Raw genomic sequence first — 144,179 nt, 5'->3', positions numbered from 1 at the left:
TTCTTCCTAACTATGAACATGGAATGTTTCTCCATCTGTTTGTGTCCTCTCTTATTTCATTGAGCAGTGGTTTGTAGTTCTCCTTGAAGAGGTCCTTTATATACCTTGTTAGTTGTATTCCTAGGTATTTTATTCTCTTTGTAGCAATTGTGAATGGTAGTTCATTCTTGATTTGGCTCTCTGTCTGTTATTGGTATATAGGAATGCTTGTGATTTTTGCACATTGATTTTGTATCCTGAGACTTTGCCAAAGTTGCTTATCAGCTTAAGGAGGTTTTAGGCTGAGACGATGGGATCTTGTAGGTATACAATCATGTAATCTGCAAATAGAGACAATTTGGCTTCCTCCTTTCCTGTTTGAATGCCCTTTATTTCTTTTTCTTGCCTGATTGCTCTGGCTAGAACTTCTGATACTATATTGAATAGGAGTGGTGAGAGAGGGCATCCTTGTCTAGTGCCGGATTTCAAAGGGAATGCTTCCAGTTTTTGCCCATTCAGTATGATATTGGCTGTGGGTTTGTCATAAATAGCTTTTATTATTTTGAGATACATTCCATCAATACCTAGTTTATTGAGAGCTTTTAGCATAAAGGGCTGCTGAATTTTGTCAAAGGCCTTCTCTGCATCTGCTGAGATAATCATGTGGTTTTTGTCTTTGGTTCTGTTTTTTTTTTTTTTTTTGAGACGGAGTTTCGCTCTTGTTAGCCTGGCTGGAGTGCAATGGCGCAATCTCGGCTCACCGCAACCTCCGCCTCCTGGGTTCAGGCAATTCTCCTGCCTCAGCCTCCCGAGTAGCTGGGACTACAGGTGCACACCACCATGCCCAGCTAATTTTTGTATTTTTAGTAGAGACGAGGTTTCACCTTGTTGACCAGGATTGTCTCGATCTCTTGACCTCATGATCCACCCGCCTCGGCCTCCCAAAGTGCTGGGATTACAGGCGTGAGCCGCCGCACCCGGCCTTTTTTTTTTTTTTTTTAAGACAAGGTCCTTCTCTGTCACCCAGGCTGGAGTGTAGTGGTATGATCTCAACTCACAGTAGCCTCAACCCCTGGGCTCGAGCGATTCTCCTGCCTCAGCCTCCTGAGTAGCTGGGACTACAGGAGCAGACCACCACACCCAGCCAACTTTTGTATTTTTAGTAGAGACAGGGTTTTGCCATCTTGCCCAGGCTGGTCTTAAACTCCTGGCCTCAAGTGATCTGCCCCTCTTGTCCTCTCTAAGTGCTGGGATTACAGGCATGAGCCACCATTCCCAGCCTAGAAATATTTTTTAAAGCCCTAGAAGTAATAGCCTTAAAGAGAAAGAATTATACCCATGGAAAAAAAGAGGATTTTATTTAAAGGAGCAACCAGAGAATAAAAGGAAGTGTGTGAATTAAATTCATGAATGACAGCCAAGATAAAATGCGGGAGAGCTACAATATCATTGAGGGCCTCTATCGGAATGCAGAATAAAAAAGATCAATGGTGGCTCACACTTGGAATTCCAGCTACTTGAGAGGTTGACACCAGGAGGATCCCCTTGAGCCCAGCAGTTTGAGACAAGCCTGGGCAGCAGAGGGAGACTCCATCTCTTTAAAAAAGAAACGAAAAGGTTGTAAAAGATAATAAAATTAGAGCATTAGTCCGAGAGGCCCGAAATCCAATTCATAGGAATTTCAGAAAGAAAAAACAAGAAATACAGGAGATAAAATAATAAAAGAAATAAGAGACGTTTTCCAGAATGGAAGGACAGGAATCTCCAGACTGAAAAAGTTCCAGCATAATAAATAAAAAAAAAAAAAAGACTCATTCAGATATCAGAGCATCAGGGATAATGAGAAGACCCTGAAGGTTGCAAGAGAGAAATGGACTGTCAAGAAGGTCACATGCAAAGAACTGGGGATCAGAATGGTAGCCAGCTTCTGAGCTACAACACCACAACTTACAAGGTAACAGAGGCCTTCAGTATTCTCAGAGACCTAGAAATTCTCTTCCAGGTAAATGTCAATCAAGTAAGGAGGTTAGAAAAGATACTGTCAGTTGTGCAAAGGATTCAAAAGATGTCCTCTGGATGCACTTTTCCTGAGGAAATTGCAGCAAAAAGAGTAAATCAAGAAAGAAGAATGCACTGGATGCAGGAGTCAGGGGAGCCAACAGAGATAATGGAGCCCAGATCCAGAACGACAGTGCTGGGTAGCCCTGCAGAGACGGGGCTCCAAACTGTGCTAATACCATCAATGCAATTGTAATCAGAGAGCTGAGGAGACCCCAAAAGTAATGGAACCAGGACGTTTGAGGGTATGGAAAATATTGCCAATAGGCGTGTGACAGTGATTTGGAGCACTTAGAAAGATTTATAGAAAAGTAAACATAATCAAAATGGCAGTTGGCCAGGTGCAGTGGTTCATGCCTGGAATCCCAGCACTTTGGGAGGCCGAGGTGGGTGGATCATCTGAGGTCGGGAGTTCGAGACCAGCCTGACCCCAACATGGTAAAACCCCGTGTGTACTAAAAATACTAAATTAGCTGGGCGTGGTGACGCGTGCCTGTAATCCCAGCTACTTGGGAGGCTGAGGCAGGAGAATTGCTTGCATCTGGGAGGTGGAGGTTGCAGTGAGCTGAGTTGGCACCATTGCACTCCAGCCTGGGCAACGAGAGCGAAACTCTATCTCAAAAAAAAAAAAAAAAAAAAAAAGGCAATGCAAAATTCCAAGAAAGCCAGTGCAGTGGCTCACGCCTGTAATTCCAGCACTTTGGGAGGCTGAGGTGGGTAGACCACAAGGTCAGGGGTTCAAGATCAGCTTGACCAACATGGTGAAACCCCATCTCTACTAAAGAAGGAGGATCACGTGAACTCAGGAGGCGGAGGTTGCGGTGAGCCGAGATCGCACCACTGCACCCCAGCCTGGGCCAAAGAGCAAGGCTCCATCTAAAACAATAATAATAATTCCAAGAAAAACAAAACGTAGAGAGGATGTGTGCATTGTTTGGTGCAGCAGTGAACAATACTTGCGCAGTTAAAATGTTAATAATTCAATCCTGAGGCAGAAACTGTTAAGAAAAAAATAACAACATGTTAACAACGATTGATTTAACCAAATGTTACAATAAGCGTTGTCCTAAACGCAGGGGTACGTGGGGGAAAGTTGTGGTTGGGGGTGTTGGTGTGGCAGTTAAATTCTCTTCTCCCATGGTGGGAAGGCAGTGGATAACGGTCCAGAATTGCTTTTGTGGAGGAGAAAAACCAACATTATTCTAAAATACGGATTCAGCTACCAGGACAAACAGTGAAAAGGTGGAAGAAAGTAACTGGAGAATACAGGAAAGGGGGAGACGAGGCGGGAGGCTGCTGGTTTCCATTAAAGCCTTTCAGAATAATTTGAAGTTTTTTGACAGCTTTTTTTTTTTTTTTTTTGAGACGGAGTTTCGCTCTTGTTACCCAGGCTGGAGTGCAATGGCGCGATCTCGGCTCACTGCAACCTCCGCCTCCTGGGTTCAGGCAATTCTCCTGCCTCAGCCTCCCAAGTAGCTGGGATTACAGGCACGCGCCACCATGCCCAGCTAATTTTTTGTATTTTTAGTAGAGACGGGGTTTCACCATGTTGACCTGGATGGTCTCAATCTCTTGACCTCGTGATCCACCCTCCTCGGCCTCCCAAAGTACTGGGATTACAGGCTTGAGCCACCGTGCCCGGCCTGTTTGATAGCTTTATTGAGATATAATTCACATGCCACATAATTCATCAACTTAAAATGTTCCATCCAATGGTTTTTAGTATATTCACAGAGCTAAATACCAGATGTTCAGCTATCAACAACCTAAATTTAGAATACTTTGTCCACCAACAAAAGAAAACTGTGACTCCCCTTTCTCTGCCTTTTCCAGTCCTCTACCCTCCCCAACAACACGTAACCCAAGGCAGCCACCAGTTTATTTTCTATCTCTATAGATTTGCTTATTCTGGAAATTTCATTCAAATGGAATTATACAGTGTGTGGTCTTTCATATCTGGCTTCTTCTACTTAGAATAATGTGTTCGAAGTTTGTTCATGTTGTAATGTGTTAGAATTTCAATCCTTTTTAAGGCTGAATCATCTGTTGTAAGAACAGACCACATTTTATTCAACTGTTTATCAGCAGATGGATATTTGAGTTGTCTCTACTTCTTGGCTATTGTAAATATGCTGTTATGGAGTATTCATGCACAAGTGTTTGTGTGGACGTATTCTTTCTCTTGGCTGAGTTTTTAAACTGTACTTGTATTCCTTTAAAAATATTTGAATTAAAAATTGGAGGCTGGGCCCAGTGGCTCATGCCTGTAATCACAGAGCTTTAGGAGGCTGAGGAGGAGGGACTGCTTGAGGTCAGGAATTTGAGATCAGCCTGGGCAACATAGCAAGACCTCATCTCTACAAAATATAAATGTATAGATATAAATGAATAAACATTAGAAGCATACTGAAACGTTAATAGTAGGTAGGTGATGATATTATAAACATATAATTCTCTAACTTGAACACATTACCATTAACATCACAAGATAAGATAGAAAATAATGCACTGCTGAGTTTTCATAACACTGCCCTCAATGGCTCTACCATTTTAAGAAAGCAGAAGCATAAACTACGCTTACAGGTGTTTGTTATTTCCCTGTCACATTTTAAAGCTGATTATGTTAAGGGTACACTCCATCTTGAAAATGTCACCGGCCAGGCGCGGTGGCTCAAGCCTGTAATCCCAGCACTTTGGGAGGCCGAGGCGGGTGGATCACGAGGTCAAGAGATCAAGACCATACTGGTCAGCATGGTGAAACCCCGTCTCTACTAAAAATACAAAAAATTAGCTGGGCATGGTGGCGCATGCCTGTAATCCCAGCTACTCAGGAGGCTGAGGCAGGAGAATTGCCTGAACCCAGGAGGCGGAGGTTGCAGTGAGCCGAGATTGCGCCATTGCACTCCAGCCTGGGTAACAAGAGCGAAACTCTGTCTTAAAAAAAAAAAAAAAGAAAATGTCACCAACCTTCAGTGAATCTAAAATTTGGTCTTGAGTCTTCTCTGCTAGGGCAAGAAGCAGAGAATGCCCTGCTATGCCCTGTTCAAAAACCAATTTAGAAACAAAGCAAGATTCTTCAGAAAGAAAAGCAAGTCTGTTAGGAAGGAAGCAGAGCCACAGCCTTGGCTGAAGAGGCAAAGGGAGCCTGGGCCTGAGTTGGCTAAGGTGTCGTTTTACAAACCAAATCATCATAATGTCCAATAAGAATCCCTTGTTAGTGTTAGCAATTAAGATGTCTGCTTCTAGAATGTTAGACCGGAAGTGCTTTTCTTGGATTTGCCTCTATATAACCAGAAAAATCCAACATCTTATTAAGCCGCAATGCGATTTTGAAGTCATATAAACATTTTGGTATGAAAAACAAACATTTTCCTGAAATAGAGATGCTGAGAATTTCCATCTGTGGAAAGGGTCCAAAATGAAAAAATACAACCCTTTAAAGAAGGGGTTCTAGAATACATACTTCATGTTCTTGATTAAAAAAGGGATTCTGGCTGGGCGCAGTGGCTCATGCCTGTAATTCCAACACTTTGGGAGGCCGAGGCAGGCGGATCATGAGGTTAGGAGTTTGAGACCATCCCAGCCAACCTGGATGGTCTCTACTAAAAATACAAAATTAGCTGTGCCTGGTGGGGCGTGTCTGTAATCCCAGCTACTCAGGAGGCCGAGGCAGGAGAATCACTTGAACCCATGAGATGGAGATTGCAGCAGTGAGCTGAGATCGTTCCACTGCACTCCAGCTTGGGCGACAGAGCGAGACTCTGTCTCAAAAAAAAAAAAAAAAAAAAAAGAATGAGTTCTAGAATACACATCTTGTATCTTGTACTCGGTTAAAGAAAGCCTTCTAGAATACACCCCTCGTGCTCTTGGTTAAAGAAAGGCTTCCAGGCCGGGCGCGTTGGCTCAAATCTGTAATCCCAGCACTTTGGGAGGCCGAGGCGGGTGGATCACAAGGTTAAGAGATCGAGACCATCCTGGTCAACATGGTGAAATGCCGTCTCTACTAAAAATACAAAAAATTAGCTGGGCACGGTGGCGCGTGCCTGTAACCCCAGCTACTCAGGAGGCTGAGGCAGGAGAATTGCCTGAATCCAGGAGGCGGAGGTTGCGGTGAGCCGAGATGGCGCCATTGCACTCCAGCCTGCGTAACAAGAGTGAAACTCAGTCTCAAAAAAAAGAAAGGCTTCTGGAATACACACCTCGTGCTGTTGGTTTCTTCCCTGATTCTCAATTGCTTGAAAGAGCTCTTCACACATGGTTGGAATAATACCTTTGTTTGCACCAAACCCAATCATGGAATAGCTTTTCCCAGATCCAGTGTGGCCATAGGCCAGGAGAGTGGCATTATAGCCTTGCCAAGCACTGTCCAGATTCCCCCTGCCAAGATCGTGGACAACGTGTCTGGAAAAGATCACAGGCGCATGTTTAGCCCAGGCCAGTGGCCTGCGGTGACCTTCCCTACTTTCTCAGTCCTCTTAAAACCGAATACATGTCCTGGCTTTCATAAATCCCACCTCAATTCAGACCATGTGACCTGCTTGATCTACAACTCAAATGCTGGCCTAGAACAGGTGGAGTGAAACTGAAAACAAGAAAAGGGATTTGTCGGTCTGGAAAACACTGATCATTTACGTTCATGGACTGCATCGGGATCGTCCTGAACTAGCCAGAACGCATTCGTCGTGAATTCACATTCTTTACAGCCGTGCGGAAACATGCACCAAGTCTCTAACATCCGGCAATTAGACAAAAATGTCAAGGCACAGAAACCAAAGCATTTTCAATGACTTCATTCTTTAACCCAAACAATAACATGACAACACAGCCACACATCTTATCCTCTGCTGGTGAGGGCTCTTCTTTTTCTACTTTTTCCAGTGGTATTGGAACACACACACACACACACACACACACACACGTACACTTCTTCTTTTTTTTTTTTTGAAAGAGTCTGTCACCAGGCTGAAGTGCAATGGCGCGATCTCAGTTCACTGCAACCTCTGCCTCCCTCATTCAAGTGATTCTCCTGCCTCTCAACCTCCCGAGTAGCTGGGACTACAGGCACCTGCCACCATGCCCAGCTAATTTTTTTGTATTTTTAGTGGAGACAGGGTTTGACCATGTTGGCCAGGATGGTCTCGATCTCCTGACCTCATTATCCACCCATCTTGGCCTCCCAAAGTGCTGGGATTACAGGCATGAGCCACAGCGCCTGGCTACACCCCCCTTTTTTAAGTGGAAAGTAGAAATGTTTGCACCCGCAGTTGCTGAAAGGGAGGGGATGTGGTCTGGCTCCTTCTATCATCTGGGCTGTGGCCAGAGACAGCAATTGTTCTCTTATTTGAGGCTGTTTCCACTCTGTAACAGCACCAGTTAAACACTGAGCATTATGTATTCCATTTGTTACAATATATACATGTATGTAACATTTCATTTCAGCTTCTGGGGAAAATGCACATACCAACTTAGAGTGATTTACATGAGGACAGTAGACCACCAATTTTCATGTCATGTTTGTCTCTTTTGAGAAAGGGATAACAAGTATTCCACTAAAAGGGTTAGGAGTTTGACCAATCGTTTCCCAGAACACTGTGACCATACCTTTACTGGAAAAATATATTTGTATGACAGATGTTGACTCTACCCTAGAAGCTATGTGCCAACCCTAAGGCATGTCTACTAAGTCAAGTAACTAGTTTTGCTGTTTTGTTTTCTCGGTGCTAGTGGAGATTTGGGAAAACTTTTTTTTTTGCGTGTGTTTAATTTTTATGGATTGAAAACTTTAAACAAGTAATACAGGCCAGGCATGGTGGCTCACGCCTGTGATTCCAGCACTTTGGGAAGCCGAGGCAGGTGGATCACCTGACGTCAGGAGTTTGAGACCAGCCTGGCCAACATGGTGAAACCCCATCTCTACTAAAAATATAAAAAATAGTTTCATAATTGCCTTAAAAAAATAAAAATAAATGATTAAAAAAAATAGTCAACCCAATAAACCTCTCCAGGAACAGAGAGTTGTCAGCAAAAAAAAAAAAAAAAAAAAATTAGTCAGATGTGGTGACAGGCACCTGTAATCCCAGCTGCTTGGGAGGATGAGGCTGGAGAATCACTTGAACTCAGGAGGTGGAAGTTGCAGTGAGCCGAGATCATGCCAGCCCTCCAGCCTGGGGAACTGAGTGAGACTCTGTCTCAAATAAATAAAAAGCAAGTGATACAGAATTGTATTAAGTAAATACAATCTTTTTCATTTATATTTTTCCTTCAAAATCTGTTTGTGGAAAATACATGAAATCTCAGGTCTGTAGTGGAACCATTTTTTTTTTTTTTTTTTTTTTTGTAAGAGAGGGTCTTGCGTCACCGAGGCTGGAGTGCAGTGGTGCTGTCTCTACTCACTGCAATCTCTGCCTCCTGGGGTCAAGCAGTCCTCCCACCTCAGCCTCCCAAGTAGCTGGGACCATAGGTGCATCCCACTGAGCCTAGCTATTTTTTTTTTTTTTGAGACAGGGTCTCACTCTGTCACCAGGCTGGAGAGAAGTCGCACAGTCTTGGCCCACCGCAACCTCTGCCTCCTGGGTACAGGCACTTTTCCTGCCTCAGCCTCCCAAGTAGCTGGGTCTACAGCTGCCCACCACCCAACCTGGCAAATTTTTATATTTTAGTGGAGATGGGGGTTTCACCATGTTGGCCAGGCTGGTCTTGAACTCCTGACCTCAGGTGATCTGCCTGCCTTGGCCTCACAAAGTGCTGGGATTACAGGCTTGAGCCACCGCGCCTGGCCCAAGTTAACTTTTTATACAACGCAAAGAAAGGACCAAGCTTCTTTAGTTTCCTCCTCTGTGAATATCCAATATCTTCAGCATCACTTGTTGAAAAGGTTTTCGTTTGAAAATAACTTGTCACCTGTTAATTTACTAGGGTGTCCATAAGAAATTACAACAAACCAGGTGGCTACAAACAACAGCAACGGATTTTCTCGGTTTTGGAAACTAGACGCTAACAAGCCAGGTGTTGGCACGGCCATGCTTCCTCTGAGGCCTCCAGAGCATCCCTTGCCTCTCCCTAGCTTCCAGCGGCTTCTGGCAGGCAGGGCTCCTTGGCTTATCCCGGCCTGGCTCCACTCTGTGTCCATTGCCACATGGATCCCTGTGTCTGAGGACCCAAATCTCCCTCTCCTTATAAGGACTGGATTTAGGGGTCACTCCATCGAGTACGGCCTCATCTGCCACGATCCTGTTTGTACATAGGGTCCATCCTGAAGTTCTAGGTGGACATGAATTTTGGGGGTAACCATTCAACCCATTACTGCACCTTTGTAGAGAATCAGTTGACGGTATTTCTGACGGTCTATTTCTGGACACTGTATTCTGTTCCATTGATCCGTATGTGTGTCTTTAAACCAATACAAGGCCAGGTGTGGTGTCTCCTGCCTGTTCCCAGCACTTTGGGAGGCTGAGGTGGCCAGATCACCTGAGGTCAGGAGTTTCAGACCAGCCTGGCCAACATGGGGAAACCCCATCTCTACTAAAAATACAAAATTAGCCAAGTGTGGTGGCGCATGCCTGTAATCCCAGCTACTTGGGAGGCTGAGGCAGGAGAATCGCTTGAACCCAGGAAGTGGAGGTTGCAATGAGCTGAGATCACGCCATTGTACTCCAGTTCAGGCAAGAAGAGTGAAACTCCATCTCAAAATAAAAAATTAAAAAATAAACCAATATCACACTATCTTGATTCCCATAGCTTTGTGGTGTGTTTTACGTTCTCCAGCTTCATTCTCTTTCAAAAATTTGGCCATTCTGAGTCCTTTTTACAATTCTACATAAATTATTGAAATAGTGTATCAATTTCTACCAAAAAATGCCTGCTGGGATTTTGATAGGGATTGCTTGAATCTGTTGATCAATTTAACTTCTTAATAATATTGTCTTCTAATTTATTTAAATCTTCCTTTCAGTAACGTTTTATAGTGTTCAATGTACGTTTTTCTGCACATATTTTGCTAAATTTATCCTTATAGTATTACATGTTTTTTATACTATTGTAAATATTTTAAATTTTTATTTTCCAATTGTTCATTGCTATTATAGTTTAAGAGAAATACTGCTTTCTGTATATTGACTTTTCTAAATACTTCTGTTGGGGTCCAGCATGTCTGCCGGGGGGCTACCGACCTGTGGGAGTCCCCAAGACCGCCAACGTAGATGTCTCGTTCAACCTGAGGGAGAGAGTGCACGGAAGTGAAAGAAAATAGGAAAGCGGAGTCTGGAGGTCTGCGTATCTTATGGTCAAAATGCAGTAAGTTTATTCTTGTGGGTTACAGCTTTTATACCTTTTTTCTTGTTACATTTACTTTATCTCAGCAGAAAAGGGGTAAACAGAAAGGAAATAGAAACTCCATAAAAATAGTTATCAGGGGCTTGTGATAACCGCTCACAAAGCAGTTTAAGGGGGCTTGTGATAACAGTTTACAAAGCAGTTTGTTTTTCAAAGATACACAGTGCAAGCAAACAGTGGGGCCTTAAGGTGGCTTGTTGATCCTGTTTTCCATCAGGGGGTAGAACAAAGGCTTAGCTCCAGGGAAAATATGGGCATGGGTCTCTTTTCCCTCTTAGGCATCTCAATTGCAGCAAGTTTATTGCTTACACAGAGACTGATGGGGACATGAAAGCAGACAGCACAATGTCCTCATAAACCACAGACCTTTGCTTTGCATTCTGTTTTTGCTTCAGTGACTCAGCCCACGACCTTTGTCTCAGCTTGACAGCCCTCGAGAAGGGGGAGTGCAGACAGGTCCAGCAGCCAAGATGGGGCGAGTCACGCTAAGAAGTTACACACTTCTTAACTGTAGTAGCTATTTTGTTTTGTAGATCACTTAGGATTTTTATGTTTTATTTTACTTTTTAGAGATAAGGTCTCACTCTGTTGCCTAAGCTGGAGTGCAGTGGGCATTCACAGGTGATTGTAGCTCACTGGAGTCTTGAACTCCTGGCCTCAAGTGATCTTTCTGCCTCAGCAGGATTTTGTCCACAATCATGTCATCTGCAAACAGTTTTACTTCTTTTTCTTTCTTCTTCTTTTTTTTTGTTTTTTTTTGAGATGGAATCTCCCTCTGTCGCCCAGGCTGGAGTGCAGTGGTGTGATCTCAGCTCACTGCAACCACCACTTCCTGAGCTCAAGTGATTCTCTTGCCTCAGCCTCCCAAGTAGCTGGGATTACAGGAACCTGCCACCACGCCCAGCAAATTTTTTTTTTTTTTTTTTTTTGTATTTTTAGTAGAGAGAGGGTTTCACCATGTGGGCCAGGCTGGTCTGGAACTCCTGACCTCAAGTGATCTGCTCACATCGGCCTCCCAAAGTGCTGGGATTACAGGCGTGAGCCATTGTGCCCACCCTTCTTTTTGTTTTTTGAGACAGAGTCTTACTCTGTCACTGAGGCTGGAGTGCAATGGCATGATCTCAGCTCATTGCAGCCTCTACTTCCCCAGTTCAAGTGATTCTCCCATCTCAGCCTCCTGAATAGCTGGGATTACAGGCCACCACGACCGACTAAGTTTTGTATTTTTTGGTAGAAACAGGGTTTCACCACGTTGGCCAGGCGGGTTTTGAACTCCTGACCTCAGGTGATCCTCCGGCCTTGGCCTCCCAAAGTGCTGGGATTACAGGTGTGAGCCACCTGCCCAGCCTACTTCTTTTTCAATCTGCATATTTCTTATTTCCTACCAATTGTCTTTTTGCCCTGGCTAGAACTTGTAGTAAATGTTGTATAGAAGTGACGAGAATAGACGTTGCCTTGCTTGCAGTCCGAAGGAGAACACATCATTTCACTGTAAGACGTGATGGAAGCTGCTTTTCAGGCAAGTTCTATCTCTAGGAAACTTCCTCTCATTTGTTGAGAATTTTATCATGATTGAGTGTTGAATTTTGTCACATTCTCTTTTTGCATTGGATCATATTTTTTTCTCCTATGTCCTATTCTATATGATGAACTTTAAATGTTAAACGCATTTGACATCCCTAGGAAAGGCCCCGCCTGTTAGTGACTGGGCCTGACAGTGACAGTCACATACTAAGGCCCACTTAATGAATGATTCGGTTTTGTCTGCTGAAACTTGGTTAATAAGTGTTGTGTCTGTCTGTGAAAGATGATGGTCTGTAGTGTTTTCGTAATACTTTGGCTGCTCTTGCTGTAATACTGGCGTCATAAAGTGAGATGGGAAATGTTTTCTATCATCTGCATTTCCTTTCTTTTCTTTTTTCTTTTTTTTAGAATTATCATTCTTTCTTTCTTTGGTAGAATGCACCAGCAAAGATACCTGGGACTGGAGTTTCTTTGCAAGGTTTTTAGTTACAAACTCGGTTGATTTAATAGCTGCAGGACTACCTGAGTTATCGTTTCTTTGAGTGAACGTCAGTAGCTTGTGTGCATTTGTTGTTGAATATATTGGCATTAAGTTGTCCATAGTATTTTTAACCATCCTGTTTAAAAAAAATAGAGATGGGATCTTGCTGTGTTGCCCAGGCTGGTCTCAAGCTCCTGGCCTCAAGCAATCTCCAGCCTCAGCCTCCCAAAGTGCTGGGATTACAGTTGTGACCCACCTGGCCGCCTTATCATTCTTTTCATGTCCATAGGATCATTTATGCTCTTGGTACTTGGTTTATCAATTTTATTGATGTTTTCAAAAAACCAGCTTTAGGTTTCAGTGGTTTTTCTCTATCGTTTTACTGTTTTCCGTTTCATTAATTACCACTTTTATGTTTTTTCTTCCTCTGCTTGTTTGATGTTGAATTTGCTCTCTTTCTAAATGCTTCATTGGAAGATTACAATGCCAATTTCAGGTGATTATTCTCTAATGTAAGCTTTATTGCTATAAAACCTTCTCTCGGCTCCACTGTAGATACATGTCACATATGAAAACGTGTGTGTGTGTGTGTGTGTGTGTGTGTGTGTGTGTATGTGTATTTGTATTTGTCTATCCTGACTGCATACCCCATGCTTGGTCCACACATTTCGATAGGTGTCTTGTGTCTTGATTTTCTTTTTTTTTTTTTGTCTTTTAAACATTTTTATTTATTTATTTATTTTTTGTGATACTGTTTCTCTGGCCTCTTCCTTGTAAGTAGTGTTTTGATTTCCATTCAGTTAAAAAAAAATTTCTTATTTCCCTAGAGGTTTCTTCTTTGACCAATGAGTTATTTAGAAATTTTTTATTTTCCAAATGCTTGTGAATTTCTCACATATATTTCTTTCTAGTTTAACTCATGTAGTCAGAGAACATACTTTGTATGATTTCACTCCTTTTTTTTTTTTTTTTTTTTTGAGAGAAAGAGGATCTCTCTCTCATTGCCCAGCTGGATTTAAGTGGTGCAGTCATGACTTCCTGCATCGCTGACTTCCTGGCCTCAAGTGATCCTCCCACCTCAGCTTCCCTAGTATCTGGGACTACAGGTGCACACCACCATGCCCAGCTAATTTTTTGTACTTTTAGTAGCATATTATCCAGGCTGGTCTCAAACTCCTGGGCTCAAGCGATCCACCTGTCTTGTCCTCCCAAGGTACTAGGATTATAGGATTATAGGCATGTGCCACCATGCCCAGCTGACCTCAGTCCTCTTTTACTTACATTTATTGAGACTAACTTTATGATGAAATACAGTCTATCATGATGATTGTTCTGAGTGTACTTAAAAAGAATGTGCATTGCTGTGGCTGGGTGGGAAGTGGGTGACATGTTTTATGATATAATTGTCAACTAGGTTGACATTCTGATCTTCTATAATATTACAGATTTTTGTTTATCAAGGAGATAGGAGGGTTTGATCACTAAATCCAGTTATAGATTTGTCTATTTTTCTATTTCTATTAATTTTTGCTTTATGTACTTTAAAGCTCATCTATTAGGTACACATACCCCTTCAGGCTGGTTATGTCTCCTGAATGAATTCTTTTCTCATTATGAAATATTTCTTGTTCTGAAGCCTATATAATGTGACGTCAGTGCAGCCTCTCTAGTTTTTTTTCTTAGTGTTTGCATGCTCTTTTTTTCTTTATATTTAGACCAGGTTTTAAAAAATTCTGTGATACAGAGGCTGTTAAACCACACCCCACCCCCACACACATTTTGTAGACAGGTATAATTGGATCCTGCTTTTTCTACTTACCTGAGTTTGCTTTTTAACTGGCCACGTTCAGCCCTGTTGGCTAGTTCAAAGCGTTTATATTCTACATAGTACTTGACATAGTTGGCATTAAATCTGTCTTGCTATTTATATTCTACTTATCCCATCTCCTCTTTGCTTCTGAATCCCAAACCTGGCAGGATAAGAGGGTAAAATCATGATTTATGATTCTGTTTCCTGTGTGAGCACTGCTCAGTACCAAGCTTGGATTTTCTAATCTTTTCAGGCAGATTCGTGGGAAGAAAAACACCAGCCGAGATATATAGAGAAAAAGAGTTTATTTACAAAGAAAGAAAAAGAGTTTATTTACAAGGATACCTAGAGACGCTCACAAACTTCAACACCGGCAGTAAGGCAGCACGGGTTTTCGCAAGTCCAAACCAAATCACCATCGAAGCTCAGTTCGGCTTCTGCTAAACAATCTTTTATACTTTTTAAAACAAAGAAGGGTCAAGTCAGGACACTGTCCATGTCTTCATCATGTAACTAACATCCTTGAGGTGTTTACCAAAAATTGGATCAGGGAACTGGCCAGGTTCCCAGGTCCGCTCTTCAGAGCCTTTTTTTGCATTGGGAAAATTCTGAGCTCGGAATACTCCCAATGATAAGGAAATGAAGACAACATAAAGTCTGTCCATGACTTGTAAACATAATTAACTCCTTCTGTTCCATTACATTTCCCCACACCTGACTCGTTAGTTAGTTATACTTGTTTTATTTATTTTGTATTGATTGCTCTAGGGCACCGGTTCTCACAATGCATTCCAGGCTCTGTGAGATCTTTTCAGGGTGTTTGTAAAGTGACACTTCTTTTGTGATAATACTAATGTCTACTTTTTTCATTCTCATCCTCTCATGAGCATAGAGTGAAGTGTGCAGGGGTTTTCCAGAGGCTATGTGACATGTGATTTTATCGGAGATTACATGCAGGGCACAGAATCTAGCTGTCTTTTATGAAGCCAGACGTTACAGAGATTTTGAAAATGGCAAACAGTGCCATTCTCTTCACTATTGGCTTAAGAACTATTTTTTGACCTGGGATGCTGTTTCACACTTATGATCCCAGCACTTTGGGAGGCAGAGGCAGAAGGATTATTTCAGCCCAGGAGTTCGAGACCAGGCTGGGCAACAGAGCAATAACTCTTCTCTAAGAAAAAGTAAAAAAATTACTTCTCATAAAAATATTTTTATATTATGTATGTTTCCTAGTAATGGATTTTTATATTGATATTTTAAAATTTCCTCAGCATATTAGTGTGCTGGAGCTGCTGCCCTCACAAAGTTCCACAAATTGGGTGGCTGAAAACAAGAGAAATTTATTTCCTTAAGTTCTGGAGGTTACAAGTCCAAAATCCAGGTGTTTTTTTATTTTTTGAGACGGAATCTCGCTCTGTTACCCAGGCTGGAATGAATGTAGTGGCACAATCTTGGCTCACTGCAACCTCTGTCTCCTGCTTCAGCCTCCCAAGCAGCTGGGACTACAGGCGCGTGGCACCACACCTGGCTAATTTTTTGTATTTTTAGTAAAGACAGGGTTTCACCGTGTTGGCCAGGATGGTCTCGATCTCCTGACCTTGTGATCTGCCCACCTCGGGGGCCTCCCAAAGTGCTGGGATTACAGGCGTGAGTCGCGGTGCCCGGCCTTCCGGAGGTTCTTGGGGAGAGCCTGCGTGGCGCCTCTCATGGTTTGGTGGTTGCAGGCCATCTCTGACATTCCTGGGCTTGTAGTTGCGTCACCCCAGTCTCTGCCTGTCCTCACATGCCGCTGTGCGTGTATGTTTCTGTGTCACTTTTTAAAAGACACCAGTCACACTGCATTGAAGGCCCACCCGCTCTCCTATGCTCTTATCTTAACTGAGCGCATCTGCAATGACCCGATTTCCAAATACGGCCACATTGTGAGGTTCCGGGAAGGACAAGAATTTCGGGGGATATCTGACTCATACTTAGTTATAATTTCAAACACAGTAAATACTGGTAGATCTAACCCACATAACCAAAAGCTCTTCTGGGGTCCTCAAATATTTTTAAATTGTATAAGGGAGTCCTGGACCAAAAAGTTTGAGGACCTGTACTTTAGGGTTACAATATATTTCTTTAATTTAAAATATTTTATTTTCAAATATAATGTCACTTTCTGTATAACGCAAAACTTTAGAACACTCTATTTCTAGCGCCTGCTCATGTTGTTGGTGCTGCCATACTTGGTGTTTGTTTCGAACCCCAGCAGAATTTCTTATTTTCACTTTGACAATCAATGCTCTTTCTGAAAAATTCAAAATTAGGAAAAATGTTTCTTGGGCACAGTGTTCTAGGTTGAAAATTTCTCTCTTTTCCTTTCTTTTCTTTTCTTTCTTTTGATGGAGTCTTTTTTTGTCACCCAGGCTGGAGTGCAGTGGTGCAATCTCAGCTCACTGCCACCTCCATCTCCTGGGTTCAAGCAACTCTCCTGCCTCAGCCTCCCTAGCAGCTGGACTACGGGCATGCGCCACCATGTTCTGCTAGTTTTGTTTTGTATTTTTAGTAGAGATGGGGTTTCACTATGTTGGCCAGGCTGGTTTTGAACTCCTGACTCCAAATAATCCACCTGCCTCAGCCTCTCAAAGTGCTGAGATGACAGGTGTGAACCACTGCTCCTGGCCAACGTTGAGAACTTTTTTCAGCTCTCAAGTCTCTCCATTGCCTTCTAGCTTACATAGTTCTTTTTAAAAAATAAAAAAAAAAAAAATATATATATATATATATAAATAAAATTGCACTTTAGGTTCCGGGATACATCTGCAAAACATGCAGGATTGTTGCATAGGTACATACATGGCAATGTGGTTTGCTGCCTCCATCCCCATCACCTATATCTGGCATTTTTCCCCATGTTATCCCTCCCAAACTCTCTACCCCCTGCTGTCCCTCCCCTATTCCCCTGCAACAGACCCCAGTGTGTGATGTTACCCTCCCTGGGCCCTTGTGTTCTCATTGTTCAACACCCACTTATGAGTGAGAACATGAGGTGTTTGGTTTTCTGTTCTTGTGTCAGTTTGCTGAGAATGATGTTCTCCAGATTCATCCATGTCCCTACAAAGGACATGAACTCATCGTTTTTGATGGCTACATAATATTCCATGGTGTCTATGTGCCACATTATTCCTGTCCAGTCCAGTTGATCATCGATGGGCATTTGGGTTGATTCCAGGTCTTTGCTATTGTAAACAGTGCTGCAATGAACATTCGTGTGCATGTGTCCTTATAGTAGAACGATTTATAATCCTTTGGATATATACCCAGTAATGGGATTGCTGGGTCAAATGGAATTTATATTTCTAGGTCCTTGAGGAATCGCCACACTGTCTTCCACAATGGTTGAACTAATTTACACTCCCACCAGCAGTGTAAAAGTGTTCCTATTTCTCCACATCCTCTCCAGCATCTGTGGTCTCCAGATTTTTTAATGATCGCCATTCTAACTGGTGTAAGATGGTATCTCAATGTGGTTTTGATTTGCATCTCTCTGATGACCAGTGATGATGAGCATTTTTTCATATGTTTGTTGACCTCATAAATGTCTTCTTTTGAAAAGGGTCTACTTTATATCCTTCACCCACTTTTGAATGGATTTGTTTGCGTTTCTCTTTTAAATCTGTTTTAGTTATTTGTTGATTCTGGATATTAGCCCTTTGTCAGATGGGTAGATTGCAAAAGCGTTTTCCCATTCTGTTGGTTGCCGGTTCACTCTAATGACTGTTTCTTTTGTTGTACAGAAGGTCTGGAGTTTAATTAGACCCCATTTGTCTATTTTGGCTTTTGTTGCCAATGCTTTTGGTGTTTTAGTCATGAAGTCCTCACCTATGCCTATGTTCTGAATGGTTTTGCCTAGGTTTTCTTCTAAGGTTTATATCGTGCCAGGTGTTATGTTTAAGTCTTTAATCCATCTGGCATTAATTTTAGTGTAAGGTGTCAGAAAGGGGTCCAGTTTCTGCTTCCTGCACATGGCTAGCCAGTTTTCCCAACACCATTTATTAAACAGGGAATCCTTTCCCCATTGCTTGTTTTTGTCAGGTTTGTCAAAGATCAGATGGTTGTAGATGTGTGGCGTTACTACCAAGGCCTCTGTTCTGTTCCATTAGTCTGTATCTCTGTTTTGGTACCAGTACTGTGCTGTTTTGATTACTGTAGCCTTGTAGTATAGTTTGAAGTCAGGTAGCGTGATGCCTCCAGCTTTGTTCTTTTTGCTTAGGATTGTCTTGGCTATGTGGGCTCCCTTTTGGTTCCATATGAAGTTTCAGGTGGTTTTTCCCATTTCTGTAAAGAGGAATGTTTTTACATCTGTTTGTGTCCTCTCTTACTTCCTTGAGCAGTGGTTTGTAGTTCTCCTTGAAGAGGTCCTTTAAATCCATTGTTAGTTATATTCCTAGGTATTTTATTCTCTTTGTAGCAATTGTGAATGGCAGTTCGTTCTTGATTTGGCTCTCTTTAAGTCTGTTATTGGTGTATAGGAATGCTTGTGATTTCTGCACATTGATTTTGTATCCTGAAACTTTGCTGAAGTTGCTTATCAGTTTAAAGAGATTTTGTGCTGAGACGATGGGGTCTTCTAGATATACAATCATGTTTTCTGCAAATAGAGACAATTTGGCTTCCTCCTTTCCTAAGTGAATACCCTTTATCTCTTTTTCTTGCCTGATTGCTCTGGCTAGAACTTCCAGTACTATACTGAATAGGAGTGGTGAGAGAGGACATCCTTGTCTAGTGCCAGATTTCAAAGGGAATGCTTCCAGTTTTTGCCCATTCAGTATGATATTGGCTGTGCGTTTGTGGTAAAAATAGCTTTTATTATTTTGAGATAAGTTCCATCAATACCTGTTTTATTGAGAGTTTTTAGCATAAAGGGCTATTGAATTTTGTTGAAGGCATTCTCTGCATGTATTGAGATAATCACGTGGTTTCTGTCTTTTGTTCTGTTTATGTGGTGGATTACATTATAGACTTGCATATGTTGAACCAGCCTTGCATCCCTGGGATGAAACCTACTTGATCATGATGGATGAGTTTTTTGATGTGCTGTTGCAGTCGGTATGCCAGTATTTTATTGAAGATTTTTGCATCTGGGTTCATCATGGATATTTGCCTGAAGTTTTCTTCTTTTCTTTTCTTTTTTTTGAGACAGAGTCTTGCTCTTTTACCAGGTGCCAGGATGGAGTGCAGTGGCATGATCTCAGCTCACTGCAACCTCCACCACCTGCTTCAAGCAATTCTCCTGCCTCAGCCTCCCGAGTAGCTGAGACTACAGGAGTGTGCCACCACACCCAGCTAATTTTTGTATTTTAGCAGAAACAGGGTTTCATTATGTTGGCTAGGATGGTCTCGATCTCTTGACTTCATGATCCATCCACCTCAGCCTCCCAAAGTGCTGGGATTATAGGTGTCAGCCAGCACGCCTGGCCTGAAGTTTTTTTTTGTTGAGTCTCTGCTGGGTTTTGGTATCAGGATGATGTTGGTCTCATAAAATGATTTGGGAAGGATGCCCTCTTTTTGCATTGTTTTGAATAGTTTCAGAAGGAGTGGTACCAGCTCCTCTTTGTATGTCTGGTAGAATTCGGCTGTGAACCCATCTGGACCTGGGCTTTTTTTGGGTGGTAGGCTCTTAATTGCTGCCTCAACTTCAGCCCTTGTTATTGGTCTATTCAGGGTTTTGACTTCTTCCTGGTTTAGGCTTGGGAGGGTGCAAGTGTCCAGGAATTTATCCATTTCTTCCAGGTTTCCTGGGTTATGTGCATAGAGTTGTTTGTGATATTCTCTGATGATGGTTTGTATTTCTGTGGAATCTGTGGTGATGTCCCCTTTATCGTTTTTTATTGCATCTATTTGATTATTCTCTCTTTTCTTTTTTATTAATCTGGCTAGTGGTCTGTCTATTTTGTTGATCTTTTCAAAACACCAGCTCCTGGATTTATTGGTTTTTTTGAAGGGTTTTTTATATCTCTATCTCCTTCAGTTCTGCTCTGATCTTAGTTATTTCTTGTCTTCTGCTAGGTTTTGAGTTTTTTTTTATCTTGCTCCTCTAGCTCTTTCCATTTTGACGATAGGGTGTCAATTTTAGATCTTTTCTTGCTTCTCATATAGACATTTATTGCTATAAATTTTCCTCTAGACACTGCTTTAAATGTGTCCCAGAAATTCTGGTACATTGTCTTCATTCTCATTGGGTTTGAAAGAACATCTTTATTTCTGCCTTTATTTCATTGTTTATCCAGTCAACATTCAAGAGCCAGTTGTTCAGTTTCCATGAAGTCATGCAGTTCTGAGTTAGTTTCTGAATTCTGAGTTCTAACTTGATTGCACTATGGTCTGAGAGACTGTTTGTTATGATTTCTGTTCTTTTGCATTTGCTGAGTGCTTTATTTCCAATTATGTGGCCAATTTTAGAGTAGGTGTAATGTAGTGCTGAGAAGAATGTATATTCTGTGGATTTGCGGTGGAGAGTTCTGTAAATGTCTATTAGGTTTGCTTGGTCCAGGTCTGGTTCAAGTCCTGGATATCATTAAGTTTCTGTCTCATTGATCTGTCTAATATTGACAGTGGAGTGTTAAAGTCTCCCACTATAATTGTGTGGGAGTCTAAGTCTCTGTAAGTCCTTAAGAACTTGCCTTATATTTCTGGGTGCTCCTGTATTGGGTGCGTATATATTTAGGATCATTAGCTCTTCTTGTTGTATCGATCTTTTCACCATTATGTGATATCTTTCTTTGTTTCTTTTTATCTTTGTTGGTTTAAAGTCTATTTTATCAGAGACAAGAATTGCAACTCCTGCTTTCTTTTGCTCTCCATTTGCTTGATAAATCTTCCTCCATCCCTTTGTTTTGAGCCTATGTGTGTCCTTGCATGTGAGATGGGTTTCCTGGATACAACACACTGATGGTTTTTTACTTTTTATCCAATTTGCCAGTCTGTGTCTTTTGATTGGGGCATTTAGTCCATTTACATTTAAGGTTAATATTTTTATGTGTGAATTTGATTCTGCCATTTTGATGCTAGCTGGTTGTTTTGCCCATTAGTTGACACAGTTTCTTCATTGTGTCAATGCTTTTTACCATTTGGTACATTTTGGAGTGGCTGGTACTGGTTGTTCCTTTCTATGTTTAGTGCTTCTTTCAGGAGCTCTTGTAAGGCAGGCCTGGTGGTGATAAAATCTCTTAGCAATTGCTTGTTTGTAAAGGATTTTATTTCTCCTTTGCTTATGAAGCTTAGTTTGGCTGGATATGAAATTCTGGGTTGAAAGTTCTTTTCTTTAAGGATGTTGAATATTGGCCCCCCACTCTGTTCTGGCTTGTAGGGTTTCTTCTGAGAGATCTGCTGTGAGTCTGATGGGCTTCCCTTTGTGGGTGACCCAACCTTTCTCTCTGGCTTCCCTTAGTATTTTTTCCTTCATTTCAACCCTGGTGAATCTAAGGATTATGTGCCTTGGGTTTGCTCTTCTTGAGGAATATCGTTTTAGTGTTCTCTGTATTTCCTGGACTTGAATATTGGCCTACATTGCTAGGTTGGGGAAGTTCTCCTGGATAATATCCTGAAGACTGTTTTCTAGCTCGGATTCATTCTCTCCATCAAATATGGGATTATGTGAGAAGACCTAATCTACGTTTGATAGGTGTATCTTGGAGGTTTTGTTAATTTCTTTTCATTCTTTTTTTCTCTGATCTTGCCTTCTCATTTTATTTCATTGAGTTGATATTCAATCTCTGATATTCTTTCTTCTGCTGTTCAGTTCAGCAATTGAAAGTTGTGTATGCTTCATGAAGTTCTCATGTTGATTTTTCAGCTCCATTAAGTCATTTATATTCTTCTCTAAGCTGTTTATTCTTGTTAGCATTTCATCAAACCTTTTTTCAAGGTTCTTAGTTTCTTTGCATTGGGTTAGAACATGTTCTTTTAGCTCAGAGAAGTTTGTTATTACCCACCTTCTGAAGCCTTTTTCTGTCAATTCATCAGACTCATTCTACATCCAGCTTTGTTCCCTTGCTGGTGATGAGTTGTGATCCCTTGGAAGAGGAGAGGTGTTCTGATTTTGAGTGTTTTCATTCTTTTTGCTTTGGTTTCCTCCCATCTTTGTGGATTTATCTATCTGTGGTCTTTGTAGTTGGTGACTTTCAGATGAGGTCTCTGAATGGATGTCCTTTTTGTTGATGATGAAGTTATTTCTTTCTGATTTTTAGTTTTCCTTCTAACAGTCAGGCCCCTCTGCTGTAGGACTGCTGGAGGTCCACTCCAGACCCTGCTTGCCTGGGGATCACCAGTGGCAGCTGCAGAACAGTAAGGGTTGCTGCCAGTTTATTCTGTTATCTTCATCCCAGAAGGATACCTGCCAGATGTCAGCCTGAGCTCTCCTTTATATCTTTGGACATATGAGGGTCAGGGAGCTGTTTGAGGAGATAGTCTCTTTCTTATAGGAGCTCAAGTACTGAACTGTGAGTTCTGTTGTTCTGTTCAGAGCTGCTGGGCAGGTTTGTTTAAGTCTGCTGCAGCAGAACTCATAACTACCTTTTCTCCTAGGTGCTCCATCCTGGGGAGTTAGGGCTTTATTTATAAGTTCCTGATGTGCTGCTGCCTTTTTTCAGAGCTGACCTGCCCAGTGAGGAGGTAGCCTAGTCGTAGTCTGCCAGCAGAGGTGCTGCTGAGCTGCCATGGGCTCTGCCCAGCTGCTGTGTGAAATTCCATGTGGTTTTGTTTATAGAGGTATAGTTAAAACTGCCTTGGTAATGGTTGTCTCAGTAATGGTGGAGTGCCTTGGTAATGGCAGACGCCCTTCCCCCAACAGAGCTGGACTGTCCCAGGTCCAGCTGCACTTGCTGCAAAATTCTCAGTCCAGAGCATTTCAGATTGCTGGTCTTTGTGGTGGTGGAACCCACTGAGCCAGATCACCTGGCTCCCTGTTTCAACCCCCCTTTTCTTCAGTTGAATTGGTGGTTCTGTCTCCCAGGCATTCCAGGTGCCAGTTGAAATGGCTGCCCAGATTTCTGTGAGTTTTTGTGCAGAGACCCACTGCAATGGCTAAAACAGCCATGCTGGAAACTCATGGCACTTTTCAGCCCAGGAATCTTCTGGTCTGTGGGCAGTAATAACTCATTCGGAAATGTGGTATTCACTCACCCTCTATGTTGTCTCTCTGGAAACTGTACTCCAGAGCTGTTCCTATTCAGCCATCTTGGATCTGCCCTTGACCTAGCTTACATAGTTCTAACAATATATCTGCTGTCATTCTGTTCCTCCAACTTTTCTTATTTCTTTTTAAGATTTTATCACTAGATTATAGCAATTTAATTAGAATGACGCTAAGATTTTCCTTATCTTTATTCTTAGGACTCATTGCTCTTCTTAGACCTGTGGATTTATGGTTTCTATCAAATTTGGGAAAATGTCAGCCATCATTACTTCAAGTATTTTTTGCACACACCTCCCTCCTATTCTTTTTGTGACTCCAATGACATGTACAGCTAAGATTGTCTCACGGGTCACTGAGGCTCTGTTGATTTCCTTCCAATAACTTTTTCAGACTGTTCCTCTTGTCTGTCAAAACTCAGCCTAAATATCATAGCCTTTATTAAACCATTCTCCAGATACTCTGTCAGATTAAATGACTACCTGCCCTTTGTGTCCATTGTATTCCACACATCTTATCACACAACCTGTACCATTTGAGTACACTTTTTGCCTCTCTCCCTAAACCAAATTGTGAGCACCTTTAAGGCAGAACAGGGTGTGGCACATAATAAATTCTCATTAAAGCAAAAGTTCTGAAATGCTAAGTGCCTCATAAAATTTGCTTATTTTGCTTATCTCAAAGAGGCAAAATATAATTGACTTGATTGCCATGCTTTTCTCAAAGTATGTCAATACATTGGCAAGTGAACTGATTTGAGTATCTAAAAATTGCTTCAGCAATAGCTGTATTTTTGGACCTCATGCTCAGCACAGAAAAGGAATACATTTAAAGTCAAATTCTCATAAGGAAGCATATGTTTATGTTTGTATAAAATTATTGTACTTTCATACTGTGAACACTTCATCAAAAACACGAAAACAACAACAAAACTGGCATTGAAACTGTGTTTTGAAGAGTTTACCAGGCTTGCAAATTTACTACTGGGATCGGCTGAAATAAGCACGCCATCTGAAAATCTATCGTGAGACCCATATGCCACGTCAAAAGTACGTGTCTTCACATGCTCTGGATTCTTAGGGTCCTGTATAATGGTGGTCCTGGAATGCATGGAAATCCCACATTTGCTCCCAGAATTCTTCTTTCTCTACAGTCAAATTACAAATTCAGAGTCAGTCATTCTAGTTTCTCTTTGTCATCCAAGTTCATTGTTTTCCTAGTCTTCATACCTAGTAAGAAATTAAGTTCTCTGATTGTGTTACTTTTAGCAGCTGTTATGACAAGCAGTTGCTCCTATACGCCCTCAAAATTCCTGAAAGGCTTGTCTCTAGTCATATTAACTTTCTGAGAAGAGCTGGCTCTCTAACACCCAACTATGCTGATGACAATAACTATATTACTGGAGAGACTGACTTCTGGCTTAATGGGTGAGCTCCCCAGTAAAACGAGTGAAAAAATTATCAATTAAAAAAATCACAATTTGAAAAACCACCTCTTAAAAGGCTGAGGAGGGTGGATCACTTGAGGTCAGGAGTTTGTGAGCAGTCTGGCTAACATAGTGAAACCCCATCTCTACTCAAAATACAAAAATTAGCTGGGTGTGGTGGTGTGAGCCTCTAATCTCAGGTACTGAGGAGGCTGAGGCAGGAGAATCACTTGAACTTGGGAAGTGAAGGCTACAGGAAGCCGAGATCGCACCTCTGCACTCCAGCCTGGGTGGCAGAGCAAGACTGTCTCAAAATAAAAGAAAAGAAAAAAGAGAAAGAACCATGTATTCAAACAATATACTAAAATTTGGTAAGAAATGAGTTTGTGGTATTTGAAGCAAGATCATTCCTTTTCTTCCCCCTGCCAGCTCAGCAAGGTGGAGACTCCACTCCGGACTGCTAGAGCCAATAACACAGGGCTCCCTCTCTGCTCCAGGTCCCAGCTGGATAACTTTCTTCCCAGGAAGATCAAGATAATAGCATTTATAATTCTGCCTCTGTTTATCTGTGACTGAGGCTAAATGCCAGGTTAACTGGGGTCTCCCTCTTTCACCCACTTCCCACTAGAGGAATGGAGGCACTATTCTGGTTGCAGCATACTGAGCTTACTGGAGTGCTGACCACTTTTGCCCTGGCCCCTGAGATGCTGGTACAACACCAGGAGAGACTGGCCAAAAGTCTTAGGCTAGGAGCCCACCTCCACGGAGTGCTTAGCTGCTAGAGCAGAAGCGCCATCTGAAGAGAAGTTTACTATTGTTCACACACCCAATTCTAGAGCCCTGGCTTAGAGATTTTGCCTGGGGGGAAAAATAGGCCATACAACCATGGTGCCTAACATCTCTTCCAAAAGGAACTGACTTCATTTGTAACAGAGATTGGGGAAGTTCAAGCCTAAAGATGCTTTCAAGAATGGTGGAAGTTGCGATAAAAGAAAACTGAGAAGAGAGTCAATTACAGGTATAAGGGTGTGCACGCTAATGTGCATGGATGCAGTGGAGAAAGTGTGTGCACTGTAATGTGCATGGATGCAGTAAAGAAAGAGTGTGCACTGTAATGTGCAGGGAGGAACTGGAGAAAGTGTGTGCACTGTAATGTGCAGGGAGGAAGTGGAGAAAGTGTGTGCACTGTAATGTGCAGGGAGGAAGTGGAGAAAGTGTGTGCACTCTAATGTGCACGGAGGAACTGGAGAAAGTGTGTGCACTGTAATGTGCAGGGAGGAACTGGAGAAAGTGTGTGCACTGTAATGTGCAGGGAGGAACTGGAGAAAGTGTGTGCACTGTAATGTGCAGGGAGGAACTGGAGAAAGTGTGTGCACTGTAATGTGCAGGGAGGAACTGGAGAAAGTGTGTGCTCTGTAATGTGCAGGGAGGAACTGGAGAAAGTGTGTGCACTGTAATGTGCAGGGAGGAACTGGAGAAAGTGTGTGCACTCTAATGTGCAGGGAGGAACTGGAGAAAGTGTGTGCACTCTAATGTGCAGGGAGGAACTGGAGAAAGTGTGTGCACTGTAATGTGCAGGGAGGAACTGGAGAAAGTGTGTGCACTCTAATGTGCAGGGAGGAACTGGAGAAAGTGTGTGCACTCTAATGTGCATGGAGGAATTGGAGAAAGTGTGTGCACTGTAATGTGCAGGGAGGAACTGGAGAAAGTGTGTGCACTGTAATGTGCAGGGAGGAACTGGAGAATGTGTGTGCACTCTAATGTGCAGGGAGGAACTGGAGAATGTGTGCACTGTAATGTGCAGGGAGGAACTGGAGAAAGTGTGTGCACTGTAATGTGCAGGGAGGAACTGGAGAAAGTGTGTGCTCTGTAATGTGCAGGGAGGAACTGGAGAAAGTATGTGCACTCTAATGTGCAGGGAGGAACTGGAGAAAGTGTGTGCACTCTAATGTGCAGGGAGGAACTGGAGAAAGTATGTGCACTCTAATGTGCAGGGAGGAACTGGAGAAAGTGTGTGCACTGTAATGTGCAGGGAGGAACTGGAGAAAGTATGTGCACTCTAATGTGCAGGGAGGAACTGGAGAAAGTGTGTGCACTCTAATGTGCAGGGAGGAACTGGAGAAAGTGTGTGCTCTGTAATGTGCAGGGAGGAACTGGAGAAAGTGTGTGCACTCTAATGTGCAGGGAGGAACTGGAGAAAGTGTGTGCACTGTAATGTTCAGGGAGGAACTGGAGAAAGTGTGTGCACTCTAATGTGAAGGGAGGAACTGGAGAAAGTGTGTGCTCTGTAATGTGCAGGGAGGAACTGGAGAAAGTGTGTGCACTCTAATGTGCAGGGAGGAACTGGAGAAAGTGTGTGCACTCTAATGTGCAGGGAGGAACTGGAGAAAGTGTGTGCACTGTAATGTTCAGGGAGGAACTGGAGAAAGTGTGTGCACTCTAATGTGAAGGGAGGAACTGGAGAAAGTGTGTGCTCTGTAATGTGCAGGGAGGAACTGGAGAAAGTGTGTGCACTGTAATGTGCAGGGAGGAACTGGAGAAAGTGTGTGCACTCTAATGTGCAGGGAGGAACTGGAGAAAGTGTGTGCACTGTAATGTTCAGGGAGGAACTGGAGAAAGTGTGTGCTCTCTAATGTGCAGGGAGGAACTGGAGAAAGTGTGTGCTCTCTAATGTGCAGGGAGGAACTGGAGAAAGTGTGTGCACTGTAATGTGCAGGGAGGAACTGGAGAAAGTGTGTGCACTCTAATGTGCAGGGAGGAACTGGAGAAAGTGTGTGCACTGTAATGTGCAGGGAGGAACTGGAGAAAGTGTGTGCACTCTAATGTGCAGGGAGGAACTGGAGAAAGTGTGTGCTCTGTAATGTGCAGGGAGGAACTGGAGAAAGTGTGTGCACTGTAATGTGCAGGGAGGAACTGGAGAAAGTGTGTGCACTGTAATGTGCAGGGAGGAACTGGAGAAAGTGTGTGCACTCTAATGTGCAGGGAGGAACTGGAGAAAGTGTGTGCACTGTAATGTGCAGGGAGGAACTGGAGAAAGTGTGTGCACTCTAATGTGCAGGGAGGAACTGGAGAAAGTGTGTGCACTCTAATGTGCATGGAGGAATTAGAGAAAGTGTGTGCACTGTAATGTGCAGGGAGGAACTGGAGAAAGTGTGTGCACTGTAATGTGCAGGGAGGAACTGGAGAATGTGTGTGCACTCTAATGTGCAGGGAGGAAATGGAGAATGTGTGCACTGTAATGTGCAGGGAGGAACTGGAGAAAGTGTGTGCACTGTAATGTGCAGGGAGGAACTGGAGAAAGTGTGTGCTCTGTAATGTGCAGGGAGGAACTGGAGAAAGTATGTGCACTCTAATGTGCAGGGAGGAACTGGAGAAAGTGTGTGCACTGTAATGTTCAGGGAGGAACTGGAGAAAGTGTGTGCTCTCTAATGTGCAGGGAGGAACTGGAGAAAGTGTGTGCTCTGTAATGTGCAGGGAGGAACTGGAGAAAGTGTGTGCTCTGTAATGTGCAGGGAGGAACTGGAGAAAGTGTGTGCACTGTAATGTGCAGGGAGGAACTGGAGAAAGTGTGTGCACTCTAATGTGCAGGGAGGAACTGGAGAAAGTGTGTGCACTCTAATGTGCAGGGAGGAACTGGAGAAAGTGTGTGCACTGTAATGTGCAGGGAGGAACTGGAGAAAGTGTGTGCTCTCTAATGTGCAGGGAGGAACTGGAGAAAGTGTGTGCACTGTAATGTGCAGGGAGGAACTGGAGAAAGTGTGTGCACTGTAATGTGCAGGGAGGAACTGGAGGAAGTGTGTGCTCTGTAATGTGCAGGGAGGAACTGGAGAAAGTGTGTGCACTGTAATGTGCAGGGAGGAACTGGAGAAAGTGTGTGCACTCTAATGTGCAGGGAGGAACTGGAGAAAGTGTGTGCACTCTAATGTGCAGGGAGGAACTGGAGAAAGTGTGTGCACTCTAATGTGCAGGGAGGAACTGGAGAAAGTGTGTGCACTGTAATGTGCAGGGAGGAACTGGAGAAAGTGTGTGCACTCTAATGTGCAGGGAGGAACTGGAGAAAGTGTGTGCACTCTAATGTGCATGGAGGAATTGGAGAAAGTGTGTGCACTGTAATGTGCAGGGAGGAACTGGAGAAAGTGTGTGCACTGTAATGTGCAGGGAGGAACTGGAGAATGTGTGTGCACTCTAATGTGCAGGGAGGAACTGGAGAATGTGTGCACTGTAATGTGCAGGGAGGAACTGGAGAAAGTGTGTGCACTGTAATGTGCAGGGAGGAACTGGAGAAAGTGTGTGCTCTGTAATGTGCAGGGAGGAACTGGAGAAAGTATGTGCACTCTAATGTGCAGGGAGGAACTGGAGAAAGTGTGTGCACTCTAATGTGCAGGGAGGAACTGGAGAAAGTATGTGCACTCTAATGTGCAGGGAGGAACTGGAGAAAGTGTGTGCACTGTAATGTGCAGGGAGGAACTGGAGAAAGTATGTGCACTCTAATGTGCAGGGAGGAACTGGAGAAAGTGTGTGCACTCTAATGTGCAGGGAGGAACTGGAGAAAGTGTGTGCTCTGTAATGTGCAGGGAGGAACTGGAGAAAGTGTGTGCACTGTAATGTGCAGGGAGGAACTGGAGAAAGTGTGTGCACTGTAATGTTCAGGGAGGAACTGGAGAAAGTGTGTGCACTCTAATGTGAAGGGAGGAACTGGAGAAAGTGTGTGCTCTGTAATGTGCAGGGAGGAACTGGAGAAAGTGTGTGCACTCTAATGTGCAGGGAGGAACTGGAGAAAGTGTGTGCACTCTAATGTGCAGGGAGGAACTGGAGAAAGTGTGTGCACTGTAATGTGCAGGGAGGAACTGGAGAAAGTGTGTGCACTCTAATGTGCAGGGAGGAACTGGAGAAAGTGTGTGCACTGTAATGTTCAGGGAGGAACTGGAGAAAGTGTGTGCTCTCTAATGTGCAGGGAGGAACTGGAGAAAGTGTGTGCTCTCTAATGTGCAGGGAGGAACTGGAGAAAGTGTGTGCACTGTAATGTTCAGGGAGGAACTGGAGAAAGTGTGTGCTCTCTAATGTGCAGGGAGGAACTGGAGAAAGTGTGTGCACTGTAATGTGCAGGGAGGAACTGGAGAAAGTGTGTGCACTGTAATGTGCAGGGAGGAACTGGAGAAAGTGTGTGCACTGTAATGTGCAGGGAGGAACTGGAGAAAGTGTGTGCACTCTAATGTGCATGGAGGAACTGGAGAAAGTGTGTGCACTGTAATGTGCAGGGAGGAACTGGAGAAAGTGTGTGCACTCTAATGTGCATGGAGGAACTGGAGAATAAGATAGTTAGTTGGAAGGTCAAAAATATCAAACACTAGTCTGAGAAAGTATTCGTTCAAAGGAAGCAGAATTTGATTGGATTTATTTCTAAAGGAACATATGCCCCAGGACATTGTTGAAAACAATAATCAGATAGCAGATAGTGAAGATTAACAGGTGGGCATAGTCAAGGACCGAGAGGGAGGGCACCCTGCCACAACCATTGTTCTCCCAGGGCGACTGGGGCAGACCCGGAACTCTGCTTCCCTAAGGAACAGTGGTGGGGTTGAGGGACATAACAGACTTCACTAAAATAATCCAGCCAGTCACTAAACAAACCCGCAAATAAAAGTAACAAGCCACAGAGGAGAGGCAGAGCTAATAGCCAGAGTTGCTACAATATATCTACAATGTCCAGTTTCTAAGAAAAATTGAGGAGGCAAGCACAGTAACTGGAAAGTATGATCCATATACTGGGGAGGAAATGGCAGAAACAGAGGGACCACATGCAGGACTTATCAGCACGACTTTTAAGGTAGTCATTATAAACATATTCACAGAGTGAAAGAAAAGTATGATTGAAGAAAGGATTATAAGGAACAATTCAGACAAGTTCACGCCAACACATTAGATAACTTAGAGGAACAAGTTCATGCAAAGGCAGAAATGACAGAAATCGACTCAAGAAGAAAAAAGAATCTAAATCGACCTAGAACAAGGGAGGACGTAGAAGCAGACATGCAAATAACGTCTACCCACAGTGAAAAGTCCAGTCTGAGGTGGCTTAACTACCAACTCTATTAAACGTTTCACAAGTTCGTACCAATCCTTCACGAACTGTTGAGGAGGTAGAAGAGAGAGCACTACTCAACGCACTGTATGGAGCTAGTGTCACTCCGATATTGAATCCAAAGACATTATTAGGAAACAAAGCTATGAACCACGATCTCCTATGAATACGAATGCAGAAATCCTCCCAAAATGCTGCGAAATGAAATCCAGCAGCATGTACAAAGAATTGTACACCATGACCAGATGGAATTTATCCTAGGGCTTCAAGATGGTTCCACAACGGAAATTACTGTATTAATCATATTTTAAAACTTTCTCTGTATACATGAAAAAAATAGAGATAGACACATGTATACAAACTTTGAGACATTGATGTACTTTCCCACATTACCAGTCACGATGTCATGATTAGGAGTAGCTAAGTCTTGGATCTCCTCAGGAAAACATGGCACTATTCATCAAGGCATCCTGTGGAGAGCTACAGTTTTTCACAGTTTGACATCTGGCAGCTCACCAAGCCGATCAGATTCCTAGAGATAGCAAGCAACCTGCCTTTCAGGTGCAGGTCAACCGATCCAAAGCCCATATCCCCAACTACCTCCTTCGTCTAACTACTGTACACCAAGCCAGTACGTTCCCTCCTCTAACTCACCCCCAAGGCCAGGTACTGGACAACTAAAGACCACCCTTATATGCCAGAGCCCACCAAAACCCTTTATATTATCCAATCCTAAACTTGCTCAAATTTGTCTCATCTGCCGTGCCCATTCCTTCCTCCATAAACCACAACAAAGGCTCTAAGACATACTTTCTCCTGTACTTTGCCTGTTTCCCACGAGGCTCTGCATGGTGTGGCAGTTACATAGTTAATTTTTATGGGTACATACAAAATTTTGTGGGTACACACAAAAATTAAAAATAAGGCCAGGCATGGTGGGTCACACCTGTAATCCCAACACTTTGCGGGGCTGAGGTGGGTAGATCACCTGAGGTCAGGAGTTTGAGACCAGCCTGGCCAACATGGTAAAAACCTGTCTCTATTAAAAATACAAAAAAAAAAAAAAAAAAAAAAGGCTGGTGTGGTGATGGACATTTGTAACCCCAGCTACCCAGGAGGCTGAGGCAGGAGAATCACTTGAACCTGGGAGGCAGAAGTTGCAGTGAGCAGAGATCATGCCACTGTACTCCCGCCTGGGCAACAAGAAGAAAACACTGTCTCAAAAAAAATACAATTTAAAAAAATAAAGTAGGAATATATTTAATGAAAGAAGTACAAACCATACTCTGACAGCTATATGACTTTGTTGAAAGAAACTAAGAAACCAAAGATTGGAAAAACATCCCGTGTTCATGGATCAGAAGACCTAAGGTCATTTAGAAGGTAGTATTCACCAAACTAATATACAAAGCCAGTGCAATCCCTGTGAGAACCCCACCTGACTTCTTTGCAGAAAATGATGAGTTGATTTTTTTTTTTTTTTGAGACGGAGTTTTGCTCTTGTTGCCCAGGCTGGAGTGCAATGATGCAATCCTGGCTCACTGAAACCTCTGCCTCCTGGGTTCAAGCAATTCTCCTGCCTCAGCCTCCTAAGTAGCTGGGATTACAGGCATGTGCCACCATGCCCAGCTAATTTTTGTATTTTTAGTAGAGACATGGTTTTACCATGTTAGTCAGGCTGCTCTCGAACTCCTGACCTCGGGTGATCCACCCATCTTGGCCTCCCAAAGTGCTGGGATTACAGGCATGAGCCACCACACCCAGGCATGATAAGCTGATTCTAAAATTCATTTGGATTGCAGGGGACCCACAGTGGCTAAAACAATCTTGAAAATGAATAAAGATGTAGAATTCACACTTCCTGATTTGACAACTTAATACAAACCAACAGTAATGAAGGCAGTGTGGCTCTAACAAGGACAGACATACTGATTAATAGAACTGAGTCCAAAAAATAAACCCTGGCATTCGTGGTCAGTTGATTTCCAACAAGGCTGCTCGAACCACCCAATGGGGAAAAGAATAGCCTTTTAAGAAACGATACGGGGAAAATTGGATAGCTATGTGAGAAAGAATGAACGTGGCTGGATGCAGTGGCTCATGCCTGTAACCCCAATTCAGGAGGATAGCTTGAGGCCAGGAGTTTGAGACCAGCCTGGCAACACAGTGAGATGCTGTCTCTATTTTTAAAAAAATGATGTAATCCCAGCACTTTGGGAGGCCAAGGTGGGTAGATCACAAGGTCAAGAGATCAAGACCATCCTGGTCAACATGGTGAAACCCTGTCTCTACTAAAAATACAAAAAATTAGCTGGGCCTCTGCTCATGTACCCCAAAACCTAAAATCCAATAAAAAATTAAAAAAAAAATTAGCTGGGCATGGTGTGGCACATGCCTGTAATCCCAGCGACTCAGGAGGCTGAGGCGGGAGAATTGCCTGAACCCAGGAGGCGGAGGTTGCGGTGAGCCAAGATCGCGCCATTGCACTCCAGCCTGGGTAACAAGAGCGAAACTCCATCTCAAAAAATAATTAAAAAAATGAAAGAAAAAATTAAATTAGTTGGGCATGGTGACACATACCTATAGTCCTAGCTATTTTGTAGGCTGAGGTAGGGGGAGTGCCTGAGCTTGGGAGTTTGAGGTTACAGTGAAGTATGATCATACCACTGCACTCCAGCCTGGGTGACAGTAAGACCCTGTCTCTTAAAAAAAAAATTAACTTGAACTCTTACTGTATACAAGATTATCTTGAATCAAAAGCCTAAAGGTAAAGCTAAAACTATAAAACACTTAGAAGAAAACTGGGGGAAATCATGATGATTTGGACAAAGGATTCTAGTTATAACATCTGAAACAAAGCAATAAAATTGCCAAAATTTAAAATGTTTCTGCTTCAAAGAACATTGAGAATGTGAAAAATACAATCCACAGAATGGGAGGAAAATGTGCAAATTATGTATCTGATAAGGATTCATATTTGTAATATATAAAGATCAGCTTATAATAAAGACAATCCAGTTTACAAAATGATCGAAGAGCCAGGTGCGGTGGCTCATGTCTGTAATCCCAGCACTTTGGGAGGCCGAGGCAGGCAGAATACCTGAGGTTGGGAGTTCGAGACCAGCCTGACCAACATGAAGAAACCTCATCTCTATTAAAAATAGAAAAATTAGCCAGGCATGGTGGCGCATTCCTGTAATTCTAGCTACTAGGGAGGCTGAGGCAGGAGAATTGCTTGAATCTGGGAGGTGGAGACTGCAGTGAGCTGAGATTGCACCACTGCACTCCAGCCTGGGCAACAAGAACGAAACTTCGTCTCAACAACAGCAACAACCACCAAAAAAAACCAAAACAACAACAACAAAAAAAACCCAGAATCTGAATTGAGACTTCTCCAGGAAGATATACAAATAAATGCACATGAAAAGATGCTTGGCATCATTAGTCACCAGAGAAATGCAAATCAGAGCCACAAGACGCCACTCACATCAACGACGGTGACTATCGTCGGAAAGTCAGATAACGGTTGCTGGCAAGGAGGTGGACAATTTGCAACCTTTACGTACCGCTGTCGGGAACACACGGTACGGCTGCTATGGAAGACAGTCCGGCAATCTCAAATCATTAAACGTTCACCTATGGCTCGGCAATGCCGAGCTTAGGTATGTGACCGAGAGAAATGAAAATATGCCCACACAGAAACTTGTGCACAAATGTGTGTGGCAGTCACTAATAACAGGCAAAAGGCAGAACCAACCGAAATGTCCATCCGCTGACGAACAAAACTATGTGTATTCACACGCTGGAATTCTGAATATTCAGCAGCCGTTGAGAATGACGTTTTGACATAGGCTATAACACGGATGGACCTTGAAAACCTGCTGTGTGACGGAAGTGTCACAAAAGACTATATATTATTCCATTCATAGGAAATGTCCAGAAAGGGAAATCTGCGGGAGCACGCTTTGGGATGCGAAATCGGGTAACTAAAAGGTGTAGAAATTCTTTTCTGAGGTGATGAAATGTTCTGAAATTGACAGTAGTGATTGTTGCACATATCTGAACATATTTAAAACCATTTGATCGTATACTTTGTATTACGTCAGAGTTCTTTAAAAGAGACTGGTAGAAAACATGCAGCTCAAATAGTTGTTGGGCACTCTGTGCTCAACAACATACATTTCCTCTGTTCCTCCCAACAGCAATCTTGTCAAGTGGCAAAAGCCCATTTTACAGAGAAACTGAGGCCCAGAGAATATGCTGCCTGAGAATATGTTGCTGGTTTTGTTTGTTTGTTTGTTTTTGAGACAGAGTCTCACTCTGCTGCCCAGGCTGGAGTGCAGTGTTGTGATTTTGGCTCCCTGCAGCCTCCGCCTCAGGGGTTCAAGCAATTCTCGTGTCTTAGCCTCCCAAGTAGTTGGGGTTACAAGCATGCGTGACTACACTGGCTAGTTTTCAGTTTTAGTAGAGACGGGATTTCACCATGTTGGCCAGGCTGGTCTTGAACTCAGCCTCCCGAAGTGCTGGGATGACAGGTATGAGCCACTGTGCCCAGCAATATATTGATTGCTCCTTAGAAGAAAGGTGTCATAAACCAAGTTCTCTGATCCCACACTGAACTTAAGGACTAGACAGGGAGTTACAAAGTTAGGCAGTGTCCAGGTCACCTAGTACCTGTCGAGTTTTATTTTCAATTAACTGGAAGGTTTTGAGCAGAAAGTTCCATGATACTCTTTTTTTCTTGTTGCTGGGTATAGAATGGACTGGGGCAGCAAGTTCACGTAGGGGGTACTGCGGTTGTCTGTGGATGTAGGGGGCAGGATGATCTGTGACTGTCTACAGTAGTGCCCCCTTGTCTGCAGTTTCACTTTCTGTGGTTTGCTACTAGCAGAATCTGAAAATATGAAATGGAGAATTCCAGAAACAGCTTGTTTGAAATTGTGCCACCAACCCGAGCAGTGTGTGAAAACCTCACGCCATCCCACCGTCCTGCCTGGACCTCAATACTCCTTGTCCAGCGTATCCATGCACAGTGGCTTTACTGCCATCTTGGTTATGAGATGATCACGGTGGCACTCGAGTGCTTGAGCCTTCGTTATTTAATCATGGCCCCAAAATACAGGAGTCCTGTGATTAACTTACGAACTACCATAGGTATGTATGTAGAGGAAAAAATTAAGTGTATATAGGGCTAGGTACTCCCTGTGGTGTCGGGAATCCACTGGCGGTGTTAGAAAATGGCCCCTGTGGACATAGAGCATGCCCCTTCAGGTTACCTCCCGAATCTGTCCTCTTTCCAAGCTGGTCACCGTCGGTGGCGAACGAGCTTTTCGTAAAGGGAACGAAGCTTGTGTAAGTGCATGACTACTTCAGCGCCTAACCCTACAGTCCGACACTTGCAGTTACTCGTTGTGATGAATCAGGTCATTGAAAATGACCGCAGGAATAACCATTTTCAGTGTTGCTGAAGCTCTGGTTGAGCCAAAGCTGTTAACATACTGGTCACAAATTCATTCTCGGGCATTTTCTGATCAGTTGCCTAAGAAGCCATGCTATTTTAGAAGCCTGAAAGAGTGGCTACCATTAAAAGTTACTTAGTTATACATATAACTGAAGTTTCATAATTACACAGCTATGCCCATCTGTTGAAATATTTTCGACAACACAGATGAATATACAGAGGCGCAGGACAACTGGTACCAACTGAAGATACACAGAGTAGCACTGAAAATGGTGAAAGTAGCTGAAGTGTGGGGGAGCCTCCCGTAAGGTCGTTAGATCGTAGCCCATTCAGGAAGTTACTATCAAATAGGCTACCGACATTTTACAGAGCCTTTATTTCTCTCAAACACTTCTATCTAGGAAGCCTTCAAGATCTGTCCAGGCAGAATTACCTACGCCTGATCTGAGAACGTTATTAACCTTACTACCGACACTGGGTATCTTTTTGAGTATATTGTTCACCTTACTACTGAGATACTAAGTACCTTGTTTAACCAATGCATTGATAATCACAGACACATGGTTGCTACCAGGTCCAAGAATGACTATGATCTGTGTGCTATTCTAAAATGTTGTAGCAACACATCTTAAGGAGCAGTGTTTTTATTCAAGCTATATAAAGACATTTATACATAAGTACATACATTCATTTAAAATATATAAAGTTCGTTTAGAACAGGCAATTTTTTTGCTTAGGATGTACATTCACAGAGGGAAAAAAAAGTACATCTATTAAAAACAGGTACCACACATCTATATTCACCAAATTGCATTGGTTTAAGAGCATTACTTGACATACACTTCACCCGTTTTTTCATTGTGCGACTTGTGCAAAAGGAATGGAATTATTTACTCAATTGTTTAAATCTTTAAACTATTCATTTAAATAAGTTCAATATTCCATAAATGACAAGCAGCTTAAATAAAAGTTTGATAAGTATCACTAAAGAATTAATAAAATCAGTGAATTTCTCAACAAGGCAGTGTAACACCCATCACTAACCTGACTAAAAGGCCGCACCCGCACTGCGACTGTCACACTGTCAACACTTGACGTAGGCATTCCCATCCATTTCTCATTATCCATGTTGTTTGGTAGAAAAATCATGCAGAAAGCACACTGCTTAGGCGTCACATTAAAACAGTAAAAGCTTCGCCAGCAAATGCAGTTTCTAGATGATCGATGATTAATAGACTGTTCATTACACACTATCAATGACCTGTTATCAATCATTTTACAGCCCTTACTGACTGATGAGTCTTAGAGCCTACATCAAGTATCATGGCCAAGGTACTGCAGAGAACAGGGTGTCTGTTTTTTGCTTTTCCTTTTCTACATCTACTCACACTCTCCCCAACCTCAGTAACCTGTGCCTGAGGTCCTGTGAGAATTTTCCTGTTCTACAACCTGAATATGAAGGGATTTCTGTGGTTCAGTAGCAAGCTCCTTCACAGCAATATTATAAACATTTGTTCAGACCTTTCATCCTATTAGTATTAGGCACACACAAGACACACTCAATATCCAGATTCGTTTTACATCTCCCTCTGTCAAATCCTTTGCTAAGGTTGCAAGTGAGCAGTGAACCGGTCAATCTAACCTGCATTAGTCTTTGAATAATTAAGACTTTAAAGATAAAGAGCCTTTAAGCTTGCTGAATAAGAGATGCCCCGGTATAGCTAACCAATGCATTACTTGGATTATCCATTTGAGGTAGGTTACGCAAAGTCTGTGAAACTACAAAGATGGCAAAATTACATGCCCATAGTTCAATTTTAACATAGTAACAGCCAAAAACAATAAAATACATTTTGTGATTAGAAATCTTAATCACAGAATCAAAGTGCATAAATTATAAAATAGTAACTGTAAAAAGAAGTATCAATAGTTCAATCATCCCCATTTTAAGACTGGTCTAATATTTTAATTACAGAGAAAATGAGACCAATGAGCATATAAAATTATTGAAACAGATGCCCCTCCCTTTCAAAAATCTAACAGACACAAACTACCGTGAAGTATATACTTTATTTAACATTCCAACAATCGATATTTACATATTATATAAACGTATGAAGTCTTAATATAAAATAGAAAAACTGCCGGTACTAAAACAATCACTCCATATGGAGTTACTTTACTTATTGAAGACCTTATGTTTACATAAAAATTCACAATAATTTATATAAATTATTTTCTTCCAAACTAGGTATTTAGTAATCCACAATATCCTGATGACTTTACAAATAGGTGTACATTAAAAACTTGCCAAGAAATTACAGCATTTTTCTGCGTAAAATCTGCTTCGGAAAGGAAGACAGTTTCTTTCTGTTCCTTCCAAGACCTTTTCCCGTCACTTCCGTAGCTTTTCTTGGTTTGCTCTTGACCCCGTCGACTGGGCTTGCTAAGGGAGAAATCAGCCTAATTTCTACAGGAGGAGGTGACCAAGCACTTTCTTTTTCTGTGTTTCTGGGAAAAAAAAAAAAAAAAAGACATGATCAAGTAAGAATCAACACCCGATCCTTTAAAGCTGGCGTCCCGACATGTTGGAAGAAACCTTAGGGGCTGCTTAGTGCTTTCATTTTATTAAACATGTTTCAAGAAACCACTGAAGTGAAGCTAATGAGAAGCAGAGTTAATGTTTCACTACGCCGAATTTTTCTTCCTTTTTTGATTAGAATATTTACAAACAATTCAACAATTATTGAATTTTCCCCTAAATGTTTCAAACGTATTAAAAAATGCTGCTGGATTACAAGGATGGGCCAAGTACCAGTAGCCAGCCCGGGGATGAGAGCCCAGCGAGGCCCGTGTGGCGTATTGGAAATGTAGATTATCAAACCAGCAATTAGCAAATATGTATAGAATTTCACAAACATGAGTTTCTCAAATATATACAATACCAGTTTATATGTAAACAGTGACACCAGTCAGTAGTGTATTAAATCAGCTTTTAGATAAAATGCACCAACTTGTGCTTTTATTAGATTCAACCATGTCTAACTAAGCACAGCATGAACAAGATACTGTGTAACAAATATATCTGACATGGAGTAATTTTCCCATCTATACAGTTTTATTGCTTTTTGTAAAATAACTGCAGAATTTAAAAGTATATCGTTATTTTTTACTAATAGTTACCTAACTTTACTGACAAAGAGGTAAACCATCCCATTTCAAACCTCCCCCACTTGCTGCTTTTCTGAAAAAACGAGAAGGATCCACTGGGAACTAAACATCCTACCATCCTTCTTTCAAAAGGCTTGGGCTTTCATGCTTTTAATATATAGAGAAATCTACCTTCAGCAGTAAAATCCAAGAATGCCAGGGAGCCAGTGCTTGTAAATGCCCCAAAAATTAATCTTTTCTGATGATTAAATCCTTTGTAAAATTAAGTCTTCTCAAATCTAATTTTGAGAAAAAAATGGATAAAAATTACAGAACAAGGCTGGGTGTGATGGCTCGCTCCTGCAATCCCAGCACAGGAGGATCATCTGAGGCCAGGAGTTCAAGACCAGCCCGGCCAACATGACAAAAACCTCGTCTCTACTAAAAATGTGAAAATTAGCCAGGTGTGGTGGTAGACGCCTGTAGTCCCAGCTACTCGTGAGGCGGAGGCATGAGAATCGCCTGAACCTGGGAGGCAAGAGGTTGCAGTGAGCCCAGATGGATCGCACCACAGCACGCCAGCCTGGGCGACACAGTGAAACTCTGTCTCAATCTATCAGTAACAACAGAAAGTCATACTTGCTTGCTTGTTTTGTCTTTGAAGTCCTGATTCCTCTGGCTTTTGGCTTTCCCACAGTTTCTAGTGATTGTGCATCATCATCTTCCTATGGGTTAAAAAATTTTAAAAGTTAAGTATTTAAACACGAGTCTAATTTTAAAACTTCTATCCTGAGACAAGGAAGACCATAGCCCAAACAGTGCTGATGAATTCAAACTCACCACGTCCAATCCTTTCCTCACTCTTTAGTAAAAAAACCTTAGTTATATAGGACTGTTCTTTATTCCTCATTCCCACAATTCACCTCATCTCCAAGTTATCAGTTGTATTTTTGAATGTTTGCACTGTCCTCTGCCCTTCTGTACCCATTCCTTTGTCCATATCCAGGCTCTCACTTTGTAAGAAGTAGACAACCAGAGACTGTTCTTTCCCACCCGCATTTCATCTTTCATAGAAACTGCGTATAATACACACGGGGCTATTCGCTGTTCATGAGCACTCCCCATCTGCCTGCCTTTGCCATGCTGAGTCTTTGCATCTGCTGTTTACTCTGCCAGGAGGAATGCCTGTCTTCTCTAACCTCTGTCTATAGAGTATTTGGATATACATGATTCTCATCATGCCATGAAATGATTAGTATCTCAATTGAACTGTAGGTGCCTGAAAGAGGAGGGGTTTGCCTGATTTTTGTTTACCTTGCCCTTGCAGAGTAAGGGACTCATGGCAGATAATTCAGTAAATACTTATGAATGAACATTTATAAACATAAGGGACTCACACCCAATCCTTCAACTATTTCTTTAAAAAACACACCAGGTAATTCTGATGGGCATTAGATTTAAAAAACTTTTAAAAACTTTTCCACTAACAGGTAATTTAAACTAGCTGCCAGTAAAATATCATCAGTAACACACCACAGATCTGTCTTAAAGGCAGGGTCTCCAAAGGCGTAGAAAACACCATTTTGGGCTTTCAGTATACATGACTGTTTAAGACATTTAGTTAACAAAATTTAAAATCATTAAAATTTAAAATAAATTCTTATTGAAACATTTATTTTTTTTAGAAAGTATGTTTTAACAAACATACAAATGAAAATTGTTTTTTCTTACCAGTTCATCTTCAAGCTTTTTCTTACTGGACGTGTTTTTCTGTCTGCTCCTTAAAGCAGGAGGTGACATGACAAAAGGAGAAGATAAATCCGAAACTAATTCTTTCAGCTGTGCAGGAACCTCTATTTTTTTAGCTAAAAAAAAGTTGAAAAAACAGTGATTTGTATCTTTATATCTGTATCTATATATGTGTGTGTGCATATTACACATATAAAAAACAGTAAGAACTGGAACAAATGATGTACTTTAGAAAGATACAAACACCCCCAAAGACCATTAGTACTGTGACCTAACTTTCCATGTTAGGAGAGAAATGACAGGAAAAACTGCACCATTATCTGGGTGAGCCCTGTGTTTGGACTATCTAATGCTTCTAACTACAAAGTGCTACAGTATAAAGACAGGCCACAAAGGCAGGTCCTCAACTGCTTTAGTCTTTTCCTTTTAATCCCTCCTACTCCTCAAGCTTTCTAGGCAGGGAAAGCATTAATCCTAAACATAACTTGAGCTTGTCTGTGCCAGAACTACTGCTTTTCCAGAGACAATGTTAGTTACAAAGCAGATTTTTTATTTGCATTTTTTTTTTTTTTTTTGAGACTGAGTTTCGCTCTTGTTACCCAGGCTGGAGTGCAATGGCGCAATCTTGGCTCACCACAACCTCCGCCCCCTGGGTTCAGGCAATTCTCCTGCTTCAGCCTCCTGAGTAGCTGGGACTACAAGCACGCGCCACCATGCCCAGCTAATTTTTTGTATTTTTAGTAGAGACGGGGTTTCACCATGTTGACCAGGATGGTCTCGATCTCTTGACCTCGTGATCCACCCGCCTCGGCCTCCCAAAGTGCTGGGATTACAGGCGTGAGCCACCGCGCCCGGCCCAGATTTTTTATTTTCAAAGTGAAACACTTTCTAGCCAGCTCATTCTGAACTACTTGTTCCAGTCAAAGGGAACAGAAAAGTTTATGTACACAGGAGAAAGTGCCAGGTGCAGTGGTTCACAACTGTAATCCCGGCACTTTGGGAAGTTGAGGCAGGAGGATGGCTTGAGGCCAGAAGTTCAAGACTAGTCTGATCGATAAAGTGAGACCCCTGTCTCAACAAAAGTTTAAAAAACAATTAGTCGATGTGGTAGTACACGCCTGTGGCCCCAGCTACTTGGGTGGGTGAGGCAGGAGGATTGCCTGAGCCTGGGAAGTTGAGGCCGCAGTTAGCCACGGTCGTGCCACTGCACTGCAACCTGGGTAAGAGCGTAAAAGGCCAATGGGAAGATATTCCACAAACAACAATTGGGTTAAAATACGGAATTAAAAACATTAAACTATAGAGGCCCCATTTTAAAAATAATTATCAATATAATTACAGAGGAGCACAGGGCAGTTTAACCAGTATGCCGGAGTAAATCCCAGCTTCTGGGCTTTCTGTGAGACCAGAATCAAGTAAAGCTCTCTGTGCATCAGTTTCTATACAGTAGGGTTAGTAACAGCATCTATCTCAGGGCTGTTCCGACTGAAGAACCACAACAGTGCGGCATGGCAGGTGGTAAGTGCTTTACAGACGTTTGCATTTGTTCTTTCAAGAATGTAATTTACAAACCCTTGAAATCAAATTATAGTTCAATGTTATTCAGCTACTGGGGCAGTCAAGAGTTCTATCAGGTATCAAATTCTGCTTTTAAAGCATAGGATTCTTCAAAACAATTTTTTTGTGGGTACACAGTAGGTATATATATTTATAAGCATATGATTTTTTTTTTTTTGAGACAGTTTTGCTCTTGTTGCCCAGACTGGGGTATAATAGTGTGATCTGGGCTCACTGCAACCTCCATCTCCCAGATTCACCCAATTCTCCTGCCTGAGCCTCCCAAGTAACTGGGACAATGGCGCGTGCCACCACGCCCAGCTAATTTTTGTATTTTAGTAGAGATGGGGTTTCACCATGTTGGCCAGGATGGTCTCGATCTCCTGACCTCACGATCCACCTGCCTCAACCTCCCAAAGTGTTAAGATTACAGGTGTGAGCCATCGTGTCCAGCCAAGCATATGATTATTCAAAAAAGAAAAAAATTGTAAGTGATATCAGAAATAAGTCATCTATCTCTGCTCCCAGCTTGTAAATGGCGGAAATGGCAATGGCTAGGTCTACTGGTGGTCCCGCTTTTGGCTTCAAAATACAGATGAACAAAAATATTCCTACAAAAATTATATATTCTATAACTAACTCTCTTCTAGGCTATTTGGAAAAACAACTACTTTTGCTTTTCATAAGCATCACCTAAGCTTTCCTACTCCATTTCAAAGGAATAAATAAGGAAATACACAAATATACTATCACTTGTGAAAATGTTTAGCCTCCACCATTTTCCCCATATGCTTCTATTACAGCACAGATGAGACTTTCTTGTGTGCATGTAAATTCCCTGCCCACCTCTGTTTTGAGTGCTACTTAAGGACTCGGGAGTTCAGAAGACCTAGGTTCAAACCCAATTGTGTGCTAGTAAATGATTCTGAAAATTCAGAGAGAGCTCTGATTTACAGCATTTGCTGATTTCTAAGGTATAAATGTGCCTACTGTGGCCGATGCAAACCATGGTTGGGTTCCAAGTTCTTGGATGTTTAACAAGTGCCTCTGACCAGCCAGCAGTAGCAGCTCCAGGACAACACTTATTACCTGGGTGATGTGAGTGCTCCATCTCACTGAACTTCGATTTCCTCAGTGTGGACAGAAGGAAGTCAAAGTGCCTCTACTTTACTGTGTTGCAGTGGAATCAAATGATACATGAATGTCATGTGTCTAGTGTGGCCTCAGGCATACAGCAGGCCCTTCTTAAGAAGTATGTGCTGTATGAAATGTGAAGCTTCATATACATTCAGCTAGTAAAACACAAAACTCCAAGATAATTTCTTTGCTATGTTTCAATAAAATAAAGGACCACCTCTAGCCTTTCAATCACACAGTCCTTCTGTACCCAGCCTTCTCTGCACCTCCACCCCTATGTAAAAACAAAGTTTGAAATATAGGACGACTTCTCTTCCCAATTCTTCCCAGAGTTGGGAAAAGCTGGTTGAGAGGGCAAAATATAAATAATAAAATAAAGTATAAACAGGCATAAGGGACAGAAAGTATGGTTAACAGTATAAAGGGAAAAGGAAGATAGGAAGCTACATCCTAGAGTGGCAACTGCTTGTTAAAGTAGTAAATACTAACAAGAACCCCCTGTAAGGTATATGTTACCTACCACCTTCATTCTAAGATGAGGACCCCTGTAAAGGTATGCGTTACCTACCACCTTCATTCTAAGATGAGGACCCCTGTAAAGGTATGTGTTACCTACCACCTTCATTCTAAGATGAGGACCCCTGTAAAGGTATACGTTACCTACCACCTTCATTCTAAGAAGAGGAAACAAGGCTCAGGAAGGTTAAATGATTTTCTGCCCAGCAAATAAGTGGCAGAAATGAGAGATCCCAATCTTATCCCCTCCAATCCCATCATCACATTCTAAAATCTGCCTCTTTTTAATATTAAAATATCTGAAAGCAATTCAAACACCCAACAAAAGAGACTTTATCTGTGGCACATTTGTGAGATGAAATGCCAATATAAAATATATATATTACGTTTAAGATTTTGAATTCTTTTTTTGGTGACAGGGTCTCATTGCATCACACAGGCTAGAGGGCAGTGGCGTGATGGCTCACTGCAGCCTCAATCTCCCGGGCTCAAGCCATCCTCACACCTCAGCCTCCCAAGTAGCTAGGACTCTAGGTGCCAGCCACCATACTCAAATCATTGAAAAAAAATTTTTTTGTAGAGATGGGGGTCCCACTAAGTTGCCCAATCTGGATGGATTCTGAAGAACATTTAAGAGTAACTGAGGCCGGGTGCAGTGGCTCATGCCTATAATCCCGGCACTTGGGAGGCCAAGGAGGGCGGATCATCTGAGGTTACGAGTTTGAGACCAGCTGGCCAACATGGTGGAACCACATCTCTACTAAAAAAAAAAAAAAAAAAAAAAAAAAAATTAGCTGGGCCTGGTGGTAATCTCAGCTACTAGTGAGGCTGAGGCAGGAGAATCGCTTGAACCCAGGAGATGGGGACTGCAGTGATCCAAGACTGCACCATTGCACTCCAGCCTGGGTGACAAGAGCAAAACTCTGTCCCAAAATAAATAAATAAGTAAGAGTAACTGAAAATGCTCATGCTCAAATGGGGGAAAAAGCAGAATATATGCATATACATAAACTGTAGGCGTTTAAAACCAACCATACATACGTGCCTGCAAGGAAAATGTGAAGAGTGATTCTTTTGATAGCTGGATGACATACTTCTAGTTTCTAGGTTTCAGTAAGTAGGCATGTATTGTTTTTGTCTTTATTTTGAAACAGGGTCTTGTTCTGTTGCCCAGGCTAGACTGCAGTGGCACACAATCATGGCTCACTGCAGCCCCAAACTCTCAGGCTCAAGTGATCCTCCTGCCTCAGCCTCCCAAGTATGTGGGACCACTGACTAATTTTTATAGTTTTTTTTTTTTTGCCCTACTGCTGCATGTATTTTTAGTTAACAAAAAAAAAAAAAGTTAAAATTAGTAGGTATAGAAATAAAAAATATGTAAAGATGACAAAAATCAGTTACTGAGATGTTTGCTATGCTCTAACAAAATAACCCTTACTTTCGATGCTGACTATACTTCTCCAGTCCTGATGAGCGTATAAGTTATCTTAGTAAATTCCTGCCCCTCCCTGCCAATGTTTCTCATTTTAACTTTTGAGTATCACCTTAATAAAATCAACTTTCAAATATTCTGTCATTTCATTCTCCTCCATGCAAAGCAGAGGTATAACCACACTTTTCTCACACTATGAAGAAATTAAGCTATACTACCAAAATCGAAGATATAATCAAAAATTCTTTGAGTCGGGAGGGGAGAGGAGGATCCCCTATAGCTACAAATCATTTTTAGGACAAATTATCAATTATTATGCGGAGGGTCATTTTCCTGGGCTCAAGCTGTAACAACATTAACAACTAAGTCATCTACTTTATTTACAAGGCCCTGGACTGCTTTGCTGAAATTCAAATATTAAACTGTAACTTAAACAATCAACTACATGGCGCGGGTGCCATGGCTCATGCCTGTAATCCCAGCACTTTGGGAGGCCAGGGCTGGCAGATCACTTGAGGTCTGGAGTTCCAGATAAGCCTAGCCAGCATAGTGAAAAGCCATCTCTACAAATTAAAAAAATCAGCTGTAATCCCAGCTACTATGGAGGCTGAGGTAGGAGAATTGCTTGAACCTGGGAAGCAGAGGTTGCAGTGAGCTGAGATCGTGCCACTGTACTCCAGCCTGGGCGACAGAGCAAGACTCCACCTCAAAAAAACAAAACAAAACAAAAAAACCCTACATTTTGTTTACCTAATCATAAACACTTTTACAGAGAGTTACTCTAATGGGGTCTATTCAGCCACACCAGTATCTTTTTAGGCATCTCTAAGGCACCTCCTAGTGAAATTTTATTACTGCAGACATATTGTGTATCTGTTTGTGAGAGGTCACCCCTGCAGAGAAGGTCTGATCTACACCACCAACCAAATACAGCCTTAGCTCACCAGTGACAACAAAGGAAGGCCTCATTGAAAATGAAGGCATGTAGATGTGCCAGTTTATGGACAATGGTGAATATGGATTGAAATTATTTCTGTATCTTAACAAAATGTTACTGGTGTTTCCCTTCACAACAATTTGGGCTTGTGGGTATCACTGGGGCATGAGTCAAATGCAGCGGTACTTAGGAGATTAAAAATGCTCACTCTATTTTGGGAAAAACTTAAAAGTCACATTATTTATAAAAGTCAAAGAAGAGAAATTACACTATTTTAAAAAATAAATCTATGTTAAGTGAGTTACAGAATTTAAAAAGTTATGTTAACCATACTGAAGAACTGAATCTCAAAATAAACTCTGAAACATGAAAACTTTAAACTTTACTACTAAAAAAGATCAATTTTGGTTTGAGGGGAGGAGGAGAAAATCCTCTATAGCTACAAATCATTTTTAGGACAGATAATTAACCAAGTTTCAAGCTGAAGACTGAATGAGAGAAAAACTCTGTTTTGCAGAGAAAGAAAAGTACCTTTTGCTTTCCTTGGAACTTCTGACACTGGAGAAAATAAAGGCTCACTTTTTGGTTCAGGCAGCAAGAGGGCCTTGCTGGCTCTAGTCCTTGTGCTACGGGAGGATTTGGTAGAGGAAGCTGTGGCAAGCAACCTTTCTTCTCGGTCCTTCGTTTCTGTGTGTGTCATTTCGTCGATGCGCTCTTCTGATACTGAGTGTAATGAACGCTTTTGGCTTTGATTTTCAGTCCTTTTTGTGACCTTCTTCTTAGAACTTATCACCAGTGAAAGTTCCTCATTTGGCACTAAAATGGATTTTCCTAAAGCTGGTTTTCCAACATCAGTATTTTCATTTTTAGCTGGGGTACTTCTTGTAGACCGCCTTTTAATGCCGGGAGCTTCTCTCTTCTTGGGACTTCTCTGTTCCTTTACAGTCTTAGCTCCTGCATCTTCAGGTGGATTTATTTTTCTTTGTCTACCACGTTTCCTAGGCATGGCAGACATATCAAATGCTGCTTGCAGAGTCAACTGAGATGAGTCGAGGCTGGAGCCTTCTCCCACATCTGATGGTTTGGCCCCCCTCCCTCTGACACGTCTAATACAGTGAACAGGCAGCCGCTCATCACTGCGTTTCTCATCTTGCTTATTTCCTGTACTTTCAGAAGCATCTAAATTAGCACTTCTCAATTTTCTGACAGTTCTGCGAGGAGTTGCTACTTTACTAACTTTTAGATCATTTATAATTTCAACACTTTCCTGATTTTCTAAAGGTCTTTTAATTCTTCTAGGAGTCCTTTTTGTAATCAATGAAAGCTTAACTTCTTTTTTAGACGTTTCTTCAACTGCTGGTTCCAAGAGCTGAGATGATTTGAATCTTTTTGATTCCCTACCTGTAGCAATCTGTAATTCTTGTTCCACAGAACTGGTATTTTCTAGTATGTCTTGACTAACTTTCTTTCTCCTTCCTCTCCTGGGAGTAACAGACTGTTGAGGTATTTGCTGGTTCTGAGGTATGTCTTTAACATCAGAATAGGTGTTTTCAGAAGCTTCAGAAATTCCTTCTGCCTTCCTAGTTTTCTTCTTAACTGATTGCCCTGGCCTCTTAGGAGTAGCAGCGCCTGCTGATGCTTCCTGTTGTGCTGACTGGATACTTGTGTTTCGGATCCGCTGTCCTCTCGTCCGAGTTTTGGAGGAAACCATGTCATCGACCTGGCTGACGTTTATAGTCACTGTGCTTGTTTCCTGAGCAGTCTTAAATGCAGATCTGACCACCTTAGTGGGACACATTACCTTCTGGCTTACTAAAGGTATCGTTTCATGAATGGACTGTTCCGCTGTATCTGCAGTAATTTCTTTACTTCTTGTGTCTTTAATTACATCTAGTAAATTTTCTGCAATTGCTACTTTAATTGGTTCAGGCACATATGGTAAAGTCTCTACTTTTTGGGTGTTTTGGTCACTAGTCATGATAGACGGCAAATCTGCAACTTGTCCATGATTATCATTTTCCCCACTGTATACAGGTTTTTCCTCAGCTGCGGTGTCAGCTGCTTTAGGTAACACATCAGATGATGCAAAATCACCTGGCTCAACTTCTCCTTCTTCACCTTCCAGTATCAAGGTAAAGTTGCTCTGAGCCACAAAAAGTTCCCCGTCTACTTCGGCAATGTCACACTCAGCAGTGTCTTTATTGTCAGCTAAGTCACAAAACTGTTGGTCAATAGTATCAAAATTATACTGAAGCTTAAGTGTTCCAGAGGGATATAACTCATTAAATGCAAGATTCCTAGCTGCCTCTGAATCTTGAGCTTCAAGCTTTTCTTGTTCAATCACCTAAATGAATTAAAGATAAGAGACTGGTTAAATAATTTTAATATATATTTTAACTTGAAGCACACAGGTTTTTGATGACCCTTGGCTGTGTGCCTTTTAAAACATAAATTATATTTAATATGGCATATGCTTATGGGTTTACTTTAGAAAACATCCCTTTAAGCAATCAGTTTCTCATTTAGTCAAAATAACTAGATAGAAAGACTTTGAAATTATGACTGAAATTTAACTAGAAATTCCACATTTCCCTGGCTAAAAAGACAGTCAACAAAACCTTGAAAATTATGACGCTAACAGTTCTGAGAACATTTAAGGACTTATTCTACTCTCACCCAAGAAAAAAAATTACCCAGAGAAAAAGCAATAACCCCCAAACTGTGTTTTAATGATATTCCCCAAATTCCCTAACTATCCACACTTTTCTAAACAGCACGATCCCCAGAAGGTTGAAGAACAGTTCACATACATAAGCTCCCTTGGGCTAGACTCAATCCTCTTCCCTTTGCTGGGGCTGCATAAACCATGAAATTCCTAAGGCTTTCAAGTTCAGTACCTCTCCTGCAAGGGTTTGGTGGAAGAAGGAATGGTCCTTGCATTTACCTTTTGGTAAGGGAAGGGGAGAAAAAGGAGGAGGTAGAAAGTAACAGAGAGATCTCCTGACCAAGAAGGTAGAACATTACCACCCACCTAGACAATGACATTTTCCCACTCCCCAAACAATCAGTGAGATGACAGACTGGAAATAACCTAGAAATCAAATTCCCACTTACACCATACCCACAATTTTTATTAGCCTCCCAACTAAAGGTATTGGAACTTCACTCATCTACTTGGCAGTCGGAATACTCATTAGGATGACTATGGATAACTGATATTTTTATGAGTTAAGAAACTTCCCAAATTCTACACCGTAAAATTTCTATAAATGATCAGAAGAGGTTTTTTTTAAATCTTAAAATTTATTACTTATAAGTTGCCTGCTGATAATAAAAGATTTGGTATAACAGAATTTTTTAAAAACTCTTAAGTCACATTAAGGAGCAAAAAATCCTTTCCGGAGTGTACAGATGTTCAACAGCAGCCAGCTGACTATCATTCTCCCGCTAAGGATGCATGGGGGGGGAATCATCTGTATCCATGTATTTACATGGGCTTATGACTAAAAAATCCTTTCATTTGAACCAGATTAGCAAAAATTAAGTTGGTGAAAGTATGGCTTCTTTAACACATCCTTTTGGTTTTCATAAAAACCAATTTTTTTTTTTTTTTTGGAGACAGGATTTTGCTGTTGCCCAGGCTGGTCTTGAACTCCTGGGCTCAAAGTCCTCCCTTCTCAAACTCCTGAGTAGTTGGGACTACAGGCAACTGCCACAACACCCACCTTGAAGGCCAATTTCTTAAAGGATGTGTTTTTATATTCCACAAAATATTTATACACTTATTTTTTGAACCCAGATTTTTATGACGAAGTTTTTATGTAGCAGGCAAACGAGTGAACATGCTAGGTTTGAACCTCTGTGTCTTCAAGCAACTAACGCAAAACTGAAAGACTGACAAAGAAGTAAAAAATTAATTTTTTTACATGAATTTCTTGAGTATCAGGAGGGCTGTCAGAAATTGGACGCTTTTCTTCTGGGAAGTCAACACTTTCTTCTAGTCCATCAACTTCTATTTCATGATCTGCTTTTAAGTTAAGCCTAGGCTCAGAGATAACAGGACCTTCAGAGTTGCCACTATCACCAAGGACATCAGCCATAGCTGAAAGAAAAGTGAGAATGAATCTTTTACATTTAAACTGAAAAATAAATCTACACACAATTAAGGGAACCACCAGAAAGGAAAAAGTGACAATGAACTTGAATATTATATTAATAAACTCTCACACTGCCAGGAAGTCTGCAAATTCTTAATACATACCTTTCCACAGAGATAAAAGATACATTTCACATTTTAAAATGATAACATTGGTTTTTCTCAACGGGAAGAGAATTCCTGCCCTTATCAGGAAACTTTTAACATGAACTGCTTCGAGGAAGTTCAGGCACTTGTTCCGTATTCACCAGGTGACTACCAGCTATCCTCGTAGAGTAATTACAGAATTACATGAGGAACAAGCAATCTGGGCTTTGATATGACCAGAAAGAAGAATGAATCACTTTCTGTTAGCAGAAAACACTTAAAATTTTGAGTATAAATGTACTCTACCACTTTAAAAAAAATAATTTTTCGGCTCACTTAAAAAGAAATTCCTTCTTTCATCTTCCCCTTTGCCAAAGCTTAGTATGTCGTTAGCAAACATAGGTGATATAAATATTTGGGTGTAGAGTTTGCAAACGACACAAAATACCACGAGGGGGAAGATGATAACTAAACATCCTTTAGTGTTTAACAACAACAACAAATCAATAAAAAAGCACAAAAATAAAAGATGAACTAGGAAAAACTACATTTTAATGGATAATGGAGCTGTTATCCCTAACGTGAATACTAATCAAATTGAAAGGAAAGCAAGCTTGTTACCTTCTCATCAAATACATGAAGTATACAAACTTTATTGGATACAACAATAAAGTATTAAAAATCTGTATATACTCCGTGACCCAACAAGTCCATGGTTAAAAAACTGACACAGAATGTAATGTGCAAAGACACAGGCATATTCACTGCAGAAACAGCAAAACCCCGGAATGGTGATCGGCCCACATGTTCAGCAATAAGCAATGAGTTAAGCACAGAACATCTATACTGTGGAACACTGTTAGAGCTGTTACAAAGAACAGAATTAATCTATTTTACTGACAGAAAAATGTCTTAAATATATTGAGAAAAGAACATTGCTTTTTTGATAATAAATGTATTAATAATGATTATTTATAACAGCTAACATTTATTAAACTTCAGGTACCAAGCACTACACGAAACACTTTATATGCAAATGACTTAATCCTGACCACTCTATGAAATAGGTGTTATTAATATTTCCATTTAGAACTATTAATATTTTGCCAACAAAAAAACAGAAGTATAGCCCCTAAGTGCAGAACTGGGTTATGAACCCAAACATGCTGGCTCAGGCCCCCGCACGCTTTAGCCGCCATAGTATCTCCTCTTGCAACACCTGGGGGGAAATATGCACAGAAAACCAAAGTTTGGGAAAGACCCTTTAAATTAATTACGGACCCTTAAAACGGGTGACCAGCTTGTTATTTTACATGTTAGACAATTCCCTCTGTATCACTCTATCATCATGTATGACCTCAGTCAGGTGACAAAAGCAAGTCTGCGGAAGCCTGTCCCAAGCCCCACTCATAATGCATGAGGGACGAAGACGCAACAGTTAACAGCATGTGCTCTTGAGTCACAGGACAACCATGTCACAGTTAGTGCTGTGAGGAGTCAATGGGTTCACATGCACATGATTAGACAAATTCCGGGCATACATTCAAGGTGTCTGCTTCCCCTAAATCCAACCTAAGCTCCTTGAGAAAAACGTATCTTCCTCATCTCTGTATAGCCAGAATAGGCCCTCACAAAAATGCTCATTGAATTAAAAAAAGTAAATTCCATATATTTAATTTCCCTGGAGCATATAGAGTCATTTGTGATTTTCTAGTAATGAAAAGTCAACTTTGGCCTTAAGTTATCACAAACACAAAATAAAAACTCTTTGGAGTCCAAGAAGATCAAATCTCAGGGATGCAGCTGGCTGTGGACTAGTAATTTACTTGTTCTTTTTTCATATTTCTTGTGGAAAATATGTCCACAAAAACCATTCTAAGACTTTCAACATTAGAGCCACAGAATGCCTTACAAGCAACCCACTGAGAGTTGACACATCTCCTCAGAATACTTTACTTTTATGCCAGGAAAGCTGACCAGAGAGGGAGGAATAATTGAGGGGGAAAAATATGAATAACAGAATAGATTCTTTTGTTCTAAGAATAGAAAGCTCTTTACTCAAAACACAAAAATGGAATAATCCTAAAGTCAAAATAATACCTACATTTATCGTCAGTTGCTCCAACCGCAGAGATACAGGTTTCAGCAGATGTTAATCCTTTGTCCAGCACTGGTGCCTTGGACTTCTGGGTAAAGATTTTCCTTTAGAAAAAGAAATACACACTTAGTGTCTAAGAAGATCCCATCTGCTTCATCCTGCTTTATAGTCCTACCCCCTAACCTGCCATTTTAGTGATGTACAACTGAGGTTCAGAGAATACGATTCAAATTAATTCTGAACAACAATATAAAATTGACAAGTGAATTTAGAAACAATGCTGTACTTGTTTTTCCTATCTTCTAATATTTTAACTCGTTTGTCAACAAAAGTCGAAATGACATTACTTTAAAATGCCTGTCAGGATACATTATATTTAAGCCAAGTTTTAATCGTCTGTGGCCGCAGTTTTCAAGTAAGTCTGTCAAGTATTATGGAATATTTCCTATGAACTCAGTAGAAGAAAGGTTCAATAGTTTAATGCGACCTGGAAATAGTATGATAAACGACTCAGAATAAGAGACCAATAAAACCTGTATTAATCCATATGATGAAAATAAATCCTGGAATATGATGACAGTGCTCCTTGACCTTTCTCAAAACCCAATTAAAGGATGCTAGTTTTAAAAATCAGGACAAATAGTATTTTAAGGTAAATTCAAGAAAAAGCAGGTGTTTAAAATGTATAGATTTTACAATAAGAATAACTAACAGTGACACATCCCCACAAAATATCAAGTTAGTTTCTATTTTAAAAGGAACTAATTAGCTAAGATAGTGAATATGCACCTAGATTCTCACTGGTAATTCTCACGAGATTCCTTTTCATGTGATTGTTCTTTGCTTTGCAATTTCCATCAAAGCCATTGTAATAAATAACATGTTTTCATTAAAATTCAAAAAACATTAGAATGATAAAATAATTTGGATAATCCTTTTATATTGGCTTCTTTTACTTTTTCCAGGCAGGCCTGGCAAAGATTCCAGCTAATAATCTAGATGCCTCAGGAGTAAAGCACGTGATTTAGTTCAATGTACAAGGGGTGACTATCATGATATTGAATTGTATAGGTGGTCTGGAAAGTCCCTTTCATTATTTATAAATTAATGAACCATTTATAATGTAAATTATGTTTTATGTGGGTTAGTTTCACTGAATCACCCTCACTACTACTTGGTAATTGAAGCTGTCCCTGTTTTGTATCCTCTACAACGGTGCTATTCAAAGTGCTGATATGCAATCTGTGTCAGTCTTACAACGAGACAAGGCGCTCTTGCCAGAAGGCGAATCAGTTACTTCACTAACCATACTGATTAGTACAGCTGACTTTCGGTACAGGAAGCAGAGCACCGACTTATATTCCAAGGCACGCTGTTTATCTTGTTGCAGAACATGAACTAAAACTCTCACCAATCTGCTTGACCATGCTTTCAATACATCGTCTAGTAAGGTGTTAATTATTTGGGAGTATAATGTGCCGACCGGTTGTTAAACACAAACTTAAGAGTCATGTATTGAACAAATGAAAGGAAATAAAACTGTCATCTCCCCTGTGCTCTACTTTGGGCTACCTGCAAGAGTCCTGTGCCTGATCATCCTGAAACCACTGGAAAGCAGAGGGCATGGAGGAATGCACAGCCGGGAGTGAAGCTTTTGGTCTCAACAAAAACAGAATCACCGAAGAATATTAAGAGTTCTGCCTCAATTTATCATGTCTCTCTATATTCCCGAAATGTCTAGTAGCACTGCAAAAATGTCATAGTAACCACTAAATAATATACAACTATACAACTAAACCTCTTTTAAAACGGCCAACATTATCAAAATGGAGATCTAACACAAAATCTAACATGCACAGAATATTTCACTTCTGGTTCACAATTTCATTAAACTTCTTTTAAAAAGTATTTTTGAATTTTTCTCCGTAAACTTACCCTTCATGGACTGACGGTCCACAACCCTGAATGGGGCTTAAGTGATTCAGTTCTGAAAATGCCTCCTCTGCAACTAGATCTTTTGTTTCCACACCTTCTAAATTGCCTGTAAGTCACACAGACAAGAACATTATTTATGCTAAATGCTTAGTGATTACTGGTATCTTGTGTGGATAACCACCACCCCCTGCCCAGGCACCAAGGAAGGAAAGTTAAGCAGACCCCCAGCACAATTAGTGCCTGAAGAATATCTTAGTTTCTAATGTTACTACTCAGTTATTTCCTTTTACATAATCCTTTATATACAATCATACTAGTTTATAATTGGAACAGTTCGTGCCTGAAGAATATCTTACTACTCAGTTATTTCCTTTTCTATCTATCTATCTATCTATCTATCTATCTATCTATCTATCTATCTATCTATAATATCTTAGTTCATAGTTGGAGGAATGTCTAGAGCAGACACGGTACAGAGCATGAATTACGGGAAAAACAGCTCTACATACATAATCATACCTTGTTTATAGTCGGAGGAATGTCTACAGCAGACACGGTACAGAGCATGAATTAATGGAAAAAGTTATACCAGGACAAGAATCTATGGCCCAGGCAGTAGTGCCCCTGCCTGAAAGGGCATGTGCTACATGGCAGGCTGGCCCAGGGCAGCTTTCAGTATAATAAATATGCCCGCTGCACGGCAGGCTTGGAACAAGAGCCACTCCTCCTGTAAGGGAGTTGCAGTATCTTGTGCCCAGTTCTTATGGAAAGCTAGCCTCTGGCCGGCAATCCCGCGAGCATCCAAGGGCTTAAAACCCCTCCTGTATAATTGCGCCTTGGTGGCTGTATAACCTGTCAGCTCTCTAGCGACTGTGCGGACTCAAAGCATGCTCCTACAGAAATCACTGGAAGCTGCCAGCAGGTGACGGCAGACCCTGTCAGCTGTGTTGCCGCTGTACTGACTCAAAGCGTCCTCCTACAGAAATTCTTAGAAGTTGCCTGCCTCTAGATAAGAGATGTTATACACTGCACCCTCCGTGCTACGCACCGCCCAGCACCGCCCACCTCCTTGGTGACCTAATGGGGGTAGGCCATGTGAATATCTTGACCCTATCACTCTCCTTAAAATGACCCCACTCACTACCCTGCCACCTGACCTATACCCAATAAACACAGACGCTTCTGGACACTCGGGGCCCCGCCTGTCTCTGCTCAAATGACACTGGCCCTCTGAGCCCAGCTGCGCTTTCTCTGTCCTTCTATGTCTTCCTCTTTATTTCTTGGATCCGGAGCCTCAGCACAGCGACAGGGACACCCCATGATCCTGTACGGCCTGACCCTACAATCTTGCATTATTACTTTTTAAAATTGTGTTGGGTCTGCTGCTTTGTTCTTTTAGGCTGACTGCTGTGTTATCAGACTGCTAACACTTTCTTCTAATCCTCAGAGCCTAGCTCAAGAGCCTCCCTTAACCTCTCGCTTTTCACTTTTTGCTGAACAGGCACTAATGCAACTGTTTTACATATATTAACTCACTTAATCCTCAACATTCAAACAAGCAGAGAAGAAAACCGAAGCCTGGGGTTATACTGCCTACCCCAGCTCATGACGCGTAATCAGTAAGTAGCTGAGCTAGGATTCGAATCTAGCCTGCGTCACTCTAGTCAGTGCTACAGAAACCTCCCTACCAAAAATACTGATTTCTATTTGAGAGTGCCTAACATTGTTAGGAATAATCCGTGAAGATAATGGTACGGACGTTCTTTTAATAGCTACCATGTAAATATTTTAGTAGAACAAGGCACATCAAAAGAGCAGTGAAGGCCAGGAGCGGTGGCACATGCCTCAGCTCCAGCTACTTGGGAGGCTGAGTCAAGAGAACTACTTGAACCCAGGAGGCAGAGGTTGCAGTGAGATGAGATAGCCCCACTGCACTCCAGCCTGGGTGACAGAGCAAGACTCTGTCATATATATATATATATATATATATATATATATATTAAAAAAAAGGTTGTGTAAATTTCTAGACATTTAGGAGCGTACTCCTAGAAGTTCTTAGAGCAAGCAATTAACAGTGCCCATGCTTACTAAGTAAAACTATCATAGTCCAAACTTCAGTGGGCTCACCTCTTAAACCACCTAAGACACAGATTTTTACATAGTGTGTGTTTTTACAACTTTAGAGGTACCAGTTACCTTTAAATAACCTTGTTAAAACTGTATGTAGGGTAAGAAACATACAAATAGGCTAAGTTTTCTGATCCACCAATTCTTGGTCAAGTCTCTTCCCTTCACTAGTGTTCCCCTGGCCCCCCATCCCTCCAACATAGCACAAACCAAACTGGACTGTAAGTGTTTGTCAATATAGTCCACCATGCTCTACGTGACATGGGAGCAGGTGCCGTTTCTACTTTATTATCTTCAATGCCCCGAATAAACATAGTAGGAGCTAACTGGCATACATTAGGGACTCAAAAAATTTTTTTGAAAATGAATATGAATGTACTAGCCACTGAACTAGTTTTTTTTTTTTTCTTCTTTGAGACAGGGTCTCATTCTCTTGCCCACGCGGGAGTGCAATGGTGCAATCATGGCTCACTGCATCCTCAACCTCAACCTCCTGGGCCCAAGTGATCCTCCCCTCTGTGTCCTCAGTAGCTAGGACTACAGGTGCTTGCCACCATACTCAGCTAGTTTTTTTTTTTTGTACAGATGGAGCCTCCCTATATTGTCTACACTGGTCTTGAACTCCTGAGCTCAAGCAATCTTCTCACCTTGGCCTCCCAAAGTGCTGGTATTATAGGTGTGAGCCACTGCACCCAGCCTGAACATTTTATTGTCCAGTGATTATTCTGGAGGTGAGGATGGAGACTAGAATGAAATTCCTGATTTATGAGAATTCTAGAAGCTTAAGCTTAAGGATTAGTTAAAAATTGCAATAGTTTGTTCTGTAAAGTTACTTCTCGTAGCTACTGGAAGGACTTTCAAGTTAGACTATGGCAACTTACATTTCCTTCCTTAAAATATGACTGTTCTTTTCTAAATCTCACGGCCAAATAAAAAAGTACAGACGTAAGTCCTCCTCCTCTGAAATCTCATACCTACTCATGAAACAATGTAAGCCATACTTTCTAAGCCAAAAGAGTAAGATCTCTGTGTTGTGTCTAGGAACCAGTACACTGTGAGCATGAAATAATTTAACCCTGACGCTTTCTTTTTGAGACACAGTCTTGCTCTGTTGCACAGGCTAAAGCACACAGGTGCAATCACGGCCCACCGAGGCTTCAAACCTCTCAACTTTCCCACTTCAGCCTCGAGGGCAGCTGGGACTGCAGGCGCATACCACCATGCCTGGCTCATTTGTTAATTTTTATTTTGTAAAGACAGAGCCTTCCGATGTTGACCAGGCTGTCTTAAGCTCCTGGGCTCAAGCAATCCTCCAGCCTCAGCCTCCTAAAGTGCTGACGCCACAGTGCCTGGCTGTGATGCTTTTTTCTTATGGTGAGAAAAATTCTATGACAAACTTTATTGAGGAACATGAATCACAATTTTGAGTATTCAGAAATGAGTTCTTACCCGTTTGCTTCTCCAGGTCTGAAGGAGTTACTTTTGACCCAAGTACATCTTTATCTCCATCCTTTTCAACGTGTTCAGTTACCTTAGTAATTAGCTCGATGGAAGAGCTTTTTGGCTTAGAGCCCATGAAGACAGTATGTTCAAGGTCTTCTGGTGATGGGGCATCCTGATACTCTAAGGAAGTCTCAACGCTGCTCTCTTCTTTGCTCACATTTCGTTTCTCTGAACTCTGTGACCCCACATCCATTTCTTGATGGTCCTTTTCAGGGCTGTTCGGGAGAAAAGATGTCATCCTATCTTTGCTCTTCAGCCATTCTGTTTCTGCTTTGCTGTCATCTGCAGCCTGTTAAGTAAGAGTTTGAAAAGAAAAAGAATTGTAAATATCACAGTTAAGTCTGGTCCTAAGCTCCCCATCCCAATCCCACCCACACTTTCTATGCTGTTTTTACCCAAACTCTCTCCTTAATAAAAATTCACTTATTCTAAATCCATTCTCTTCTGGTACATAAAAGTTAACGTTGCCACTGTTTCCCTAATTGGTAATATAGCAGTATTTTCTGAAGACTAAAACACAGAACAGGCTAGATGACCACTAATCACTGAGAGGTTCCTAGTAACCTGCAGTGGATCTAGAGACACACCCTCCTAACTACACCGCCAGTTAGAAACCTACAAGGAACAAAATATAACGTCAAAGCAAACAGAAAAGAAGGACTAAGAATTAGGAAATCTGGATCCTAGTCCCAGTTCTGCCACCACAGATCTAGATGACTACAACCAACTTACTTGGTGCTTCCGAGCCCTTTTATCTGTAAGATGATGGGTTTGGCTGAGCCAATGTCCCCAGTGTTTCTTTCAGAACTAGTATTTTCTGATTTCATTATTATCTGCAAGCTTATATACAAAAATCTAAGCTGGGTGCAGTGGCTGACACCTGTAATCCCAGCACTCTGGGAGGCGAAGGTGGGCAAATCACAAGGTCAAAAGATCAAGATCATGCTGGCCAACATGGTGAAACCCCATCTCTACCAAAAATACAAAAATCAGCTGGGCGTGGCGACATGCACCTGTAGTCCCAACTACTCAAGAGGCTGAGGCAGGAGAATCACTTGAACCCAGGAGGCAGAGGCAAGTGAGCCAAGATCGTACCATTGCACTCCAGCCTGGCAACGAGTGAGACTGTCTCAAAAAAAAAAAAAAAAATCTAGAGTGGTATTTTAAAAATTGATTTATGTAACTTTTTACTTGTAGGAGCGAATATGTTCTTATTAAATATCTTTTCTCCCAATCATCAAACTTACTCCAGGAATCCATTTTGGGTCTACATCTTCCTCCACAAATGAAATTCTAGTTTCTTTAAGAGACCTTCCAGGTGATGGAGAGGGAGATACCAAAGGTGTTGATCGAAGAGCAGATCTCAGGATGGACTGAGGAGTGAACTCAGCAAATCCAGAAGAAGTAACTGACATGGCCAAACTTTTAGCTTTCTAGGATAAAAAACAAATGGAATTACACCATTAAAAGGTGCTTATATAAGAACAGACTGGGTCAACTGAGTCACCATAGTGGTTATAGTCTAATCTCCAATAAGCATATAAATAGAACTATTTATTCCAGATTTCTGCAAAGAAAATACAAAATTCTTCCAGAGCTTTTTATATGTAAGCCTATGAAACCTAAAACTGCATCCACAATCTTTCTAAAAGCATTATTTCCAGCTTAAATTCAACTAAAAAAAAAAGTGCCAATTAGGAAGATAAATCACTCAACATTATAGAATTATAGAAATCTAATAATTACAGAAAGCTACAGTAAGACTGTAGTATATTATAGAAGAAAAGTTCATCACACAAATCCAGTAATAACCAAAGTACATATTAGAATCCTCTGAAGATTTAGTATAATGAATACAAATAATCTGAAATTACCAAGTATGTTATTTAGTACAGATAATTCCTTCACTTCACTTGGCCTCTAAAGGCCTAATAAACAAGTTACTGAATCTTGTTAGATTATAATGAGTTCGTTAGACATGTTCTCCGTAACAATTCTTTTTTCTAGGCTATTCTGGCAGCAAGTATAAAATTATTCCAATTTTATTTCATTTGAACTTAGCTGTAGAGAATATAAAATGTAATTTTTTAATAAATTAAAGCTATATTAAATATTAAATTAGAGAAACCTTACTTTTCAACTTATTTTAATAACTACTTTAGGAATAGCATTTACTGAGATATCTTTTATTCAACTTGAAAAGTAAGGATTCCCTAGCTTCAATATAAATGCTGGATATCCAAACAGAGAACTCAGGAACAATGGGAAGGGATGAGGGAGAAAGAAAGCTTCTGGGTTTCAATCCATAACACTGGTCAAGGGGCTAGGGAGATAATATGTAAAGGAACTTTAAAAATGGAAAGATAAAAGACCACCACTAGCAGATAACACAAGTTCGGTGTTGTGATTTCTGAGCTAATAATCTTTGAGGGATGAGAAAAGGCAATTTAAAGAGGAATAAAACCAAAGCAGGAGGGAGTGACAGTTTATAGCTTCATCAGGAGTCAAAAAATTGAATATATAAAAATAAACCTAAGAACCAAATACCATTTGATAGAAGAAATAACAGCATAATGGTATCAGCAACAGAGTTTATATAAAAAGAAAATAAAAACAAACTCAAGAACCTGAAAGTATTACAAAGGACAAAGGCAAATTGTAATAACCATATCTTGCATTACATTTAAGAAAATAACGTGTAATTTTTAACTTTAAACAGGAAAGGATAAATTTAATCCACTGTTTAAAAAGATGTGAAAAACATAAAAAGAATGCTTAAAGCACTTCCCAGCACTCCCCAAACTTATCAGTTATAAATTGCTTATTTTTCTCCTTGCTACTTGAAAAGGAAGAACCACCTAGTTTCACTGTGAATGCCAGATGTGTAAATACTAACCTTAACAACAAGAGGAGTTTCAAGCAAGTGTAACCCTGAAGCTCTGGAGATGGTCTGAGGTGATCCTTTTAACTGTGAGCCTGAAGGCAGTGAATGGGATGCGAGGTACAAAGGGGATCTCATGGAGCTTTGCTGAATAAACTCCGAACACTGAGGAGGCTGGGGGACAGGCTGAACAACCAAATCCAGCAGTCTGGAATGAGAATACGTCTTTATTGAGTTATACTGAAAAACCAGAAGAATTTAGTACCCATTTAATCAGACTTCCACATTCACTGGTAACTATGATAACCGCATACAAATACAAATTCAGTCAAGAGTATTAATGTAATCCAAAGTGCTACCATGCATTTAAAAAGCCAGAAAATTATTATAGCAAAACAAAAAATTAAGAATTGCATGTAGCAACTGATTTTTCAAAAGAGTTCAAGTCGTCCTCCTTACCTTTCCCTATATTTTCTGAGTTCTCACTATGTGCCAGGCATTTGTTTTCAAATAAGAATGAACTGGGCAATGATGTAAAATACTAAGGCCAAGGCTTCCCTGGCAATCCATCTACTAAAATTCATTAACATATAAAACATCCATTCCCCTGCATGTAACATACATAATGAATATTGGCTCCTTTTGCCTTTATGGTTCTCACTGCCATCAAGACTAGTGACCACCCCCTCCAAAAATTAACGTCTTCAAATTAATGAGTTTGGTGACAAAGTACAATCTTCAGATTCTACTACAAGGTTTTCCATTATGTCCTAGTCCCAGTGATAAAACTGATCCCACTGATTACTTGTGCTGAACATGTATAATCCAAGTACGTTTTAGAGCTTAATTTATAGATATATAATTTAAACTCAAGAGTAGAGTTTTCAGGTAATAATTTTTGGTGGACCATTTGCACAGGTCACTCCTTTCTCAATTTCCTAATAAACCGTCTATTTTATGGTTCGATATTCTAGTGGTAAAAATAATCTCTTTTTATTTCCCCCAAATGCCAACGTGGCTCAGCTGAGAATAACCAGAAAAGTACAGGATGCTTTGGAGGCCAGAAATAAAAGCCGCTACTTGCTGTGCCTTCCCCTTATCATTCTATCAATGAGCATTTTGCTATTAGGGGTCAGACCAACACAGGTGATGGTGGGGAAATATTTAAAGGTCTTCCCACTTGTTGTTCTGCATCAAACACAGCTTTTAGATTTCTACCAAACCAAGACTATCCAATCAGGCTGCTAAATATTTCTTTTTTTCTGATTCTCTTCTCTATTCTTTTGCATTTAAATTCTGTACTTGGAAAACAATTTGCTCACGTTTATACTGAGCTATCCCAAAGAACACTTTGTTAAATGTTTTGCATGTGTTAATACTTATGTTTAAGGGACTTATTTATTAATGACTGCTTCTCAAAAGTAAGGCCTGTGCAACCTACTGAGTCAAAGCAAAACTCCTTCATCAACAAAACAGATTTTGTTTTTTTTTGAGACAAAGTTATCCTCATTGCCGAGGGTGGAGTGCAATGGCATGGTCTCGGCTAACTGCAACCTCTGCCTCCCGGGTTCGAGTGATTCTCCTCCCTTAGCCTCTCGAGTAGTTGGGATTACAGGCATGCACCACCAAGCCTGGCTAATTTTGTATTTTTAGTAGAGACGGGGTTTCTCCATGTTGGTCAGGCTGGTCTCGAACTCCCAACCTCAGGTGATCCATCCACTTCAGCCTCCCAGAGTGCTAGGATTACAGACATGAGCCACTGGACCCGGCCAAAAAAAGGTTTTAAGAGAACTATTTTTAGGATATTTTCTAAATGAAATGTTAAATATTGCATTAGGTCTCAGGACTTCAACAAATGTTTTTTATCATTATCCAAATAAAGAATGCATCTTGCATCACATAAAAATAAAACATCAGGCCGGGAACGGTGGCTCATGTCTGTAATCCCAGCACTTTGGGAGGTCAAGGCGGGTGGATCACGAGGTCAAGAGATCGAGACCATCCTGGTCAACATGGTGAAACCCTGTTTCTACTAAAAATATAAAAAATTAGCTGGGCACGGTGGTGCGTGCCTGTAATCCCAGCTACTCGGGAGGCTGAGGCAGGAGAATTGCCTGAACCCAGGAGGTGGAGGTTGCGGTGAGCCGAGATCGCACCATGGCACTCCAGCCTGGGTAACAAGAGCGAAACTCCGTCTAAAAATAAATAAATAAATAAAACATCAATTACATATATTAGTACTTCAGGCTTGCTATATGATTTTCACTCAGATGTCATCTATTCTACCCTATTTCATTGAAAGATATAATGTCTACCCAGTAATGCAAACTCTATGAAAAACACAGAATCGGGGAATAAAATTTTTTTTATAGAAGGAAATATTCATAACTCAATCAGCTCTCTTACATCTGAGTTAATACTGGCTTTAAAAAATTATCACAATACTTTAAGGACCTGAGGCCATTAATCAAAGGTCTTTTAACTTCTATTATTGACCCTCTGCTAAACCTCAGAGCTGTTAACGTACAGAAAGACCAAGAAAGGGGAACTTGCAGAAAAAAAAAAAATCAGAACAATTGGTAGAAAAAAGAATGTCGTTAATAATGACTTTCATTTAAAATATCTTCTTTCCATTTAAAATACCGTCTTTCCATCTTATGAGAGAAGTAAAGGGAAACAACTTAACTAAATTTAGTCCAAAAAAGCGAAAAATCCTTCTAAGCTTTAAAATATGTCCATTATTGCACTCTATAAATACCTCTGGCCTCAGTGGTTTGTACATCCTTACCTCAAATATCTTCTGTTTAGTATTAAAAATTTAGATAATGTTGTAATGAACATCTATAATCATCATAAATACTATAAACAATGTAATTTTGTCTTTGATAAAACAATCAAAAATTTGCAATGATCCTGGGCATATTAAGGACAAAGAATCAATATATCAGGAGACACCCTGTGTTCCCTGTGATGGATAATTATGTCAACTTTTCAACTAACCAATGCTCATAAGCAATTCGTAACCAATACTTGTAATCACAATTTCATCTTGGATAAACTTCAACTTAACTATTTTTATAACACCACAGGTAAGATGTAAAAGTACTTGCACCTGAAGCAACACAAGACATTTTAGTAGGCACTGTTGAACAGGAGAAAGCCTCAATGAGCCACCTGTAGTGTTCGCGCCAAGGGCTCGAGACAGCTAGTTGACTCGCCCCAGTTTGGCTGCTGGACCTGTCTGCATTTCCCCACCTCGAGGGCTGTCGAGTGAGACCGCAAGCTGAGTCACTGAGGCAACAACAGAATGCAAGGCAAAGGTCTGCAGTTTATGAGGACATTGTGCTGTCTGCTTCCATGTCCCCATCAGTCTCTGTGTAAGCAATAAACTTGCTGCAACTGAGATGCCTGAGAGGAGCAGAGACCCCTGCCCGTATTTTCCCCGGAGCCAAGCCTTTGTTTTAGCTCCTGGTGAAAAACAGGTTTAACCAGCCACCTTAAGGGCGCCATTGTATTTTTGAAATGTAAAATCTTTGAAATGTAAACTACTATTACAAGCCCCCTTAAACTGCTTTCTGAGCGGATATCACAAGCCCCTGATAACTATTTTTTATGGAGTTTCTATTTCTTTTCTGTTTACCCCTTTCTTTCTACTGAGATTAAGTAAATGTAACAAGAAAAAAGGTATAAAAGCTGTAACCCACAAAAATAAATTTGCTGCGTTTTGACCATAATTTTCACACAGCCCTCCAGACTCCACTTTTCTATATTCTTTCACTTCCGCGCACTCTCTCTCAGGTTGAACGAGACATCTACGTTGGCGGTCTCGGGGACTCCCGCAGGTCGGTAGCCCCCCCCCCGGCAAACATGCCGGACCCCAACAGCCACCCAAGATTAATTTGTAATTAAGTATAAAAACAACCTTCATTTACAAGTCTGTTAACAAGGAAATAATATCAAGGAAAATAAGTTAATAGTCTGCTCATGAGACAAACTTCACTCCTGTTCACTAAGCAGTCTGAAATTATTTAACAAAAATTTCAAGTATACTCCTACCTGATGTTAAATTTCCTAAAATTACTATACAGCTGCCCAAATTACAATAAAAAGCTAGCATTAAAATATTCATTTAATTTAAAATAGTCTATAAAATGTTAAATGTAATTAAAAATTACAATTGTAATTATCATCTAAATCTAACATTATGTCTCTAAGAATGATTTAATAAATTCTTACCTAGAAATTTTCTGTGACGCCTTTGAAATTGGTGTTCCAAAAAATGCCTCGGGCAGCCCTGGAGCTGGGAGTGAATACACTATAGGAGATGGTTCTTCTATTTTAGAACTACAAAAATAAAAGTTTAACTTCTAATGTATCACAAAGAGCACTGATACAAAGTGGATGAGATGGGAGAACAAAGGATTTTTAGGTTTTTACATTAACAATGAACATGTCACTTTTAAAGGTTTTAAAAAGTTCTTCTAAGAAACACGGCCAACATAGTTTTTCTTTTTAACATACATTAATAAACGTAGGCAATGGGAGTGGATTGTTGATGAATGCTGTTGATTGTCCAGTTAACAAGCAGGATGACCATTGAAGGTGTAAGAAAAACATACCTAATGGAAGGTGTGATGCTATTTATAGGTTCTTTGCTTGCCCAAACTTCTCCAATTTTAGATAACACATTGTTGATGAAAACAGATCTTGTCAACACAGTTCCTGTTACAACTTGCTTTGGAACTGCCGATAATGGTTTGGGTCTAGAAACTGTAAAATGAAGAATGGAAGAATGAACTGCATCTCTAACAAGATTTTAATAAAAGCATATTACAAGAGCAAAACTCCATCTGGGGAGGGGGGAATCCCCGGCCAGGTGCAGTGGCTCACACCTATAATCCCAGCACTTTGGGAGGCCGAGGCGGGTGGATCACGAGGTCAAGAGATCGAGACCATTCTGGTCAACAAGGTGAAACCCCGTCTCTACTAAAAATACAAAAATTAGCTGGGCATGGTGGTGCGCGCGCCTGTGTGTCCCAGCTACTCAGGAGGCTGAGGCAGGAGAATTGCTTGAACCCAGGAGGCGGAGGTTGTGGTGAGCCGAGATCGTGCCATTGCACTCCAGCCTGTGTAACAACAGCGAAACTCCATCTCAAAACAAAACAAAACCAAAACCAAAACCAAAAAAAAAAATACAGGTCTACCTCATTTTCTTGTGCTTTGCTGTTTTTTTTTTTTTTTTTTTTTGAGACAGTCTTCCTCTTTTGCCAGGCCGGAGTGTAGTGGCATGATCTCGGCTCACTGCAACCTCCGCCTCCCACGTTCAAGTGATTCTCCTGCCTCAGCCTCCCGAGTAGCTGGGACTACAGGCACCTACCACCACGCCCAGCTAATTTTTTATGTTACTAGAGATGGGGTTTCACTATGTTGGCCAGGATGATCTCGATCTCTAGACCTCGTGATCCGCCCACCTCAGCATCCCAAAGTGCTGGGATTATAGGTATGAGCCACTGCACCTGGCTGAGTTTTGTTTTTTTAAACAAACTGAAGGTCTGTGGCAACCTTGTGTTCAGCAAGTCTGCTGGCACCATTTTTCCAACAGCATGTACTTGACTTTGTGTCTTTCAGTAATTTTCATATTTCAAACTTAATTATTTTATCTGTTAGAGCAAACTGTCATCAATGATCTTTGATAGTACTGCTTTTTCTTTTTTTGAGATGAAGTCTCCCTATTGTATCCCCAGGCTGGAGTGCAATGGTGCTATCTCAGCTCACTGCAACCTCTGCCTCCCAGGTTCGAGCCATTCTCCTGCCTCAGCCTCCCAAGGAGCTGGGATTACAGGCGCCTGCCACCACCTCACCTGGCTAATTTTTGCATCTTTAGTAGAGATGGGGTTTCACCATGTTGGCCAGGCTGGTCCTGAATTCCTGACCTCAGGTGATCCGCCTGCCTTGGCTTCCGGCTTCCCAAAGTGCTGGGATTACAGGCGTGAGCCACCGCGCTCTGCCTGATATGCTACTACTGTAATTGTATTGAGAAGCCACAAAATGCACCCATGTAAGGCAGCAAACTTAATAAATGTGTGTGTTCCACTGCTTCACCAACTAGCCATTCCCACTGATGAGCTGTTACCCTGTGTTTCTCCCTTTCCTGGAGGACCTCCCTTATTCCCTGAGACCAACAATATCCAAACTAGGTCAACTAATAGTCCTACAAAGACCTCAAGTATTCAATGTGAAAGGAGAGTCACATGTATATGACTTTAAATCAAAAGCCAGACCTCTCATGCCAGTTAGCCAAGTTGTAAATGCAAAAAACAACCTGAAGGAAATTAAATAGTGCTACTTCAGTGAACAAATGAATGGTAAGAAAGCAAAACAGCCTTACTGCTGCAATGGAGAAAGCTGTAGTGCTCTGGACTGAAGATCAAACCAAGGTGGGTGCAGTGGTGTATGCCTGTAGTCCCAGCTCCTTAGGAGGCTGAGGCAAGAGGATCACTTGAGACCAGGAGTTTGAGAGTAGCCCAGGCAACATAGTGAGATCAAACCAGCTACAACATTCCCTTCAGCCAAGACTTAATCTAGGCCAGACATGGTGGCTCATGCTTGTAATCCCAGCACTTTGGGAGGCCAAGGCGAGTGGATCACTTGAGCCCAGGAGGAGTTCAAGACCACGGTGGCAGGGGGCAAAAACAAAACCTATCCGGGTGCTGTGGCCCATGCCTGTAGCACCAGACAGTTGGGAGACTGAGGCAGGAAGATCATTCGAACCCAGGAGTTTGAGGCTGCAGTGAGCAATGATTATCACTGCAGTCCAACCCTGGCCACGGAGGGAGACTCTGTCTTAAAAAGAAAACCTAATCCAAAGCAAAGTCTTAATGGTCTTCAGTTCTACGAAAGCTGACAGGTGAGGAAGCAACAGTAGACAAGTCTGCAGTTAGCAGAGTGTGGCTCGGGGAGTTCAGGGAAAGAAGTCTCTATAACATAAGAGCGCAAGGCGAAGCAGCAAGTGCTGTGGAGAAGCTGAACGAAGTGACCCGGAGGATCCAGCTGAGATGACTGATGAAGGCGGCTACGCTACTCAACACATTTCAGTGTGGATCAGGCAGCCTTCTATTCAGTAAGATGCCATCTAGGACTTTCAGAGTTAGGGTGGAGAAGTCAACTCCTGGCTTCAAAGGACAGGGTGACTCTGTTGTTAGGGGTTAATGTAGTCGATGACTTTAAATGGAAGATTATTTACCATTCCAAAAATCCTAAAGCCCTTAAGAATTATGTGAAATCTATGCCTGTCCTCTATCAAAGGAAAAAGCCTAGATGACAACACATCTGTTGAGGGCATAGTTTACTGAATATTTTAAGCCTATTGTTGAGAAATGCTTAGGAAAAAAAAGTCTTTTCAAATATTACTGCTCATTGACAATGCACCTGGTCACCCAGGAGCTCTGATGACAGGGAGATGAATGCTGTTTTCATGCCTGCTAACACAACATCCATTCTGTAACCCATGGATCAGAGTATCTCAATTTTCAAGGCATAATTTAAGAAATACACTTCAAAAAGCTACAGCTGTCACAGACAGTGACTCCTCTGAGAGATCTAAGCAGAGTCCTCTGAAAACCTGGAAAGGATTCACCATTTTAGATGCCATTCAGAATATTCATCATTCACAGGAGGAGGTCAAACTATCCACATTAAGAAGAGTTTGGAAAAAGGTGATTCCATCTCTCATGAGTAACTCTGAGGGCTTTAAGACTTCAGTGGAGACAACGACTGCAGGTATGATGGGCGTAGCGAGAGAACTAGAATGAGAAGTAGAGCCTGGGTCAGGCATGATGGCTCATGCCTGTAATCCCAGTACTTTTGGAGGCCAAGGTGGGAGGATCACTTGAGGCCATGAGTTTGAGAACAGCCTGGGCAACAAGAGGCCATCTCTACAAAAAATAATTAGCCAGGCATGGTGGCACAGACCTGTAGTCTCAGCCACTTGGAAGGCTGAGGTAGGAGGATCTCTTGCGCTCAGGAGGCCAAGGCTACAATGAGCTATGCTCACGCCATTGTACTAGAACATGGGGGGCGGACCAAGACCTTGTCTCTTAAAAAGAAAAACCAAAAAGGAAACTAAAGATGCGATGAACTGCTGTAATCTCATGATAAAACATGGATAAATGAGGAATTGCTTCTTATGGATACGCAAACAAGTGGTTTCTTGAGATGGAATCTACAGTGTTGAAATAAGGTGAAAACAGACAGGGAGGGTCTCCAGGGATTATAGAAATTTTAATTTAAAAGAGAAAGTATAATATGTAGGTGATATTTTAATTACTAGCCCCTCTAAAGAGGAATCTAATAAAAATACTGTACCCTAAACTTTCCAGTTGAAAGTGGGTAGAAGACCTCAAAAAAAAAAAGGCCCTAGGCTATTTAATTTCTCAGGGACAAAGGTTTCTTTCCCAGGACAGGAAAATGGCTATATATCAAATACCTCCTCTTCAGAACCAAAAAAAGTTACATAAATTCTTGAAAATGGCAGGATTCTATCATATATAAATTCCCAATTTGGGTATTTTAACAAAGCTTTTTTTATAAAAAGCTATAAGAGGTAGAGTCAGACCCTTTTAAGTAAGAGAAACAATACAACTGGGCCTTCAAAAAACTAAACACAACTAACCAAGCGAACAAAAAGTGACTGCTGCTTCCCACCGCAGCGTGCCTAATTTGGCTAAACCTTTTGACTTATCCGTACCAAAGAAGGCAGGGAATAGCCAGGGGCGTACTTACCCAAATGCTAGGACCACTAAAAAGGGTGGTGGCTCCATTTTTCTAACCAACTTGACATGGTAGCCAAGAAGTGGCCCCCATGTCTTAGGATAGTGGTTACAACTTGCCTATTAATGAGAAAAGCTTAAAAAGCGAACCTTGAGTCAGACATTAATGGTCTAGGTCCTTAATCAGTTACCCAGAGATAAAACTAAAAACAGAGGCATCACTGGCTTCCCGATGGGAGGATGTTACAATACAAAGTAAAACTGAGAGGCAGCCGAAGTATCCATATCAAAGTGTGCCAGAGCCTAGCCCTGCCACGTTCCTGCCCACCTCCCAGGAACTCTCCCACACAGATACTTAAACCACTACTGATAAAATATACTCTAGTCTGAAGGCCCTAAAAAACAAACTCTTTCAGAACTCTGAAGTTATTAAAGCCTTTTGTTCGTAAATTAGAGTAACATCACAGAAAGGGGCCAAGAGAAACAAGCTCACATGGAGCTGAGGATACTCCAACATGATACAACACAATGTGAACTTTACAAATGACCCTGATCCCAGACTGCCTATTCCACAGCTACCTCTGCGATCCCTGCCTAGACAGAGCCTCGTCTTCAGGACAGGCCAAGGCCGACACGTCCACACAGACTCTAAGTAAGCGTTCTCTGCAACCCATGCCTACAGTGCATTTCTTTAAACAGGCCTCCTGACTGCAGACAATGAGGTTAACCATATTGAAAACATTACAGCTATTGGAGGCAGTACTTACCTAAAAGGGTCACGGTGGTCTACTACCAGGGTCACCAAGAAAATAAAAAATTCTGAAGTGATTTTAAAAAAATAACCTAACAGACATAACTACTAAAAAGACAACACAAACATATAAACTTTACAAATGACCCTGATCCCAGACTTCCTACTCCACAAGTACCAGCCTCAGTGTTCACCTCAGGAATTAAAGCCAAATGGGAAGGGTATTTTCCAAATTTGGATTCAGAAGGATGAACTATTAATGCCAAAAAAACCTAGGGCAGGCTATAACTAAATATGGCCACAGATCATCACATTATGGTAAAAAACAAAACAAAAACACCTTACGCAATTAATTAAGGTAATAAAGATACCAGATCTAAGAGATAAAACAGACCAAGGATCTAACAGGTGTCTCCAGGTTGTACAAATACTCAGCTCGGGCTCCCTTATGACTCCACTAACCCAAGCTGTCCAGTTGGGGTGGCACGCCAGGAGAAGACAGACAAAAAGACTTAACAGCATCCAAACACTTCAACCTGCTAGTTGCCCTGGCATGCTCAAACCTCTGACAGGCACTGCTGCTGGGACTGAGAGGGCAGCAAAACGTTGCAGATTTTAAAAAGGGAACACAAACTCAAAATATGTGAAACCACAATCTTCTAGTTCCCCTGAGGTTAACCTTCACCCATATTAACCTAGAGACTGGGTTCATCCTAAGACTCAAAAATCCAAATTACCTCCAGACTAACAAAACCCTGTTTGGACCATGTACTATTAACCACTCCCTCTTCTCTTAAATTTCAGGGGCTCAGACCCTAAAAGGCATCATTCCTGAGTGAAGCCTGCACCACAGCCCTCAGACCAGGCTCTACTAGGTTCAACTCATTCCTATAACCTAGTCTCTGATCTCAAGCTTCTCTTCTGGGGAAGGGATATCAAATGTAAGTAAAGTGTGCCCTTGCCATACTCTTGATATATTCAAACTTCCTTCCTTATAGAACTCTCTATACTCATTATTCTTCTGTCAAAGAAAAGAATCTTAACTGGTTATAAATCACCATATAAAAAATAAACTCCTCCTCCCTTTACCGTTCAGTCCTTTTTATGACTCTGCCTGTGTTGTCCTCCTAACTCAGAAGCCAAATAATAAAAATCCGATTGATCCAAATCTGCCTTCTTGTAGAGTAGTTTGTTCCTCACCAGGCATTTAATATATTACATAAACTTAAAATGACAGGGCAGAGGCAGGGTTTGAGAGGACTGACTCCTTTTAAAAGCAGTTCTATTACGGGTAAAATGCTATCAAACAGTATCACATGCAACAGAGAAACCTGAGTGAAAGGAAGAGTACACTGATGCGGCAAACTTCATTGCGTCATCGTTAAGAAACTGTCACAGCCGACTCAACCTTCAGTAATCACCATCCCGATCAGTCAGCACCCATCAACACTGAGACAAGACCCTCCATCAGCAAAAAGATTACCACTCATAGAAGGCTCAGATGATCGTTAGTATTCTGTAGCAATAATGCGTTTCAAAATTATGTATGTCCACTTGTTTTGGGAAGAATGCTAGCATACTTAAAAGTACAGTGTAAATATTATGCAACGGAAAACTGAAACTTCAGAAGACTAGCTTTACCATGATACTCACTTTACTGCAGAGGTCTGGAACCAAAGCAGCAGTATCACCAGGGCATACCTTGGCTACATATTAGCAAAAGTGAGCTAAATTTAGGGTGCTTTCAGAAAAGTAATCATTCAATAACTTTTTTGGTCCAATAGATTATAATATTCTCCAATGAAATTCTTACCTAATCGAAAAGCTGATGATGCTGACAGATGATAAGGCTTAGCTCGTTCCATGGCTAATTTTCGATGGACTCTAGGAAGGATTTTTCCATACTGGTCTAAAATAGAATTTCGAGCCAGTGATCTCTCCCGCAAACGAGGATCACGATCATTCTATTAAACATATCAAAATTGGTAAAAAAAAAAAAAAAATTTAACCTTCAAAATGTTAGGTGCTATAATTCTATATTTACCATTTAAAACAAAATTATGAATATCCAAAAATATCTTCCTACCTACATATCCACTCTTCCAAACCAGTAACTTCATCCACACATATCTAACGGTTTTATCAATCTCACCCATCAATAAATCCCCACTCTCTACTACCAAGCCTTGATTCTTCCCAACTAATAAAAACAATGATTATCATGTATTAAGCATCCACACTTGTCAGGCAACATTCTACTTCACACACATCTCTGTGCATCCTCAAAACAACCTCACAAGGAGATTTTATCATTTTACCGTTGATGAAACCAAGACTTAGAGTGTGTCCCAAGCACACAGAGAAAATGAAGAATTAGTCTGACCCGTGAAGTCAACGATCTTTGTACTGTGTAAGTCCCACTGCTGACCTCTACGTCCTCCCTCCTACACAATCATCTTTGTACTGTATATTCCCACTGCTGGCCTCTACGTCTTCATTTTCCCTGAGTGAAAGGGCAATATTGTAGGCAGACATCAGAACATAAATGGCATACATAAAAGAATTAGGTAGTGATACCCTGTTCCCAATTCTGCTACAGAGATGAAGAGGATTCTGCAAGTTCAAGGTAATGTGAGGCACAGTGATCACCAAACCATCGTAAGCTCTTATACAACAAACCAAGTCTCCAGCTTTCCTTATTCTCCTGTCCCCCATAATAAGACAACTTCAATCATACCATAACATTCATCTTCAGAGTTTGGTTCAGCTTCAAGGCAGGCACATAATTGGCACGCTGCAAATGGTGAACTAAAAGGAATTCATGATTCTCAACACTGGCACTGGACTGCAAAAAATTCACTAAACATTCCTAAAAAGAACAAAACAGATCGTAAACGATCAATTCATGCTGAATTTCTGACAAGTTTACATTGATAAGTAATTACCTGCTCAGTGTCTGTAAATGGTAACTTCAGTAAATCTTCCATTAAGCCCATTTCCTGACAGACTTCATACATGTGCTTTAGTAACTCCTCTATGTTCAACCTATTACAATGTTGCCGCAGAAAACTCCAGGCCTCAACCATGCACCTGAAAGCAGTATTTATTCAAGTTCAGGTTTAGAAAAGTTATTTAAATGTTCAAAACATGTAATCTACATGTAGAATCTCAAGGATACTTTGTAAAGTAAGATGACCTGTCTAAAGAATTTTATGCTGCTCTTTACATATAAAACATAAAAAAAGCAAGGAAAAGTACACACAAATTCAAGACAAAAAACTAATGTGGCCTGGATAGAGCCGAATGATTGGCATGGGGAGGAACGTCAAGCTTTTAAAGCGACACTCAGTGAGAAGCGTGTGGACGAGACTGACCTACAGGCGCAAACAGGCATACTGTGTTCAAGAGGAAGTGAAGTGCACAGCTTAGGAGCAGAAGATGTTTTCTGGTTGATCTGCAGCAAACTTTGACTGGAGAACTTGGGGCGAATTTGGCAGTCTTAGCACCAGGCGGAGGTGCTGAGACATCCTTTTGTGGGCAATTAGATCACTTAAATGAAGGAGCATTTCTTACACAGATGTCTCCCAGAATCAGGTAGGAGCTTTTCCTTTTTTTTTTAAATGTCAGTGTTCAACTCATACCCCACCGACAGGGCTGTTTTGAAGGTTCACTTGAGCATATCTATGAAAATTATAATTACATATAAGCCATGGCCCAACAATCCCAATACAAAGAATATAATCTACAGAACTACCAGCAAAATTGCATAAAGATTAAGTATAAGAATATACAGTGAGGGCCAGGCATGGTTGCTCATGCCTGTAATCTAAACACTTTGGGAGGTCAGGGCAGGCAGATCACTTGAGCCTAGGAGTTCAAGACCAGCCTGGGCAACAAGGCAAGACCCTGACTACAAAAAAATACAAAGAGTGTGAGAAGCGTGGAAAGGACTGAGACCTACAGGTGGAAACAAGCATATTGTGCCAGGCATGGTGGTGTGTGCCTGTAGTCCCTGCTACTCAGGAGGTTCAGGCAGGGAAATTGCTTGATCCTAGGAGGTCAAGGCTATAGTGAACTATGATCATGCCACTGCACTCCAGCCTGGGTGACAGAGCCAGATTCTGTCTCAAAAAAAAAAAAAAAAGAAAGAATATGCAGTGAAACAATGAGTTATGATGTAGCCCTGCATGAGGAAAATATATATTAACTTGAAAAATTATAAAGTTTTTAAAAAAGCAAGTTAAAAACCATGTGAAAGTGACAGTTTAAAAAATTAACCAATAAAATTTCTGTTTCTACATATTTTTAAATAGAAAAGAAAGAGTTCTGAAGATATACACTAAGAATGGTAATGATCAATCTGGCAGTTAAAATTTTGTGGAGAAGCTGACAACTTCCAAGGCAGAGTAAAAAGCAGTAAGATTGCACTGCCCTAGACTTCCTGTGAATACAAAGGTACTCAGGGAAGCAATGGCACCCACTGTTGGGAGGTCAGGGCCATCTGTTAATTTTGTTGTTTTGGGACTAGAATATTCTCACATATTCCACAGGTCCTATACAGACCAACAATCAAGGAAGTACAATGCATAGCGGTATTCCCTAAAAATTTACATCTGAAATTGCCTTGTACGTCTCTTCCCACCAGAACAAGCATGACGGTGGAGTCGCTGTGATTTGAGTGTGGAAAAGTGTTCATCTGTGTGTTCACATGCACAGAAATACAGTAACTGATTCCTAAACCAAAATCTAGAAACATAAAAGCCGAACATTTTTGTATAAAGAAAAAGAGGGTCAGATGAGCATTTCATCATTAAATCCCACGAGGTTGATTTCCCTAATGTATACAAAGCTCTATAAATCAGTAAGAAGAACCCTAACACAGAAAAAAAAAGAAGTCAAAGATTTTAATGGGCAGGTCACAAAAGAAACAGTTAAGAAAGATACATTCTATTATTATAGTGAGACTAAACATATTAAAACTACCATTTTCACCTATGAGATGAAGAGACAAAAAATATCTGGTATACTGTGTTGATAAAAGACAGAGCACATGGTAATTGAGAGGAAATTATGCTGGCATAACCCTGATGGAGGGCAATTTGCCCTGTCAAAATTACAACACCAAAATTACAAGGGCAAATATCCTTTCACCCTAGGAGTTTATTCTACAAATTAGTGCATGTGCAATATGTGTGGTTACTCATCATAGCATTGTTTAAAATGGCAAAAGTTTGCAACAACCTAAATGTTCATTAGAGAGAACTATTAATAATAGGGCCAGGTGTGGTGGCTCAAGCTTGTAATCTCAGCATGTTGGGAGGCCGAGGCAGGTGGATCACCTGAGGTCAGGAGTTCGAAGCCAGCCTGGCCAACATGGCGAAACCTCATCTCTACTAAAAATACAACAATGATTAGAGGCAGGCGCCTGTAATCCCAGCTACTTGGGAGGCTGAGGCAGGAGAATCACTTGAACCTGGAAGGCAGAGGCTGCAGTGAGCTGAAATCACTCCACTACACTCCAGCCTGGGTGGCAAAGTGAGACTCTTTTCCCACAACCCTGCCAAAAAAAAAAAGAATTAAAAACATAATGGCACATCCATCCAAATAATGAACTACTATGTGATAGTTAAAAAGGAAATACTTTATGTATAAATTCTAAAATTAGTACCAAACTAAATTAAGTGAAAAAGTATATTGCAGAAGGGTATACAGTTTGCTGGGCTTTTTTTTTTTTAAGGGTGTAGGGGGAAAGAAACAACATATAGGCATTTGTTAACATTTGTTTAGAAGATCTTAGGAAGAATACACTAGAAATTATTCACACTATTGGTTACCAGGAGGAAACTTAAGAAGTTGGGAGTATCATCATTCTTACCTCTTAAACATTGACGCCTATCATGTTCTTATCAAAAACAAATAATACTCCATGTCTCTCCCTGAGCCTATAGACATATGTTTTTAAAACTTTCCACTGTAAACTGTGATACCTACTCCCAGCTGGTTAGACATGCTAGCAGGAGTAAGATAAACTTACTTTATGATTTACCAAATATTAATTTGATAATAGTATAGAGAGTATTTTTAACAACAAATGACAAATGATAATGTTCTTTCCCAGTTTCCCCCATAGCAGGAAAACACTTTAAACTTCCAGAAATCCATTTCTAACACTTACAAAAGTAAAAACAAAGTCTCCAAACTCTCGCTATTCTCAGGCTTCCTACAGAATAATAATGCTAGGAAGAACAGTAAGAAAAGTATTTCAATGACGACAGGCCAGGCCAGCATGCTGGCAGTAAAAGATAAGGAAGTCATTTTAATAAGGAAGGCATGAGGGTTCTTGGCAATACAGCAAAAACAGACTGAAAAACCATCCTGTGACAAACTCTCTAAACTGGCTAGACCACATACAGTCATGTATTATGAAACGTATGATGGAGACCATAAGAAAGAGAGACATTTAAGAGAGGTAAACAAGCAGCCACTGATTTCTAGTGACTGGAGTAAAGTAGAAAGACTGGGAAAAGATATACACAGGATATAAATAAAAACATTGTTTGTGTAGCTACATTAACAATTATTCATGATAAAGAAGGTTACCATATAGTAATTTTAAAGGTCATTTAAAAAAAAAAACAATTTAAAACACTTATGTACCTAATATTCAAAATACAAAATGCTAGGAATACTGTGAGGAACCGACACACCCATCATTAGTGTCAGCAACTTCGCATACTTTTCTTAGTAACTTACAAAACAGACCAGGGAAACAATTATTAGGGACACAGAAAGATTAAAATCATGCAACAAACAAACCTGATCACTGGGACAAACACATTTGACATTTCACCTATTAAATGGAGAATACACTGAATACTTATTAGTGGGTAAAGCAAGTCTTAAAAAAAATATATATATTTTTTAAATAGAGGCAGGGTCTCCCTATGTTGCCCAGCCTGGTCCTGAACTCCCGAGCTTAAGTGATCCTTCTACCTTGGCCTCCCAAAGTGCTGGGATTATAGCTATGGAGTCACTATGCCTAGCCATTTGTTATTGTTACTTTTAAATAGATCAAGTCTTAGCAAATTTCAAAGGTCAAGTACCATGTGGTTCATATAATGGGATTACAATACAACTTAGAAGCCATCAGCACAATAATTTTTAAAACCCATTATTTGTAAATAAAAACTTCTAAATCATACATAGGGAAAATAACCACAATGAAAATTTAAAAATATTTAGAATTGTGGGATGCTGCTAAGGTGCTATGCAGGACATTCAGGTTTGTATTTTTATGTTACTAAGAAAAAGGCTGAAAATGAAGCAACTGTACAACTTGAGTGAAAAGCACAGCAAAATAAACCCACATACCATAGAAAGGAAAAACAATTATGCCTATACAAGCATGTTTCAGCTTTCTCATACATTTATGACCCCAAGACTGAACAATCAATGCCAGTAGCTGAACTGTCTACAGGCTTCATTTCTAAGTCGGTCACTGTCAGTGCATTGTGGTTAATTTTCAAGTAAAACAGCCACGCCAGTTGTGATAGTATGTCTGTACATATAGTTCATAAAATTGAAAAGCTACCAGTACGAAGTTTCAGAGAAATGCAAAGATGTTCTTAATGAGGAAACTCAGGCTCAGAGAGGATAACTGAACTGCTTTTGATCATATTTCAGAAAGCGGCACAATTTAAATTCAAATCTATTTGACTCCAAACATTTTGCTCTTAAGATCTTTACTACAGTAAGTGGCTGTTTCAGTAACATTATTTGTAAGGGTGCAAATTAATAAACAATTTGACTAACATAAATTAATCAAAAACAGGGCAAAACCTCACTAGCACAGGGTGAGTCGGGAGAGTGTTACTGTTTGATGGTTCAAATATTAAAACTGTTTCAGCCATTTCAACTCTATGCAATCAAATCATTTCGGTGTTAGACTACTATGCAGCCTAATCTCTCTTTTAGTTCAAATTTCCCAAATGTAGCCTCTCTCCATGGTTCGAGGATGTACTGATTAAGCACTGTTGGACTAGAGATGCAGGTATCTCAACAAATTAGGTGATCATGTATGACAACAGGACATACTCGGAAACTCTGCTTTCTTGAGTAAGTCCCTGTAAATCAGCTTGTTTTCTTATTTGCTTCCTTCTGATAAAAGTGAAGTGTAAAGTATGTTGTTACATATCTCCTGGGCAATCAACATGGCTGCCTTTTGCAAAACTATCAGTTCAAATATTAAAGCAGCTTTCTCCTAAGATGTTTCAATAAAAACTGGCACCTTCACTTTCAACAGTGTTCTCTGACTTCTTAGTCTTCTCTCTTATCAGGACTTGTAATTATTTTAAAACATTTCTTAAATCTGAACACAAGCTATCTCACAAATAGCATTCCGAGTGGTTTTTCTTTCTTTCTTTAATATATAGGAGCCATAATGTTCTAGTTTTCTGGGGACTGGATAATTGAGACTTTTTCCAACTTGAGAGAAATAAGGTTTAGAAATTAAACTAGTAGTGCTTGTTAACTATATGGCTAAGGGAAAGGAAATGAGAACCTGGCGTGTCAGGGTAACATGCTCTGGTAATTGAAGGAGGACACTTGAAATCAAAAGAAGAAAAAAATCAGCAACCTTCCAAAGATGTTTCTTCCCAAGTTCCAACACCTGCCCTTCTCATGTATTAGTGATTAAGTGCCAACTGTTTAACGTCACTAAAGAGTGTGAGGTACATGTAACCGAAAAAAATGTGTATGTTGGTTTCCAACACAGTACTAAACTCTTAACCCCTGTTGAATACAACAGTTATCGCATTTAGCTTCTTTAAATTATTTTGTTCTTAGAGTAAATCTTATGGAAACTATAGTTTTGATCTCATAAAAAAATTTCCGTATTGATTCTAGATTTATTAAGCTAGCTAAACATTTTCGCTAAGCCAGATTATTTCAACAGGGACTTCCTAATTCGTTACTGTTAAGGTTCTTTGTCTAATCCCTATTATTAAACTTCAAAACTTTTCTTTTGCCTGAAATTTGTAGATCTTACCCTCTCCCTCTTATCCTTAGAAGTACATGCTATTTAACCAAAGAGAACAAAGAAAACATAACTTTCAGCATGCTGACACAGAAGTGGTAATTGGTTCAAATATAACAGTGAGGTAAAGTGACTAATTTCTAAAAATACAAAAATGATCAAGAGGGTTGAATAAAACCAATAAAAGTAGTACAAAATAAATCTAGTAAGGAATTTCAGTTCCAAGCAATTTCTGCAGCTTAGTTCATAAGAAAACCCAATAACCATACCAGTGTACTTCCAATCACGCCATTTAGCTTTGTCGCAGTTACTATGTAGCTGAGACTATAATAAGCATTATGTAAATGGCAAATATACTTATTAGAGAACATTAAAATACTGCAAAAGGAAGAAACAAAGATATCACTTGCTCAAATCTGGTTGAAGTATAAAGACAGGAAACCAGACACTTCCTTAAATCAAGACTTAAGATTTTCTTTCTGTGAGGATGCAGTGGGGCAAATGCAATGACAGAATTCAAATACAAGCAATTCCAATACTCAATCAGTATTAAAGAAATATCAAAGTACCATTACTGCACACAAACTCCACTTGCCACCTCTATGTAGCTTCATTCTTCTCTATTCTTGACTCCTTTTCAGCTAAACCCTCAACTGTGCGTGAAGGACAACCGTCAGTGCTGTCCATTAGCAACACAGAGAACCATAAATCTCAATTTGGTACCCCACCTTTTACTCAAGGTAATTATCTTATTCTAGATAAAAGGTGTTGTGTGTTTCTCTTAACACTGAAAGACCAATAAATATACAAATATTAAGTAACACAATGAAAGTAAAATATTCTACAGTTGTCCTCAGTATCCTTGAGGGAACTAGTTCCAGGACCCCCATGGATACCAAAATCCTCACATACTCAGGTTTCAGAGTTGGTCCCGCAGAGCGCATGTATCTGAAAAGCTGGCCTTCCATATAGGCAGGTTTTAATCCCATGAATACTGTATTTTCAATCTGCATTTGATGCAGAACCCACTAATACAAAGTACTGACCTTACTGACTTAACGGCCAACTGTATATTGTCTATTTCATCAATTCCATTTTATTAACAGATATGATAAAGAATTTATACTTTCAAAAGATGTACTTACCTATTAAAAAGCAAAACAGTGAGGTGAAGGGTAACATCACTACCACTGGACACTGCTGGCTTCATTGTCTGAATGTACCTGAGGGCTCGTCTGTGCTCGCCCTGACTCATGAATGCCTGAATAATCTTTGAGTGTTGCCAGGACAAAGGTTTCACAGTAGCTGGATGAAACAAAAGATCCAAGCCACTCTGGAAATAACATGAAAAGTGTTCAAGACAAACATAATCCCATACCTTGAGACAAAGTAGCTAAACCCAGCACTAAAAACCACAAAAAGCAAGGTAAGATCAGTTTAAATCTAAGCTGAAAAAAATCTACTTTAATCTGTGGTCTATAGAGTTGGCCCTCAGAATCTATAGGATCCATATCTGCAGACTGAACTAAATGCAGATAGAAAATATTTGAAAAAATAAGGCTGGGCATGGTGGCTCACGCCTGTAATCCCTGCACTTTGGGAGGCCAAGACAGGCGGATTGCCTGAGCTCAGGAGTTCAAAATCTGCATGGGCAATGTGGCAAAACCCCATCTTTAAAATGAACAAGAAAAGGTTTTTAGAAAAATTTAGAAGGCCAGGTGTGGTGGCTCATGCCTATAATCCCAGCACTGTGGGAGGCTGAGGTGAGCAGATCACTTGAGGCCAGTTCAAGACCAGCCTGGCCAACATGGTGAAACCCAACTCTAGTAAAAACATAAAAATTAGGCAGGTATGGTGGTGCATACCTGTAGTCCCAGCTACTTGGAGGCTGAGGCAGGAGAATCACTTGAACCCAGGAGGCAGAGGTTGCAGTGAGCCAAGATTGCACCACTGCACTCAAGCCTGGGAGACACAACGAGACTCCATCTCAAAATTAATAAATAAAATTGAAAAGGATTACTTAAAATACCCAACAAAATGTAAATACCATGTAAATAATTGTTATATTATAACATCTAGGGACTAATGACAAGAAAAATGTGTCTATGTTCAGTACAGACATAGAATTTTCCCCTCAATATTTCTCATGTGTGGTTGACTGAATCCATGGATTTAGACTCCATGAACGCAGAGGGCCAATAGCATACAAGAGGATGTGCACAGGACAGAAGCAAATACTATGCCATTTATTACAAGAGACACAAGCCTCTGTGAATTTTGGTATGTTTCTGGATCCTGGAACCAATTCCACACAGATACTGAGTGATAACTATATGTTATTTTAAAAAATAAAAGCCTTATAAAAAACCTGGTACCTTTGAGACCCTATTACACTATTTTATAAGATCTTCCCATCACAAGTTGCATGGATCAAAGCCAAATCTTGCCTTCTATGGTTCACTCAACACCCCAAACATATCTCCAATATAACAATCACTGTATCTATACTATCATAATATTTACTTATTAGTTTCCTTCTTTAAACAGTAAGAAACCTGGGGTTCTGAACTGTTAGCTTTACATTCTTGGCTTAAAAATGGTGCTTGGTGAAGGTGCTGTTTAAACTGAGCCCTTCTTCAACTACCTCTAGAAGCAGACTGTATCATCTCTTTTAATATCAAATTTAAATTATGTGTATTGTCTAAAATTCTAGTAATTCAAGAAAGTTTATGCTATAAGTGGATAGACTTACCTCATAGTCATTATGATCTATTAACCAAAACCCCTGAATAAGTTTAACTTGGCCCCAAGAAATGGCAAATACAGTTGGGAAAGATTCAATTGAAGCATCTGTTTTGTTGGGAAAGGAATACATAATATCAAGCAGAAAATAAATGGTCTTTTAAAAAGTGGATTAAGGACAATAAACAATGAAAACCTCCTACATATGTATTTAGAATAGGTAGCAAAGAAAACGCAGCATCAAGAGACTTGAAAGACCTCTTTTTAGTGTTTAGAAAGCCATCATGGACAGGCAGCAATGAGAAGTTTTAGTAATGTGGGTACAACCAGTCCCACACCAACTCCTTTCATTCTCAGTATTTTATTACCCGCATTACAAAGGACATAAAGCATATTTTTATGAAGTCAGTAGCTTAGTAAATTCAAGAAACAAAGATACATGCAAAATTCTAGTGATGCAGCAAAAGATGGCAGCCATAGCAAACAACTAGCTTATAAACTATAAACGTGATTATACATTTTTAGACTATGTAAGTAACATCAGCACAAAAATGTTATCACAGAGAGTACAGGACTCAAATGATGCCTAAGGTACTAATACACTAACTGATAATGTATTCATTTCCAGCACAGGTTAACGCCACTGAGAATGACCATTTGGTTACTGCCAAGGTAGTATTTTAGGGCAACTGTTGTTACTTTTTGAGTGTCTTAGATGCATTTAAGAATCTGATAAAAGCCAAGTACCCTATCCCTAGAAAAACAAATCTAAAACAAAATTTTGCATATGATTTTAGGTTAATCATAGGCCATCTGAGCCCAAAACAACAGATCCTGGGTTAATATCTCTTAAAAAAACAAAACCAAAATTCAACCTTGAAACTGAGCTTACATGTCAGGCTTCCACTACTGTGAAATTTATAATTTTCATAATACATAAACACTGGATAAAATTTAAAAGGATACAATAGAATGTTTGGCTGCTTCAGTAACGCCGTCTAACAGATACATATCAAGTAGTGCCTGTAAAACAAAGGGATAAAAACTTCAGTATATTTTATACAGTCGTTCATCCATTCATGCTCCTTGTTTCCCCAAGTCTGTGCCAGACATACAGCTGAGCACGTTTCCTCCCTCCCCAACTTTGTAGACTGTAAGTGAGAGCACATTACTGCAAACCTACATGTAGACTAGGAGGAGGGTATCTTCCTGTGCCTCCTTCATCTCGTTGCCACAACTTCTCAATTCGCTCTCCTAACTGAGAAACCAGTCCATCGATCATCAAGCAATCGGGGTTCCACTTCCCTCTGCAATCAGGGAAAAGACTGACTTAATATTACCGTTAATTAATATCCAAACGACCAGCATGACTATCAAAGAAAGAAGAGGCCAGGCATGGCGGCTCATGCCTGTCATTCCAGTGATCAGGAGGACTGCTCAAGGTCAGGAGTTTGAGACCATCCTGGGCAACATGGCAAGGCCCAGTTTCTAAAAAAAAAAAAAATACAAAAGTTAGCTGGGCCTGGAGGTGTGCACCTGTAGCCCTAGCTACTCTGGAGAATGAGGAAAGAGGATTGCGTGAACCCAGGAGTTCGAAGTTAAAGTGAGCTATACACATGCCGCTGCACTCCATCCTGGGCAACAGAATGAGACCCTATCTCTAAAAACAGAGAGAGAGAAGAGAATTGGGAATTGGACCTTAGTTAGCATGATGAGAACTAGAGACATCAAGAGTTAGTCAGATCAACTCTTAAGCTGCCTCAAGTTCAGTCATCAGCAAGCCAGTCATTCAAGGTGAGATCCCAGGAGAGAATGTGGTCCAGCTAGCCAGTGACCATTCTATTTTTCACCATATTAAGCAAACTACCATAGAGTATAAAGCCCGGTGCAGTGAAAATACTCAAGTTCAAAGTCAAAGAGTTACAGTTTGTTTCATCACTTGGGTTGTCCTTTTATCCTCAGTGACTCCTTCACTCAAAAATATATTACTGAGTGCCTATGATGTGACATGCAGATATCGACCCTATGTCTTTTCCTTTTCTAATTGTGAAAAGCAGCAGCACTTACTACCTTTTGAGATTGTCCAATGAGTCAGGCACTATACTAGGTGCCCTGCACACATTATTTTATTTAGCTCTATACTGACTTTGTAGCTTATATAACAAATGGATTTTAAAATATGCCGAATCAACCTCCCAAGCTAATGTTCACTGTTATTCTACAGCACTGGTTTCCACAATTGCCATGCATCAGAATTACAGCTGGCAGACTTTAAAGTACTTGGTGATTCAGGTATAAGAAACCTGGAATCGACGTCTGTGAATCGCTGCTCTAAATGTCGTATGCTCTGTAATTTTGTCATGGCAACTTGAGAAAGAAGACTATTTCCAGAAGTGTGGTCAAGACTCTAAGCACCACTCTTTCTTCGTCTATTCCTTTACTTCTTTATTTCAAAGGAACTAAGTAGCCCATTCATGGGTTCTTTTTTTAAACAGGAAAGAAAGAAAACAGTAATGGCAGTATCAAATTCTGATACTTTACTGAGAATTCTACCCATTTAATCACTCTGTAGCATGATGAACGCTGTCCTGAGAAAGTCTGACTTCTTACAGACGGGCTTCCAGGACACGTTTTACGCACCTTGCCAAGCGTGCGAGGCTCTGCCGACGGCTGCTGTAGTAGCTCTGAACGGCGGCGTAGTCGTAGCTAAACCTTGACAGCTGCACAGCATCATCTACATGTTTAAGAGTTGGAAAAAAAGCTGGTAATATTTCCAAAATATCCCAACAATACGTATTAATATTTACTGTTATTTTAGAGTTATAGCAATCCCCAGTTAACCCACAGGGTTGTTATATTTAAGTAATAAAAGATTACTTAAATTACATCTTTTTATTTACAGATGCACAGGCGAGAAAATGATCTATCATGAAAGTCTGTAACAACAAGGATGCCGGCTTAAAATCCTGAAAACGGTTCTAAATAATTTTACTCCTTAGGCACAAATAATAATTTGAAACCAAGAAATGTTCACTACAAATCAAAATCTAAGAGAATTATGAAAAAATAAGATCAATAGTTATGTACAGTGGCAGAGGCACTTCTAAATAAAATCTAATGGCTTCCTGGAAATCCAAGAAGCTGAAGGCTTTAGAAGTTATATTCTAAACAAATACAGCACAAGTCAAACACCAAGAATTTTCTAATTCTTGGTACTGGCATAAATTATTAGATAAGAGGTTATTTAATTGAATAAATATTAGTTAGTAACCATATTAAAAATACCATTACCAGGAAACAGGCAAATTGTGTTACAGAAACTATAGTTCTATGGATCTATCATTGCTGGTATTTAGGAGCCATGTTCTCAAATATGCTTTCCTTCTACATGTTATTCAATCCAGTAAGTGTGTATAAGCACCATGCATCATGCATGGGATGAAGACAAAAAGTAAGAGAGAATGTAAGAAAAGAAGGAAGCACAGGAGAAAAAGCTAAGTGAGGTGAAAGAAAAGAAATCCAAAGCATTAGAATACAGTAACAAAACCATAAAGACTCAGAAAGTTCCAATTTACATACACAAATTAAGTATTTTACCTATGCCTTCTGGTAAAAGCCCAGAATGAGAGAACCAAAGCAGCACTTGTGCATACTGACAGATGAGGTGGGAAACCACAAACTTATTGCTTAAGTCTATCAGTCCTGTAAAAAAGAGTTCACATCAGTTGTTTAGCTACAAAAAAAAAATCAAGACTCTCCAGTGTTCAAAATTAATCACTTGCTAATTCACATATACAAATGTATATTATATATGTAATATATATGTGTTCAAGATGTATCTAGTTTACTTTGGTCCAAAATAATGTCAAGCAAATCTTCAAAATGCTAAAATAAATAAGTCACTTCCTAAAATAGACAGTTTAGGTAAATACGCTTCAACCTCAGCTACACTTCCGTTTAGCTAATTCTAGAACTCAAATTTACTAATACAAACCAGCATAATATCACTAATACAGACTGTTCAAAACAGGCCTTTATATGAAATTGGCTTGTTTTGGTTCTGAAATTGCAAAACAGAAAAAAATTATAATGACTTATTTGAATAAAAACCATACATATGATTTAACAATTTGCAACTTCACTGGAAATACATTAACCTTAATAATCATTAACTTCAGAATTTCCCAAGCTCATCTAAGCACGGGCTCATGGCACGTCTAACAACATTCCGTAGCTTTTCATTAAAACAAAGAAACAAACAAAAACCCGAGCACTGGAGAAATAATGTCCTCTTTACATAATGATCCATCTAAGTCACAGGAAATGTATTTGTTTCCGTAAGTCAAGAAGTAAAATTTAACAAAACACTCATTTGATAAAACAGCATACCTCTCTCAGTGATCTCTCGGGCTTCTGATGCAAAACAGTTCAAGACTATATTAAGATTGCTAAGAAGCAAGTAACATTGCTGGATAGACTGTATAGTTTGTGGATCCATGAAATGACACGAACCATCAAATAATGGCACACCTTTCAAGAATAAAATATAAGTTTCCATATGTTAAATCTAAGCAAATTAGATTCACAATGCAAAATTTCTCAAACTCCTAACACTCAAAGGAATTACTCTATTCATTATGAGATGTATAAAGACAAGCTAGAAATGGCAAAACCTCCAATGAACCTAAAAAGTGCTTTTAATATAAAACTAGCAAAAGTCAAGAGTGAGAATATGAACTCAAATAATCTAGATCTAAAAACAACTGTCTTCATTCTAAAATCCTTCTTTAAATCAAATTCTATTTTGCTTTACTTTTTTTTGGGAGATAGTGTCTTGCTCTGTTGCCCAGGCTAGAATGGAGTGGTGTGATCTCAGCTTACTGCAACTTCTCCTTACCAGGTTCCAGCAATTCTCCTGCCTCAGGCTACCAAGTAGCTGGGATTAAAGGTGTGCATGCCCAGTTAATTTATACATTTTTGGTAGAGATGAGGTTTCACCATGTTGGCCAGGCTGGTCTCAAACTCCTGACCTCAGCTGATCCACTGACCTCGGTCTCCCAAAGTGCTGGGATTACAGGTGTGAGGCACCGCACCTGACCTTATTGGCTTTACTTCTAATACTTTTTTTTTTTTTGAGACAGGGTCTCTCTGTCGCCTAGGCTGGAGTGCAATGGTACGATTACAGCTCACTGTCCTCAAACTCCTGAGCTCAAGTGTTCCTCCTAGCTCACTGGAGCTGGGACTACAAGCATGTGCCACCACACCCAGCTAATTAAAACGACAACAACACTTTTTTTTTTCTTTTTTTGAAGAGATGGTTGGGGGTGGTCTTGCTATGTTGCTCAGGCTGGTCTTGAACTCCTGGCCTCAAGCAATCCTCTCACCTTAGCCTCCTGAAATGCAGGGAATCCAGGCCTGAGCCACCATGCCTAATCTCTAATACATTTAAAGCACTTACTATGCTTTCTATTTTAATTATTCTTAGAAGTTTTTCTTTAAAATAAAAAAAAAAAGACAACATACCGGGAATAAAGATCAAAGCAGCTTAAACAGCGGAACGACCATGTTAAAACCCAAAGCACTGCATTACGCTCAGAGTGTAACAGCCATGCAATTTATTGATTGAGCTCAATTTCTTTTTACAAAACATATCATGAGCTCTGATAAACATTTTCCTCTTAAAAAAAAAGAAATTTTTACTCTGATCCTAAATTATCAAGTGTTCTTACAGAATTCAATTGTACTGATTACTGAAACACTTAAATTATTTCACACCAATAATTTCCTAAGTATAGCCTACAAATACTAGAAAGCTCCATGTCTTCCTATCAAACTTGATTGGTTTAAAACTCCTCCACTAAGAATAACTTACATTGTGAAAAGCTATCTATAGTCAAATGATTTCAAAAGTCCATTTGCTTATTCATCATGACACAACAGAAATGACTAAACATATATCTCAATAAACTTACATTGTACTTTCACTTACAGCACAACTGTCTACTAGTCCTTTTAGCATGATTTTTGCACTAACTGGACATGATAGGATTTTGATATTCACGACATACCTCAAGATTCAATCAAAGTGTACAACAGACTAACAGAGCTGTCAAGAAGAAAAAGGGTTTGCCATGATGAAAATGACATCTGTCCGTGGAGGGCAGTGGTAATACATTTTTACCCAGACGTTCAACTTCATCATTTCTATCAGTATTTTAAATAGAAAGTGAGTAAGTACAGAAACTTCTGAGGGTTACCTAGCACCTTCCCCTTACTCCACCATCAGTATATTTAATAAATTAAACTCCCAAGGCCAAAAGACAAGTCAGTCCTGACCCTAAAACTCGTTACTGTGGGCAGGCATATTGGCGTGTTGCCAGTTTAACCTGCTGCAAAATCTTGGTCAAAAATTACTTTGGGTTGGATGCAGCAGCTCATGCCCTGTAATGCCAACACTTTGAAAGGCCCAGGCAGGAGGATCACTTGAGGCCAGAAGTTCAAGCCTGGCCTGGGCAATAAAGCGAGACCATGTCTCTACAAAAAATACAACAATTAGCTGGGTGTGGCAGCACGTGCTTGTGGTCCAAGTGACTCAGGAGGCTGAAGCAGGAGGCTGACTTGGGCTCAAAAGGTCAAGGCTGCAGGAAGCCATGAACTCACCACTATACTCCTGCCTGGGCAATAAATGAGACCATGTCTCAAAAAAAAAGAAAGAAAGAAAAATAATTAATTACTTTTCTCCTTTTAATGTAAAAAGAAATCATTTTCTTGTGGGACATCTTCAAATTTTAAGAGTTTACAACGTCAAAATGATTAAAAATTACGTATTTAATACATAAACCAAGATTAGTGTTTTAATATTAAATTCTGCCCTATCTCTAGAATTATAATACTTACATAGTCTGTCAAACTCCTCTTTTGTGAGAACCACTTTATTCCACGTCCATTCAAGAACAAAGCGCAAATTAGTAGCAGAGTTTGGTTGTTCTTATTTGTAAATACAAAAGGAAAAAATAAAGATTATTTATTACAGACAGAATTCCAAATTTTCAGTGGAAAAACATGGCACACAGCACCCTAACCAAGTGAACGTCAACACTTCACGGAGGCAAACCGACCCAATGTAGCCCTTTCAGTGCGTCTCATCAGGGAGCAACCACTTTAGGTGCTACTGCCACCAAAAATGTAAAAACTGTCATTTCATTACGAGGAGAGACTGGTACACACAAACTAAGTGGCTTAAAATTTAAATTTATAGACTGATTTCTTTAAAAAAAAACAAAGCCAATTTTTTGAAAGACAAAGTGACAAAATGTAGAAGATCAACGGAAATTACAAAAACAAATACAAAGCACTCTGGATCTCTTTTCCAAAATACTAAATCCAAGCCTGATTCTGAACTCTCTCTCCGCTCTAAATTGCTATAAAGAACATTACTGGGATTTCAATAAGGTCTCTAGATTAGATAAAGTCTTGATTTTCTTGAGTTTCTTTTTTTAAAGATCACAAAGTGGTTTTGTAAGTGAACGTCCTGAAGAAAGCAAAACCAAAATATTTGTGGGTTGAAAAAGTGTGATATCTTATAATCAAATGGTTCAGAAAAAAACTATCCTCAAATAGTTCTGGACAGCAGATATTATGTGTCTGGTGTGCGTGTGTATATGTGTGAAGAGTAACAGTGATGCATACAATCATCTGGATGAATTACTAGAGAATTTTGCTTATTAAAAAAGGTAATTCCAGAAGGTTACATACTGCATAATTCCATTTATTAATATGTTTTAAATGACAAAATTATAGAAAGAAAATAGATTCGTGGTTGCCAGTGGTTAAGGATGGGCAGAGGGGAGGCAGTATGGCTCTGAAAGGGCAACATGAGGGACCCTGATTGTGATTACAGCTCTAAAAGATCTGTCAGATCATATCACTGTGGGAAAATGTGCTCAAGGGTACAGCACCTCTCCATTCTATCTTACTACTGTGTGCGGGTCTACAATCATATCCAAATAAAAATAACTACGAAAAACATACAACAAATTGTGAACTGATAATTTTTAAAATACCAAATAATTTAATTGTTAAAAATGAGAATCTTACCTTCTGTTATCCATCTTTTGATATAACCAGTCAAAAGTCCCAGGGAACTAGTCTGAATTGCTGCTGACAATATAGCTTCTAACTGTTCTTCCTAAACCATGCATTGTAAAAATGAAAGAAATGTAAAGAAAGGGGGTGTGAGATCATAGGCAAGTTCTGGTTCAGAAAAAAAAATCTTAAGGCCAAAAATAATCAGTATAACCCGTAAGAATGGCTATAATTAAAACAATAACCAGCACTGGTAAGGATGTGTTAAAACTGGAACTCTCATACACTGCTGGTGGGAATGTAAAATGGTACAGCCACTTTGCAAAACAGTTTGGCAGTTTCTCAATATGCTAAACGTAGAGTTACCATATGACCCACCAATTCCACACCTAGGTATATACCGAAAAGAAAGAAAAATACACGCCCCAACAAAAATTTCACATGAAGGATCACAGCACCATTACTAACTAATAGCCATAAAGTGGAAACAACCCAACTGCCCATTAATTGTAGATAAACAAATTATGGCATACTCATACAACAGAATGTAATATAGCCATAAAAGGGGGTGATGTTCTGATATTTGCTATTACACAAATGAACCTTGAAAACATGCTAAATGAAAGAAGACCGTCACAAAAGACTACATATTATTTGACCCATTTATATGAAATGTCTAGAATAGGTCAATCTATAAAGACAGAAAGTACATTAGTAGTTATTTAAAGCTGGGTAGGATGGGGCAGGCAGGAAGACAAGGGAGAAGAAGTGACTATTTATAGGTACAGAATTTTCTTTAGAAGTAATAAAAATGTCCTAAAATGGAATGTGGTGACAGTTGAAGAATTCTGTGAATTAAAACCACCAAACTGTACACTTTAAAGCTAATAATTTAAAAATCACCGAGTCTGGTTTATATCAAAGCAATCTATTAATTTCATTCATTACAGGAGCAAATTAAAAGATTTTTCAAAAAGGACTCACGTGAATACAAATTAAATAGGCACAGAGGGAATGACAGCGCGATAATGGTCCGCAAACCCTAGGAAGGCAGGATTCTAAACAGAGACTCACTGAAGCCATTTACATTAATACCAGGGACAAAACAAAACCATCTGCGACTAACATTATCATCCTACAGTTCACAAAGTCCTACAACACGCAACGAGAAGAGTAACTGGCCAGGCACAGTGGCTCACACCTGTAATCCCAGAACTCTGGGAGGCCAAGGCAAGCGCATCACTTGAGGTCAGGAGTTTGAGACCAGCCTGACCAACATGTGGAAATTTTGTCTCCATTAAAAATAAAAAATTAGCCGGGTGTGGTGGCAGACACCTGTAGTTCCAGCTACTCAGGAGGCTGAGGCAGGAGAATCGCTTGAACCCAGGAGGTTGGAGGTTGTAGTGAGCCAAGACTGCACCATGATCATGCCACTGCATTCCAGCCTGATGCAGCCATGATGTGTTTCCTGTCCTATATCCTTCTACACAGCTAAGTGAATCTGCTGCCAAGTTTTGGCCTATTGGGGGTATTAAGTGTAGGAATTTTAAGCCAAACCCAAGACCCCAACTACCGATCACCCAGAGGGAGCAATTACACTTCTTCATCTACTTTTGCAGAAATTCTCTAATACATTTTTATTATAATAGAAAGCTAATTGACATGATCCAAGAGAAAGAAACAGTAGAGTTAAAAATCATCTCACTTGGCTTAAACTGGAAGGCTGAGTATCAACAAATCTTGGGGAAAGAAGACCAGCTACCAGACATCGATTATAACCATCAGGAATGACTTCATTGAGAGATGCTCCTGATTTCTTTAAAAAAGTCAAAGTCTGTAACAGATAAATTAGTAAGATATCAGTCAATCAATCCTCAATCTGAATCATCAAATTTAAGATTCATAAATGACACATAAAATTTAAAGACAGCAAATGGAAATTATAAAAGACTATATGTCCTTGCAAGGAACAGAGTTTCTAGGTTCTTAAGCTTAACTAATGCTTACTAGTTGTTAATGATAATACTATTAGCAAAAGATAGCTTATATATTTTTATGAACTGTATAACCCTGTTATCTTCTCTATAAACTGACAGATTTGGTGACATCTTGACTAAACCAACACACACAGAGAAAAAGCTCCTGCAGTCTATTCCTCTTTACCTAAAGTAAATGACATTTGATACAAAGTATAAATATAGCATTCAGCGACATCCAGCTGATTATGAAGGAAAAGGTCTGCCACACCATGCTTCCCTAGAAAAGTATTTTTCAGGACAGGCGCTGTGGCTCACCCTTGTAATCCCAACACTTTGAGAGGCTGAGGCAGGTGCATCACCTGAGGTCAGGGGTTTGAAACCAGCCTGGCCAACATGGTGAAACCCCGTCTCTACTAAAAATACAAAAAATTAGCTGGGTGTGGTGGCAGGCGCCTGTAATTCCAGCTACTCAGGAGGCAGAGACAGGAGAATTGCTTGAACCTGGGAGGTGAGGTTGCAGTGAGCCAAGATCATGCCACTGCACTCCAGCCTGGTCAACAAAGACCGAAACTCCACATTAAAAAAAACCCATTTTTCCACATCCTTTTTTGTTTTTTTGTTTTTTTCCTGTGCCAGGCACTGTACCACTGTGCTAGGTACCTTCTTTCTGAGGAGACAGAAAGCTTGAGGTTAAATTACCATCCACATCAATTACCTGCTAAAAACATTCAACACGTCTTCTGGCAGGCTGTCATTAGTAACTGATAGTACTAGTTGCTAATCTCCTAAAGCTAGCAGAAGCTACCATTTAAGCTGAAACAATTGTCAGTATAACTAACACTAACTAAAACTTAGCTCCACGAATCAACCATACTGCAGGGTCTCACTTCAGTTCAACTGAGAAATCGCTACTTGTTACCCACCTCCTTCTGAAAGCCAGTACAAGTCACATGAAGAACTCCCGAGTTTAACAAACAAGTGGCATCTAAAAAAAGATTTAAAAAACAATCCACTTACATATATTTAAAATGGCATTAATAGAACAAAATTTATCCAGACTGCAAGACAAGGTGTCAAATTATTACATGTAATAAATCTTTAAATAAACTTTTCTACTTTATTTAAATCTATTACACAGCAAAGCAACAATAAAGCAAAAAACAAAACCCCAAAACTCCAAGCACAGCTGAGAAACACAGCAAAAAAATAACTATTACAAAATACACCAGATGTGAAAGTCGATCTTTCCTAGCAAGTTCAAAATAAGTCAAATTCATTTATAAAACATGTAAACACTAAATTTCTCCCGTGCATGTATTAGTTCTCTAAAGTTATTCATATGTTAACTAACAGTGAGATATAAACAGATAACACTAAATGTATAAACTACAAAATGTATACAATTATGTATTTTTGTGCATACAAAAGGTAATGTTAAGGAACTACATACCAAAATTATAAGTACTTGGATTAAAAAACTGCTCAGGAGGTGGATATGAAGGAGGGACTCCTCGAGTTAAACTTCTCTCATGTACTAATATATCCAAGATGTCATGTGGAGAAGTCAGACTTACAACAGACTCCAATGACCACAGTGCAAAGTAAGAGCAGTTATGTAGATGTTCTCCTGACCTAAAAGAAAAATTCAAACATTACTAAGTCACTGATCAGCTATACATACAAATACCAGAGAGATGAGAGAGAGAGAAAAGAAGAATCATACCTTAACGAATCTGGCATTTGTGCATGATACCAACGATTTATGTCGAAAAGCCCCAAATATATAGAAGGCTTTCCCTGTCCATATATATTCACCTGCCAGGTAAAGACTGAAACACTAGTGTCAGGAGATAGAGCTGAAAGAAAAAAAGGTAACTTTAAAAAATAAAGAATCTCAAAGTAAAATCACCTCAACAGAATTGTAGTGAGATTTTCTCATAAATTTCTAAGAGGTTTAATTCATATTTCATTTGATTCATCAAAATGCATTTCTATCATTTGTATATAAGACCACATTCATTCACTTGCATCTGGACTGTTTCTCAATTTTAAGGTCTTATTAAAAAGTACTCACTCATCAGAAGTTACATCCTTGTTTTCAGTTAATACTTGACCAACGTTGAAGTATTAGAGGCAGAAAAGTCTCTCTGCCAAGGACGATACGGAGCTAGTACTAGAGAAGTTCCTTCCTCAAATGGAAGCCTTTGGGCATTAAGGCTTTCATCATTTAGATGAGCCTTAGTTGAGAAGGACTTATCTAGTTACATGGTAAAGGGGGAAAAAGACAAGTGCTTGGACAGTGCCTGCGGAATGGGAAGACAGGAATAGAGTAAGAGAAGAAAGTAAAAACCTGAAACACTACTGTAATAGAAAGAATGGGGAATGAGAGAGAGCATGGCCAGGTGCAGTGGCTCACGCTTGTAATCCCAGCAGTTTGGAAGGCCAAGGTGGGCAGATCGACTGAGCCCAGAAATTTGGGACCAGCCCTGGCCACACAGCAAAACCTCATCTCTACATAAACAAAAACAAAAATTAGCCGGGCATGGTGGCATGCACCTATAGTCCTAGGTACTCAGGAGGCTGAGGTGGGAGGATCACTTGACCTGGGAGGCAGAGGTTACAGTGAGCCAGTATCACGCCACTGCACTCCAGCCTGGGCGACAGTTGAGACCCTGTCTCTAAACAAAAACAAAAACACCCTGTCACTACAAAAAATACAACAATTAGGAAGGTGTGGTGGTGTGTGTCTTTAGTCCCAGTTACTTGGGAGGCTGAGATGGGAGAACTGCCTGAGCCCAGAAGGTCAAGGCTGTAACGAGCCAGGATAGTGCCACCACACTCTGGCCTGGGCAAGAGTGAGACCCTGTCTCTAAATAAATAAATAAAAATTTAAAAAGACGTGAGCTCATGACAAGTTGTTTTTCACATGTTTAACTGGATCTGAAAACTGAATCGGAAGTACAGATACTGACCCTAGCAAAGAGGCCATTTGTAGGTAAAGCCACTGTAACGGTAGATTCCAATCAGAACACAAATACAACCAGGGCCCTGGTGAGCACTTCCGGAATGGAATGAGCCTAGCATGCTATTTCATTTAAACCTCCCAACTACCCTTTGCCAAAGGTCTAACTGCATTATCCCACTTAGAGATGGAGAAACAGGGCTCTGAAATGTCAAAGGTCATGGCTAGTGAAAGGGCTGCTAGATGATAATCTGGCTTAAAAAACATGCAAATTTTACTCTGCTGGAAAAAGCGGTGACACTAAAGGTAACAGAAAACGTTCAAGACAACCAAGGCCTGTGTGCCACAAATGGCTCAAAAATACACAGGAGGACGTCATTCAAAGACTAGTCACACTAGCTCAGGCTCGGAATCACCTTTGCCTGTCTGTTTTGAGAACTAGATTCAATAAAAGGGTCCTTCATTCCCCTAACCTATTTTATTTTTTAGTTCTCCATAGCAATCTGGGGAGCAAGAAATATCTAGAATTTCATATAGACCTGAATAAATTCTGTAATCACTAATTTTCTTAACTGCCAGGGTATGAAATCTAGAAAAAATACCTGTCATAAATTTTACATCAAGCCTCCACATGACAAAATTAAGATTACTTTAACTAACCTTCATTCATGCCTTCCTCCCTGTCACCGTGAGATCGAAATTTCTCTATACTCTGGCATCCCAACAATTTGGTATTACTCGTCTGTCCCCTCAAAGGAAACATGCCACCTGTCAGGTCCAGAGTGTATCTTTCTTCACAGTACTCTAACCCCTATAACATAAAATGTACACAAATATTAATCTGATTCTAGGCAAAAGGCCATTCTAAAATTAAATATTCTCCAAATTTAAAGACTGTTCACACAATACAAAGAAAACAATTTTAAACTGAAGAGAACAGATCATAGGAAAAGCCTCTAAAATTTTACATACTTTAAAATAAAAAGTGAGATTTAGTCTCTCAAAATAATTTCCAATAAGTCTTCTAAAGTTGTTATTAAACAAAGCTCTCATGCACTACTGGTGGATATATAAACTGGAATAACGATCTAAACCACATATGCATACATCCCAGACCAGCAATCCTACAGCTGTGTTCTCACAGAAATTCTTAGAATAGTTCTTAGACCTTTTTTTAGCTCTAGAATAGTTCTCAGACCTTTTTTTTTAGCTTATTGATACTTTTAGGAATCTGACAAAAGGCTATGAGACTTCCCATAAAAATGCATCATCATAAAAATGCCATACATAATCCAGGGAGTTTATGGATTCTATATACCCGCCAAACACTAGATGAAGAAAAGTCAGTTTTAGGGACAGGTATGTGAGGTGTACAAAATATGGCTATTAGCAGCACCCCCACTACTTCCTCAGGAATTCAGCCAGAAAAACAGGTAGCCATCTAAAAGTCCAGATGCATATACTCTCTTATAAAAATCACCCCATGGCTTAATGCTTGGTATGTTAAAGCAACAAAGTCGAATTATTTTTCCTGGGTATCAAATAAGCCACAAGGCTGAGTCTACTCCAGTCCCCTCACTGTAGAGGAAAAGGATACATGAGAAGTTAATAGTGCTACCTTGGTAAATAGGTAAAACAGATCTCTAATCTACTGGATATTCTGATCAAGAGATTAAAGAAGATCTCTAACACTTCTACTATATTATAAATACAACATTAACTTGGATATCAGAATAGCTTTTCAGTATCTTGAAACAAAGACAACACGTTTAAAATAGAAAAGCAACCAAATGGTAATATAGCCCATGTACAATGACCATTTACCTCATATAAGATGTGTCCTGATGCCAAACACTTTCTATCACCGAAGGCCAGTTGTAGCAAATGCAAACTCAAAACGTCCCCTTCACTGAAACAGAAAAGAACCCAAATGCACTAAATATATTAATACATTAAATATCTCTTACTGTCCAAGTAACTAGTTTGCTTACAATGTTGAGTGCATGTGACAAAACGAAGATCACTGTGAAGAACTGAGTATTATTTGGTGGTTTTCATAAAATGTAATCCTTTGAAATAACTGATTTTTATTTTTTATTAATTCTAATAACTAAATTGATGCTGTTGGCATACGGCAGCTGATATCTTAAGTGGCAAAGACTGATTACTCAAATATTCTTTCTTAAACATTCCTTCCTCACTGGGCATACTCTAGACACATGGCTGCCTGACATTTCCCAGCTTCCTTTGCAGCTAGGTGCAGGAGCCCTGCAGGAAAGCTGTGGCCAGATATAATCAGAATTATCCTATGGTAACCTCAGAGAACCTTCCTTAACAGACAAAATGTCCTTTGTGCCTTTGTCCTGGTCTCTTCCTCCATCTTGGTATTCTTTTACTTAAAATGTAGATGTTCAAAGGATGGTGCGAAGTGTAGAGAGCAGAAAAGGCGGTTGGGGAAGGGTGGGGAAAAAATTTTTTTAAATGTGAATGTTGTCCAGGACCACAAAGATGAGGCCCATACAATAAAGACACAAAGTGAAGATATTAGATCAACGCTGTAGTACTCAAGCGTGAAGCATGCAGTAAGTGCTGTAAGCTGATCCCTTTCCATAACTCCTATTACTACTCGTTAATTCTTTTACTTGTTCTAGCATACCACACCTTCCTGAAGTTCCTCACACCACACTACTCACTCCTCAGGCCTTTGCTGAGTACCCAGCTCTCTTGTTCTCAATCTCCAAGTATACTTAAAAGAATGAGAGCAGGGTACTGGGACTAAGAACGAGAGAGCAGCATACTTGGAGGATTCTCTTATTCTGTAAAAAACGTGCAAGTAAGTTAAGCACAATTTCTTCTGATATCTCAGAATTATTCAAGCACGTAGAAACCACCACTTAACTTTTAAAACAACTTCATCTACAACTCACTAATTCACTGAAGAGAACTGTCTTCACTAAAAAAGACTATGTCTAAGTGCAAAACTTTCCAAGAGAAATTAAAACCTGTTCTATTTTTGACTAATTTTTAAAAATCATACATATCAGACCTACCTATCTTGTGTAGACTGAACAGCCCACAAATAACAGCAATTACGAGGATCATTCTCAGGTTCCTGAAAAGTGACAGCATATACAGGAACTCTTCCACTTTCCAACTGTATGTAGTATCTGAAACAGAAAAATTAGTACATTTCATATATTTAAGTTATTTTATAGAAAGGAAAAAGGTGTATCAAGGAAGAATTTGGGTTAAGCAACCAACTGTTCATACAATCCCCCAAAATGAGTGAACTGTGAGGCATGGCCAAGTCATCTTATTTGCAGAAATACCCAGGGGACAAGACATCAAGACCACAGTCACATCGCCCATCCCCCAGAGACAGAACTGGGAAGTCAGAATTACTCAAGTGTATGCATTCAGGTATGTGTAAACTGCTCCTAAGAGACATACTCAATGTACACCACTACATATTGCTCACTCACAAAGAGTACCCTACAACGAGATGAGATACTGCCAGAACACTTCTCAGCTGCTTGCGTTTGGCATCCGTTTCCCCGCTACTACAACAGAAGATGAGCTAGAAACTGAAGAGTTCCCATAAACTCCTAAAAAAGCAAAAACTGACCAGGAGACGCCAGCATTTAAGAAAGCAATGCTGTAGAAGCCAGGTAGGTACTCCAGGTAGGTCTTTAAAAGCAAATTCAGAGGCATGAGCTGACAAAAGGATAACAGCAAAGAGTTGACACGCTCTTCCCATAAAACAAATTACTCAGGAAAACACACCATTATGCCTCAGGAAAAACTGAGAAACAAATAAACTGACAAGTGCCAAACAGGCCACTATTTAACTCTTAACAAACAGCTACAAAGCATCAATATAATTACATTTTGGGGACTTTTTGAAAGCATAAAAAATTGGAAATCCAAGTATTTTGTAATCTTGATTTTTAAAAATCTTTTTTTTCCTCTCAACCGAGAATACTTTTTCTAAGCTGTTACTTTCCATAGATAATTATTGGGAAGGTACTTCTGAAAGAACTCATACTATACAAACAGTCATGTGTCACTTAACAACAGGGGATCTGTTCTGAGAAATGCTGGTTAGGGATTCAGTTCTTGTGCAAACATTGCACAGTATGGTAACACAAACCTAGATGGTACTGCCTGCTATATACCTAGGTTAGATGGTAGAGCCTGTTGCTCCTAGTCTACTCACCCGTATAGCGTGTCACTGTACTGAATACTGCAGAGAACTATAATACAATGATAAGCATTTATGTATCTAAATATTTAAAGGGCATCATTAAAATGCAGTATAATTTTATGAGCCATCCTTCTTATAGAAGGTCTGCTGTTTCCCCAAACATTGTAAAGTTACAAAGTCATGCTTTACCAGCATGTTATTAAACGCAATGACTATAATGCCTTTTAAGTAACATTGAAAAAAAAAAAATCAAGCTAAATTCATATGCTAAGTCACTCCTTTATGGTATTCAAATTGATTTAATGCCATGAAAAATTAGTCATACTCAATCATTCAATCATTAATCTACCCACCCTTTTATCACTATCCTAATTTTTTTTTTTTTTTGAGACGGAGTTTTGCTCGTTACCCAGGCTGGAGTGCAATGGCACGATCTCGGCTCACCGCAACCTCCGCCTCCTGGGTTCAGGCAATTCTCCTGCCCCAGCCTCCTGAGCAGCTGGGATTACAGGCATGCGCCACCATGCCCAGCTAATTATTTGTATTTTTAGTAGAGACGGGGTTTCACCATGTTGACCAGGATGGTCTCGAGCTGTTGACCTCGTGATCCACCCGCCTCGGCCTCCCAAAGTGCTGGGATTACAGGCTTGAGCCACCGTGCCCGGCCTCACTATCCTCATTTTTAAATATTAGTAACTGAACACAAGCTATATGCAAAAAGAAACTACCTATAATCAAATAAGGGAAAAAGTTACACTTACTCTCTTTTCATGCTTTTCATGTTCCAGAGTGCTAAATAGCCATCAGAGAAGCCTACAGCAAGCTGGTTGGTCCTGCTGATGTAACTAAGAGCTGAAATGGCTGTTCCTGTCGGACTTACTAACTGGAAACACAGATGGCGCCCTTCTCTCATCACACTGTCTCTAATGCGCGGTACTTCAGCTGGGATACCAGTTAGAACTTCAAGATCTAAAAACACAAATTAGACAAATGCGGTTAAAAAACTAAACAGCATTAAAAACAAATGAGTCATCCATTATTCAAGCTACAAATGAAGTCAACTGAGTTAAATCAAGTTAACTGAAATTAAAAGTTCAGTGATAACAAAAGTATGTTAAACTAGAAAACTGCCATTCTTAACTATTTAAATGCTAAAATTTTAAAAGTACATTTAATTATATAATTTTTAAAAATTTTCTAGTCAGGTGCAGTGGCTCATGCCTGTTATCCCAGCACTTTGGGAGGCTGAGTCAGGAGGATCACGAGGTCAAGAGTTCGAGACCATCCTGGTCAACACGGTGAAACCCCGTCTCTACTAAAAATACAAAAAATTAGCTGGGCATGGTGGCACGTGCCTGTAATCCCAGCTACTCAGGAGGCTGAGACAGGAGAATTGCTTGAACCCAGGAGGCGGAGGTTGCGGTGAGCCAAGATTGCACTACGATACTCCAGCCTGGCGACAGTGAGACTCTGTCTCAAAAAAAAAAAAAAAAATTCTCTCAGTACATCTCAACTACTCTCGAAGGTAGAATTTTTTTTATGGTTAACAATAATAAATAAAACTGATTATTTCTTTATTGAAATTTAGAACTACTACCTTAATACTTTCATTGGAGCAATGGCTGACTCCAGGTCAGGGGAAGGAAAATACATAAAATGAGCCTGGTACATCTTACGCCAGTAATCTAGGAGGCTATCACAGATGAAAGGGAATGCATCAACAACATGAAAGGGCTCTCATTACCAAAGACAGGACATTTTGGGCATCAAAAGCAATAAAATTAATGAAACACATTAAATATGCTAACCTTCAAAAAGGGGTGTGGGGTGAGGGAGAAGCCTACCTTCCCCACCTACAAAAGGCCTTATATTGAACCATTGGAAGTAACTTGGTATCACACCCATTTACTCTGAAAATCAGTACTTAGAAATAATAAACATTTACCCTGCCTGTTCTGTACACATTGCTTCAGAGTGACCAAAAAGCTCTACTTAATGAGAAAATTATTCTCTACACTGACAGAACATAAAATCATCATTTTGCAGCCCTTAATGAAATAAGTGACTTATCCAAGAATCTTAAGGAAACAATTAATTGAAAGTATTTGCAATTTTGGCATTACAGTATTCCCTGCACAGATACAGAACGTTATCTGCCGTTCTGCTGTCCAGTTTCAGTTACCCATAGTAAACCACAGCCCAAAAATATTAAATTCCTAAGTTTTAAAATGCATACTGCTCTAAGTGGTGTGATGAAATCTGCTACCATCGAAGGGACATAAATTGCTCTGTCCAGTGTATCCACACTGTATATGCCACACTTAATAGCCATTTTGGTTATCAGCTCAACTGTCACAATACTGTAGTGCTCGTGTTCAAGTAACCCTCATTTGACTTAACAATGGCCCCCAAACACAAGAGTAGTCATGCTGGCAATTCAGATACACCAAAGACAAGCTGTAAAGGGCTTCCTTTAAATGAAACCGTGAGAGTTCTTGACTTAAGGAAAAATCATAATGTATACAGGGTTTGGTACTATCTGTGGTTGAGGCCTCCACTGGGGGTCTCAAACATATCCCTCACAGGTAAGGGTGCACTACCATGAGGGCTATCCTGTACACCCTAAGACACTAAGCTATATCATTAGTCTCTTAACTACTAGTAGCAAGTAGCACCATCTCCCTCCAGCAGTAACAATCAAAAATGTCTTCTAACGTTGCCAAACATCTCCTGGAGGACAAAATTCACCCCCACCCACCACTCTTGAGAACCACTAGTTTATAGGTTGATGAGACTTTAAAAAGGATGAATCATGCTGTCATCACATCAATCCACTGATAACTAATAGTAACAACCAGACACCATGTCTCCTGATGTGATACAATATGAAGTACTCAGCACTTCCAAAGTACCTTGACAAAATGTTAAACCTTAGTCTATAACCAGAGCTAATTTACATTTGCAGATCAAAAATATAAATGATATAACGTGAAACCACAGTTAATTCCAAAATATGGAATATACTATGAAATAACTTCTTCAGCAAGTCAATGGTACTAAAAATAAAAACAGAGAAGACAGAAAGAGGACTAATGTACATTGTACATTCAAGGAGACTTGAGACGTAACTGTCAAATGTAATTAATGTGCGGACTGTGTCTGACTTCCAGTCCAAACAATTCGAATGTAAAAAGATGCTTTGAGGCCGGGCCCGGTGGCTCAAGCCTGTAATCCCAGCACTTTGGGAGGCCGAGGCGGGTGGATCACGAGGTCAAGAGATCGAGACCATCCTGGTCAACAAGGTGAAACCCCGTCTCTACTAAAAATACAAAAATTAGTTGGGCATGATGGTGTGTGCCTGTAGTCCCAGCTACTTGGGAGGCTGAGGCAGGAGAATTGCTTGAACCCAGAAGGCGGAAGTTGCGGTGAGCCGAGATCGTGCCATTGCACTCCAGTCTGGGTGACAACAGCGAAACTCCGTCTCAAAAAAAAAAAAAGATGCTTTGAATAATCACATCGATTTGATCATACAGTAGATATCAGACTATACCAAAGAAGTGTTAATGTTAGGAATGACTGGCATTCTGACTATGTAATAAAATATCCCTATCTGCTTTAAACTAACACAGCGGAAAAGAGGCAAAGGAGGAAAGAGGAATGAAATAAATAGACACACGTATGGTAAATGTTGAAATTAACTTGAATTTGGGTGATAGGAATACAGGAACTCCTATTTCTTCTATCTGAAGATGTCTAAAATCTTCAACAAAAAAAGAAAAAAATTCAGACCCATAGATTTAATATAACCACTGTGCAAGAGCAGATTTTCTCATTGTTGCAAAGGGGAAAACATATCACACTGTCCTAGAGCAGACCCCCCACCTCCAAATCACTTCTGCTTCTGATGTCTTTTTCAGAGAACAAGTGATCAGATTTTGCCACAATCAACAGTTCACACAATGGGATACTACAAACTTACTCAAAAGAAACGGGTAAACCCTGTGTATTCTGATGTGGAAAGATACATTAAAAAACCGGTTAAGTCTGGGGAAGTTGCAGAACTATTTATACTGTATGTTTGGAACTTCCTTTCCTATCTTGGTGTATTTCAGTGAAGCCTCAACAGTTGTAATCATAAATTACTTTTGTAAACAAAAGCTTAATTTTTTGTGCTATAAAATTCAACTGCTTCCTAAATGTCAAAATTGGGAAATGCTTCTGATCATAATCCAGAGACTGTTGTTACATAATTATCCTTGTGCACCTACTGATTATCAACCTCCGAAATGTTTTAACGCTATCATATTGACTTGAAGGCAATTTTCAGTATGAATATAAGCATTTAATTAGCCTTACACCTAAACTAACCACAAAATATACTCTGAAACAAAAGGCCAGCCAGCCTACTTAATTCTTTGAACGATCTTCTATAAAGAGCAGTCAAACCATTTCTAATAGTCTACAAATTCATTTTTATTGTTTTTGCTAATCAATTCTTTTCATTTAAACATCATGCAAAAATTTTATTAATCAATCAGGTTTGTATACATAACAACTTTTAAAGTATAGCTTTCATCTATGAAGTTTTTTTTTTTTTTTTTGAGACGGAGTTTTGCTCTTCTTACCCAATGGCATGATCTCAGCTCACCGCAACCTCCGCCTCCTGGGTTCAGGCAATTCTCCTGCCTCAGCCTCCCGAGTAGCTGGGATTACAGGCACGCGCCACCATGCCCAGCTAATTTTTTTGTATTTTTAGTAGAGACAGGGTTTCACCATGTTGACCAGGATGGTCTTGATCTCTTGACCTCGCCATCCACCCGCCTCAGCCTCCCAAAGTGCTGGGATTACAGGCTTGAGCCACCACGCCCGGCCCTATGAAGATTTTTTTAAAGTGCATATATGACCATTATTTCTGCCAAGTCTAATTTTTTCAGGTTTGATTTTGCATATTTTTATTCAGATGATTTTGGCCCTTCCATTTCTTGTTAGGTATAGTTTTTTTTTTTTTTTTGAGATTGAGTATCACTTGGTTGCCCAGGCTGGAGTAGAGTGGTGTAATCTCAGCTCACTGCAACTTCCACCTCCCGGTTCAAGCAATTCTCCTGGGCCTCAGCCTCCCAAGTAGCTGGGATGGGCAAACACCACCATACCTGGCTAATTTTTGTATTTTTGGCAAAGACAGGGTTTCACCTTGTTGGCCAGGCTGGTCTCAAACTCCTGACCTCAAGTGATCTGCCCACCTCGGCCTCCCAAAGTGCTAGGGTTATAGACGTGAGCCACTATGCCCAGCCACCAACAGCAGTTTTAATCAGATTTTTAATACGCTGACAATTTTGATTAGTATGTACATTATAAACTAGATAAAATATGGACAGTTTGTGTCTATTTCTAAGCTGATCAATAAATAAAGAGCGACAGTGATATTCCAGTCCTCAGAACCAAGAATGCCCTCACAAAGCCAAAGTCAAAAGGTTTTCAGGGTCAAACAGCCCTTTTCTAAAAATTAGGAGTAAAATACACATTTTTAGGTTAGCTCTTCCTTTCTATATAAACCAGTCACATAATTTTCAAAAACCAAAAGTATTTGAAAAAAACATTAATTTTATAAATATAAGCATTTAAAGGAGAAAATTTGCTTTATTTTCTTAGAATCTGAATAGCATTACTTCTATTTTAGGTGTTATTTTGTGAAAGACTTTCAATCACTCTGTTATTTCCGATTATTTTAATTCTATCTTGGTGTTACCATAGAAACATAAACAATATGTCAAAAACACTATATTAGAACCTGCATTGCAGGATAATTTCATACTGGATGATAAAAATAAAGACTTCTTATACTTAGCCCTTATTCCAGCATTTACTTAAGAATAGATCTTATTCAGGTATATACATGGAACCGAATGAAATCAATTATCACTACCTTTCTCAAGGCCTAGTTGAGAATATATGAACACTTGATCAACAAAACAGTGTCTTATCCAAGAAGTATCCACTGTGCTCAGATTCAAACAATAGAAGAAAAAAGATTTTAAAGTACCTTTTTCAATAGACAGGAAGGTATCTTTTATTTTACTCCAGCTGCTATAAAAAATTTTGGCTACTTTAAAAAATACTGCATCAGAATATCCAGGTGCTCAATTTTTGGTTTCAAGTAAAGAACTGATTACCTGATGCATCGACTTCATTTTGGTTGTATGACAAGTCATCCAAACATAGGTCAATAAGAAGGATCTGTCCAACGTCAGTTACCACAGCTGCCACTCCAAAAAGCCATCGCAGACTTGGATGTAAATGCTGAGAGCTTGCACTGGCTCCTCCATGATTAATGATAGGTTCAATAGCTGTTACCTAGAACACATAATACGTAACTTGCTTTTCTTCTGCAAAGTGAGAAAATCAATTAACAGCACAATAAACTTAAGTTAAAGCAGGTTATCAGTTGTAACGAATTTAAGCATTATTAAATACAGAATAAATCTGCATGTAATACTTGTGATCTGAATAATGAAATCTTCAGCTATATTAGGAATTATAACACTATTCAATACATAAGAATCACGCAGTTGGACTAACAACCAATGTTTACTGAGAGCTTACTATATGCCAGGCATTGTGTTAACTGGCTGATTTAATGTTCAGGACAATGCTTTGAGAGTAGGCTACGTGTGATTCTCTCTCCTTCAAGATGAAATAACACGAGGCTTAGAAAGTTAGTCTAGTTATTCAAGCCATAAAATCATTAAGCATAAAACTCAAGTCTGAATTGTTCTCACTTTTAAGCTCTTAAACAGCTACTCTAGGGTTATACAGCCTCTTCTCCTAAGAGTAAAAACTGATCACTCCAGAAAAATTTACTCTTTACTCTTTAAAAAACAAATACAAAGATTTTTTAAAATTATTTTTTATTATACTTTAAGTTCTGGGGTACACAAGCAGAACATGCAGGTCTGTTACATAGGTAAACGTGCCATGGTGGTTTGCTGTACCCCATCAACCTGTCATCTACAAAAAAGGTGTTTTAAGTCCTCTTTATACCTTAAAGACTGAAGAGGCCCAACCTTTATTTAAAAGAGTGATATTGACGGTGCGTGGTGGCTCATGCCTGTAATGCAAGCACTTTGGGAGGCTGAGGCGGGCAAATCACAAGGTCAGGAGTTCGAGACCAGCCTGACCAACATGGTGAAACCCTGTCTCTGCTAAAAATACAAAAAATTCACTAGACATAGTGGTGGGTGCCTGTAATCCCAGCTACTTGGGAGGCTGAAGCAGGAGAATCACTCGAACCTAGGAGGCCGAGGTTGCAGTGAGCCGAGACTGCAACACTGCACTCCAGCCCAGGCAACAAAGGTGATACTCCGTCTCAAAAAAAAAAAGAGAGAGAAAAAAGAAAATTACTTTACCATTGACTTGCAAGAGTCCCTGATTACAAACAAGGCCAATCACAATTTGAATCCTCACCATTTCCGCCCTCACTTTTTCCTTCCCGTTACTCCTCTTCAGCCATTCTAAATTAAGTCCAGTTTCCCAAATGCTCCACACCAGGCTCTTTATCTAAAATGTCCAACTCTTTAGAAATTATCCATTCTACATGTTCCAAGTGCTTACATTTATCAAAGTATTCATTATATTTATGCTATAATCTTATTCATTCATCTTCTCTCACTAGACTACAAGCTCTTTAAAAGCACAGACCAAGTTCAATGTATGTATCTTGAAAATCTAGCATATATTTTCCATAATGCTTCAAGATTACAGTCTCCAAAGGAAAAGACATTTTAAAAATTGCATAGTAATGAATACTTTTTTATAAACTTTAAGTGTCCTCACAGAACACAACTGGAGATAAGAACAAGATTTAGATGTTACTTGCCACAAAAAAAGAGTATCAGAACATTAGACGTCATTGCTATTTTTACTCTGGAATGCTTTAACCAATAAGGAAGTTATATTTTAAATGTTAGGTTCCTTGAATAACATCATTTTTAGCCTCATTTTTATTCTAAACACTTTACCTATGAGTAACACATATACATAAAAGTACGCAAGTTATAAATGTTGTAGGTCAATGAAATTTCAGAAAGTAAACTCTTATGTATAACCAGTAGGACTTCAGTTTTGAAAGAGAATGTCTAGGTATCTTTAAACAGTACCTACCCTTCCAGGAAGAACAACTGCTTTAACTACTTTTGATATTCCAAGGTCATAAAGACAGAGAACACTCCCTTCTGTTTCTTCCAATCCTATTAAAAATCCAGTTCTCTTCTGCCAAGAGAATTCTTTCACAGCTAAAACTACAGGAGGCTGTTCACTGACTCCGCTGAATCTGTAGGCAGACAACCGCTCTCCTGTCATTGAGTTTACTACCTCAAGTTGTGGCCCACAAGCCAAGCACGCAAGTCCATTTTTCCCTAGATGAAAAAAAATAGCTTATTTTAATACTCTATATACACAACAAACAGCAGTTAGCTCATTTACATATAAATATATATGTTCATTATGAAACCTAAGCATTTATACAACATAGTGATCCTCAACTTAGAAAAACATATCAAGCACTATCATTGTAATAACAACAGTCATTCAGTAAAAGCCACCACGGTATATGCTTGAATAAATTATTTCATCTATTCGTTATCACACCTCAATATAGCAATAAGGCAGCTAAACCCTGTCCAAAGTCAAAAAGCAGCACAGCCAGAAGTAGATCTCAAGTCTGTTTAACTCCAAAACTCATGCTTTAACTACTCTATTACACCTTAAACGATTTAAACTAGGAGCTATGGCAGTTATAAAATATAACACATTATTCTAGCTCTGAAGAGTTCACAGTCCAATTGAGAAATTAAGATATAACTAGCATAACAATAAGAAATATCAGAACCTCTTTTCCGCCTACTAGTCATGTTTGGATTTTACTCTGCCTGCAATGTATAAAGTCACTGGAGGGTCTAAATCAAGTCAGTGACTATGTGATCTGGGTATGTTTTTAAATACTACTCCAGCTGCTAAGCAAAGAACGGACAAGGAGAAGCACAGAGTAGCAGCAGGCAAAAGATGACACCAGCCTAGTGACTAGACAGAGAAAAGTGGGTTGACTGGAGATTCATCTTAGGGGTAGAACTAACTGGATTTGCTTGCTGATGAATTACACACAGAAAGGTGAGTAAAACGAGAATCAAGAATAGACCCCAAATTTCTGCTTGAACAACCAGATGAATGATAACTTTTATTTCTAAATTTGAGATACCCATCAAGCATCCAAGTTGGATATATAAGTTTATAGCTAAGGGAAGCCACAGTTTAAGAAAGCAGCATGGCAGGGTGGGGTCTGAGAATGCCAGGGTTCCAAGCTCCTTTCTGATACTTATCCGTGTCACTGGCATCAACTAGACTATTTCATTCTCAGTTACACAGAACAGCGGCTATTTAGAAAAGACTTATACCTACTCCAATGAAAAGTCATTATACAATGCCTGGCATCTAGAAAGTACTGTTGCTCCTTTTAACATTCAAGAGAATAGCACTGTAAATAGAAAATGACTGATACATATGCTTTACTTCCTGCTGGGAAGATGGCTATGAAACTTATTTTCAGCAGTCTTCTGCAGTATCCTTCATTAGACCAAGATCTCTAAGAGCAGGCTTCTTTAGTATGGTCTGATGTATTACACAATCTAAGTTACATATTAAGATCTTATTCAAGCGAATGAAATTGGAAAATGAGACTTTCTGAAAATGTTTTACTACCAAGGGCCCTAGATTTTTCTACTTATGACACTATCCAGGTTCTAATCCAAATTCACCAACAATAAAACTTCCTAATTATCAAGAAAAACTAGTGGCATGTTATTTTTACTTCCCAAACACAGATAATACTAAGATACAAAATATATGGGATTTTCAATAAGGAAAAATTAACTATAACCCCCCAATCAGAGGTTCACTGATAATGTGTTCAAGAGTTTATAGATGTTATATATGTAATTGTAGATCTCAGCTTCTACTTTTTCTTCTTCCACATAAAGAAAATACAATATATACTTATTATTTATCTTACAAATCGATTGTATTAGTATGTTTGGCAACAGTATTTTTACCTGCAGCAAACTTTCCACGAAGCACAGATTCTAATGTTATTTCGTCTTCGCCAAGTGCTTGAATAGTCACTTCTGGAAACGGCAGGAGACCACTAGTCACTTGAGCTCTTAGGTCTTGCATACTTCCACTGTAAATATTTTTAAAAGAAAACATTATGATACATTTGTACATAGTATACTTAATTAAATCCAGAAATCTGGTTATAAAATATGTATTGGCCAGATGTCAGAGCTTGCCCCTATAAGTCCCAGCTACTTGGGAGGCTGATGCAGGAGGATAAACTGATCTCAGATGTTCAAGGCTGTACCCTACCCCAGCGAGCTATGATTGTGCCACTGCACTCCAGCATGAGCAACAAAGCAAAATCCAGTCTCAAAAAAAAATGGCATGCTTCTGTGCCTAAGGTATTGCCTCTTAAGAAAATAATTCCCAAACAGCGTTAGGAAAGTAAACATTCATTAAGCAAGACGTCCTAAGGATATACATTATTCACTAGATTATTTGAACACGAGTTCAGTGCAATCCATCTCACTGTCTAACTTACTTGCAAAGAACACTTCACCACCACCATTCCCCCCACCCCAGAAAAAAAAGTGATTGGTATATTTTAGAAAAATTATTTCTTCAGTAAAGGGGCAGAAAAATGTGTAAATTCACAGAAACCTCAGAAATTGAGTTTGGTACATATCTTTTGCTAGTTAGAAAATATATAAATTGTGTTTCATTTAGAAGATCAGATTCCCAGAATGACTACTCCTATCATAAACAATGAAAAATAGTAGTTAAAATATAAAATAATCTTTCTGAATGTCTGAGTTGGTTAGCTATCAAAACCAGTCCTGGGAACCCTGATCTTATTTCAGGCACTCTAAGATCCAGAGGCAAAAGATAAAGTTTAGGGCAAAGGGAACTAATAAGAGCCTTCCCTTAACGCCATTAAACCTCACCAGGCTATATTGGCCTAAAGGTGAGCAAGAAAAATACTCATCGTACAGGATGGAAATTAATAAAGCTGTCCACACTGACCATGACTCAGAAAAAGAACATTTTCTTTCATACAAATGTGTGGCCGGAATTCAAGCTATGTTATATGAAATCCTCAAGAGAATAATTTATTATTAAGTATTTTCAAGTTGGTAATGCTCTAAGCAACCTACAGAAACAACCACATATCCTGTGGAATCTCAAACAATTCTCAAAGTTAAAGCAATAAAGAAAATAAACTCACAGTCCAAATAACAAAACACACAAGGTACCAACAGCCAGCAGAATCATTATCAAAGACTTCAGAGACTAGAAAGTAAATTACTAATATATTTCTGTAAATCAGTGCTTTAGCTTCATAAGGAAGACTGTAAATGTTATAAAAGAAAAGTCAAGTCGACTTGAACAAAATTTTCTAAAAATGAAAAATTAAATAAAAATTAAAACTCACTCAACGGAGTGATGAGAATGAATCACAGCTACATGCAACAATATGAATGAATGTCAGAATATATTATTAAACAATAAAAGCAACTGGGCACAGTGGCTCACGTCTATAATCCCAGCACTTTGGGAGGCCGAAGCAGGTGGATCACCTGAGGTCAGGAGTTCGAGACTAGCCTGGCTAACATGGTAAAATCCCATCTCCACTAAAAATACAAAAAAAATTGGCTTGGCGTGGTGGCGCACACCTGTAATCTCAGCTACTCGGGAGGGTGAGGCAGGAGAATTGCTTGAACCCAGGAGGCAGAGGTTGCAGTGAGCCAATACCAACCTGGGCCACTGCACTCCAGCCTGGGCAACAAGAGGGAAACTCCGTCTCAAACAAAACAATAGAAGCAGCAAAAATACAGGCAAAATGACATTTATATAAGGTTAAAAAGACATGCAGACAGAAGGTTTGAGAGGCAGTAAGAATGATTATGTCAAAGTACTGGTGCATACAGTATATAGGAAAAAATCGAAACACTGACTCCACGACGACAATAATGGCTGCTGTCTGGGGTTTATATAAACCATGTAGTCTTCTTACTGCCTGAGAGAATAAAGACACATTGGTATACTTTAGACGCTGTTACATATACAGTAGAAATGCTGGGCAGGGCCAGGCACAATGGCTCACGCCTGTAACCCCAGCACTTTGGGAGGCCCAGGTGGGTGGATCATCTGCTTTCAGAAATTTGAGACCGGCCCAACCAGTATGGTGAAACTCCATCTGTACTGAAAATACAAAAATTAGTTGGATGTGGTAGTGTGCGCCTACAGTCCCAGCTATTTAGGAGGGTAAGACAGCAGAACTGCTTAAACCTGGGAGGTGGAGGCTGCAGTGAGCAAAGACTGTACCAACGCACTCCAGCGTGGGCAACAGAGCTAGACTCTGTCTCAAAAAAAAAAAAAAGGGAAAAGACATATGCAAGAATGTACACTATCAGTAGTATCGTGTGCGTTTGTTTTTTGAGATAGGACCTCGCTCTGTCGCCCAGGCTGGAGTGCAGTGTTATTACCACAGCTCAATGCAGCCTCACTCTCCTGGGCTCTAGCAATCCTCTCATCTCAGCCTCCTTGGTAGCTGGGATTACAGGCACATGCCACCATGCCTGGCTAATTTTTTTTTTTTTTAGTAGAGCTGAGGCCTCACTGTATTGCCCATCATGGTCTCAAACTCCTGGGTTCAAGCAATCCTGCCTCGGCCTCCCAAAGCGCTGGGATTACAGGTGTGAGACACCAGCCTATCAATAATATTCTTAATAGCAAAATACTAAATGCAATCAAAGGAGAGAATGAAGAACTTACTTTATCAGATAGTAAAAAGAAATTATAATAACTGAAACAATGTGATATAGGCTAGTAATGGACAAATAGGTCAATGAAACAGATAAAATAATCTAGACACAGAATCACAAAGTTTAGCAGATGATAAAAGCTATTTGTATATTTCAATTCAGATGGGACATGTCACTCAATGAACACTTCTGGGCCGGACGCAGTGGCTCATGCCTGTAATCGGATCATGCACGGAGTCAGGAGTTCGAGACAAGCCTGGTCAACATGGTGAAACCACGTCTCTACTAAAAATACAAAAATTAGCCAGGCATGGCTAATTCCAAAGAATTCTAACATCCTTCAGTGTGTGTGGAGAGAAGTAAAACGAAGGGAGTAAATAGATAACCCTGGGAAAACTCTGTGTCTAGAAGTCCCTAATTACGTACTATGCTGAGGGACCTCAGCAGAGGGCCGTGTTTCAGGAACTGTGTTGCTTTCTTGGGAGAAAGGTTAAGGCCCAAAGGAGAAGAATATAAATTTGGCAAAAGAGAGATGTGAGGTACAAGTAATTACCATTTCTCAGCGTTCCCCGGCCCCTTTCTGTTGAGTGCGGAAAGGACTACATTCAATTCCAACACTCAGCCCAAGCCATTGACATAGAATAGAATCAATACCATCAAACCAAAACAAGCAGTAGAGTAACAGGATAACAGCCACTTCTGACAGATGTTTCTTAATTTAAAAAAATTGGTAAATATTTATGTTAAAAGAACTATTATAAATTTAACAATTCCTTTCCTTTCAGTTTATTTATTTTTTCTTTTTTTGAGATGGAATCTTGCTCTGTCACCAGGCTGCAGTGCAGTGGCACAATCTCAGCTCACTACAACCTCTGCCTCTTGGTTCAAGTGATTCTCCTGCCTCAGCCTCCTGAGTAGCTGGGACTACAGGCATGCACCCCCAGGCCCAGTTAATTTTTGTATTTTTAGTAGAGATGGGGTTTCACCATGTTGGCCAGGCTGGTCTGGATTTCTTGACCTTGTTGTGATCCACCCACCTCGGCTTCCCAAAGTGCTGGGATTACAGATGTGCACCACCGTGCCCAGCCTATTTCTTATAAAATTAACTTTTCCTACTAAAAAATAGCATTTCATACAACAGTCTCTGAATTCTTCCATCTGTTTATCGTCAGAGATGTCTGAAATAATCACAAAATATTAGTACTGCTTATTTCTGTGTGATGCAAATTTGTAATTTGTTCATTTCAGTATGGCTTGGATTTTTAAAAACATTTTTCTTTTTATAAAATAAATAATTACTTAAAGAATGATTCATATATATGTATATATGTAATAAAAATGCAACTTTAAAATACAGAAGATATTTATGCAGCCTTAGGATAGGAATAAGGCACAAATCAACCTAATGTTCTTTCTTGTCATTCTTATTCTCTCCACAGGTTAGTCCCCTCCCCCCCCAAAAAAATGTATGTGAAAAACACATTTCAAAGATTCACTCAAAAAATTAAAATACGTAAGTTATAATTTTCTGTTCATCACCTAGACAAGAATTTTAGATAGATTGCCTCAAAAAACTTATCACATATATCACCATTAAGTCACAAAACCTAAAAGGTTATGTTTGAGATTTCCAAGTCACTAAGAGTAAAAGCTTGTTTTATCATCCAAGGGATCCAAAAGTCTAACCTAATATAAAGGGAACGTGTCAATAGGAAGCTATGACCATTAGCCTCCAACACAAAACCCCCTTACATTTACATGAGGGTCCGTTATAGTTATACAAATTTATCCTATTCATCTCCTCCTAAGTAGCTTAGTGCCAAAAAAATTTTTAGGGAAACAGATGGAGAAGGCCAGAATCACACTGTTATTATGATGTTTTCCACTCTGAGAGCCTTTTATATGGCCTGATAAACCCAGTTTAATGATGAACTGAAGTTAACACGTTTTTCCTACTAAACTTAAAACCAAAATATTTCAAGCAGAACCAAAACCTCCAGAATTCCTCACAGCTTTTTCCAAAGGACAATCAGAGGTATGTTAATGGACAATAAGCAAGAGTTCCATGATCACTAATTCAACCAAATCATCCCAACAGAATTTTGAAAAGATTTTCACAAAATCCAAAGTTCATTTAAAAGGATAACACACAGTAAGCATTTTTTTGAAAATGAAATATAGTAAATGTTCTATTTCTGGGGCTTGGTGGGTTTTGTTATGTTGTTTGAATGCAAAACAAAGACGATATAGAGGTACTAGCTCAAAGAGAATAACGCCACAGTATTTAAAAGAGCTGTGGCCAGACATGGTGGCTCATGCCTGTACGCCCAGCACTCTGGGAGGCTCCGGCACCGGCATCACTGAAGATGAGGAGTTCGAGGTTGAGGTAAGCTATGATTGGGCCACTGCACTCCAGCTTGGGCAACAGAACAAGATCCTGTTTCTAAAAATACAAAATATATTGTGACTGGTTGATATTGTTAGTGGCAAAATAAATAAATAAAAACAAAAATATAAAATATAAACGTAATGTGGTTTGTGTAACTGTCCCCTCCAAATGTATTGAAATGTGATCCCCAATGTTGGAGGTGTGGCCTGGTGGGAGGTGTTTGGGTCATGGGAGAGGACCCCTCATGAATGGGTTGGTGCCCTCTCCACAGTAATGAATTCACATAAGATCTGGTTGTTTAAAGCCAGGCGTGGTGGCTCCCAGCACTTTGGGAGGGTGAGGCAGGCAGACTGACTGAGCCCAGGAGTTCCACACAAGCCTGGGCAACATGGTCAAATCTCTACAAAAAATTATTTGCCAGGTGTGGTTGGTGCACGCCTGTAGTCCCACCTACATTGCTTGAGCCCGGGAGGTCGAGGTTGCAGTGAGCCATAACTGCACCACTGCATTACAGTGCATTACAGCCTAGGCGGCAGAGTGAGACCCTGTGTTTAAAAAAAAAAAAAAGCCTGGTACCTCCTCACTCCCTTCACATGAATATCCTGCTCCCGCTTTGCCTTCCGACATGACTGTAAGCTTCCTGAGACCCTCACCAGAAGGCAGCCAGTTGCTGGTGCCATGCTTGCACAGCCTGCAGAACCACGAGGCAAAATAAACCTCTTTTCTTCATAAATTCTGCAGTTTCACATATTTCGTTATTGCAACATAGACTAACACATCTAACATATTTCTAATGAAAATTGTGAACCCAAGTTCTAGCACTTAATAACACATGTAATGTCATACTTTACTGTATTCTATCTTCCAAGCTTTTTAAAAAGAGGAGTACGGCTGGGCTCAGTGGCTCACGCCTGTAATCCCAGCACTTTGGGAGGCCGAGGCGGGCTGATCATGAGGTCAAGAGACCGAGACCATCCCGGCCAATGTGGTGAAACCCCGTCCCTACTAAAAATACAAAAAATAGCCGGGCATGGGGCATGTGCCTGTGGTCCCAGCTACTCGGGAGGCTGAGGCGGAAGAATTGCTTGAACCCAGGAGGCGGAGGCTGCAGTGAGCCGAGATTGCGCCACTGCACTCCAGCCTGGCGACAGAGCAAGACTCCGTCTCAAAAACAAAAACAAAGGGACTACTTATTTCTCCAGACTTTATCATGGTGCCTAGCACAAAGGAGCTCAAAAAAATGCTTAATAAATCAAAGTTTTTCAAATTTAACGGCCTTTGAATCTATACGGCAAAACTGGTTTAAAGACTTTTCCAATTTAAGCAAACTAAAGAGAACATCTAAACAGTCTGTTATTAGAAATAGGCCAGGCACTCTGGCTCACGCCTATCATCCCAACACTTTGGGAGGCCAAGGCGGGAGGACAGCTCGAGGTAAGGAGTTTGAGACTGGCATGGCCAACATGGTGAAACTCTGTCTCTACTAAAAATATGAAACTCAGCCAGCGTGGTGGCACTTGTAACCCCAGCTACTTGGGAGGCTGAGGCATGACAATCACTTGAACCCAGGAGGTAGAGGTTGCTGTGAGCTGTGATGGTGCCACTGCACTCCAGCCTCAGTGACATAGCCAGACTGTCTCAAAAACCAAACAAACAAAAACTGCATTACTAGAAAGAGGGTTTGAATGAAAACACTGTTCATCTTCTTGTACAGACGGATCATGTCACTCTCCTCAACAACCTTCAAACTCCCTACCATATACCCTAAGAACTGACACCTTAGTCACAGGTAATCAAGGCTCTCCACAATCTCAGAGTCCCAGGCTACCCTGACAGCCTCATCTCCCAAAACCACTTCCTTCACCAGCTTGTTACTGCCTAGCACCTTCTTTTTTTATGCTGTTCCCTCATCCATCTGCCAACATCAACTACCCATCACTGAAGGACTAACTTCTTGGTATGTGATCTCGTCTCTAAGCTCACCCCTCCCCACTTCTACCTATTCCAAATATGATTTTTAAAAAATCATTACTTCTGCTTGCCTGTCTTCTCCACTACACTGTGAATTCCTAAAAGGCAAAAATCGCCAAATCTTATTCCTGGGCATTTGACAAAATCACAGTGCCTTGCAACTAATAGGTCTTAAATACAATAAATTAGGACAACAGAATACTGTATAGTAGGATATTATTAGGATAGCAGGGACAAGGAATAGGCATGTTAAACAATACAATCAATTTTTTAAAATTCAAGATTTGAGCCCAATTAAAGCATACACTGTTTCAGTATTAAGCAAAACAAAATTCTTAAAATTACTAGGCCAGATATTCAAAATAGAATACTAAAATCAGTTTTCTGTGTGAAATGCACAAATTCCTGAAGTAACTGAATTCCACCAGAGAAAATGGAACTCTAATCTAGTTCAACAATTATATCACAACACGTACCAAGCAAACATTTCTATAAACCACTTTGTATGCAATTTTACCATTTTCTTTTTAACTAACAAAAAGACAAATTGTCATTTAAATGTAACCTACCAGTGGACCCAGAAACTTCAAGCCTTTCAGCAATGTTCTTTACAACTTAATTCAAACATTTTAAAACCACAAACTACTTTTAAAACACGGTGTTAGTAAAGCAATGCAAGAGCAAGACCATAACCTACTTCCTGACCTTAAGCAGTTGACAATCTAGAAAAGGAGATACACAAGCAATTGTTAGAGTATCAGACACAAAGAATAAATGCTACAATAGAGGTACATGTGCTATGAGAGCCCAGTAAAAAGTGGGATAAAGGGAAATAAAAGAGTACAGTGAAACATGGGATTCGGAAGGAGGACCTGAAATGTGAGAATTTAAAAAAGGAAAGATGGCAGTCGGGACGAAGGACATGGGCAAAGAAACAGAGTGAAACACCTCTCCCCCGTGATGAGCCCACGATTAGTGACGATCCGGGAATGGCAGAAGCATAAAACTGTCGAACATATGAAGATAGATAGTAGCATCTACTTACCGTAGAGCCCTTTGAGCTCACCTAGGGAAGTTAAGACTTAATTCTGGGAAGAATAAAGAGTCCCTGAAAATATTAAAGGTAGGAGTGAAAGATACAATGTTTACTTCCCCTTAAAATGTGTCTGTACTGGGCCAGGTACAATGGCTCACGCCTGTAACCAACCCTAGCATTCTGGGAGGCAGAGGTGGGCGGATCACGGGGTCGGGAGTTTGAGACCAGTCTGGTCAACATGGCGAAACCCTGTGTCTACTAAAAATACAAAAATTAGTTGGGTGTGGTGGCGGGTGCCTGTAATCCTAAACTACTCGGGAGGCTGGGCCAGGAGAATCGTCTGAACCTGGGAGGAGGCTGCAGACAGCCGAGATCTCGCCATTGCACTCCAGCCTGGGTAACAAGAGCGAAACTCTGTCTCAAAAAAAAAAAAAAAAAAGAAAGAAAGAAAAAGAAAAGAAAAATCTCAAAACTGCTGTATAACGATCTTTTTTTTTTTTTTTTTTGAGACATAGTCTCGCCAGGCTGGAGTGCTGTGGCGCAATCTCGGCTCACTGCAACTTCCGTTTTCCGGTTTCAAGCAATTCTCCTGTCTCAGCCTCCGGAGTAGCTGGGACTACAGGCACGCACCACCATGCCCGGCTAGTTTTTTGTACTTTTTAGTAGGGACGGGGTTTCACCATGTTGGCCAGGATGGTCTCGATCTTTTGACCTCGTGATCCACCCGCCTCGGCCTCCCAAAGTGCTGGGATTACAGGCATGAATGAGCCACCGCGCCCGGCCGTATAACGATCTTTTAATTGTTTGTTTGTTTGGTTTTTTTTTGGCAACAGTCTCAGTCTCCCTCTGTCACCCAGGCCAGAGTGCAGTGGCACGATCCTAGCTCACTGTAACCGTCGAACTGAACCATCGAACTCCCAGTTTGAGGCTGAGACTCTAACGTTCCTCCCGCTTCCACCTTCCAAGTAACCGCGACTAGAGGTGCCACCAACGGACATTATGTATGTTACTGTTGTTTGCTAACTTGTTACAGTTTGGCATTACGTTACTTAAAGGTCAGGAATCACACAGTACAGAAACTATGTAGACTTCCCATAGCACTCTGCACACTTAAGGCATCCCTTCAAGTATCAACTTTGATTGGACTTGTCATCCCTGGTCAAATAAATCATCGGAAATAAGTAAACCACTCTCCTCCTCAGAGACTATCAGTGAAAGCACAGCAAATACAGTTTTTGTTTGTTTGTTTGTTTGTTTTTAACAAAACAAAACATGGGCGGCTCGCCATGTTGCTCAGGCCGGTCTCCAACTCCTGCGCTCAATCGATCCTCCCACCTCAGCCTCCCAAACTGCCTGCTGGATTACAAGCACGAGCCACCGCACCCAAACAAAGACAGTTCTGTGTCTCTTTCTCTTTCTCTCTCGGTCTCTGTGTGTGTGTGTGTGTGTGTGTTTTGAGACGTAGTTTTGCTCTGTCTGGAGTACAATGGTGCGATCTCGGCTCACTGCAACCTCTGCTTTTTGGGTTCAAGCGAGCCTCCTGCGTCAGCCTCCAGAATAGCTGGGATTACAGGCACCTGCCACCGTGCCAGGCTAATTTTTGTATTTTTAGTGGAGACGGGGGTTTCACCATCTTGGCCAAGCTGGTCTCAAACTCCTGACCTCGTGATCCATCCGTCTCGGCCTCCCAAAGTGCTGGGATTACAGGCGTGAGCCACCGCGCCTGGCCCGCAAGATAGCTCTTAAAATCTACAGGCTCTTTAGAGTATTCTGAGAATAAAATGACGTTGAGGATTTCCAAAAGCTCTGTTTTGTTCTACGAAGAACCCAATTCTTCGAAAAATTTCTACAACTGACGATTTGAGAATAAAAACAACGCTCATCTCATAACGCTATGCACACAGATAGTGTGAACCTCGTAAGCTTCAGGGACAAAATGTACCGTCTCTCAAAAAACCCAAACAAACCAAAACAGTCCACCAGTGGCAAAGTGATCGTCCTCAGCTTCCCAGGTGGGGACAAGGCAGGCAAATTAATAAGGACCCCAAGATGTGTCCTTTCATGTTAAATCTCCTGTATCGGACCAATCGGCCGAATTGAGCCTCACGTTGGAGCCCCGAGCCCAGCTCCTTCCCAGCCCGCACTACTCACTGCGGCCAGGCCCCGGCGCATGTGGCACACACAGCAACCCCGGACAGGCGCAGCGCGCCCACTGCCCTCGGGGTGAGGCCCGCCGACGAGGCCACCCCATGGGAGAACCGCGGAGCAGGGTCGCGGCCCCTACCGGCCCGGGTCGGGAAAGAACCCGGCCGCCGGCGCCGGAGGTGAACTGGGCCGCGCGGCTCCGCCGCCATGTGCCGCCGCTCCTCGGTCCGCGGCTTATATAACCAAGGCCGGCGCCCGCGAGCCTGCCGTACCCGCCGCCGCCGCCCGCGCTCGTGCCCTGGACTCCAGCCGTTGGCCCCGCGCCCGCCGAGAGAAGCCCCGCCGCCGCCGCCGGCCCAGGCCGCGCCACTCGCCCACCGCCGCGCGGGCCCAACCCCCGCTCCCTTCCCCCTACCTGGGAAGGGCGGTGACCGCGCCGCCGCGGGCCGAGTCCGCCGGGTCGCCAGGCCGGGCGCGAGCTCCTCCCGCGCGGGGCCGTCACAGCATCTCCCGGGAGACGCGGCCGCCACGGGCCGGGCTCCCACACCGCTGCTCCGCGCGCCGGCCCCGCCTGCGCCCTCCAGGCCCTCAGAGCCGCACGTCCCCGAGACCGCCTCCGCCAGCTGCAGGCCTGCCCCGCCGCGGCTCCGGGTCCTTCCTCTGGCAACGCCGCCCGCTCGTCTCGGACGGCGCCGGCCCCGCGCTGCGCTTTACCCCGGGCCGACAGACCGAGCCCCACACGCCCGGGAGGGGAGGGCGCGGAGGAAGAGGGCGGAGAGGGAGGGGAGAAGCAGAGGAGAAGCAGAGGAGATCGCGGCTGCAGGGACCAGAGTTATCGCGATGGTTCCGCGCCCCAGCGCCGGCTCCGCGGGAATTTTCAAACTCTCGGTGAAAGAAGAAGGTGGGAGGGAAAGGGAGGAAAGGGAAGCGGGGTCGGGAAGGGCGGATCATTTACCAAAAATCGGGTCTCTCCGCCTCCGAGGGGCTGGTGGGCAGAAATACTACGAGTCCCACAGTGCCTTGCGCGTGAAGTCGCTCTGGCGGCCCCGGAGGCGCGCCCCGTGCGCAGTCGGGAGTGGTAGTCTTCGCCGGAGGTCGCGCCTGGCTCTAACCAGCCGCCTGCTGCGATTGCAGGTGGACTCACTTGTCGCGTTACCATGTTGCCCTGCCAGCTGGCGGCCGAGTGATAATCTTTCTCCCATAATTGGCAGCTTGCCTTCTGTATTTCCTGTTCTGTGCTCCCAGTTTTCATGCCAAAGGCGGGCTCCTAGACTTCTGGGGAAACGCTTTTTCCACCGTCCTGTGTTTTTTCTAGCACCCTCCTGTTCCTTCGCGACCAAAAATGTTCGCGCAGCCCAGCCTAATCTTTCGTTGAGTCCAAATTTTAGGCCGAGCGCGGTGACTCACGCCTGTAATCCCAGCACTTTGGGAGGCTGAGGTGGGCGGATCAGGAGGTCAGGAGTTCGAGACTATCCTGGCCAACATGGTGAAACCCTGTCTCTACTAAAAATGTAAAAATTAGCTGGGCGTGGTGGCAGGCACTTATAATCCCAGCTCCCTGGGAGGCTGAGGCAGGAGAATCGCTTGAACCCAGGAGGCGGAGGTTGCGGTGACAAATCGAGACTCCATCTCAAAAAAAAAAAAATTAACCCAAATCAGTGTTATCTTTTTGGTCACCCCAGGTTTTCATTGTGGAGTTGCTTATTTCTTGTTGGTATCTTTTTTGAAGCGAATCCCAGCACCAAACATGTTTCAAACAGATATGGAAGGTGTCCTTAATACTAAGTAGGAAATAAAAGGATTATAGCATGAGGTAGAGTGGGGGTTCTAACAAGGTGCCCTTCTATCAGGAAAGTTTCTATTTTTCTGTTACCTTTCCTATGAACTTTTGAATTTATTTTTATTTTATTTTTGAGACAGTGGTCCTGCTCTGTCACCCAGGCTGAGTGCAGTGGTGTGATCAAGGCTCACAGCAGCCTCAAACTCGTGGGCTCAAATGATCCTCCCACCTCAGCCTCCCAAGTAGCTGGGACTATGGGCGTGCACCACCATGCCTCACTACGCCTCATTAATTTTTTTTTTTTTTAAAGAGATGGTCTCATTGTGTTACCCAGGCTGGTCTCTACTCCTGGGCTCAAGGGATCCTCCTGCCTCAGCCTCCCAAAGTGCTAGGATTGCAGACATGAGCCACCATGCCCAGCCTATGTTTGTTTTTCTAGAGACGGTGTCTGGCTGTGCTGCTCACACTGGGCTGCATGGCCATTCACAGGCACTGTGGCCTCATCAGTGCCACTGCTACCTCCAACTTCTAGGCTCGAGCTGTCCTCCCACCTCAGCTTCCTGAGCAGCTGGGACTACAGCCATGGATATATATCATGCCTCATCATATGCTTTTGGAGATAATGCTGCCTTTTGGAAACATAATTTTCTTTTTTCTATACTTTTTGTTTCTTTCATAACAGCAACCCCCATACATATCATGTTTGTTTGCACAGAGTATTGGACCAAGTTGTGATAGAAACAGTTAAAAGAGTCCTGCTTTTGCAGTAGGAGGTTTAGGGTTCATTGTCTTAATTATTTTAAAGAGACCTCTTCAAACAGAAACCATCCTCTGTCCGATACGCAGATTTATGTCCTTACCTTGCTCCACGTTCTGCACTTCCTTTGGCACTATTTCATGCTCAGTTCCTGAGGACTGTACCTCTTGGAGGTCAGAAGACATGAATTATAAACTCAGGTGTGCTGCTAGTGAGCTGTGTGACATTAGGAAAATCAAGCAGCCTCTCTGGGCTTATTGGCTGTGTGGAGCAAGGGATTATTGATTAGACAGACATTTATTAACTTTGCTCTAAGAGCCCTTCCAGTTGTGAAATTCAAAAATGTATCTCAATTCCACATATTATCTGGATTAATTGACTGTCTACATGGTTTTTCAGATTTTAATCCTTCTTTCCATCATTATCAGCAGAATAGTTTCTGTATTATTTATTTTTATTATTTTTTTATTTATTTTGAGACAGGGTCTCGCTCTGTTGCCCAGGCTGGAGTTCAGTGGCACAATCTCGGCTCACTGCAGCCTTAAACTCCCAAGCTCAAGCAATCCTCCTACCTCAGTCTCCCAAGTAGCTGGGACTACAGTTGCATACCACAACTCCTAGATGATTTTTGCTTTTTTTTTTTTTTTTTTTTTTAGAGACAGGGTTTCATCATTTTACCCAGGCTGGTCTCAGACTCCTGGACTCAAGTGACCTGCTGGCCTCAGCCTCCCAAAGTGCTGTAATTATGAGCATGAGCCCATGGCCTGGCCTGAGTAATTGTCTATAATCTAGACCAACTCTACCTGTCCTATTTTATTTTCCTATATAGTTCCTGATAATTGTTTTTTTTTTTTTTTAACTCTACAAACGTGTTTTCCCTTTCAGTGTCTCTTAGACTCTTCTCTCCCTGAGTAAATCTTAGCATCCCACGGGGCCAGCTCAAGCCTCTTTTCTCTTCCCAATATTCCCTTCAGCTTCAGCACACACGAATCACTAAAAACTTGTGTGAAAATATGCTGTCTGAACTATTTCGTGTCTGTTTCCCTTTTTGCCTCTGACTCTCTCCATCCACCCACCATCTCCATCTCCCAGCTCCACTGAGAGCACAGACTGTATCTTTTTTAAATGCTTCCCCCATACCTGCTAGTTTTTTATTTTAGTTGCTTTGCAAACCGAATTTCCAATTTAAAGCTCTCATTCAACCCTTTTTCCTCTTTCTTTCAGTCATTTAAGCAAATGCCAGATTATTTTAATTTGGCATTGCTTTCAAGAGATGTTAATAAGTGTTAAATGAAGAAAAATCTAGATTTAGTATCAAATAAGTTTGGGGGGAAAGCTGATTAAATAAAAATAAAAATGTATTTTGTATAAGAGTTAGCTGACTTTAATATGCTTGGTGTTTCCCAGAGTCACTTGCCATGGCATCCGTTTACGCTTGTGTGACATCTTGCCTTCTTAGTGTTCCACAGGACAGACTTTGGTAAACACAGCTTCAGAGCTTTCTCTTACTGGTAGAAGTACGGTGCAGTGAAAAGAATGAAATCATTTGGAGCCAGACAAACGGGTTTTCTCGCATTTCACGGCTTTCTAGCAACATGACTTTAATGAAATTCCTTCACCCTCTGAGCCTTTTTCTCATCTAAGAAGAAAAGAAAATGTCACTGTCTGCAGAATTTTGTGAAGATGAAAGGGAAGTATGTACCTTCCTCAGAACCTCCTTCCTTTTCACCTATACAGTCCTAAGTTACGTTGGTAACAGGCCTAGAAATGGATAATAACTAGTACGAATCCTCATGCTTCCCATCTGGAATGTTTGATTCAAGAGACATTTTTAAAAATTTTATTGATTGATTGATTTTTGAGATGGAGTCTCACTCTATCACCTGGGCTGGAGTACAGTGGCACGATCTCAGCTCACAGCAGCCTCCGCCTCCCGGGTTTAAGAGATTCTCCTACCTTAGCCTCCCCCTGGAGGTGTGGGATTACAGGCCCACACCACCACTCCCGGCTAATTTTTTGTATTTCTAGTAGACACGGGGTTTCACCATATTGCCCAGGCTGGTCTTGAACTCCTGACCTCAAGTGATCCACCCGCCTTGGCCTCCCAAAGTGCTGGGATTACAGCATGAGCCACCACACCTGCCCAAGAGGCAGTATTCTAATACCATTCCAGCATCCTGGGAGTGACTAGCAGCAATCTGATTTCAGGGTATTCAGAACCTCACTGAGGCGTTCTGAATTAGATCTCCATTTGTTTTGCAAAGTAACAGGAAAAGCCTTAATACTTGAAGAACAACAAAGAAGGAGCTTGTCTGTCTCAAACAGGCACGTTTGTCCTCACATTTCATCATTTTTGTAGAGATGATTGGTTGTAGCAAGCAGTGCCCCTTGATTTCACCAATTGACAGTAACCTAGGTGAATGAAGAATCATATTTTTCCTGTTTCCTACTGTATTTCCAGTGATGGCATATTGGCCAGAGCATAAATACACACCAAAATAATTGTTCAGTGACTGAGTAAATAAGAATTCATTTCATCATTCAAAGTAAAATATGCAAAAAAAAAAAAAAAAAAACCACCAAAGCAAAATATGCGATATTAGATTAAATGGGACCTTAGAGATATTCTAGGCCAAACACTTTATTTTGTAGGTGGGGAAATTGTCAATTGATTTGCTACAAATATTTTAGGATGGATTTTTTGTTTTGTTTAAAAAATAGGCTGGGTGCAGTGGCTCACAGCTGTAATCCCAGCACTTTGGGAGGATGAGGCAGGCAGATTGCCTGAGTCCAGGAGTTCAAGACCAGCCTTGGCAACATGGCAAAACCCCATCTCTACAAAAAAATACAAAAGGTAGCCGGGCATGGTGGCACGTGCCTATAGTCCCAGCCACTTGGGAGGCTGAGGTGGAAGGATCACTGGCGCCGGGTAGGTCAAGGTTGCAGGAGCAGTGGCCTCTGCACTACAGCCTGCATGACAGAGCAAGAGACCCTGTCTCAAAACAAACAACAACAAAAAAAACCTTGTACAGATGGCAAAACTTGGCCTTTTTCCCTCTTGAGCTCTCTGGCTGGGTTTGAGAACTAAACGGACACAAATGAGATTAACAGGAGAAAAGAGCTGAGCAAGATGGCTCACACCTACAATCCCAGCTCTTTGGGCGGCTGAGGATTGCCTCAGCCCGAGCCGGGGAGTTTGAGGCTGCAGTGAGCTATGATCGCACCACTGCACTCCAGCCTGGGCAACAGAGTGAGACCCTGTGTCTAAAAAAAGAAGAGTATACAAATTGTTCATGTCCACGGGAGCCCCCATAGGAAAATGAAGACCCAAAGACGTGACAAAACCTGAATGCTTACACGGTGTAGGTTGAACTAAGAGTGGCGGCTGCGGAAATCTGTCGGGAGATTCGTGAAGATAAAAGTTAATTTAAGGCCGGGCGCGGTGGCTCAAGCCTGTAATCCCAGCACTTTGGGAGGCCGAGGTGGGTGGATCACGAGGTCAAGAGATCGAGACCATCCTGGTCAACATGGTGAAACCCCGTCTCTACTAAAAATACAAAAATTAGCTGGGCATGGTGGCACACGCCTGTAATCCCAGCTACTCGGGAGGCTGAGGCAGGAGGATTCCCTGAACCCAGGAGGCGGAGGTTGCGGTGAGCCGAGATCGCGCCATTGCACTCCAGCCTGGGTAACAAGAGCGAAACTCCGTCTCAAAAAAAAAAAAAAAAGTTAATTTAACAATTCACTGTTTTTTTTTTTTTAAAGAGATGGTCTCATTGTGTTACCCAGGCTGGTCTCTACTCCTGGGCTCAAGGGATCCTCCTGCCTCAGCCTTGACTCCACATCTCTGATAACTAGAATGTTTCTTCTCTCCTGGGACAAGGAAGAGTGTGTCCCTTTTGTATCAGCTGTTTCTCAAGAGTCTTTAGTTCAAAATAATCCTTATGCCAAAGTGGCATATTTTGGGGTGGCATCCTCTGCCACTCTTCAACATTTTTAATTTTTAAATTTTTTTATTTTTAAAAATTCTTTTGAGACAGAATCTGGCTCTGTCGCCAGGCTGGAGTGTAGTAGCACAATCGTGGCTCACTGCAACCTCCTCCTCCCAGGTTCAAGCAATTCTCCTGCTTCAGTCTCCCAAGTAGGTGGGATTACAGGCATGAACTACCATGCCCAGCTAATTTTCTTTTCTTTTGTATTTTTAGTAGAGACAGGATTTCACCATGTTGGTCAGGCTGGTCTTGAACTCCTAATCCCAGGTGATCCACCCGCCTTAGCCTCCCCAAGTGCTGGGATTACAGGTGTGAGCCACCACACCCGGCCCACCCTTCATCATTAAATCAAACCTACAGTTATTAAAGAAGAAAAGTAGGCAGGGCACAGTAGCTCACACCTGTAACCCTAGCACTCCGGGAGGCCGAGGCGGGTGGATTGCCTGAGCTCAGGAGTTTGAGACCAGACTGGGGAACACGGTGAAACCCCATATCTACTAAAAGTACAAAAAATTAGCAGGGTGTGGCGAGGTGCACCTGTAGTTCCAGCTACTTGGGAGGCTGAGACAGGAGAGTCGCTTGAACCTGGGAAGCAGAGGTTACAGTGAGCCGAGATCACGCCATTGCACTCCAGCCTGGACGACACAGGGAGACCCTGTCTCAAGAAAAAAAAGAAAAAGGGAAGAAGAAAGGTAATAACAAACATTTTATCTGAATTGTAAAATATTTTTCTGTTAGTATAGTCTTTATACACTTGAAAACTTGTTTGCATGAATGGCACCCCCCAAAAGCCACAAATTACATTTCTTTCTCCAAACACTGGTAGTATTTGCCATAAACAGGCACCACAATTAATCCAGCCTTTAAATGCGTCTTCTTTCTACTCCCTTTCTTTCACATTATTTTCTTCAAAAATTCCTTTAAAAAATCTGTGTATTTTAGCTAAAACTACCCAGATTCTGATTTCTCTGTTACTTAAACCCAAAGAAAAGCCTTCATGACAGCTCTTGAAATACAGTCACGTGTCACTTAACGATGGGGAACACTCTGAGAAATGACAGTGTCATTGTTGTACGAACATCAGAGTGTACCTACCCAAACCTGAATGGTGCAGCCTGCTCCACTCCCAGACTACGGACAGCCTGTCGCTCCGAGGCTACAGACCTGTGCAGCGTATGACTACCGAATACTGTAGGCAACTGTAACACAACGGTAAGTATTTGTGCATGTAAACATAGAAAAGACCCAGTAAAAATACTGTAAGAAAAACCTGTATAGGCCGCTGACCCCCAATGGAGCTTGCAGGATGGGAGGTTGCTCTGAGTGAGTCAGTGAGTGAGTGGTGAGTGAAGGTGAAGGCCTAGAACATGACCGTTCACTACTGTAGACTTAGGTACACTGCATTGATAAAGAAATAAAGTAGGCCAGGCGCAGTGGCTCACTCCTATAACCCCAGCACTTTGGGAGGTCTAGGCAAGCGGATCACCTGAGATTAGGAGTTCGAGACCAGCCTGACCAACATGAAGAAACCCCATCTCTACTAAAAATGCAAAAGTAGCCAGCCGTGGTGGCTCAAGCCAGTAGTCCCAGCTAGTTGGGAGGCTGAGGTAGGAGAATCACTTGAACCCAGGAGGTGGAGGTTGCAATGAGCTGGGAGCTCACCATTGCACTGGGCAACAATTGGGAAACTCCATCTCAAAAAGAAAGAGAGAAAGAAAGAAACTACACTATGGTGTTAATGAGGCTATGTCATTAGGCAATAGGAATTTTTCAGCTCCTTTACAATCTTTGAGGACCATGGTTCCATTTGCAGTCCGTAGCTGACCAAAATTGAGTTGCATCTGACCGTACTGAGATTGCTGACAATAAGCTGCATACTCAGATTTCATCGCATGTTTTATCGATTTTCAGCCTTTACCTCAAAACGCATGCTTGCCTGCAAGCATTGCTATGGAAGATTCCAGAGGGCACAGACCGTTATAAGCTTCTTTCAGTCAATGCAGTTGCAGGTATTGCTCGTGAGTTGCAATCTCTCTCTTGCCTTAAGCTCCCTGCCTCTAAGGAAACGCAGGTGAGAGAAGTTGATTCTGTAGTAGAAAGTGATGGAAATGAGGACAGTCAAGTCTGATGTTCTGTTGCGTGAATAATCACCCATTTTAGCAAATGCTTTGTGCCATGTTTATGAGATTTCCCGCCTTATTTTGTTTGGTGAATTTATTTTCTTTTATTTTTCTTTTCTTTGCTTTTTTTTGAGACAGAGTCTCACTCTGTAGCCCAGGATGGAGTACAGTGGCGCTAGCTCGGCTCACCGCAACGTCTGCCTCCCAGGTTCAAGCGATTCTCCCGCCTCAGCCTCCCAAGTAGCTGGGACTACAGGTGTGCACTACTGCATCTGGCTAATTTTTACATTTTTAGTAGAGACAGGGTTTCACCAAGTTGGCCAGGCTGCTCTTGAACTATTGACTTCAGGTGATCCACCTGCCTCAGCCACCTAAAGTGCTGGGATTACAGGCTGGAGCCACCACAACCAGCCTGGTGAATTTATTTTAATCCTATTGAGTGTACATGTCTTATTTTAACTACGGTGTTTGCATGGTGTTTTATGTTTTCAGTGCATTTTAAATTGCTAGTCAAAACAATATCTCCCCTTGGTTTATACTGTACTGTTCCAGGGTGGAACAATACAATTTGTTTTGTTTCGATTTTGCCTTTTCTGACATTTACTTCTTCTTGAGTCCTCTAGATAGTGCTTTAATAAACTTTGGGTAGATTTGTTGGATTTGATTAGACAAAAACGTAGGTGATATAGTATCAACTTTTCACTACACACTCTTTCTGAAAAAAAAATTCTTTGTAATTTGTATGTGTTTTCATTTTTTGTAGTGATGGGGTCTCATTACGTTGCTCAAGCTGGTTTTGAACTCCTAGCCTCAAGTAACCCTCCTGCCTTGGCCTCCCAAAGCAATGAAATCACAGGCACGAGTCATGGTACACAGACCAAAATTAAAACAAGATGTTAACTAGGATGCCGTACGTGGAGAGCCAGCAACGAAATGTGTCAGATAAAATTTGGTAAACCCTAGAGCACTCTTCTGAAAATAAGCCAAAGATCTTTAGGATTTAGAAATGAATTATGTATTAGCAGACCACATAATTAGTGTATAAAACAATAAAGAACTTTAATGAAACTACAATTACATGGTTAAAACTCTAAATCATGATTCTTTTTTTTTTTTTTTTTGACACAGGGTCTCACTCTGTCTCCCAGGCTGAAGTGCAGTGGAGCAATCCTAGTTCACTGCCCCTCCGCCTCACGGGTTCAAGCGCTTCTCCTGCCTCAGCCTCCTGAGCAGCTGGAATTACAGGCACACGCCACCACACTGGTTGATTTTTGTATTTTTAGTACAGATGGGGTTTCGCCATGTTGGCCAGGCTGGTTTTGAACTGCTGACCTCAAGTGATCCACCAACCTCAGCCTCCCAAAGTGCTGAGATTACAGGCGTGAGCCACCATGGCCGACCTAAATCATGATTCTAAGGTGGTATTTTGTTTTTACTTAGTTTCAGTTTCTTATCATTTATTTATCTGGTCACTTGTTGATCCACCAAGTCCTTATTGAATATTTGGGGTGGGCATTATTGAAGGCACAGCTTAAGAAGCCCGGTGTCTGTGTCCCTTAGCAAAGCAATCAAAACAACATAAACTAAATGAAAACATTATTATTTTTTCTTTTTATAAATCTTATTTATTTTTTAAAAACAGTGATTCTCATGCTTCAGCCTCACCAGTAGCTGGGATTACAGGCACCCACCACCACACCCAACACATTTTTGTATTTTTAGTAGAGACAGGGTTCTACCATGTTGACCAGGCTGGTCTCGAACTTCTGACCTCAGGTGATCCTCCTGCCTCGACCTCCCAAAGTGCTGGGATTACAGGCATAAACTACCACGCCCAGCCAGGACATTATTTAAAAGCAGTATTCTCTTGATACTTTCCTTTAAAATATTCAACACTTTGAGAAGCAGTGCTTTTTTTTCTTTTTATATTGAGTGTCTTGCTCTGTTGTCCAGGCTGGCTCTATCGCAGCTCACAGTCACCTCAAACTCCCAGGCTCAAGTAATCCTCCCACCTCAGCCTCGTGAGTAGCTAGGACTACAGGTACGTGCCAACACACCTGGCTAATTTTTTTTCCCAACCGCAGGTGATCTGCCTGCCTCAGCCTCCCAAAGTGCTGGGATTACCCGCATGAGCCAGTGCACCCAGCCTACAAACCTTTTTTCAGAGGCAAAGATTCACGATGTTGCCCAGGCTGGTCTCGTACTCCTGGCCTCAAGTGATCCTCCCACCTCAGCCTCCCAAAGCACAAGGATTACTGATGTAAGCCACCAAACCCGGCCGGGAAGCAGCGTACTGAAGTATAAAAAGTCCTGAATTAGGGCAAACAATATGTAAATTTGAATTTTGATATCTGATGGTATCCTATGCAATTTGTGCATCCGTACATAAACACCTTAGACTATCCAAGCCTCAGTTTCTTTATCTGTTGTAAGGATTCTGTGTGAAAACACGTAGTAAACCCAACTGCTACTAAGTATGTGCCATAGCAAACATTGTTCTTAGTTATATAGCTTCAGTAAGTTATCTGATGTACAACAAAGTAGAATAGTGTGGAGGGCATTTCTCCATTGTTTTAGATTAATTATTCTATGTAAATGTCAGGCTATATTCTATCACTGTATTATGATTTTTCTTTTTTTTATTTTTATTTTTGAGACGAAGTTTCGCTCTTGTTACCCAGGCTGGAGTGCAATGGCGCGATCTCGGCTCACCACAACCTCCACCTCCTGGGTTCAGGCAACTCTCCTGCCTCAGCCTCCCGAGTAGCCGGGATTACAGGCACGTGCCACTATGCACAGCTAATTTTTTGTATTTTTAGTAGAGACGGGGTTTCACCATGTTGACCAGGATGGTCTCGATCTCTTGACCTCGTGATCCACCCGCCTCGGCCTCCCAAAGTGCTGGGATTACAGGCGTGAGCCACTGCACCCGGCCCTATGATTTTTCTTTTGAGTTGCTGGTCATTGATTTTAAATGTTAGTCAACCTAATGTATAATTTCATATATAAATTATAGATTATCAGAGTCAGAAAGGCTCGTAAGAATTCCCTATTCCAGGATCGATCCAAGATGGCCGACCACTAACGGCTCAGGATTGTAGCTCCCAGTGAAAGCTCAGAGAACGAGACAACGCCACATCTTTAGACGAATTTTCGTCACTCACCGATCAGCCGATTCCCAGTGGAGGAGCCCCACAGGTCGCCAGCGCGACTCTTGTGGCCGCCGCAGCGGTTTTGCCGGCGTCTCGGCGCAGCAGCTCTTCATGCAGAGCCAACGGGACTGCTTCCCCTACTGACCGGAGTTTGGAGCTCCGGGAAGTAGAGCCGCTTGTTGCGGACTCAAGAGGGAAGCCAGACCAGAGATTCCTGGGCAGAAGAGCACCATCAGTCCTATCGCTGCTATTTAGGCTGCCACAGTGGGTTGCTCGGATCCCAGCACTGGGAATCAATAAGTTGGACGTCGACTCAGAAACCTAATTAGAAAGGCAGTTCATCTACAATGAAGGGAAAAAAACAGCCTAAGAGGGCCAAGTATACTCAAAATCAGAACCCATCAGCAACGGAACAAGCCCTGATGGAAAAGGACTCATCAGCAACCGAACAAGCCCTGATGGAAAAGGACTCATCAGTAACGGAACAAGCCCTGATGGAAAAGGACTGTGTTCCATTATCTGAAGTAGGCTTTAAAAGGTGGATGATAAGAAACTTCTGGGAGTTAAAGGAACTTGTTCTAACCCAATGTAAAGAAACTAAGAACTTGGAAAAAAGGTTAGATGAAATGTTGAAAAGAATAGACAATATAGAGAGGAATACAAATGAACTTATGGAGTTGAAAAATACAACACGAGAACTTAGTGAAACATGTACAAGCTTAAACAGCCGAATGGATCAAGCAGAAGAAAGGGTATCAGAGGTCGAAGATCAACTTAATGAAACAAAACAACAAGACAAGAATAGAGAAAAAAGGATAAAAAGGAATGAGCAAAGTCTCCAAGCAATAAGGGACTATGTGAAAAGACCTAATATACGCTTGATTGGTGTACCTGAATGTGACGGAGAGAATGAATTCAAGCTGGAAAATACTCTCCAGGACATTATTCAGGAAAATTTTCCTAATTTAGCAAAGCAGGACACTATTCAACCCCAGGCAATACAGAGAACACCACAAAGATATTCCTCAAGAAGACCAACCCCAAGGCACATAATCGTTAGATTCACCAAGATCGAAACGAAGGAGAAAATATTAAGGGCAGCCAGAGAGAAAGATCAAGTTACCCATAAAGGTAAGCCTATTAGGCTTACAGCAGATCTCTCAACGGAAACCCTACAAGCTAGAAGAGAGTGGGGGCCAATATTCAATATACTTAATCAACAGAACTTTCAGCCCAGAATTTCATATCCTGCCAATTTAAGCTTTACATTTGAAGGAAAAATAAAATCTTTTAGGAACAAGCAAGTACTCAGAGATTTTATTACCACCAGGCCTGCTTTACAAGAACTTCTAAAAGAAGCATTATACACAGAAAGGAACAACCAGTATGACCCTTTCTAAAAATACACCAAAAAGTAAAGAGCATTAACATAAAGAAGAATTTTTATCAACGAAAGGACAAAATAGCCAGTTAATATCAAATGGCAGCAACCCTAAATTTAAATCGTCCATATCTCCCAATCAAAAGATACAGACAAAATCTAACAGTATATCCAAAGATATACATAGACTCAAATAAAGCGTTGGAAAAAAAAACGTACCAACCAAATGGAGAGCAAAAATAAATAAATAAAAAGCAGGAGTTGCAATTTTCACATTTGACAAAATAGATTTCAAAGCTACAAGGATACAAGGGTAAAAGGATTAATGTAATAATAAGAGATCTTAACACCCAGATACATAAGACCCATAATGAGATTTCGATTCAACAAGACAGAAAATTGATAACAATATCCGGGACTGGAACTAAGATCCAGAACAAATAAACTCAATAGAGCTCTCCATTTTAAACACACAAAATACACATTATCCACAAAATCTAACGATATATCTAAAGATATACAAAGACTCAAAACAAGGGGATGGAAAAAAACCAACCAGATGGAGAGCAAAAATAAATAAATAAAAAGCAAGAGTTGCAATTCTCACACTTAATAAGATAGATTTCAAAGCTACAAGGATGCAAGGGTAAAAGGATTAAGGTAACAATAAGAGATCTTAACACCCAGATACATAAGACACATAATGAGATTTAGATTCAACGAGACAAAAAATTGATAACGATATCCAGGACTTGAACTCAGAGCCAGAACAAATAAACACAATAGAGGTCTCCATTTTAAACACATAAAATATGCATTAACCACTTTAAACACTCAAAATATTGATCGGCCATTATTGAAACCCATTTTAGGAATGAAGTAATATTCCTTTTTCCCTCTTTTGCTTTTTTTCCCCTTCTTTTTCTCTTTAAAAAGAAAAATACAAATAATTATCTGGGCGTGGTGGTGTATGCCTGTATTTGGGAGGCTGAGGCACAAGAATCACTTGAACCCAGGAGGTGGCGGTTACACTGAGCCGAGATCATGCCATTGCACTCCAGCCTGGGCAACAGAGTGAGATCCCATTTCAAAAAAAAAAAAAGTGACATAAATTTTCCTTTGTGGAGGTGTCCTCTCCCCCATCTCCTTACCAGGGAGAGTAGAGCTACTCCTGTCACTGGGGATAGTCCCAAGATGAGTCTACATAAACAAAAACAAAAAAAAAGAATTCCCTATTCCAGCAGGCATGGTGGCTCATGCCTGTAATCCCAGCACTTCGGGAGGTCAAGGCGGTTGGATCACCTGAGGGCAGGAGTTCGAGACCAGCCTGACCAACATGGAGAAACCCTATCTCTATTAAAAATACAAAATTAACTGGGCATGGTGGCAGATGCATGTAATGCCAGCTACTTGGGAGGCCGAGGCAGGAGAATTGCTAGAACCTGGGAGGCGGAGATTGCGGTGAGCTGAGATTGCGCCATTGCACTCCAACCTGGGCGAGAAGAGCAAAACTCTGTCTTAAAAAAAAACAAAATTACCTAATCCATCTTGTTTCAATGGGAAGATTTTTGCTCAAAATCATGTTTAGTTTTGGTAAACCTAGACAGACAACCACCAGGGGTTCCTCAGTTCCTGTCTCTCTTCTTTAGAAGAAAAGAAATTACCCTCAGGACACAACTTCAAACACAGTACAATCTATGACCATGCCTACTTTAAACATCAGCATGGATGATTAGACAGGAAACAAAACACAGGAGAGTCACAGTACCGTGGCTGCTGACAGGCACTGTCATGGTTCCTTACAGCCCCACACTCCTGGGCTGAAACAGTCCCCTGCCTCAGCCTCTTGAGAAGGGAGGACTATTGGCATGCACCACTGCGCATGGCTTGGCGTATTGTTTTGGGGATATTTCTCCCAGGTTTGGGAAGCCTGCTGACTCACAAGTGCCTCTCGACAGAGAACAGTCTGTTCTAGATAGACACAGCCAACTCTGGGTCTCCGACTTCCTTCCCCACACAAGCTTTGCTACTGCCATTCCAAGCTCAAGGTCAACGCACACAGGGCACAATGCAACAGACCGCGTTTTGCTGATGAAACCGCAATCAGGCTTTTCTCCCTGACACTGTTTCCAGGACGCTGTGAGTGCTGTACTGGGTGCTCCCAGGAATCCAACCACATGTTAATTCACGCAATCTCTTGATTTAACCCCACCGATGGGTCAGTCTATCCATCATGTGTACAGATATCACTTGTTCTATTTTCAGACGATCTTATCCCTTACTTTATTTTCAATTTTTTGAGATGGAGTTTCACTGTTGTTGCCCAGGCTGGAGTGCAATGGCACCATCTTGGCTCACCACCACCTGTGCCTCCTGGGTTCAAGCAATTCCCCTGCCTTAGCCTCCCAAGTATCTGGGACTACAGGCATGCGCCACCACACCCGGCTAATTTTTGTATTTTTAATAGAGATGAGGTTTCTTCATGTTGGTCAGGCTTGCCCAGAACTCCCGACCTCAGGTGATTCGCCGCCTTGGCCTCCCAGAGTGCTGGGATTGCAGGCATGAGCCACCGCGCCCGGCTCAATTTCTTGCTGGCACCTCCATGAATTACCATGTACCAGGATCACAGCCTTCTGTAAATCTAACGGAACACTTAAACAAATAGTTATTGCTTTTCTAATATAACATATACAATGCAAAATTATTGCAAGGAAAGGGACAGGAAAAGCCCTGTGGCAGGGGAAAAGTCTGCAGAGCCGTTGGCTGAGGCCGTGAGGAATGATTTCATTCCTCGATACTGGGAAGATAATGCGGTTTTGGGAAACGGCACAGTTTAGTTGGAATTCTTTCTGCACCACGCATTACCTGTGAGGCGACGCGGGACGTGGTGGACCTTTTCTAAGCCAGTGCCACTCCAAGTTTGGTTCCCAAACTGTCTGAACAGGTCTGCAAGGAGATAAGGAGCTTGTACCAGAAAAGAAAACCACCCACGTCACTCAGCACGCTACTTAATTTGGCTGACTCTTTCCAAACTCAGACTCTCTCATTGAAGGAAACAGTGCCTTGATTTACATTCTGTTCCAGGCTCCTTAGCAGTAAAATTCAAATACATTATTGCCTTCCTAGGACTGCCACTGTAGAGATTAAATGGACGGTGACGCACGAAAAGTGCCCGGCACGATATGTGTGCACTAAACAGTTGTTTTTGTGTGTCTAGGTTGCACAATTTAGCACTAAGAGGAAACTTTTCAGGCGAGTCTAAAACCAGCAAGAGGCTCATGCATGGAAGACAAGAGAGGTGAGAGGCTGAGGGCTTTGTACCCTGCCCTTCACCGCGTTACTCCCAAGACACAAAGCCCGGCCTCGCTCTGTAGGCGTCATTTCCTCATCTGTAAATTGGAATAATAATAGCGCCTGCCTCACAGAGTTGTTCTGAGAACGAAATTACCTGCCCCGTGTAAAATGCCTGGGTGCTGCCAGATACTCAGAAGTGTTCGATGAATACTAGCTTCCTTTTTTGCACATCAGCGGGATTGAGGATGCTTTCAAAAATATTTGTATGATGTTTAGGGAAACAGCTACCACACGTAAAACTTTTCCGACGGTAACAGCAACTCCAGAACTCCAGAAAATAATTAAAGACAGGAGTAAAGACACAGAAGGACCCTGCTGGTAAAAATGAAAATAGGAATACCCATGTTATGGTATTTTCTTTTTAAATTAATTCTGTAAGAGGCAGGTGGAAGTTTTAGCTCTGGCTCAATCCATTATGTTCAACCTAGTGAGACTAATATCTCCTAAACAGCTTTATCTCTTCGGCTGGGTGCGGTGGTTCACACCTGTAACCCCAGCACTTTGGGAGGATGAGGCGGGCAGATCGTCTGAGGTCAGGAGTTCGAGACCAGCCTGGCCAACATGGCAAAAGCCCATCCCTACTAAAAATACAAAAATTAGTCAGGCATGGCAGGGCATGCTGTGGTCCCAGCTACTCGAGGGACTGAGGCAGGAGAATCACTTGAACTAGGGAGGCAGAGGTTGCAGTGAGCCATCTTGGCACTACTGCACTCCAGCCTGGGCAACAGAGCAAGACCCCATCTCAAAAAAACAAAACAAAACAGAAAAACAAACAAACAGAAAAACTCTGTTTCTTGAACCATGGGTTTTCCTTCCTGATGGAGCTGCATGTTCTTATTCTTACAGCTTCCCAAAAGCGACTGACCTTTCAGACCTGAGCAAAGGTCCCTTCCTTTCCCATAGCTTCTTGCTATTGACGTTGGGTCAATGTGACGTTTTGAGATATTATTTTTTTATTTTGCAGACAAATGGAGAAGACTATTTCTCTATTACGTGGTATAATTATCAATTACATACTAACAATTTTGTATGTGTCTTTAAATATAAATGTATAAAAGTGACATTTTGTAGCAGGAATATGTATAAGGAATTAATTCAGCTTCAGATTTACTGCTTAAGTAATATTTTGATTATCTTATGCCACAGAAGAGATGACACTGTGTCTTTATTTTGAAAGTGGCTGTGTGCCCCATTTTACGAAATAAAATCTTATTGTACTAAAGTCATACGTTAGGCTTCAGTTACTGAAAGCCAAGGGAGTTAACGAGCCCCTGCTGTAATTCACAGGAGTCTATGGATTAAAAACAGAATATGTTTCCCTACTTTTATCTGGTTCCCTCTTGCTTTTGCTTAATTTCATAATTCGTGAGTTTTTGGGAGAAAGACAAAGTTAGTGTGTGCTTGTGACCAGGGACCGTGCTTGGATATACAACTAGGATGGGCCTCTCAGATGTTTTTAAAATTATTACTGAGGCCGGGCGTGGTAGCTCATGCCTGTAATCTCAGCACTTTGGGAGGCCAAGGCGAGTGGATCATGAGGTCAGAAGTTTAAGACCAGCCTGACCAACATGGTGAAACCCTGTCTCTACTAAAAATACAAGAATTAGCTGAGTGTGGTGGCACGCACCTGTAATCCCAGCTATTCAAGAGGCTGAGGCAGGAGAATCGCTTGAACCCAGGAGGGAGAGGTCGCAGTGAACCGAGATCATCCCGCTGCACTCCAGCCTGGTGACTGAGTGAGACTCAGTCCTCCCCTCACAAAAAACATTACTAAAAAGATTCAGATTTGCCATTCTTGTTGATTATATGGAATCCTTTAAAAATAATCCACCCAGTATAGAAACAGATGGTAATTACAGGGATTTGTAAAGCTACTAACATTTCATTGCTCTCCTGGCTCTGCCTCTTCCTAGCTGTGCAGCTTTGGACAGGGTACTTGACCACTGTATGTCTCAACTTCTTCTTCAGTAAAATGCAAAAAGACAGTAGTTTTATCCTCCCAGGATTATTGCAAAAATTAAATGAATAAATGTGTAAAACACTTAAAACAGTACTTGGCACCTAGCAAGCACTCAGGAAGTACTAGCTGTTCTCATGATCACTCCACATGGAAAACATTACACAGGTATACCTTGTTTCTCCAAAGTCATGTCCACTTATTTACTACCAACAATATATAGTTAGTAACAAAGCAAAGGTGTGACTTGCTGTCCCTTTTGTTATAGAACGCGTGCAATTCATCGTGCTGGAATGCTGTGCTTTTTACTCAGTTCAGCTGATGTCATACAGCTGGACTCAAATGGAGGGACTGAGACGCCCTCAGTATGAGTGCTGTGTCATCATTATAGAACTCACCTGGCCCTTGGGCTTAGACTGTTGGGCTCTGTTATGGGCTGAACTGTGTTCCCCAGAGAGAGATGTTGAAGCCCTAACCCCCAGTATTTCAGAATGGGACCTTTTTGGAAAATAGAATCATTGCAAGTACAATTAGTTAAGTCATCATGCTGGAACCGGGTGGGTCCTAATCCAGTGAGAAGGGAAAACAGGCTGGTAGCAGCGGCTCACATCTGTAATCCCAGAACTTTGGGAGGTGGGTGGATCACCTGGCCAAGATGGTGAAACCCTGTCCCTACCAAAAATACAAAAAGTAGCCAGGCATGGTGGTGGGCACCTGTAATCCCAGCTACTCAGGAGGCTGAGGCAGGAGAATTGCTTGAACCCAGGAGGCAGAGGTTTCAGTGAGCTGAGATTGCGCCACTGTACTCCAGCCTTGGAGACAGAGCAAGACTCCGTCTCTAAAAAAAACACAAACAAAAGGCCGGGCGCAGTGGCTCAAGCCTGTAATCCCAGCACTTTGGGAGGCCGAGGCCTCCTTTCGATCACAAGGTTGAAAGATCGAGACCATCCTGGTCAACATGGTGAAACCCCATCTCTACTAAAAATACAAATAATTAGCTGGGCATGGTGGCACGTGCCTGTAATCCCAGCTACTCAGGAGGCTGAGGCAGGAGAATTGCCTGAACCCAGGAGACGGAGGTTGCGGTGAGCCGAGATCGCGCCATCGCACTCCAGCCTGGGTAACAACAGCGAAACTCCGTCTCAAAAAAACAAAATAAAAAAAACATAAAAGAAGAAGAAGGGAAAACAGAGACACAGACACACGTTGGCCGTGTTGAAGGCAGTGGAGGTTGAAGTGATGCTGCCACAAGCCGAGGAATGTCTGGGGCTACCAGAAGCTGGACAAGGAAGGAAGCCCTTTTCCCTGGGGGCCTTGGGAAAAGCCAGGCCCTACTGACAGCTTGATTTCTGACTTTGAGCTCCAGAACTGAGAGAATCCATTTCTGATGTTTGAAGGGACACAGTTTGTGGTGTTTTGTTACAGCAGCCTTAGGAGACTATTACAAGCTCCTAGACCAGAAGCTGAAACAGGTCAGCCACAGAGGCCCTGGTCCTCAGATGCAAGGTCCACGTTGTCAGGGAACTCAGTTTCTGGTGGAGGGTCCTTTCTGTGGGAACTACTGAGACCTGGTAAGCTAGGCACTGCCAAGGCTCCCACTGAGACCTGGCAAGCTAGGCACTGCCAAGGCTCCCACCGAGACCTGGCAAGCTAGGCACTGGCAAGGCTCCCACCGAGACCTGGGAAGCTAGGCACTGCCAAGGCTCCCACCGAGACCTGGTAAGCTAGGCACTGCCAAGGCTCCCACTGAGACCTGGTAAGCTAGGCACTGCCAAGGCTCCCACTGAGACCTGGTAAGCTAGGCACTGCCAAGGCTCCCACTGAGACCTGGTAAGCTAGGCACTGCCAAGGCTCCCACTGAGACCTGGTAAGCTAGGCTCTGCCAAGGTTCCCCCGAGACCTGGCAAGCTAGGCTCTGGCAAGGCTCCCACTGAGACCTGGCAAGCTAGGCACTGGCAAGGTTCCCACTGAGACCTGGTAAGCTAGGCACTGGCAAGGCTCCCACTGAGACCTGGCAAGCTAGGCACTGGCAAGGCTCCCACTGAGACCTGGCAAGCTAGGCACTGCCAAGGCTCCCACTGAGACCTGGTAAGCTAGGCTCTGCCAAGGTTCCCACTGAGACCTGGTAAGCTAGGCACTGGCAAGGCTCCCCCGAGACCTGGTAAGCTAGGCACTGCCAAGGTTCCCACTGAGACCTGGTAAGCTAGGCTCTGCCAAGGTTTCCACTGAGACCTGGTAAGCTAGGCACTGGCAAGGTTCCCACTGAGACCTGGCAAGCTAGGCACTGCCAAGGTTCCCACTGAGACCTGGTAAGCTAGGCTCTGCCAAGGTTTCCACTGAGACCTGGTAGGCTAGGCACTGGCAAGGTTCCCACTGAGACCTGGCAAGCTAGGCACTGCCAAGGCTCCCACTGAGACCTGGTAAGCTAGGCACTGGCAAGGTTCTCACTGAGACCTGGCAAGCTAGGCACTGCCAAGGCTGCCACTGAGACCTGGTAAGCTAGGCACTGGCAAGGTTTCCACTGAGACCTGGCAAGCTAGGCTCTGCCAAGGTTCCCACTGAGACCTGGTAAGCTAGGCACTGCCAAGGTTCCCACTGAGACCTGGTAAGCTAGGCACTGCCAAGGTTCCCACTGAGACCTGGTAAGCTAGGCACTGCCAAGGCTCCCACTGAGACCTGGTAAGCTAGGCTCTGCCAAGGTTCCCACTGAGACCTGGTAAGCTAGGCACTGCCAAGGCTCCCACTGAGACCTGGTAAGCTAGGCACTGCCAAGGTTCCCACTGAGACCTGGTAAGCTAGGCACTGGCAAGGTTCCCACTGAGACCTGGTAAGCTAGGCACTGGCAAGGTTCCCACTGAGACCTGGTAAGCTAGGCACTGCCAAGGTTCCCACTGAGACCTGGTAAGCTAGGCACTGGCAAGGTTCCCACTGAGACCTGGCAAGCTAGGCACTGCCAAGGCTCCCACTGAGACCTGGTAAGCTAGGCACTGGCAAGGTTCTCACTGAGACCTGGCAAGCTAGGCACTGCCAAGGCTGCCACTGAGACCTGGTAAGCTAGGCACTGGCAAGGTTTCCACTGAGACCTGGCAAGCTAGGCTCTGCCAAGGTTCCCACTGAGACCTGGTAAGCTAGGCACTGCCAAGGTTCCCACTGAGACCTGGTAAGCTAGGCACTGCCAAGGTTCCCACTGAGACCTGGTAAGCTAGGCACTGCCAAGGTTCCCACTGAGACCTGGTAAGCTAGGCACTGCCAAGGCTCCCACTGAGACCTGGTAAGCTAGGCACTGCCAAGGTTCCCACTGAGACCTGGTAAGCTAGGCACTGGCAAGGCTCCCACTGAGACCTGGTAAGCTAGGCACTGCCAAGGCTCCCACTGAGACCTGGTAAGCTAGGCACTGGCAAGGTCGGGCCAGCCCTTTGGGACTAGAGAGGAATAGAACGAGCCCCCTACTCTTTGTCAAAGAGTTTCCGGGACCAGTCTACCTAAAGCGCACCTTCCCCCGTTTATCCTCTCACCTCGCTTTTTCTTCATAGCACCGGTGTGTCTTTATTGTTTACTGTCTGGCTTCCTGAGTGCCGCTACATTTTTGTCAGGGTCTTGCTGTGTTGCCCAGGCTGGAGGGCAGTGGCGCCATCTTGGCTCACTGCAGCTTTGACCCCCCAGGCTCAGGTGATTCTCCCACCTCAGCCTCCTGAGGAGCTGGGATTATAGTCGTATGTTACCACATCTGGCTGTGTGTTTTCTATTCTCAGTAGAGACAGGATATTGCCTTGTTGCCCAGGCTGGTCTCAAACTCCTGGGATCAAGTGATCTGCCTGCCTCGGCCTCCCAAAGTGCTGGGATTACAGGCATGAGCCACCGTGCCCAGCCCCCAAGTACCACTTCTACCACCAGAGAGGAAGGTCTGTGAAAACAGGGACCACGGATAATTTTCAAATTTTCTTTTGTGTCCTTTGTATTTTGCACAGGTGATTTAAACATTTTTATTTATCTTGTGTCTCCTTATATTTTGCAAGTTGTTTTCCTCCTTAATCAGATAAAGGATATTAAAAACTATAAGCTTTCTATAAAGTGTTGTTCACAGTTCGTATCTCCAGCACATATTAGGTATTCAATAAGTATTTGTTGAATGAATGATTAGAATAAATAATGTCAGGCTTCTTCTTCTTTTTCTTTTTTTTGAGGCAGGATCTCACTCTCTTGCCCAGACTGGAGTACAGTGATGCAGTCAGAGCTTACTGCAAGCTTGAACTCCCGGGCTCAAGTGATCGATCCTCCCTCCTCGGCCTCCTGAGTAGCTGGGATACAGGTGCGTGCCAGCATGCTCGTGTTATGCTTCCTTTATTCTCCATGTTTAATTCATCTTTTATTTCTCAACAGTATTCAGCAACTTCTTTTTAGAAACAGTTGTGTGTTGGCCAAGTGCACTGGCTCACATCTGTAATTCCAGCACTTTGGGAGGCTGAGGCAGAAGGATCACTTAAGCCCAGGAGTTCAAGAGTTCAAGACCAGCCCGGGCAATATATTGAGGCTTTATCTATATCTATATCTATCTATAACTATATATATATTTTTTTAGATAGAATCTGGCTCTGTCGCCAGCCTAGAGTACAGTAGCACGATCTCAGCTCACTGCAATCTTTACCTCCTGAGTTCAAGTGATTCTCCTGCCTTAGCCTCCCGAGTAGCTGGGACTACAGGCGTGCCAGACCACACGCAGGTAATTTTTGTATTTTTAGTAGAGATGGGGGTTCACCATGTTGGCCAGGATGGTCTCGATCTCCTCATGATCTGCCTGTCTTGGCCTGACAAAGTTGCTGGGATTATAGGTGTAAGCCACCGCACCTGGCCTATAAATTTTTCTTTTTAAAAAGGAATTATTGCCTGTCTCAGCCATACTGAAGAACACCTAGGAAAAGGATCTGACCCTACTTGAGCCATGGTTTAGAAAGGCATGTCCACACCACCATTCTCCGAGATTCCCAATCGCCAGATTGTAACACATTCCTAGAATTTTGGTATAATGCTAAGTTTGCTCTACTGTACTAGAAATTTTCTGGTCATACGCTCAGCTTCAGGCCTCCTTTGGAGGGAGGCTTAAGGGATCATTGGCAGATTTCAATGTATTTAAATAATTAACATGACATTCCTAGCTA

At 41.2% G+C, this 144,179-nt stretch overlaps 1 protein-coding gene and 1 long non-coding RNA gene across 6 annotated transcripts; one reads left to right on the top strand and one right to left on the bottom strand.

Moving 5' to 3' along the window:
- Positions 1-36,958: 36,958 nt before the first annotated feature.
- On the bottom strand, positions 36,959-121,303 carry AHCTF1 (AT-hook containing transcription factor 1). Of its 5 annotated transcripts, none has more exons than XM_078357165.1 (37): positions 120,537-120,923; positions 110,221-110,348; positions 108,278-108,531; positions 106,291-106,471; positions 100,882-101,089; positions 98,967-99,083; positions 97,741-97,825; positions 96,577-96,727; positions 94,678-94,810; positions 94,405-94,586; positions 93,878-93,939; positions 92,681-92,809; positions 90,988-91,078; positions 89,788-89,877; positions 87,280-87,420; positions 86,488-86,592; positions 85,531-85,624; positions 84,074-84,197; positions 83,857-83,913; positions 82,901-83,047; positions 81,294-81,481; positions 74,060-74,204; positions 73,852-73,983; positions 72,928-73,078; positions 66,215-66,365; positions 65,832-65,939; positions 61,611-61,803; positions 59,962-60,147; positions 58,661-59,003; positions 55,085-55,190; positions 53,156-53,253; positions 50,735-50,910; positions 49,619-49,752; positions 47,340-49,152; positions 41,212-41,345; positions 40,120-40,205; positions 36,959-38,841 (listed from the first exon to the last, which is right to left on the bottom strand). In XM_078357165.1, the coding sequence occupies exons 1-33, from the start codon at positions 120,737-120,739 to the stop codon at positions 49,699-49,701; spliced, it is 4,713 nt and encodes a 1,570-aa protein (XP_078213291.1). In that variant the 5' UTR covers positions 120,740-120,923; the 3' UTR covers positions 36,959-38,841; positions 40,120-40,205; positions 41,212-41,345; positions 47,340-49,152; positions 49,619-49,698. The 5 variants fall into 5 exon arrangements, with proteins under 5 accessions (XP_078213291.1, XP_078213292.1, XP_008983929.4 ...); XM_078357166.1 differs by having other exon boundaries at positions 40,124-40,205; XM_008985681.5 differs by lacking the exons at positions 49,619-49,752; positions 120,537-120,923 and adding an exon at positions 120,946-121,303.
- A 6,832-nt stretch (positions 121,304-128,135) lies between these two features.
- Positions 128,136-129,428, top strand: LOC144580427 (uncharacterized). The gene is made up of 3 exons (XR_013529932.1): positions 128,136-128,271; positions 128,971-129,068; positions 129,318-129,428. It is a non-coding gene; the product is annotated as an uncharacterized LOC144580427 (long non-coding RNA).
- Positions 129,429-144,179: the final 14,751 nt, after the last annotated feature.

Source organism: Callithrix jacchus, chromosome 19 (genome assembly GCF_049354715.1).
Source record: "Callithrix jacchus isolate 240 chromosome 19, calJac240_pri, whole genome shotgun sequence".
NCBI classification, from domain to species: domain Eukaryota; kingdom Metazoa; phylum Chordata; class Mammalia; order Primates; family Cebidae; genus Callithrix; species Callithrix jacchus.
The sequence above is the reverse complement of the archived record's forward strand: the minus strand, read 5'-3'. Positions and strand labels throughout refer to the sequence as shown.

Excerpts from the sequence above, each read along its gene's own strand:
- AHCTF1 (XM_002760840.7), bottom strand. The coding sequence starts at position 120,739 with ATGGCGGCGGAGCCGCGCGGCCCAGTTCACCTCCGGCGCCGGCGGCCG. Across the intron at positions 110,349-120,536 it reads TGCGCCGGGGCCTGGCCGCA|TGGAAGTATGCAAGACCTAA; the intron begins GTGAGTAGTGCG and ends AAATATTTACAG. Across the intron at positions 97,826-98,966 it reads GTTCAGTCTACACAAGATAG|TGAAGGGGACGTTTTGAGTT; the intron begins GTAGGTCTGATA and ends TTTCTGTTTCAG.